The sequence below is a fragment of the Phoca vitulina genome, unplaced genomic scaffold, assembly GCF_004348235.1.
Source record: "Phoca vitulina isolate PV1807 unplaced genomic scaffold, GSC_HSeal_1.0 scaffold59, whole genome shotgun sequence".
NCBI classification, from domain to species: domain Eukaryota; kingdom Metazoa; phylum Chordata; class Mammalia; order Carnivora; family Phocidae; genus Phoca; species Phoca vitulina.
In genome coordinates, this window is record NW_022589762.1 from 5155358 (window position 1) to 5290010 (window position 134653).

At 45.8% G+C, this 134653-nt stretch overlaps 1 protein-coding gene across 1 annotated transcript; it reads left to right on the forward strand.

The window, feature by feature from the left end:
• The first annotated feature begins 81932 nt into the window (after positions 1-81932).
• CCND2 (cyclin D2) lies at positions 81933-111988 on the forward strand. The gene is made up of 5 exons (XM_032390768.1): positions 81933-82433; positions 84241-84456; positions 87114-87273; positions 96845-96993; positions 106593-111988. The coding sequence occupies exons 1-5, from the start codon at positions 82239-82241 to the stop codon at positions 106740-106742; spliced, it is 870 nt and encodes a 289-aa protein (XP_032246659.1). The 5' UTR covers positions 81933-82238; the 3' UTR covers positions 106743-111988.
• Positions 111989-134653: the final 22665 nt, after the last annotated feature.

Below are 134653 nucleotides of genomic sequence, written 5' to 3' on the forward strand. Positions count from 1 at the left end.
CTCTCTCTAATGAATAAATAAAAATACTTTTTTTAAAAAGAAAAAATAGATTTAAGAGAATTTATGAGAATTTTGCATGTTAAATAAATGATCTTGGCTCAATTGGATATTCATCAGCAGAAAAAATAAAGGTGATGCCTAGCTCACTATTAACATCAAAACAGATTCTGACAGAAAAAAGATTTCAACGAATTCATAAGTTACTAGACAGAAAGATGAGAAGTATTTTATAAACTCATGTGAGAGAAAGTATGACACAAAATCCAGAAGCATAAAAGAGTGATTTTTTTTTTAATGTTAAGTTCTACACCCAATGTGGGGCTCCAATTCACAACCCCAAGACCAAGAGTCACATGTTCTACCAACTGAGCCAGCCAGGTGCTCCAAGAGTGATGAATTTTAACATGTAAAAATTTTTTACTGTTTGTTTTCTCTGAAACAAAGACAAAAATAATAATAACAATAATGATGATAGTAATGTTTTGTAAAACCAAGAAGTAAGCAACCAACTGGGAAAAAAATTTTTTTGAGAGGGGAGTCAAACTATTTTATTGAGGGGCTTCAGAGAAAAGCCCAAAGAGCAGGATGATAATGAGATTCGAAGTCCTCAACCCTGACAGAATCTCCCCAGCTCCACAGGTGCCAAAAAAAGTGGGAAAAATATTTTTAACTTGTATGATAAGCAAGTGCTGTTTTCTTAATATATGAAGAACTAAACGTAAGTAAGAGAAAAGCCAACAACCTAATGGAAAAATAAACAAGGAATAGAAACAACTCTACAGAAAAAGAAACCCAAATAGCTCTTGAACATATGAAAAGATGTTTCAACTTTGCCCATTGAAAGAGTTACAATGAAATAGCATCTTTTCACCTGTAGGGTTGGTAAAGATTTTTTTTAGGGTTGATAGCCTACTGTGCTAATGAAAATGTAGGGAAACAGACACTCACATATTGTTGATGGGAATGCAAACTGATACATCTTCTATGCAGCAACATTTGCCAATCTCTATCAAATTACGAGATCACATACCCATTGAGTCAACAATTGCATCTCTAGGGGTCTATCCTACAAATATGCCTGCACATATGAAAAATTGCTGTCAGGGACATTCATTATTTGTAACAACAAACCAATGACCCTGCCTTGAAAACAACGTAAGTGCTTTATCATCAGTATAAATTTTGATACATCCATATAATGAAATACTATGTATCATCTATTAAAAAGTGTATGGCAGTTATTTGTCCTGATAGAGAAAAATTGCTAAGATATGTTGTCAAATGAAAAAAAGCAAGGCATAGAACAATGAATATTATAGGCTACCACTTGTATACTATATATATATATATATATAGTATTTTGAACTGCGGTAGGTGCATGTGCCTTATATATATATATATATATATATATATATATATATATATATATATATAGTGGGTGTGTGCATGTGTTGTGTATGTATGTAAATCAAGAAGCTGGCAACTCTGGTTGCCTTTGAAGAAAGGAACCGGGTAGAAGGGGTACAGGGATGGAAGGGGAGGTTTTCTCTTTACTAAATATCTATTTTTTGATGTACCATAAAAAATGTAGAAACCTGTTTAACAATTTTGTTGAAGATTTTATTTATTTATTTGAGAGAGAGAGAGCATGAGCAGAGGGAAGGGCAGAGGGAGAGGGAGAAGCAGGCTTCCTGCTGAGCAGGGAGCCCGATGCGGGGCTCCATCCCAGGACCCCGGGATCATGATCTGAGCTGAAGGCAGACGCTTAACCGACTGAGCCACCCAGGTTCCCCTAACAATTTTTTTTAAGTAATCTCTACATTTGGGCTTGAACACAGACCCAGAGGGCAAGAGTTACATGCTCTACTGACTGAGCCAGCCAGGCGCCCCAAGCCTATTTAAAAAGTAAAGTAATATAGGACGCCTGGCTGGCTCAGTCAGTTAAGCATCTGACTCATGGTTTTAGCTCAGTTCATGATCTCAGGGTCATGAGAAAGAGCCCCTGTGTCGGGCTCCACGCTCAGCAGGGAGTCTGCTTGAGATTCTCTCTCTCCCTCTGCCCCTCCATGTGCACTTACGCGCTCTCTCTCTCTCTAAAAAATAAATAAGTCTTTTTAAAAAATAAAAAATGAAGTAATATATGCTCATAATAGAAAACAAAAATATTAAGGAAGCAAACAATAATCTCACCACCAAAGAAAATTTAACATTTCGGTGATTATTTCCAGCCTTGTCTTTTTCTGAGCATATCATTTTTTTAGTGGCAGGTATGTTAAGATCACACCATGTATGATTTTTATCATTTCCTTTAATATTACGTATGTAATGAACATGTTCCCCTTTTCCTTTTCAAAATGTATTCTTCTATACAGGTCTCTAACCTTTTCCTGGGTCAGAGCTGGGATTATATGGATACCTTTATTTCATTTTACATCATGTAAGCAGCATCTCGGCAAGAAATATGCTGCATATAACACCAGTGGGCAGCCCTCAGCATCTTCTGATCCAAGCTTATTGAAGAAAAGACTGAATGATCTCAAGAGCCCTTCTGGTAAAGTATAATACTTGGTAGGGAAAGAGAAATACAAGACACCATATATTTCTTAGCAAAAGCCACCAAGTGGTGGAGAAGGAAAACATTAGCAGCCACCCAGGAGGGCACACAAACCTTCCAGGACCCTGCGGGGGGCCTTGGCAAGGTCCTGGAACTAGGGCCAAGGCCGCTGGAGACTGCAACCCAGATCCTTCACTGTGCCCCAGGGTCATATTTGCTATCAGCTGGGATCTTTTATAACCCAAGGAACAGACTTAATGTGCATTTTGAGCACATGCTAAGTGACAATAATCAGCTAGACACTAGGAATCAGATGAGTAAGATACAGGCTCTTGCTTCAGTGGGCTTCCACTCCGGGAGGTGGTGGGGTGGGGCGGGGGTGGGGCCGGTGAAGCTTCCCACGGGAGCAATTACAAAGTAGGGAGCTGAACACCGTATGAAAGTGTGCAGAAGGTGGTACCAAGTTGGAGGAGCTGGTGATCCTCGGCCCTCCTGGGCTTGCCTCCACAGCAGTTTGTCCCCTGGCATTCTCCCCTTCTTGTAAGGGGAGTGTGTGTCCTTCCTGTAAGGACCCCAGTCATACTGGGTTAAGGGCCCAACCTCTTCCAGTGTGACCTCATTTTAACTAATCACATCTGCAAAGACCTTAATTTCCCAATAAGGTCACTTTCCGGGGTATATACGCACAATTCAAGGCGTAACACTTGCTTATTAGACACTGGGGGGAGTGGATTAATAGGGAAATACATAAGCACATGGGAATGGGGCAGCTTGGCTAGAAGTGGAAAGTGGCACCAGTGTATCCCCCAGGGGCACACAGCATGCAATTTCATCCGCTCTAGGTGGGAATTGCTGAAAAGTAAATCCTTTCCATTTTTTTTTTTAAAGATTTTATTTATTTATTTGAGAGAGAGAGAATGAGAGAGAGCGAGCACATGAGGGGGGGAGGGTCAGAGGGAGAAGCAGACTCCCTGCTGAGCAGGGAGCCCGATGTGGGACTCGATCCAGGGACTCCAGGATCATGACCTGAGCCGAAGGCAGTCGCTTAACCAACTGAGCCACCCAGGCACCCCAAATCCTTTCCATTTTTACCTGGTGAAGAAAGGCAGCCTTCCCCACCCGCTCCAGATACACATTTTCTTTGGTACTAATCTTCACTACCACCCTGTGGATATGAAATCACATTATCTCCACTTTGTGGATAGGGAAACTGAGGTGCAGAAGGGCCATGTGGCAAGCCCTGTTACCAAGCAACGACACCAGAATGACAGCCTGGAACTTTGGGCCCACGGGCATTTTTTTTTTCCATAAAAAAATTATCTATTTTTTTTTCATTTCACATATCACACATGAACAAATGTTCACAATAAAAAATGCAAATAATACAGAATTACATCAACTAAAATGTTAAAAAGCCCCTTCACCATCCCCAAACCACTCCCAGGGCCAATCCCTTCCAGGGAGATGACTCTCTTTGCAGCCTTGTATCTCTTTCCTGGCTTTTTTTCTCTGCATTTACTGTCCAATATGTATATTTATGCCTATTTTTAGTGCTTGTTTTTTATTTACATAAAGGGGATCACACTCTTCATGCTGTTCTGGTACTGGCGTTTTCCACTTAACGACACCCTGGAGATGTTTCTCATGTGTCAGCAAAGCTGATATTCACCCTGGGTGTACGGGCGCAGGGACAGGGCGGCCTCCTGTTTCTGCCCGCCAGGCTTCTGTTCTGACTGGTCAGCTCCCGTGCTCAAGCAGGGGGTGCCTATTTTGAATATCGCTCTGTGTATTAATACATACGGGTTTGTCTTCTTTCTTTGAACTGCGGTATGGTGCTCCAAGGGACAGAGCTGCCATTTTTATGTAATTGTGTGCACATTTAGGTTTTCCCATTTTTTCAGTATTTTATTTTTTTGTTTGTTTTTTTAAAGATTTTATTTATTTATTTGACAGAGAGAGACGCAGCGAGAGAGAGAACATAAGCAGAGGGAGTGGGAGAGGGAGAAGCAGGCTTCCCGCAGAGCAGGGAGCCCGATGCGGGGCTAGATCCCAGGTCATGTCCCAGGACATGATCCCATGTCCCCTGGGATCATGACCTGAGCCGAAGGCAGACGCCTAACGACTGAGCCACCCAGGTGCCCCAGTTTTTCAGTATTTTAAACAATCTTACTCCACCATCCTGTACCTGCCCTTTTGTGAACACGTGTGAAAATGTGAAGTCTTCTCTCCAGAGCCACTTGCATGATAGAGACCTTTGTGATCTCTTCCTGACTTCCGGGGGGGGGGGTGGGGAGGGGGGAATCCCCTGGAAGGAGCTTCTCCCGAAGACACTGTAGGCATATTACCCAGAACAGGCTGGCCACCCGGGCTGCACTTAGGATCAGATCACCTGGGGAGATTCTGAATTAACACCTGTGCCTGGGCCTCACCCCGGGGAAATCCCATTTAACCAAACCAAGATGGCTCCCAGGCACCGGGATTTTTTTGAAAAACTTCTGTAGGTAATTCGAATGTATAGTCAAGGTTAATAACCATTAACAAAGGACCTCTAAGTCTTTTATAAAGGGCCTACCGAAAGATTCAAAACCTGAAAAGAAAAAGTATTAACAAAAGAAAGGCAGGGAGGACAGAAAAAGGAAAGGGGTGCTTTCCTCCCAGGGTGCTGAGCCAGCCCCACCTCCAGCCCCTGAGAGGCCCCCACAGGTCGGGCTGGATCTTTCTCCTGGAGGGCTGCATTCTCACCTGTGGATCTCTGGACACGTTCACTCCCTCTAAAACAAGGCCCAACCCAACACCGGTGCTTTCCACCCTCTGTGAGGATAAGGACTCCTAACAGCAAGGAAACTTAGGGCAGTAGAATATTCTGTATGATGCCATAGTGGTGGATTCATGACACTACATCCAGCAAAACCCACAGATCGTACAACACAACGAGCCAGCAGCCCCTCAGGAAGTTCATGGGCCGTGAACCTCAGTTAATAACTGTGTATCCATCTTGGTTCATCAATTGTAACAAAGGTATCACACCCATGCAAGATGTTAGTAGTAGGAGAAACTGAGGGGTTGGAGGAGTGTAAGGGAACTCTGTACCTTCTGCTCAATTTTTCTGTAAACCTACTCGGAAACCTAAAATCTATTAACTAAGAAAAAAGTATCCCCTTTGGGAGTCCCTCCCTCTGCCTCTCCCCAACTCCCCAGAAGACCAGTTGAACCTTTTAAGATCTTTTGACTGAGAAATTGCAGAATGACCCAGACCACTGCGAACTCCTTTGGGCTTTGTAAATAAATCGCTAGCTGATCATCCCAACAGCGGGGCCAGGCAAGAAAGAGAACATCGCTCTGTTTGGAGTGCATGGCGCCTTGTTGCTTCGTCCCTACTCTGTGTGTGTGTGTGTGTGTGTGTGTGTGTGTGTCTGTGTGTCTGTGTGTGTGTGTCTGTGTGTCTGTGTCTGTGTGGCAGTGTGTCTCCAGCTCCCCGAGCCTCCTGCTCTAAGTCCTCCCAGGCCATCCAAGGGTTAAGGACCTCGGGGTGGTGTGAACCCCTCGCACTACCTTTTCCCTCACTTCACATTTCTCTGGCCCAAGACTCCTATTTCAACGGAGGTTAATCTGATTAGAGTGAAGGTGCTAATAACTTGAATGAATGCCATTAAACAGTACTAGATAAAATCTGCATTTCAACAGAGGTGCCCAAAGGGCCAGAGCCTGGAATGTCAAGCATCCGGGTGGGGCCCCGGGAGTGAGGTTTGGGACTGGTCCTTTGCTGGACCTCTGGGGAGCCTCCCGCTAGGTATCTGATAATCCCTTTCATGAGCGCGGTATTTTAGAGTTTGTAAGGCAATTTAACAATGATTTTTCGAGGGCTTCTAAGGGTCAGTACTGCGCTAAGTCTTTATATACATGATCTCATTTTATTTTCGAAGCCACCCCATGAGGTAAGTTGTGGGTTGAGGTGGCACCGTCTCTATTTGGCAGAGAAGGTGCTTGAGGTCGGGTGAGCTAGAAACTGCCTGTGTGTGTGAGAGGTGCCATTCAAAGCTAGTTTGCACTCCCCTTTAATCCCTTCTCTTCTAATCTGTGGATCCCTAACTATTAGCGAAGTTATGTGCAGCAGAGTTTCTGTCATTCCTAGGTGACAACAATGGGTGGGACCTCGTGCGCCTGCAGCTGTCCTTCCACCAGGACAGACCTTCCCCCGCTCCTCACCTCCCTGCTAGTCCTCCCACGCCTCTTGGCCCTGCATGGCTAGCTAATGTTATCAGCCCTGTTTGGAGAGACCCCCATCTTCCCCAGCCTGACTCTGCCTTCGAGGCAGCTTTGAGACAGGCTGTGTGCGCCCTCGAGGACCTGCAGATTGAGCTATAGTGGGCCAGGCCATGGCAGCAGAGTCTGGTCAAGAGACAGGAACCTGTAATTCACTAGTCTCTGCCCACTCATTGAGCATCTGGAAAGTCCTGGGTGTGGGATACCAAATATGGCTGAGATGAGGTCCCCACCCTCAGAAAACTCCCGTCCAGTAGATGAGGAGAGGAGGGTGGGAAGGAGAGGGGGAGATTGAATGGACAGGCAGTTGATTTGAAAAAAACCCACAAGGGGTTTTGACATTGCCTCCCGCCTATTGAGAACCACTCACAGACTCTTCACACTTTCAGGGGCTCCTCTAACTCAGTCAGCTTTTCCATAGTTGTGGTCATTATACAGGAGACAGGATAAAGCAATGTACATGGGCCATTTCAAACCTTATTCATTCATTTATTCAACAAACCGATACCGGGTGCCCACTTTGTGCCTGGCACTGTTCTGAACCCCGGTGCATACAGGAGGGGAAACCAGACAGACGAAACCCCTGCCTTCAGGGAGCTTCCACTTGAGCCACCAGATGATTGGGTAATTAAGTAGACGTAGAGTACAACAGCAGGTGACGTTAAGTGCTAGGAAGAAAAAGGAGGCCACATAAGGTGAAGGTAAGAACATATTACTTTGAATAACAATTCCATATACACATTATGTGTCTCACGGGGGGGCGGGGGGTGCCAGCAACATCAGTTCTATCTGAAAAGCACAGCTCTGTCATCTGAAAATGAGTTAAAGTGTAAATACAGATCACAGAAGAAATGAAGGTATCACACAGAGAGACAAGCTAGTACTTACCAGAAAAAGGACCCGAGGCACAGGTAGAGTACCGTACAGGGTACTGTTGAAGAGTTTGACGCCGGACAGCCCTGGTTCAAATCCTGCTGCTCTCATCTGCGAACTACGTGACTTTTGGAATTACTTGATCTTTTTAATGTGCAATTTTCTCACTTGAAACATTGGGACAGTGATCTCTATCTTAAAGGTTGTGGCGAAGTTGAAAAATCGATAATATTGGTAAAGTACACAACGTCTTGGCACAGTAAATGGTAAGTACTGTTATTAATTTTTGCTACCAAGAGCAAAGAGGGCCCAAATATTTCTTCTTATTTTAATCATTGTTGGTAGAAAGCATGGTATTTATATTTGTAACACTTTATTTTTTTAAGTACGTTTACATATGCTGTCCTACTCGATCCCCAGCAAATCTCAGAGTTGGGTATTATTTGGGCACATTTTCCTGGAAACGACATTATCCGTATTTCATATGAGAAAACTGAAACTACGTGAGATATTAAAGATCAGACATGGTGAACGATAAAGCCAGAACTTAACCAAGACTGTCTGAGCCCAAATCAGTTTTCTCTCTCCCTCCTGCATTTTCAATTGACTACCAAGGGCTATTCTTAATTTTGCCTCCTGAATGTCTTTCAGAGCTGTTACCATCCTCATCCAGGCTGTTACCATCTTCATCCAGGCTACAATGTCTCTCTCCCATCTAGCCCCTGCTGGGCTGCAAAGTACAGAAACTGGTTTCCTGGCATCCCCTCCTTTCTACTCCTTGCTGCTAAGATGACCTTTCCAAAAGTGATCATACCCCTCTCTGCTTCTCACTCTTCAGTGGTTTCCTGCTGCTCTCAGGAAAATGTCCAAAGGCCACTATGGTAGGGGCCCAGCCCACCTCCCTGACTCATTCCCCTCCACTGTTCTTCAGATTCTGCATCCTACCTGCACTGGTTTCTAGTTCCTGCTTCCTCTCCCCAGGGGGCCTCTTCTGAGCCTTTCTCCAAACACAACTCTCCCCTCTCCAGCACCTCTCCCTGCTACTTCCCACTCATTCTTGGTATGTGCCACCCTCCCCTCAAACACCTTCCTAACATGGCTCAGGAGTCTACGTGAAATGCTCTATCATCTCTAAGCAGCAAAGACCCCCGTCCCCCAAATAGTGGTTTAAACAAGATTGGTGGCAGGGGGGGACATTCTGAGCGGGGGGTGTCTTTTCTCTCATGAAACAAACAGCCCAGAGAGATAGGCAGCCAAGACTGGTGACAGACTGGTGACAAGACTGGTGACAAGACTGGTGACAGACTGCTGGGGCCAAGCGCTCTTCCTCAGGCTCATCAAAGGGCTTCCCAGAGCTCTGGCCATCACAACAGCTACCCTCTATTAGAGAGAATTCCCAGAAGTCCCACCCAAGAACTTTCACTCTACCTTATTGCACCCAAATTGACTCAACAGCCACACCGATCTTCAGGAGAGGCTAGGAAGAGTAAAATTCCAGCTGGGCCCTCTATCCCCTCTAACCAAATTGGGCTTTGGTGAGTAAAGAAAGGGGAGATGGGGCTTTGAAGAGGCCATCAGCAAGCAGCCTCTGCTACAACCACTTGCCCCGAACAGTCTCCTTTCCTTCATAACACTTGGCTGAGTTGGAAGTTACACATGTTGGTTTCAGTGTTTGAGCATTGTATGGATATCTGTCTCCCCAATGGGTTGTAAAGTCCTTAAGAGCAGAGGCTGTGTTTGGTGTTTGTTCATGATTGAATTGTTAATGCCTGGCACAGCTCCTGTCACATGTAGGTGCTCTATAGATATTTGTGAAATGAATGAATGAAAAGCAAACATTAAGTAGTATCTTCTTCCTGGAGGCATTTGTAACGCATGCAATTCCCAGTGATGTTGTAGTGATGAGAATAAGGTAACAACTCGATTCCTACATATTTGGGGATCTGCAGACAAATGAAAAGAACCATGGGACAAGAAGTGAATTATGACCTCCCTAGAAGAGGCGAAGCATTGGATGGCTCCAGACCACGATATGTTTAAGCAGGAGACTAACTCCTCCCTGGTGGGTCCTGGAGGGCACATTAGTTGTTGGCCCACCATGTAGTATTGAACGCTCTAACATAATAAGCTAGAGGCCCAGGAATTCCTGACCTTGTAATATCATTAACATCCAGGGCTTGACTTGAAAGTGGCAGATTAGAGGCGCCTGGGTGGCTCAGTCGGCTAAGCGTCTGGCAGATTAAATCCCTGAGAGGCACACATTGTCCAGAAGCCTCTGGCATACTGGAATCTATAGTAGAAAAAAGTCAGTCAGTAACTCTCAAAACTCCAACTCTTCATCATCATAAACCAGGGGAAGTAAGTCATAGGATATTTGTCCTGTTAAGAAACCTTAGCAGCGGGGCGCCTGGGTGGCTCAGTCAGCTAAGCGATTGCCTTTGGCTCAGGTCATGATCTCGGAGTCCCAGAATCGAGTCCCGCATTGGGCTCCCCACTCAGCGGGGAGCCTGCTTCTTCCTCTGACCTTCCCCCCTCTCATGAACTCTCTCTCTTTCACTCTCTCTCAAATAAACAAATAAATAAAATCTTTAAAAAAGAAATCTTAGCAATGACCTTGCCAACCCCTTCATCTTACACACCAGGACACTGAGGCTCAGAAAGATGAGCTGTTCACATGGGAGTTAGAGACAGAATGAGACCTACAACTCAGGACCCCACTCTTCACAATAAAGTGCTCAGGATCTTCAGAGAGGGCCAGAATGCAGAGGGCCCACAGTGAGAACTGAACCTCCTTCCCCACATCCCTCCTTTTTCTCTCTAAGGATGTTTAAAAACAAACAAACAAACTAGAAGACAAAAGTGTCCATCTTCCCGTGGGCAGTTCCCTTGCAAACCTCAATTATCATCCCCTTAAATTCTCTAATGAAGTCTCTGCCTTGGTCGGCAGACCCAAATACAGCTCCACGTGTGGCTCTGGGCTTGCTTAACCAACCATCAGTACACAAAGCAGTCTCTCCAGGCAGCCAGTGGCCACTGAATTGTAAGCAGTGATTCCACAGATCCCGCTCTCAAGAAACTTAGATTGTATTAGAGTGCACAGGATGTGTATCTGATACAAATGACCAGCAGATAGAAAGTACTGGACTGACCTTCGTCCAGAGAGGAGAGCCCGCTGCCTCCTTTGCCCTTCACAGTACCCCCAATTTCAAGCAAGATGCACTGGAGACCCCTGTAGTAGGAATCAAATGATTGCTCTTTGGTGTTTTCATTTGGAATTTTAAGCTCCGGGGTTCTGACATAATTCTTTACTTACTAATCTCATTATTGTTCAATAATTTTTTTTTGTAAGTCAGTATTTATTGATTAACTGCCTAAATGAATTAATTAATAGCACATATGTAATAACGACCTGTGGAAGAATGTGTTACAAATAACTTAATGAAACTTGCTCTAATTATCATTTATTTAGTATGCACTATGTTCCAGGCATTTTGCACACATTATCTTTAATCTTCATCACAACAAACATGCAAGGAAAGTATTTAAAGAGGGCATCATTTGCCCAAAGGCACACAGCTTTTTAAATAGTGGACATAGGATCTGAACTTAGTCCTGACTGACTCCTAAGTCTTTGGTCTTCCACTACCACGCTACTTTTCAACTTTGCAGAATGCACTTGTCCATGCAAACATAGGTCAGCCCTGTCCTTTCTACTTTGGGAGGGGTGGGATAATGAAATGTGTAATTTGTTTTTCAGTCCAGCTTATGGCCCACTTTTCTGGGCCAGTAGACAAGCAGCTACTTAACAGGGGTCAGGTGGGATGTGGGAAGCACCCTCCTTTCTGCAAATGGATAGGAAGCAGGCAGTGGGCATTCAGAATATTTTCACCAGAAAGGTATTCTAGGAGTGGTAGAACCGCTTAACAGAAACAGGCCAAGATAAAAGGGATTTCTCATCCCCTTTACAGATGATGTTCTGCTAGCACTCCCTAACACAGAGGACAGAGGCCGATCTTTCATGTGACAGGTTGTTTAGACAATGCCTCGCCTCTCTGGTGGAAAGGGTCCTGGGGTTAAATTTCCTCTAAGGACTCTCCCACCGTCTCAAACCCCTTGAATCACCGGAGGGAGACACATACATTGGTGCCAGTGTAGGACCAGCGATGCACAGAAGGGGGGTAGGGGGGAGTACGGGACAAGATCCCACTCCAAACTTAATGCAGAGTTATCCATCAACCTCTGTCGTTTCTGACTCTGGGTTGTTTACAAAACCCTCACCCTAGTCTGCACTGGGCTGCCTTAAATAGCCCTTGTTCCTTCTTTAAGAAGGGGGCATTGATTTTGTTATAGCAAAAACAAAAACCCTAACTTTTCCCCCAGGCAAGACACACCCAAAGACTGGGCTGGGGGAAATAAGGCTGTTTCCCATGTGAATTCAACACGCACGAAGTATGGATGCTTTCTCTTAATATCCTTAAGGCGTTCTTTATCCCCATCTCTCTCCCCCTTCCCTGTTTATGTGAGTTTATCTACTATAAGCACAGGCTGGGGGCATGAGAGTGTCAAGCAACCTACAGGAGTGAGTGCCACTGATTCTAAACATAAAGGGGTGAAGAGGGTAGGCAAGAAAAGCAGATTCTCAGGCATCTCACAGTTGTCTGAATATCCTTGTAAAGCCTAAGACCTGGTCAAGGAATTTCTTAAGGGAAAATGGACTTCTCTTTTCCCCTGTGCTCATTCATGGAGTGATGGAAGCTGGGGAAGCTGCATGGACAGCGACTAAGACCGAGAGCCATGCAATGCAGCCCTGGGGACTCTCATAAATTCTACCTACTCACACTGAAGTTCCAGGCACAAGTAAGCCAGCTGGTCAACCCTAAGTCAGAAGATGGGCGTCTCGCCTGATCTGAGGGTAAATGCTCCCCTCTGCCCTCAACACAGGCCTCTCGTCCACCCTTATCCCACCCCTCACAAAATAAATGTGTGCTCAGGGAATACAAATTCATTTTAATATGACCTTAGAGAAAGCAGCTGAAGGTAAGCCCATTGCCTATCTCAGGAAAAAAGCAAAACACTCATAAAAATTCCCAAATTTCTATTATCCCTGTATCCACTGATCAGGGATGCTAGTGTATCTCAACTGACCTGTGAACTTTGGGAAACTAGAGCATTTGGCATATGTATATTTCTTTTTTTTTTTAAGATTTTATTTATTTATTTGACAGAGAGAGAAAGAGAGTGCACACAAGCAGGGGGAGCAGCAGAGGGAAAAGGAGAAGCAGACTCCCCGCCAAGCAGGGAGCCCGATGTGGGGCTCGATCCCAGGACCCTGGGATCTTGACCTGAGCCGAAGGCAGACGCTTAACTGACTGAGCCACCCAGGCGCCCTGGCATATGTATATTTCAAGGACCTGAGTTGTAAACCTTTTTGTGCAGCGTGACCCTGTCTCCCCTAGCCCGTCTTGGCTCTGGGTAGCCATGGGTGTGGGCAACTGAGAGATGGTGGTGGAGACCGTCCTGGGCTCTCCTCCTGTGGGCTGTCTGGCCAGCTGAGCTCCTGTGGTGGGTGGGGAAGGCAGCCAGGCTTGAGGTTCAGTCAAGCATCTTTCATGAATTTACTTTCCACAGGAGCTTGAGCTGGCAGAACCCAAAAAGCACTTTGTCCTCAGCATGTTCTCCCTTGATTTTCATACCTTTCTGGATTTCAAGGGTAACATAATTCAAGGGTGTCTGATTTATTGAAAATAGCTCAGCAAAGTCTGGTTTGTGAAAGCTATTTGATAACTAAGATGTCTTTCTTTTCCTCTTGGGCTTCTGAGTCCATCTACTCCAAACCCCACCCCCGGCTGGAAGCTGGAGAGGCCTAATCCAGATTATAGAGGGAAGTGGAGCTGGGGCATGGTGCAGAAGTGTATTTAAGCCTTCAAAATGCTCTATGGTTCTTATCCCTAATTCACAGACACGAACACTGAGGCTCAGCTAGGGACATGACAGTTTGTAAATAAGCAAAGAGAGCTTTGAATAGGATTGCCTGAGTCCACATCCCCCGGAAGCAGGCTGCTCAGCCCCAAGGATGCCAGCCAATAGTTTATGCTTCCGTTGGCTTTTTCTTCTGTTTCCTCGTTCTGAAGCCCTCCACTAGGCAGGAGTCTAGAAGGATCATCTCACAGTTCTCCAGCAAAACGGGAACCATTTATACTGTGTTATCGCCATCGAAAGTTTGCCAGGTCCTTAGCCCCTGATGCTGGTGGGGAGTTTGGGAAGGCAGTGCTCCACATGGGGTGTACAAGAGTGCCATGACCAGTTCTAATTGCGAGTGTGCCACTCAGGGGCCAAAACAAGATGGGACCGCTCATCTTCAAGACTCCTTTCTACTCTCTCGCAATCTGCAAGCCTGAGTCAATACAAACATCTCGGGACACCTGGGTGGCTCAGTTGGTTAAGCATCTGCCTTCGGCTCAGATCACGATCTCAGGGTCCTGGGATCGAGCCCCGCATCGACCTCCCTGCTCAGCGGGGAGCCTGCTTCTCCCTCTCCCTCTGCTGCTCCCCCTGCTTGTGCTGTCTTTCTCTCAAATAAATAAAATCTAAAAAAAAAAAAAAAAAAATGCAAACATCTTGGTGCCAGAAAAAGATGCTGCTCCAGAGGCAACCGAAGACACACCTGCAGCTGGAGACACAGTTGCAGCTCAGAGGCTGCAGTTCCAGCCACAGGGACTCAGATTAAAGGGCTGCCTGATAAGCTGCGAAATGCAGCAACACGTAGGGAGCGTTTACAATTTCTTTCCCGGAAAATATACACCCATCACCCTAGCTAGGATTAGTCTCTCTAATAAGACAAAGAACAAAAAACTTTAGGACCTGTTAGCCTGGAAAGACACAGCTGAGAATGGCCAGGAGTCTCGGGAAGAGAGGCAGGGTAGAGACGTACTTCCGGCTGAGGAAATCAAACCTGACCTGCCGCCTTTACTGAGTTGCCAGCGCGGAATAAGATAACATCTCTGAAAGCATTTTGTCAGCCGTTTGGTGCCACGGCAAGGACAAGGGATTTGTATTGTGTACAGGAGCTCGGGGTTCTCTCTTGAGGCCTTAAGAATAAACAAAGCAGGACTGCCAGCCACCCACCTGACACGAGTCCAGGCTGAGAAGTATAATGGAGTCCGAACAAAGCTGGAAGATAATTCATGAAATCACAGGATTTGAAGTTAGAATCAAGGCATCCCACTGCGGCTTAACATGACCAAAAACTTAGCATCATCATCTCTGTTATCATCCATCACTCTTCCTATATGCATTTTTCACATTTCTCCTTCGATCCTCACCACACCCAACAGAAGCAGTTCAGGGAGCTATTACCCCATTCTACAGATGACAACACTGAGATTCGAAGGGGTTCCATGAATTGCCCAGGGTCATACAGCCGGCTGAGCAGCACAGCGCCTCTTCCAGATCCAGGTCGAGGCTACTGTCCTTTCTACCAGCCTTTGGCTCTCTTCTGTGATTCCTTCCTTCGTGCATGAGTTTATTCTTTCAACAGATATTTAGTAAGCATCTTTGAAACACAGGGAACAGTTAACTGGAGTAAATTTTCTTTCCAATCTCATTGTGCAATTAGAACGTTGCAGCGGAATAGTGGGGCGCCTGGGTAGTTCAGTCGGTTGAGCATCCCACTCTTGGTTTCAGTTCAGGTCGTGGTCTCAGGGTCAAGGGATCGAGCCCCACATCAGATTCTTCCCGCAGCACAAAGTCTGCTTGAGATTCTTCCCCACCCTCCCGCTCTATTCCTTCCCCCCCGCCACTTGCCCTCTCTTGCTATCTCTCTCAAATAAATAAAACCTTTAAAAAAAAAATTTGGTGGCATGCCATGCCTCTGCTCTAAAACCACCCACTGTTGTCTCCCTGTGTTGAACACTTCTTCCCATGCGGATGAGGTCTTGAGGATTTGGGCCCCCTCTCTGACCTCATCTTTTGCTTCTTCTCATTTCTCTCTCTCTCTGTGATCTAAGCACATTGATCTTTTAAGTCCTTAATGATTCCTGTTTCAAGGCCTTTGAACATGCCATTTCCCTGTACACACACATCTGCACTATCCTCAGAATTCAGGCCTGACCTCAAACGTCCTGTCCTCAGAGAGGATTTTCCTGACCAACCTATCACATCGTCAACACACACTGACTCTCTTATCGCAAGACTCTATTTTCTTTATGGCACTATCGCGATCCACAGTTTGCTTATTTATTTTTACTTCTTTGCTGTCTTTCTTCCCCCACCCACCCTCAGGAATTCCAGGAGTGGGGGCTTTGTCTGTCTTGTTCACCAAAGTAGCCTCCTGTCCTATGTTTTACACACAGCAAGCACGCAGGAAATATTTATTAAATAAAGTCATGAATTACTGGTCAGAGTGTTTACTGCATGGCATTCAATTGCACTGTGTACCCTAGGCAGCTATAGGTGGAAAACAAGTCTTTAGGTTCCACTGAAATCTAATCACCTACAGGGAAAAAGTTGCGATAGCAATAGTCAGATGCATACGCAGTGGAAACCTAGATCACAATACTTCCTCCATCTTTTGTTTGTTTGCATATGGCCTCAGTTTATGAACACAATTTCTTCAGCTTCCAGGCTTCCCTAGGAGCCCCCAGTCTCTGAGAAATGCTGAATACCAGAAAAGTATAATAAACTGTAAGCGGTAGACAGCAACCTCTTCAGAGAGGCCATGAAATAAAAAATGCTGACAGGTCACAGAGGGGGCTGTGTGTCCAGCCAGGGCGAAAACTTTCACCCCTGGACTCAGAACCAGACTTACAAGAAATCAATCTAACAGCTCCCAGCTCGATTCTCTTTCAGTAGCTTTTCCCTTCACAGTTGGTACCTTTTCCTTCGTTACTTACTTCTCACTCTAATTTTCCCCTTCCCCTCTTCTCCCTTGCTTTTTGAAAGGAGCTGGAAAACTCATTCACATGAAGGGATAAATGACTGCTAACCTCCTGCAGACTAAGAGAGAAGAGAGCTACGCCAAGGAATAAAGCTATAGTGGAATGCTAAGCATCTCCAACAGCTGGATAGGCGCGTTCTCCCAGCTCCCTCTTGCCCCATCTGGGGTGTCTTGAAAGAAAGACCTCCCAGGCCATCTAATCATGCTGATAGACACGGAGATCCTGAATCTATAGGTAAAAGAGCCCTCCTGCAATGTTGAGAGCTGTATATAGTCACATGGTGGCTCAGTTGGTTAGGTGTCTGCCTTCGGCTCAGGTCATGATCCCAGGGTCCTGGGATCGAGTCCCACATCGGGCTCCCTGCTCAGCGGGGAGCCTCCTTCTCCCTCTGCCTGCTGCTCCCCCTGCTTGTGCTCTCTCTGACAAATAAATAAAGAATGCTTAACCTTATAGTCACATGGCCTGAAGATAAATCTGGAGGGAATCTTCAAGAAATGGCTGGGCCTTATCTACACCCACCATTTTTGTGAGAAATTTCCATTGGGTATCTTAAAGGCATCTGGTTGTAGAACTCTTAACTCTTATCTTAACCCAGTAATATGGAATGTAATCAGAGAGATGAGTGTGGGTTTAAGGAACTTTAAGAAACATAATTGCTCATTTACAGTACACTTCTTTATAGCTGCAGGCATGGGGATAAGACTCGCGCCAGCTTCCTTGCTAAGGTTTGAATTATGTAGCATTAATATGACTCTGAGGAGAGTGTAATAAATATAGCTTCCATTTATTAAACAGTGCTTTGCCTAATGCTCATGACCATCCTATGAAACAGCCATGGTCATCCCCATTTTTCAAACAAGAAGAAAACTGAGGGTCACAGGAGTAAACACCCCTCCCCAATCTCATATAGCTAGGTATTGGCAGAGCCAAGATTCCTTCTGATTCTGAAGACCTTAATCTTTCCTTGAACTTCCTTCTTCGCATTTGTAACTCATAGTAACCTACTGAAGAATGAACTTGTAATTCCCAATAAAATGTATGCAATTATACATTTAACTTCCCAAACTAGAAGTGAACATTTAAACTAAGTTTTCAGTCATTTGTTTGGGTCGGGCTACATGATATTCATTTCTTCAAACAAATATTTACCAAGTGCCCGATAATACTGGTGGAGGGCGGCAGAGATCCAGCAGCAAACAGAACGGTCCAACAGCCTTGTTTTCAAGGAGCTTATATTATAGTCAGGGTGCAGTGGAGAATAAACAAGTAAGGAAAGTGTAGATGATGTCAAGTAGTGGGAAGTGCTATGGAGTAAAATGAAACAGGGGTAGAATATGGAATGTGGGGTTGGGAGTTGCAATTTTAAGTAGTCTGCTCGGAAGAGGCCTCACAGAGAAGAAGGGGTTTGAGTAAAGGCATGATGGAGGTGGGGTGGGGGAGCAAAGCAGGTAAATATCTGGGGACAGCTCATTCCAGGAGTGGGGACAACAGGGACAAATGTCTTAGGGTGGGGTGTGTCATTTTCGCTCAATTACAAAAATAATATTTTATGAAAAATATCAGTCTTGTAAGTTGTCTGGTATAGTAAATGCCAGAATAAAAGAAAAAAAAATCTTTAATCTCTTGAGAATCAGAATGAGGGGTTATCCCTGGAGAGGGCCAGGTCTGCTTGGAGGGTGAGGCCTGCTAGAGTGCTGGAAATGCTTTCTAGCTTGATCCAGATGGAATTAAATGCTTAGAGTCATCTACTGTACACTTAGGTTTGTGCACTTCACTCTATGAGGTTATACCTCAATAAAAATTTTTAAAAAATGTTTTTAAAAAGAGGCCTTAGTGGGGCGCCTGGGTGGCTCAGTTGGTTAAGCGACTGCCTTCGGCTCAGGTCATGATCCTGGAGTCCCTGGATCGAGTCCCGCATCGGGCTCCCTGCTCAGCAGGGAGTCTGCTTCTCCCTCTGACCCTCCCCCCTCTCATGTACTCGCTCTCTCTCATTCTCTCTCTCTCAAATAAATAAATAAAATCTTTAAAAAAAAAAAAAAGAGGCCTTAGTTTTTCACTTCTGGCCTCTGAAGTTCCATATTTACAAGCTGTGTAATATCAACATTTTTAGTGCACATTTCATGGTTCCTTCTTTCCCAGCTGTGCTCAAGGCCACCAGGGTCACTCAGAAAAACAAAAGCTTAAAGGGACCAGGGTTCAAGTCTTTGCTGGATGACCTTTGGAGAGGCGATCATTCTCTTGGGATCTGAGTGTTTAAGCCAGGAAATAGGGCCGGGAGTGATGGTATCCACCTTACAGAGTTACTGGAAGACCAACACAAGGTAAAGTCTGTGAAAGTTCTTGTTTTAACAGGGTAGGGAAACAAAATATACACCCCAAAATGTGTGTCAGTGGCTTGTGCATTATTTTAGGCTAATTATTTTTAAGAAACAGAAGACTCAAGGAGACACTTTGACCTTCCCCCTGAGTGCCCCCCAAAATTTAGTTGGAAGACCTGTTCCAGGAAGAGAGCTATCACCACAGATGATGACAGTGTAATATGAACTAGGTGTGGCAGACAGGAACTTGGCAAAGTCTGTTTGTTAAAATTCCTCTCTGGGTCCCATTGTTTCTGTCGTGTCCAGCAAACATTTGTTTACCAAACAGTGAGCCTTTTTCATCTTCCTATGAATTGTCTTCCTTCCCTTTGAAGTCCCAGACTCCTACCCCCTTCTCCTTCATTCTGGATGGCATGTAAGCCTCAACTGCCTGGCTGACTGTGGGCCTCATACTCTTATGGAGCCCTAGAATGTATGTAATTAAATTTGATTTTCTCCTGCTAACGTCTCAGGTCAATTTAATTCTTAGACCAGCCGAAAGAATCTTGAAGAGGAGAGGATACTATTTCCTCCCCAACAACGGCAAGACCACAGAACTCTTACTTAACTTTGTAATTAGGCACATAGCCAATGCTTCAGTAGTACTGCCTACCAGGTCGCCGCTGTGGTCAGCTACTACCTGGGCTCTATGGCTATTTGCTCTTGAGCTTGTCACCCTCTGGTGGGCACTGGGCACTGCATGGTACAGCAGGTCCTCAGCCACAAAGCATTCTATAGCAAGGGGGCAAAAGGAGTCCTGTTACTTCGGGGTAATACTCTGTTGAGAAGGACCCCCTAACTGAGTGAGTCATACCCTAAAATCTCACAGGGTTTAATCAGTGGCCCTTTCTGTTACCACCACCTCAACCCTGCTGGACTCAGACATGAGCTCCCTGGGAGAGAGCAGGGAGATCAAAGTGAGAGGTAGTAAAGTTAATTCATATGTCTGGACCCACATCACATAATGGAGCCCACGGCAGTGGCCCAGCCCAGGTCACAGAAAACTGGTGTCCTGAGTTCTGTGAGTTCCTAAGTCAGCTTGTACTTTTGGGAAACACTTATGGGTGGTGGAGGTGGTGGGGGGAATGTAACATACCCCAATCACAGTCCTCCACCTCAGCTTTAGCTAACTCATCTTACCCTAAAAAATAGAACCTGCTAGCCAATCACGCCATTTCTGCATTGCCACTTCTCAGGCTCTATAAAACTCAAACTTGTCCCAGATCCCTCAGGAAGCGTCCCCCTGTCTGTGAGGCACTATGCTCCCCCAATCCATGGATTATTTTCTTGAATAAAGACATCAGACTCACTACCAAACTGCTTTGGTTTTGTCATTTGGCAGAGGCGAAGGCCCTGCGGTGCTGAGAAGAGCACCTTCCCTCTATGGGTAGGCAGCTTGATCACGCTTTTCCTCCCTAGCCTAGCTTCTTTAGTATGAGTTTTCTGAGAATGGACTGCTTGCAAGGAGACAGTAATGGGGAGCATTTTCTGTAGAGAACTTAAAAACAGTAATCAAACTGAAGTCAGTGGACCTGACATTCCACTGCAGTTCTAAACAAAGTCATTGAGAAAATGCTCCCTGCCCCACCAAACCTTATATAGGTCCCAGTTCTAAATAGTTGCCATGATTACTGTTGAGTTTATACACACTTATATGATTCAAATTAGCCCCTTTTTAGGGAACGTTGTATTCCATATGGCAATTAATTTCAAGAACTCCCAGTTATATAGTCCTGTTTCCCTGACCCACCCTACCCCTAAGGATTCAGCCAAAGGACTCTGTTTCCAAGGGTATGTTTGCAAGGGCATGATGGTTCAGAATTGTTGGAACTCTCCTCCAGACACACTTCATATCTTCACTCCCTGTGGTATCATATCTTCTCACATTTAAACAGCTGATTTGAAATAAATGGTGTGATACATATATATTTTGGTCTTTATTCACGGTTCTTGGCTCAGATCCCCAAACTCTTGGAATTTCCTGAGTGATAAGAGCAATGGGAGCATCTTTTGTTACAATATTTGGTCGTTTTTCCTCAGTTCCTGAAATCACTTCAGAGCCATAAAGGTAAAATGAGTGTCTTGTTATTCATAACAAGCTCCTTTCCACCACAACTGGGTTTATGTTAATGAGGTGACCTTCCAGAAAGCCTCTAGGGATGGGGGCTGGTTGTCTGGGGAAAGAACCAACAAGGCTTTGAATGTTGGAACTTTCAGTCCCACCCCTTCCTCCTATACCTCTAGGGAGTGAAGTTGGAAGTTGAAGAGATCACCAATGGCCAATTATTTAATCAATCATGCCTATGTAATAGTGCCTCCATAAAACCAAAAAGGAGGGTTTCAAAGAGTTTCCAGGTTGGTGCCTCCATGAGCTGGGAGGATGGCACTTCCCAAACTCCACTGGGACAGAAGTTCTTGTGTTCAAGACCCTTCTGGACCTCACCCCTATGTATTTCTTTTATCTGCCTGTTGACTCATATCCTTTAAAATCCTTGGTAACAAACCAGTATCCAGTAAGAAAACTGGTGTCCTGAGTTCTGTGAGTTCCTCTAGCAAATTAATCGAACCCAAGAAGAGGGTCATAGGTACCTCTGGTTTATAGCCAGTTGGTTAGAAGAACAAGTAATAACCTGAGATTGGCGTCTGAAATGGGGTGCATCCTGTGGGACTGAGCCCTTATGTGTGGGATCTGACACTACCCCCAGGTAGCCAGCATCAGAATTGAGTTAAATCTGTGGGACTCCCAGTCAGTGTCCACTGAGAACTGGAGAATTGCTTGATGGTACTGAAAAAAAAACCCCACACACTGGAAAATGTAACAGCACAGTGAGTGTAGAGGCAGTGAGGACTTAGTCCTACTTGGGTTTGAATTCTAAAACACTGGAACAGAGTGTGGGCTGCAACATATACTATGTTCTTTGGTAACAGTTCACTCTGGACCATGCATAAAGTATTTTACTAAATTTGGATGATCTCTTTAATATTACTGTTTATCTTTTTTAATTGCTATTTTAAAACTGTAGAACTAATCAAGAAAATGATTATTATGGAAAATAATTTTGAGGAATGGAGGACTGAATAAAAAAATGACCTATTCCAGGCGTCAAATACACTAGGCACACCAAAGATTGAATTCCAACTGTGGACATATTTGCTCTCAGGCTGCATACTCGCCTACATTATTATTATTATTATTATTATTATCATTTTAAAAGGATTTTCTTTTTGGAGCACCTGGGTGGCTCAGTCGGTTGAGTGTTTGACTCTTGATTTCAGCTCTGGTCATGATCTCAGGGTTGTGAGATCAAGCCCAGCACCGGGTGCCACACTGGGTGTGGAGCCTGCTTAAGATTCTCTGTCTCCCCTCCCTCTGCCCTCACCCACCTGCATGAGTTCTCTCTCTTTCTAAAAAAAATAAAATAAAATAAATATTTTATTTTTAAGTAATCTCTACACCTAACGTGGGGTTCAAACTCACAACCCTGAGATCAAGAGTCATATGCTCTATGGACTGAGCCAGTCAGGTTCCCCTCCCCTACATTATTATTGCTACCATTCTAGGAGGGTTTCAGATATAGCCCCATTAGGATGCAAGGGAATGATGCAGATGACCTATAAGATCTCTGTATTCATTCACTCAAAAAAAAAAAACAAACTACTTATTGGACACTTTTATTGCATGCTTGGCATGTTCAGAATACTGCACTTGGCCCTAGAGAAGGTTATAGAGCTAAGGAAACTAAGATTTTCTTTAATTCCAAAATTGAGAAAAATAGCAACAGATCAAGGTTAAATATCTTAGTCTTTAAATGGCTACAATTATGGTATCATTTCCAAAATACACTTATTTAAAAAGGGGGTTTATAGGAGGAAAACACACACATATAATGTAATAGTTGATAAACAGAAAGCCCGTTTATGTTGTTATATATTTATAAGATGAGTCCTAACCTGCTGTTGAGAGACCAGTAATTGTAGAGAAACTCCCTCATAATGGTGAGCAACGCATGCTCCAACACCATCCAAGCATTTAGAGAGCCTCTTGACGTGTCTCTGGAACATGTTGTGAAGTGCATTTTCCTGATTTATTTAATAAAAGCAATTCTTGCTCATTATTCCTCTTATTATCATTGGTAATAATAATAACAGGGTGTTTGAACATGTTACTTTAGCTCTGGGATTGGCCAGAAGGGAGGCTTATATCCTACTTTATTACTCATCTAATAGTGGAGACCTGTGAACCAAGTGGGGTGTACATGGGATGGAGAAGAGACCCTGCCTTAAGGGCTGGGGGAAGGGTGCTAGTGCCACAGGTCCATCTGCGGCAGGAAGAGCTCCTCCCATCCGTGTCATTCCTCAATAATAGGATGCTGAGAAGATGCTGGTCCTGTCAGTCTCTCAGACCGTGTCTGAAGGATGTCAAACATCACAAGTGGAAATGCTCCAAAATTGAGGTAGTCTTTGCTTTTGAACCCGTTTCTGCCATTGTGGAGCTGTGAGGCCACATTCTTTCTGTGACGTGCAGGCACCATGATGGCCTCCTTCAGTAGACCTTTGAAGAGACGGCTTAATGGAAACAGCCATAACATACAGGGAAGATAGAGTCTTTTATTTTGGACACTGACCCAGAAAAGGCAAGGGTGGCAAAAACCATCAGACGTTGAAGCCAACGCCCTCTGTCAGAGCATGTGTGGAAACTTTCTCCCTGGTTTAAAAACAATAACTAGCAATTTCACAATGTGCTGGAGTCTATAAGAGGCTTAGCCTTATGCCTCCTTACCTGTGACCAGCCTGACTTCCTGTAGAACATAGGTTCAGTCCTCTTTGCCCTGGACACAAAGGAGCTGAAAAATCAACCAGGGAACACCAGGAAAGAAGGCTCCAGCATTGACCTGGGCTTAAAGTTCTGCTCCTTCATTTACCGGAGGTGGGAACTTAAGTAGTAGCTCAAATATTCTGAGCCCCATCTTCCTCATCTGTATAATGCAAACCATAATGTCAAGCATACCGGCCTGTTAGGAGACTGAGGCAAAACTGTATGTCCAACAGCCAGCACTCAACCAATGTCGTTCTCGTTACCGTCTGGCCCAAGGAGGGCTGTGGCCCTCAGGGCGCTTCCCTGTTACTCAAAGTCTTGAGGCATTCTCCTTTCCATATTCTAGAAAAGGCCAGAATAAAGAAAGTGAATTGGATGATTTTCATTTATTTCCTCCCAAGGAACTTAAAGATAAATCTGATCAAGATATTACCTCACTGGTGTTTAAGGGCAAAGTATAATAACTCCCATGCTTTAGATAGAGAAACTGAGGCTTGGAATTGCTTAAAATCATGTAATAAGCTGGAACTTTTACCCTGGGAATACTAGGGGTTGAGGTTTTGTTTTGTTTTTTTTCCCTCTAAGGGTGCTTTCCACTATTATCACATTGGTGAATAAGAAAATTCTATCTGCAGTATAAGTAAAATGAATTAGAACCAATATTAGTAAACAGAGCTCTTTACAGTTTACAAATCATTTCCACAAAAATGTCTCCCTAATTTTGTAATCTGAAATTTCAAAAGTATTACTTTCAAGATGAGTATGACTATTATCATTTACAATTGAAACGGAAATTCTAAGACGTTCCTTGACCTGTCCAAAGTCACAGTGCTCAAATGAGGAGAGCCCAGATCAGTGTGGCTCCAAACATGTTTCCACCATCATGCATTATACACTATTCTGTAAAGTGGAAATTGTATGGGTATCTTGCTTAAAGTATACTTCCTGACCCATCTCTCACCACCTGCCCTCTTCATCTTTTCTCTCACTCCATGAGGGTTCCAACTTTCAAATACTTGCTCCACTGTTTGGCCTGCCTTGATTCATACCTTCCTTTCAGATCTCAAGGTATCCTGATTCTTCACCTCATCTATTGTGCTCCTGACTCTCCAAGAGCATGCTGCAAGGCATGAACTTGTAGATTCCTACTTTACCTTCTGACTTTAAAACTCAATCCTCCATAAGGAATAATCCAAGATTTGTGGCCTTGAAGCTTATGCAATTTGGGGGTGTCTCTATAGGCAAGAAAAACAAAATTAGGTACAGAGCCTTGGAAGAAGCCCTTCCAGGTTAGGGGCCCTAAAACTCATGCTTCATGGGTTCATAGAAAATTGACAGACTGCCTCTGTCCCCATGTAAGATACAACTCCAGTCGGGCTACCTGTTAAGTGAATCTACCTGGGGCCAGAGGCTGAACCTGCAGGCTTACCCACTTCACCCTTACAGCATGGTCGAGAAGGTATGATAATTTCCATTTTATAATTCGACTCTTCTCTAGTTTATTGTTTTCCACTTGAGTTTGAGTTTTTTGAACTCAAGGAGCCTGCTTTCTATTTCTTGGTAGGACCCCTCATTGAGCCCAACATAATCCTGAGTTCAGAAATGTTTTATGAATGAATGGATGTTTGAACAGATGGATAGAGTACATGTCCAATAACTACTTGTTGAATTTATAGCAGAAAATGTAATGATTTTAATAATTACCCCTTATTGAGTGTCTATTATGATCCAGTCATTCTTTATACATTCTCTCTGGTTGGAGCAATCCTGCAGGGTGGGAATTATTATCTCTAATTTATAGCTGAGAAGACTGAGACTCTTAGTGGCTAAGTCACCTGCCCGAGAGCCCATCACTCTAAAGCCCGAGTTCTTTCCACCTCACTCTACATCTTAGAAGCAAGAACCAGACTACTTGGATCGAGTGAACTGAGTCCAGCCCTGCTGGGCACCTGCTCACCAGTGTCTGCTTCACCTGTAAATGAGGAAGTGAAGGGAAGTCCCTTTCCGTGTGAGCAGGCTTTGTCTTCTGCCTCCCCTGTTCCCACAGCACCTTGGACATGCTCTTCTCAGTAACATGCTAGTCCCATGATTTAAACAGTGGGCAAAAATTCTCTCAGTGGGTCTTCAGTAGGAAGTAGAATTAAATAAAAGTTAGCCTGGCAAACAAAATAAACATGCCAAGGAGACCAGAGTGCTGGAGACCATGCTGGTGAACCACCACCAGGGCCCCAGCAGCGGGGAGGAGGCGGGCAAGATACTCTGATGCTTTTGCCTTCTGCCCTAGACTGCTCTGCAGATAAACAAGCAGAATGATGCCCTTTGTGGTAAGACTGTGATCATAAGGGAATGTGAGGATGAATGCCAGATTCCCACCAAGGGCTGGTAATGAGGAGATCTCTCTTGGGCAATTTTTATTTGATGAAAATATGGTGGTGCTTTTAAGAGGTTTCAAGAGCCTTAGGCAAAAGATGCTCTGATAACTTTGGAATGAGGTGCTCAAAGGCTTCCACCTCCATTATGCCACTGAATTCTCTACAGCCCTTTTAGGGTGAGGAGGGAGACAGTCATAGTAATTCCCATTTTATACAGGGGAAATTGGGAACCCAGGATCATAGAACCCAGAAGGTCACTGTATTCATCCTATATTTGGCATAGCATGTGACTGTTCCAAATACAAGAAGTTTCTAGAAGACGAGGTATAGAATTTTCTTTTGTATTATACTTTTGTATTGCACTAGCTATCTAGCACCACAGAAAATTTGGTATTCTCAAATGCTGGTCGATGCTGGGGAAAGTGGTTGTGGGAACGCGGTGATAGGGACCATGGTGACTGGGGCCCCCAGCAGAGACTTGAATTCATGCAAGAGTACCAGCACAAAGGACATGAGGTAACTCACTTGTCCCCAAGTCCTTGAGTACTGAGGCCCAAAGACCTTGCAGAGTCCTCCCAGCTCAATGACACACCACTCATGATGTGACCCACAAAAAGGGGGGGGTGGGGATATTGGAATCAACCTGCTCTTCAGTTTATAGTCCAGGTCTGTGGTCCATGATTCAGTCAGTAACTGATTTCCTGGAGGAATGTCTGGCGTTGTCTGGAGCATTGGCAGATCAGGACATGGACTGCTCAGCTCCCCTTTTAAGGAAGGACTTGAAGAGCATATCTAGATAATAGGTGCCAAATTTTAGCTCCCTCGGGGTGCACTTCAACTTCCTTGGAGGGGCTGGGTGGGAGTGAGGTGGTCATATGAAGACCCGGCGATTTCTCTCCCGTGTGGGGCTCCTTGGTTGGGCAGTCCTTGCTCTGCAGCTCCCCATCAAGCTGGCAGAGACTTTAGGTGTACATCTTCTGGGTCCTCCTGCCCAATTCTGCTTGCTCTCCTTCTTTCGCACATACTCCCCTCAAAATTCTCTGTACTCCTAACTCCACCTCAGCGTCTACTTCCTGAGGAACTCAACCAATGCACCTTCCTTAACCTTCAAAGCAACAGTGGTGCCTAGTGTCAGAGGAAGCTAGAAACATTAAGATCTTGCACCCAACAGGAGGACAAGGAAGAACCCAGCCCACAGGTCAGCAGAGGAAGAATAGCCTAAGTGACCAGAGGCGTGCACAGCAGTGGCTGGCCCCTGGACTGAATGTGCACTACCATCAGGCTGCCTTGTAAGCACAGCTAACTGCACCCGGGGGGGTCATACCAAGGCACCAAGCTTTCACTCCACTGTCTAAGGAGGGAATGAATTGAAAAGTAGGGCTTTCTGCAGTCTAAATCACTCAGAAGCTTGGGTGAATGACTGCTCTAAGCCTCAGGCGCCTCATGTGTAAAATAGGACAAGTAACACATGTTGTTAAGGGTTACCTTTCCCCTGATGCAGAGATGATTCTGTTCTTAAGCTCCATGTCTCGATCGAATACATCAATCTTCTTGCCCTGCATTTTGTGCCTTCACGAAAAGACAGGGACTTAAGTCACATATAGGCTTTCAGATGGCTGACCCACATCTGAATATTAGTCTTCCACTCCATTCCACAAGCTGAGTTTACCTGATTGTGCGGGGAAAGCTACATACCCCCCCACATAGGTACATTCAGCACCCGTCTGTGTGTGATCCAGGGGAAATTTCTTGCTGGGAGGGAGCGCAGCTCCAGTCTACGGTGGTACCAAGATGGCTTAGTTAACCCCAGAAGTGAATTCAATCTGGGAGATGCAAAATCTCCAACCTCCAGAGTTCTGTACCAAGGGTCAAGAACAAGTGTGTTTTAAAAGAACATTGTTTTTATTAAAGTAGGCTGTATGTTAAGAAAAGTACGTAAGTCAAAATGTTCAACATAATTAGTCATCAGGGAAATGCAAACGAAAACCACAATGAGATACCACTGTACACCCACTAGGATGGCTGTAATCAAAAAGACAGATAACAACAGGTATTGGTGAGCATGCGGAGCCATCAAAAGCCTTCTACACTGCTCGTGGGAAAGTGAAATTGTGAAACCACTGTGGAAATTGTTTTCTGGCAGTTCCTTAAAAAGTTAAGCATGGGGTGATCATATGACCCAACACTTCCACTCCTCAGTGCATACCTGCGAGAAATGGAAACGTGTCTACACAAACACGTGTACATGAATGTTCGTAGCACATTATTCATAATAGCCATAAGGTGGAAACAGCCCAGATGTCTGTCAGCTGATGAACTGATAAACAAAAATGGTATATCCGCACAATGGAATATTAGTTGGCCCTAAGGAAAATAAAGCACTAACCCATGCCACAACACAGGTGAATTTTGGAAATAGTATGCTAAATGAAAAAAAAAGGCACCTGCAAAAGACCACATATTATATGATTCCATTTATACGAAATGTGCAGAATAGGCCAATCTATAGAGACGGAAAGTAGATTAGTGATCGCTTAGGTCTGAGAAGGAGGGGGCTATAGGAAGATGATGGTCAAAGGGCACAGTTTCTTTTTTTGTGGTGATGAAAAGGTTCTAAAATTGTAGTAAATGATTGTGTATATCTGCATACATTTGTATATACTAAAAACCATTGAATTGTATAATTTAAATGGATGAATTACATGATATGTGAATGGTATCTCAATAAAACTATTATTTAAAAATGTTCAACTCAAAAAAAAATGTTCAGCTCAATGAATTATTTAAAAATGAGCCATCATGTAACCATCATGTAACCATCACCTAGGTCAGGACATAGAACATTCTAGAACCCCAGAAATCTCCCTACCTCCTGTGAGGATATGTATTTTTTGTTTGTCTGACTAGCCCCCTATCTCCAGAGATCTTACTGCGTATCTCTGGAATAGGTCATTTGGTGTGACTGGTATTAATTTCCACTGGGTCTGCAATAAAACATGGTGACTTCTCTGGTGATCTTTCTCATGAAGCACGGAGTTATGTTCCTGGTTCCCATTTTACAGGGGGTACTGACAAATTTGGGCTCATCCCAAAGCATGTGGGCAGCATGGGGAGAGGACCAGATCACGTGAGGAACAGATGAGGGGCCAGGTCTGTCTTCCCTATTAAAGAGTGGACACTTGGAAGCGAGGGTACCTGTGCTGTGTCACCCCTATGGGATATCTAAGAACAGGAAGCAGGGCAGTCCTACCATGTAGTGTCCAGCACTATGGGTGGCCCTCGACACACAAACATCATCAAAATCAGTTACCGAGGGCCTAGAACGTGTCAGGCACTGCATTATCACAAAGACCCTGTCAGATCGGTGTGATTACCCACATTTTGCCAAATGAGGCGTTAACTGAGAGGAGAAGAGTTGCTGGTAGAGATGGATGGCACGGTGTGGTCCTCTCCAGCCCCAGCATCTTCATCCTGCTCAGAATAAAGGTACAAAGTTGCTCACAAAAGTGTCATAAGAAGCTCTCTGGAAGAGAGGGGAGGGGAAGCTGAGAGGAACAGGGAGCTTCCCAAGCTGGTTGTAGGTGTGTCTTTGGGGTTGCAGAGGCCCCCTTAGCCTGTCCTTGACCACTCCCCAAGCTCCCGTAACCATGCTCTAGACTCACTATAAGCCGAGGGAAAAGGTTTTCTTACTTTGATTCGAAAATCCATTCCCAAGGACCAAGGAACATCTCCCCAAACACAAAGCCAGTAGTATGTCTATGACACGGAGCCAGGGAGACCCAGGGAGACTGGGGGGCTGCTAGGAGGGAAGGAGAAAGAGGGAGGATACCAACATGTCATAAAGGAGCTGTGGCCATGGGGATGACACTGTCCCAGTGGGTGGTCCTGCCCCTTTCCTGGAAATTCACATTTCAGATTCTATTCATCCATAATGCCTCTTGCCATGTGCTACGTGCTGAGCTGGGTACTTTCCTCCATGGTAACCTCTGTGGAACTCCACAGCATCCCTGTGAAACATGCAACATCATCCCTAGTTTATTTGTTCGTTGGTTTGTTTTTGTTTTTCTTTTTTTCTTTTTTTTCTTTTTGTTTTTTGTTATTGCACATCATCCCTAGTTTAAAGACGATGAAGCCAAGGCTCAGACCAGCAGCTGCATGAACCTCTCAGTGAAATGTTGGTCTAAAAAAGGCTATTTCGGGTTTATTCATGGCTTCTCATCTAACCCACTGTTAGATGACCTGCACACATTACTCCTTCCCAGGCCTCATTTTCCCAATCTGTAAGCATGAAGCATGGGCATAAGGGCTGCCCAGCAGCTTGAAGAAATGGTCTGAAAAGAACAAAGAAAGTGCTTTTCGAAAAAAGAAGTCCATGCAGGGGCACCATTTAGGTGCAGCCCCTGGTTTGGGCCTAAATTGCTCACAGAGTTGACCATACAGAAAATTACTCAGATGGCTGAGATTTGGGCAGATGGTATCAGGATCTGAAAGTAAAGGCTCCATGCCCCAAAGTCTCAAATGTTTCTGTCTCCGAGGCTCTGGCCAAATCTGTGTGTCATAAATTTGCTTTCAGTTTCCTTTGACAGAGGTGGGGAGCTGGTGGGTGGGGGAAACCTACTTTTTTCCTCAGATGCTGTAATGCATACTTAATTGGCGTGCAATTACGATCACCCAGTGAGGGCTCTGACAGCTTCTCGACTTCTGAACATTAACCCGGCAACCCACGCCACATCCCTGCGGCCTGGCCCTGGTCCAGCCTTCTGAGTCTTATCTGTCAGACCCTTAATAAAAACAGGAACCGGATCCTTAATGACCCAGTGGCTCCCTCTGGCTCCTTTCTTGCCTGCTCTACTCTTCGCTCTCTCCTATAGACTCTAGGCTCTGAAGGAACGGTTTTCTCAGCTCAGTGAAGGGCCACAAACGTCTTGGCTTCTATAGCTGTGGCTCAGAGTTTAGCCTCTCATGGCTGGAAGAGCTTTGGAAGTCCTTAGATTCATCCCATTACCGCCAGGTCGGCCACATGTAGGGCTCCCAAACCCCTCCGCCTTCTCCTTTCTTCAGGTCCACATCTGCGCAGGCCTTGTGAATCTTTTAATCAGATCAACCAGTTGTGGCCAAAGATTCTCACCATCCCGTGCCAGCTAGATCCTCAGGCGGGCACAGAGGGTGACTTGGTAGCTCACATCTGCACCTGCTGCTTTAGAGGACTTGAGAAGTGCAAGTCCTTGTATGACTCAGGATGTGTCAGGTGGTAGTCCCTGACCTTGTCCTAGTGGCCGTGGAGCACTCCCTCCTCCTTGGTCTGATAGCACTGACTGTGTGTTCAGGTGTATCAACAATCTCTTGTAAGGCTTTGTTAAGTTCTCCTGAGCGCATGGGCTATCTTCCCAAATACAATCTATTCGCCTTAAGGAAGGGAGAATGTATCTTACACTTCATCGGATTTCCCACTGTGCCTAGCATAGAGCCTAGACGTTGTGGTAGTAATAATAACCATGAGTTATGAGTACCTAGTCTGTTTCAGACACTGTGAAAAGAATGATTAATACATTCGCTTGTTTTATTTTGGTAAGAATAGCACAGTGAAATACTGTTACCATTTTAAGGCAAAGAATTGAGGATCAGGCTCATTAAGGGACTTGTTCCAGGTCATACAACCTATAAATACTGGAATTAGCATTCAAACCCAAGACAATCAGAGAGAAAGTTGTATGAAGCTAAGCTATGCTATGCTGTGTAACTAATAAACTCTGAAATATCAGTAGCCATATACATAAAGAAAGTATATGTCTGTGGTGCCTGGGTGGTTCAGTCGGTTAAGCCTCTGCCTTCGGCTCAGATCATGATCCCGGAGTCCTAGGATCGAGCCCTGTTGGGCTTCCTGCTCAGCAGGGAGCCTGCTTCTCCCTCTGCCTCTGCTGCTCCCCTTGATCGTGCTCTCTCTCTCGCTCTCTCTTTCTCTCTCAAATAAATAAATAAAATCTTTTTTTAAAAAAAGAGAGAAAGTATATTCCTTACCCACTCAAAAGCTGCTGCAGGTCCAAGTGTCTCCCCAGGGTAGCTTCCTTCCTTGAGGCCACTGATCAGCCCTGTGTCTTTCCATCTCTTGTTTCTGCCCCTCTGACATGTGACTTTTCTGATCCATCCATCTGAGAAAGAGAGGGTTGGAAGGGTGTGCCAGGCTTCCACAGTTAGACGTAAAGACGACCAGACTGTGTGACTTGCACCCATAGTCTGTGAACAGATCACTCACATGCCCCACCTGACTCCTCTGTGTTCAGGAAAGAGGAAAATCAGAAATGGGGAAGCCCTAGTAATCTGCTACAGAAGCTTATGTGTATTCCACCATGCTAAGCTGCCTCTAAAACCTAAAATTAAAAAATAAAGTGTTTTCTGACTGACATCACCACTAGGATATCACTGGGATACAAAAGATTATAAGGGAGGAGGTGGGGGGCAATTCACTCTTGAGGAAAAACAGACTTTGATACGTTTAATCAGCCCCCAAATCCCCAACCTAATTATCACCCAGACAGAGGAGCTGGACTGCCCTTCCTTCCCCTTATTCTGATCCTCCGTGACTTCTCATTAAGGTGCCCCTAATATTCGCTATACCCTAATCTTCCTGTGCACAATGTGCAGGTGGTATGCACAGCAGAGGGGGTCACCAGGAGTCAGACACTCTGTGTGGGATGCTGGGCAGCAGACACATGGCTTTCACATTCGGGTTCTCATTTAACCGTCACCACAAACCTATTTGGTGTAGCTCCTGGTACTTTCACGCATGTATGGAGCAGGAAATGGAGCCTCCGCGTAATTACGTAATTTTCCCGAAGTTACGCAATGGGATCTTCTGATTCCAAATCCTGAACTTTTCCGGTGCAATCCCACTTCATTTTCCCCACCCTCTTTTATTTCCTTAAGTGGATTTCAATTGCACTGAACTGTATTAATAATAATACTTATTTCATGATACACTCTTATCTTTGTTTCGTGCATAACCCTTTTTGGGTGTTTTGTTGTTGTTGTTTCAATTTTTATTTTTAATATGACAAACTCCCAGAAACATACTACCCAACATGTGGCTTTTCTTCATCCCATGCTCCCTGCCTCCTCCACCAATACAATGTAACCAATATACTAAATTCTGGATGCATCATTTTCTTGCTTTCCTTTTTACATAATTTTATCTAGTTTATATGTATTCTTATATTTATTTTATTTGTTTTTAATTTTATAAAAAGAGTATAATTATCATAGGTTATATTTTGGGATGTACTTTTGCACTGAATATACTACTACTAAAGTTCATCCATTCTGTGTCACAGTGGTTCATTCATTTTGAACATGGTATAATATTATTGCATGAATTATTCATGTTACAATCTACTTTTTTATTATTGCTATTGAGAGCAATGCTGCCATGAAATGTCTTTTGGGGGGGTGTGTGAAAAATTTGTTTACGTAACTAGGAGTGAAATTACTATGTTGTAGCATATGGGAAGATTTTCCAAAGTAGTTGTAGCAATTTACACACGCGTAAGAAATGAGAGATGTGTGGACCTATATCCTCTTCTACATTTGGTTTGGTCAAATTCTTAAAGTTTCCAACAGAACAGATGCATTTCTCTGATCACTAATGAAGTTGAGTTTTTTATTAGCTATGTGTGCTTCCTCTTCTGTCAATGCCTGTCCATGTCTCGTGCCCATTTTTCTACTGGGTTGTTTACGCTTTTCTCGTTGACTTGTAGGAGTTCTTTGTATATTCTTTAAGCCAATCTGTTTGTAAATTGTCTTTTCAATTTCTTCAAGGTGTCATTTAATGTTCTTTGCTTTAATATTTCCAAAATTATCACTTTCTGTGTTTTGTTTGAGAAATCTTTCCCTGCTCCAAGGTCTAAAAGATATTCACTTATGTTTTCTATTAAGTCTAGAATTTGAAATCTAAAGTTAAAAGTTGTTTTTTAACTTTTCTCTTTGACTGTTAAGTCAGTCTGAAGTGTTTATTTTTATATGGTGTGAGGTAGGGAACAAATTTCCTCTTTTCCCATATGGATGACCATTTTTTACAGCTTTGTTTGTTGAAGAGCTCCCCGTTTCCCCTCAATTGGCAATGCCACCTCTGCCACATTTCAAAGTTCTAAATCCACACAGGTCTGTTTCTGCATTCTTTATTCTATTCCATTAGTCAGTGTGTCCATCCCATGGCATTGCCTCAATGTCTTAATTACTCAAGCAGAGTGAGATTGTCTTCTCCTGGTTCTACTTACCCCCAACACTGGCAAAGACATCATCTCTCTCTAGAACCATCCAGTTCAGATGAATTTCCTTTTCTCCCTAACCTGCTCAATCACAATCTGAGACTCACTTCACCCAAAGAGTCTCTATACACAGAAGGAGTCTGGCAGGTCAAGAACTTGATTCAGTGGGCATTACCCCCTGGGTATTCTTGCCTGGCTCACCCTACAGTGCCCAGTGACCAGGGTTGCACACTTGCTTGTCTCCAGCCCCAGGCACCTTTGTCTAGATAACCCAACAACTCCTGTCATCTGCAGACGTGCTTACAGTGCCCCAGCTAGGCAGAGTCCCTATTTCCAGTGTTGCTAAAACCCAGGGCAATGTGTAATGGGAAGAGAAGAACTCCACAACCTCTGGGATTGGCCCTAGTTTGTGGATGTGTGAGTCCTGCTTTCCTAAGACATGATCCAGCCCAAATTAAAGAAGTTCTAATTTCAGAGTTTCTCTTGTTCTTTGTGTACCTAATGGTGGAATATCTGGGGTTTAAGGATACTCCTAAAAGGGGTTTTTAGATGTGCAAAGGGAGATCTCAGAAAATTCAGTTGGATGTTGAGATTAAAAGTAAAATTGCTGAGGCACCTGCGTGGTGCAGTTGGTTAAGCATCCAACTCTTGGTTTCAGCTCAGATTATGATCTCGGGGTTCTGGGATCCAGCCCTGCATTGGGATCCACAGTAATCGGGGAGTCTGCTTGAGGATTTCTCTCCCTCTCCCTCTATCCCTCCCCCTGCTCGAGCACATGCACACACATGTGTGCACACTCTCTCTCTCTAATGTAAATAAATAAATATTTTAAACAAACAAACAAACAAATAAATAAAAGTAAATTGCTTTGTGAGCTGCCAAACAGACATTTTGAAGTTACACAAGGTTGGGACCCTGGAAGAGAGGAGAGGGGTGCAAGAGTCTTCAGAGAAAGGATCCCCAGCAACTGAGTGGGGGCATGGCCAGTGAAAAATCTTCCCTCTCAGGAAAGGGCCAACAAGTTTCTAGAAACAACGATGTCTGACCTTCAATATGTAGTTTTTTCCCCTTCCCTGTGCCACCCAGCTAGCTCTTCCTAACCCTTGGGAACGTCTGTTAAGCACAATAGCTGTGAGTTCGTGTTGCTCTAGGGGAAGGAGAATCAGCTGTGGTCTGAACACTTGGCAAGACAGAGGGGAGGAAGAACAGCTGCCCCAGTGTGGGGTAGGGAGCAAAATGTAAGTGAGAATCCCGAATTTCTTAAGGGCAAGGATTAGAAGGTAAATATAAACATGAGAACATAAACTCCCAAGCAGGATCATGGGAAATATTGGAGAGGACTCTGGGAAAGACTCTGGGCTTCCTATGGTGCTGAAATAGATGTTCAATCCATATTATTTGGATGTTAAGGCAAAGGTAACAACAGAAGACCGGAAAATGTGGATTCATTTAGTAAATGCATGGATACAGGGGCCATTGGGGGTGCTATGGTCTTGAAAACTTATGGGGCTTCTTTAAGTCTGGTCATTTCACAGTTGTTTTGTGGAAGGAGCAGGGATGGCAAGTGGGTGACCCCAGAAGCTGAAGGATTAATTTACCAGGGTGAAAGACAAAAATCCATCTCTTAGGGGTTCCTATGTCCTAACCGCAGACCCTTCTCTGAGCCAGGGCCAGCCAGAATCACATGATAGCTGCGATCTCTCTTTCTCCCTCCTTCTTCCCTACTGTCCTCATATATGATGACCAGAGAGCACCTGCCAAGTCATTTGAGGATAGTCTGTACCAAGCAAGCTTGGATAAAGGAAGAAGTGGCACTGAGGTGCCCTCTAGTCATTTACTGAAACAGTCTCTCTCTGTCTCTCTCTCTCTTCCCTCACCACCCATATATTTTTCTATTATGGCAAAATATACTTTTTAGCCATTTTCAAGTGTACCGTTCAGTGGCACAATGTTGTGCAAACATTACCACTATTTCCACAATTTTCTTATTACCTCAAACAGAAACTCTGTGCCCATTACACAATAAATCCCCATAATTAATTAACAAATAAATAAACAATAAATCTTCACCCATCCACCCCATCTAGCCCAGGTAACCTCTAAAGCACTTTCTGTCTCTGTGAATTTGACTACGCTAAGTACCTCATATAAGTGAAATCATATATTTGTCCTTTTGTGTCTGGTTTATGTCATTTAACAAAATGCTTTCAAGGTCCATCTATGTTGTAGAGTGTATCAGAACTTATTCCCTTTCACGGCTGAGTAATGGTCTATTATATGTATATACCAGATTTTGTTCATTCTCTGTTGATGTAGACTTGAGCTGTTTCCACCTTGCAGCTATTGTGAATAATGCTGCTATGGACATCGACATACTAGTATCTGTTAGAGTCCCTGTTTTCAATTTTTGGGGGTATATATCTAAGAGTGGAATTGCTAGAGTATATGCTAACTTTATGTTTAGCTCTCTGAGGGACCACCAAACTGTTTTCCATAGTAGTTAGACCATTTTACATGCCACCAAGCAATACATAAGTGTTCTAATATCTCTACATCCTCTTTCATTTATTTTCTGTTTTTTTTTTAATTTTGATATTAGTTATTCTAATTGGTATGAAATGATATTTCATTGGGGTTTTGATTTGCATTTTCCTGATGACTAGTGATGTTGAGCATCTTTTGATGTACCTATTGGCCATTTGTATACATTCTTTAGAGAAATGTCTATTCACGTTCTTTGCCCATTTTTTAATTGGGTTATTTGTTTTTTTGTTGTTGAGTTTTAGGAGCTCTTTATATATTCTGGTATTAATCCCTTATCAGATATATGACTGACAATTTTTTCCTCCCATCCCGTGGGTTGTCACTTCACTCTCCTAATATCCTTTGATGCACAAAAGTTTTTAATTTTGGTGGAGCTCAATTTATTTATTTTTTCATTTGTTGCCTGTTCTTTTGGTGTCATATCCAAGAATTCATTGCTGATTCTAATATCATGAAGGTTTCCCCTATGTTTTCTTCTAAAAGCTGTATAGCTTTACCTCTTATGTTTATTGTCTTTGATCTGTTTGAGTTAATTTTTTAAATATAGTACAAGATAAGTTTCTAATTTCATTCTTTTGGATGTGAATATGCAGTTTTCCCAGCATCATTTGTTGAAAAGACTGTCCTTTTCCCATTGAATAGTCTTTGTTCCCTTGTCAAAGTCCTTTGGCCATACATTTGAAGGTTTATTTCTGGGTTCTTTATTCTGTTCCATTGGTCTATATGTGTATCTTTATACCAATACCACACTGTTTTAATTACTGTAGGCTTGTAGTGATTTTTGAAATCAGGAAGTTCAAGTTTTTCATCTTTGTTCCTCTTTTTCAAGATTATTTTGGTTATTCAGGATCCCTTAATATTCCATATGAATTTTAGGATGGGTTTTTCTATTTTCACCTATAGATAGATAGATATAGATATTGATATATATACCATGTGTATATGTACACCAATATATTGTTATATTGATATATGTCATTGGGGTTTTGTTATTAGTATTGTTATTTTAACAATGTTAAGTCTTCCAATCTGCAAACACAGAATGTCTCTCCATTTATTTGTCTTCAATTTATTTCAGCTAAGTTTTGTAGTTTTTCATGTACAATTTTTTTTGCCTCCTTGATTAAATAGAGTCCTAAGTATTTTATTCTTTTTGATTGTATGACAAATGAAATTGTTTCCTTAATTCCCTTTACAGATTGTTCAATATATAGGAACAAAACTGATTTTTGTGTGTTAATTTTGTATCCTGTAACTTTACTAAATTTGTTTGCTTAAGAATTTTTGGTGGAGTATTTAGGGTTTTTTATGTATAATATCATGTCACCTGTGAACAGAGATCAGTTCACTGCTTGTGTTCTGATATGGGTGTCTTTTCTTTCTTTTTCTTGCATAATTTCTCTGGCTTAAGCTTCCGATACTGTGTCAAATGGAAATGGTGAAAACAGACATCTTTGTCTTATTCCTGGTCTTGGGGGTGAATCTCTTTTTCTAGAAATGGGATCCTTTCACTCTGCTGTCAGAAATGATGTTTTAAATGCACCTGGGAAGACATTTGAGGGCTAAATTCATCATAACAAGTGAATAATTAATATTAAATCCTCTCTTTGGAACAATTCTCACAACCTCGGAGAACATTGTAGCTGAAGGCCCAGAACTCATGGGAACTTTGGAGAACGTTTTAGCTGAAGGCCCAGAAAGGTAAAGTGACTTGCCTAAGCTCTCATAGCAAATTGGATACCATGCTGGGACTAGAAGTCAGGACTTCTGACTCTTGTCAAGAGTTATTGACATTATAGCACATAGTAAAACACAAAAGATAGGAACCTGCAACTCTGTAAATGAGAAAAAAATTTCAAGAGAAGCAGGAGAGGCACAGAAAGGGAGTGAAGCTTTGGGGAACTAGATAGGTTTTGAAGACAAGTCCTCACTACTTTACAATTTGGGTAGAATGGACCTAGAAACAAATTAAGTTGCACAATCCCTACCTGTTGGGGGTTTATGTTAATGAATTGACATATTAATTTAAAAAATATAGTGAGGCCTACTATGTGCCAAGTACTAGGAATACAGCATTGAACAAAAACTCAAGGTTTTGCCCTCAAGGAGCTGACATTTTAGTGCTACTCGCTCCCAATCCCCTTTTGACCATCTCCATCTTTCTTTTAATTCTCCATGGAGTGAGCCACAACCTACAAAGTAGAAAGATTCAACTGAGGTCAGAGATTCTATTAAAATAACAACAATGGGGATAATAGCAACTTTGAGGATTCTTTGGGGGATGTGAAGGATCTCTGGTGGCCCCTGTCTGTCCCAAGGACAATGAAGAGTTGATGGTAATCCCACTCCTGGTGCTGAGCCATGGCTGATTCAGTGGCAGAATTCCTTCCACTCTCTTCTTAGGACATCCTTGGAGCTCAGTCTCCCTCTATAGGTTGAAGATCCCACACTAAACCCCAACTGTAGCTGGGATGCTAGCCCTATTTCTGAGAAAGGTGTGGCATGGATCTGAATGCCAGAAAATCCTGTCATAGAGTTCAATCTTAAAAGCTACAGGGAAAATAATCACAGGACTCCTTGGCTGGCAGCACCCTGGCTTATCATCAACATTCTTAGGGTTGTTCCTTCTCACCAGCTGGGTCTCTCTACTTTGCCTGCCTCTCTCTTGCTGTCTCACTTTCTGCCCCAGCATCAGCCCCGGAAGATGAAAAGGAAGAGCAGGGAGTAGGCAAGGTGAAAAAGCCTTGAGAAGACATGAGGTGAGTCCCCACTGAGGTTCAGGGAAAGGCCAGTGGCAAGTGTTGGAGGACTTGGATTCTAGTTCCATCTCCTTCTTTAGCTAGTTCATGTTCCTAGCAAGATCACTTTACTGTTCTTGACCTCAGCTTCCTCATCTGAAAAGTGGGGAATATATTAGTTAAGAGAAGGCTAGCTACTATAGCAGTGAGAGCCCCAAATCTCAGTGGCTTAAGACAAGAGAAGTTTCTGTTTCACTTAAAGTCCACCTGGACAGTGGGGTGGGGTGCTACTCCACAATATCATTCAAGGACCCAGGCTGGCAGAGGCTCTGCCATCTTCACCATGGCATTCAAGGATGCCTGGCTGTCAACATGCAGCTGCCAGACCGGAGAAGAGAAGAGTGAAATGAGGATTTCATGGGGGGTATCTACAGACCAGGTCTATAAATGGCATATATCACTCTGCAGACATTCAATGCAGACATCTCACTGCAAGGTAGGCACGGACACAGGTGTTCTTAGGAGGTACGGGAAGCAGACTAAGACCCTGCGCAGATGAGGTTCATTTTCTAGGGCCTTGCTGCTAAAGGTGTGGTCCATGGACCACCAGCATCAGCATTTCCTGGGAATGTATTAGAAATGCAGAATCTCAGACCCTACCCCAGATGTACACAATCAGAACCTGCATTTTAATAAGAGCCATAGGTTGGGGTGCCTGGGTGGCTCAGTGGTTAAGTGTCTGACTCTTGATTTTCGCTCAGGCATGATCTCAGGGTTGTGTGATCGAGCCTGGCTTAAGATTCTCTCTCCTTCTCCTTCTGCCCCTTTCCCCCCTCTAAAAAAAATATAAATAATAAGAGCCATAGGTAGTTTGTGTGCACATTTCAGGTTTGAGAGGAATCCCTTAGGGAGGGGTAAAGAAGGTGCTGATCCAGTACCCTGGTTACTTAGTTAACAAGGGCTGTGGAGTCTGATGAGCCTCACTGAATCCTGTGTCTTCCACTTGTTAGCTACATAATCTTGGGCAAGTAACTTAATCAAATCTTAGTTCCTCCCATGGTAGTAATAATGGTTCCTACCTTACAGGGTCATTGGGGTTATCAGATGAGACAATGCGTGTAAGTCCTCACCACAGTGCCTGCTATATGGTTGGTGCTCAGTGGATGTTAACTAGTACTAATCTTCTTATTGCTGTTATTTTCCCACAGAGTTGATCCCTTTAGCTTCCCTAAACCAACCCCAGCACAGGGATACCAAATACATGGCATGCATCTCACTACTTTATTCTCCAGTGTCCAAATCACTCTTTTCCCAGAGTCCAGACTTGCCTGAGAGTCTGTCTCACACAAGGCTCCAGGTAGCTCTTACTATTTAATTGAAGTAGGTATGCAAGATAAAAACTATTTGCCATCTCTGGTTGACTTGGGCATTTGCATGGACCAAATCTCCCTTTTACTCTCAACTGTATTGGTATTCTTTTTTTTTTTTTTTAAGATTTTATTTATTTATTTGACAGAGAGAGAGAGATAGCGAGAGCAGGAACACAAGCAGGGGGAGTGGGAGAGGGAGAAGCAGGCTTCCCACCGAGCAGGGAGCCCGATGTGGGGCTCGATCCCAGGACCCTGGGATCATGACCTGAGCCGAAGGCAGACGCTTAACGACTGAGCCACCCAGGCACCCTGAATTGGTATTCTCATTAGTGACTGATATGGGGACAAAGAAAGGGAGGAGGACAAAGACCAGCAGAAAATGTCCAGCCTGGGAGACACTGAGAATGATGGGGTCATTGCAAATGAGGGGTCAGGAGGGGGAGTTGTTCTGAGGAAGGTGCTCAACTGGAGGCATGTCAAATTTGAGGTCTTTAAAACATCTAAATGGAAATATCAGAAGGTATGAAGACACAGGACTGGATTTAGGAGAAACTTCTGGGTGGGAGACAAAGATCTGGTCACACCTGTGGCAGACACTGTTGATTATCCAACAACCATTTCCCCCTTCTTCTTAGCTAACTATGCCCCACTTTTGTTTGCATGTAGAGTGGTCAACGTTCCAGAGGAGATTAGACCCAAATCCAGCCTTAGACCCTAGCACTGTGAATCTCGATTAGCCCAAACAGTCACAGATAATTCCATTCCCCTTACCAGGGATTTGGGAATGTAATACAATTCTGGACAATAAAATATGTCTGCATGGAGGATTCTAAACATTTTTAGGGTTCAAGTCTTTAAAAAAAAAGATGAAAAGAGAATCTTCCTTTTGTCTGTCTCTAGATGTGGCTCTATGAGATAGACTGCCTGAAGCTGCTGCAGCCACTTTGAGACCATGAGGGGACAAGGCTGAGGGCAAAAACCAACATGCTGAGAAAGATGGAAAGAAATGGTCTCTGGTGATATCATCAGTCTATCAAATTATCCAACCCCAGAAATGACCTCAGGACTCCTTGCTATGAATGAATGTTCTCCTTATTTAAGCCAGCAGAGTCAAGATCTCTGTTGCTTGCTGCCAAAAGAATTTCAACCCATACACAACCCCTGCAGAGAAATATCTATATTATAGACGTGACCATTAAAGGCATGAGAATGCATGCCTTTAATGCATGGAGTGTGCAGGCAGGAAGAAAGCAATGGGGGAAGGCCGTTGGTGTGGTGAGTGAAGGAAAGGAAAGAGCAAAGGAGACAGAGAAAGAACACCATCGGGGCAGGAAGATAATGAGAACACCCTATGTCATGCAAATAAATGGAAAGAGAGGTTCTAGGAAAAATATAGAGTGTGGTGCAGAAGCCAGTGGGAAGGGAGAGAAGACAATTATTTGTTGGTTGACTGACTACCCGTATGTTTGATTGCTTGTTCAACAGCTCTGCTCCCCCTCACCAGCTACTCCATGGTGGCCGGGATGACCCCAGTGGCCAGCACTTGAGGAGCTTTGGCCCTTTGGGTGAGAAAGAAGCATCCCTCTGCAGATATGAAAGCCACATGCCCAGGGCTTCCGGGACAGTGGGGTTTACAGAATGCTGCCCATTGTCAGACCATGAGTCCTGACACCTGGTCCTGACCCTATCTTCTGTAGACAGAACACGAAACACAAAGTTTTGTTTATCAATTGTAACTTGAGGGAAGTCACTTTGTTGCCTTTTTGTAACCAGTACAGGGAACAACCCCAGCTTCCTGGTACTCTCCTCCCTCCTTCTTCCTTCCTCCTTGCTCCTTTAGTATACTCCGCGCTTCCTGCCTTTGATCACAGGGTTCCCTCTGCCATGAACATCCTTCCTCCTCATCCCATCTCAACTTGTTAAAGTCTCTTCCTGTCCTTGAAGACTGACACCTCCTCCATGAAGCCCTCCCCATTCCCTCAGGTGGAAATCCCCCCTGGTACTTAAGTGATCCCATTCCACTTGGCTTGAACCTCTGTTTCCCTAAGCACCAAGGGGAGAGGGGAGAGTATTGGGAGCACGTGTGGTTTCCTGGGAGACAAGAAGGACACAGAAAGAAATTCACCTATACAAATAATGCAAGGTCTGCACAAAATCTGTCCCATGTGTGCAAAGGGTGGGCACAGGGGAAATAGAGAAGTGACTGGATCCTCTCCTCCCCTCTACGAAATAGCCCTTCCTCTCTTCCCTCCTCAGATGACCTCTGGGGGAGAACAACCTTGGCAAAGCAGGCTGGGTAAGTCTGCAGTCATTGCCTGGGAGCAGTGTTCCCAGGTCGGCCTGTGCACTGCTGGCCTTCCCCACCAACGGAGGGTAAGTGGCCTCACAGGCCCCCAGATAAATGTTCATTTCCTTTTGGGCCAGCCTCACTCTTGGGCCTCCCCTCTGCTTGGCCCCTCTCCGCCTCTGCAGTCTTTTCTGCTGGGCTCCAAGCCCAATGTCTAGCCACTCTCTCTGTATCGCTCTCCTTCTTTATCTGGCATTGTTTCTTTCTCTGTCTGTGCATCTCTCGCAGTGCCTGTCCTTGTCCTTCTTCGCCCTTCTTCCTCACTCCCTAGTCCTCCCGACTGAAATAAAGATCCTCCAAAGAAAACAGATAGGCTTCTTGCGTACAGAGACATTGATCCGGGGAACTAGGAAACAGATCCAAGGAGGTGATGCTTTGGAGTGTCTGGTACCTGACAACAGAGAAACTTACACATGTTATTCAGATTCAATTGGACCTTGGAGTAAAATCATGGATCATGGGGGAGCCTGGGTGGCTCAGTCAACTAGGCATCTGACTCTTGATTTTGGCTCGGGTCATGATTTCAGGGTCCTGGGACTGAACCCCACATCAGGCTCCATGCTCGTGGAGAACCTGCTTGAGATTTTCTCTCCTACTCCCTCTGCCTGTCCCCCTGCTCACGAATGCGCGCTCTCTCTCTCTCTTTCCCTCTCAAATAAATAAGTCTTTAAAAAAAATCATGCGTCAGGGTCCAGAAAACCCGAGTTAGAAATGCAACTCAACCCCTTGCTAGTGTCTTAAACCCGCAGCCTAAACTTGTTGGATTGTATGCCCTTATCAGTTTTAAAATATATATATTTATCCCTCAATATATGCACATTTAACTATTTTTAAGTTGTAAGTGAAATAAAATTATCAGTTGTGGCAAAGAATGCCAGCTACCTCCTATTATCCCTTTTCCTTTCTTCTATAGGATTAAACACATGGCCATCTGAAATGAAGACTACACTTCGCATTGCCGGAGCAGTTAGCTAGAGCCATCAGGATCAAGTGCTGCCAATGGGATTTGAGGGGAAGCAATGTGTAAATTCTGGAACCTGCCCCTTGCCCTCACCTCCCGCATGCTGCCCTTTAGAGCTTGGGCTTGGTAGTAAGTCCATCTTGGACTCCGTGGAGTAGGATAAGATCTAGCAATGGTGAGGAGACAGGAGAGAAGGAGCCTGGGTCTCTGGACAGCCTGATGGAGAAGAGACTGCACCCAAGAGGGGGGTCCAGATGCTCTTATGTAGTTGAGTCTCACCATCCTGCAGCTGAACCTATGTTTTAACTGTGTTATACCTTTATGGAAACATTGTGTACATCATAAAACATATAGAAAATATGGACCATTTTACATTTTATTTATTTTTACTTATTTTTAAGCTTTTATTTATTTATTTGACAGAGAGAGACACAGCAAGAGAGAGAACACAAGCAGGGGGAGTGGGAGAGGGAGAAGCAGGCTCCCCTCTGAGCAGGGAGCCTGATGTGGGGCTCGATCCCAGGGCTCTTGGATCATGACCTGAGCCGAAGGCAGAGACGCTTAACAACTGAGCCACTCAGGCGCCCCTACATTTTATTTTTTAAATAAACTTTTGTATGTGAGAAAAAGTTTAGATTTATAGAGAGTCTGTAAAGATAGTTCAGAGAGTTCACATATACCCCATACCCAGTTTCCCCTATTATTAAATCTTAATATAGTATGGTAGATTTGTCCCAATTAATGAACCAATGCTGATACATTATTACTGAAAACCCATGCCTTACAATGGCATTTTTTAAAAATAAATAGGAGTTTCCCATCTTCTTCCCAAACCCATGTATCTCTCACACCCCCCATATATGCGTACCCCAGGAGAACACCATTGCTCTAGTTGATGGGGGTGTCAGTCCCCTTGCTAGTCACATAGCACAGAATGAGACACGGAGAGGTGACACCAGGGGAAGGGAGGCCAAAAAGGGTGAGTACCGAGCAGGTGCCGAGAAATGGAGTGAGTGGTATCATCGAGGATCAGTCCAGAAAACTTGGAAGTCTGGTTTTGCCAGGAGATACAGGGACGGACAGAAGGGTCTGGCACTTCCAAGGTGGTGACTAACCCATGTGCAGACCCAGGAGGGGGAAGGAGCAAAGGGGAAAAGGGAGTGGCAGTCAGGTAGAATCTGGTTTGCATTAGGAATGTGGCCTGGGGGCACCTGGGTGGCTCAGTCGTTAAGCGTCTGCCTTCGGCTTGGGTCATGATCCCAGAGTCCTGGGATCGAGCCCCACATCGGGCTCCCTGCTCAGCGGGGAGCCTGCTTCTCCCTCTCCCTCTCCCTCTCCCCCTGCTTGTGTTCCTGCTCTCTCTCTCTCTTTCTCTCTCTCTGTGAAATAAATAAATAAAATCTTAAAAAAAAAAAAAAAAAGGAATGTGGCCTGGGAAGCAGCGAACAGCGAGGCTGAGGCAGGGAGCCTGGGTGGTAGACTTCGGCCCTGGGTCTTGGGTACTTTCCTTATTACAGAGCCTGTCTGTGGGTTGTGTTTTTTTTTTTTTTTTTTTTTTTTTTGAGCCCAAGGCACTGTCTGTTCTGCTGGGGTCTGTGTGTCCTGGCTCCTCATTAAAGCAGTGGGATTTTCTTTGACCCTTGGGAATCCATGTATCTGGAAGGCAGCCATAATCTTCGAGAAAAATCACAGCAAGACTCCCCTTTTCAGGCCAAGCCAGGGGATAAGAGCTATAGGGGCATCCAGGCCTTTTCCAGCATGTGTATGGAATGCATCTACTTGTACATTGCACACCCCTCCTGACAGCTTCTGTTCAAATTCTGACTCCCAGCAAGGAGCAAGAACCAGGTTCTTGGTGGCTGGGCAGGGAAGATGCCTATGGATTGAAGGAGTTCAGAAAGCTGGATGCCTGGGGTCATCTGCATTTTCTCTCACTTGGAGAGAAGAGAGCCCAGGGAGTTGTACCCAGTGGCCCAGTGACCTGGCCATCATCTAAGTCTGGTTTGTAGAAACCCATGTACAGAACAAGGGGTCACAGACAGCCATGGGTGGAAGGAACATAAGGACACTTATGACAGTGTATTGAAGCAACCTATTTATCTGTCTAAACTGTGAGCATCCCTGCGGATGGGGACTGGGTCTCGTTCCTTTTGGGGATTTCCCTGTCTCGCCCAGTGCCTGGCATGCAGTATGTGCTCAGTATATGTGTGTTGAATGAATTCTCCATCTAAACATACTTATCTCATTAGTGGCAGAGCCAGTAGGAAGCCTGGGTATCCTGACTAGGAGAGTTGGGTCCTACTGTTCTTTTCACTACACTGAACTACCGAGTTGCTTCTGGGCCTCGGTCTGGCATAGCTGAAAATCAGGGTACCTTTTGGTTCTGCCAGCCATCTTGCTCCTACACTCCCAGTATATCCATGCCTGCCCCCAACTGGGCTCTTTAGGATATGGGGCTAATGAAGACATTGTAGCCACAAGGTCATTGCTCACGTGGGCTGGTTAGCTTTGACCAGGCTGAGCGCCTGGCTCTACACAGTCTTCTTGTAGATCGGAAGGTACAAACAAGTGCCGACAACTTCATTCAAACCCATGACACTCAGTAGGTCCATAGAGCCCCGAGAATAAAATCCCAAATCTATACGGTGAAACTAGGATCCTCCATATTTTGGCTGGAGCCCCCTGTATCTCCAACAAAACTTTCACCCTCTCACTTGGACCCTACCTCTAATCACCCACTCCCCTAAACATCTGTGGTTTGGTCAAATGTAATATGTGCCATTCCTTACACACAACATTTCCTGTTCCCATGCCTTTGCTCAGATATTTCTATGCCTGGGAGTGCCATTCCCCATCTCTCTTTACCAAAATCCTACTGTCCTCCGAATTCTGAATCAAATTCTCTTCTAAGCTTTCCTGATTCCTCTGGCCACCTGTTGGAAGGATGTGAAAATCCTCCATCCTCTATGTTCCAAGAGCCTTATTTACTCCCCAGTATTATTGCTAGTTTTACATCTGTGTCCGGCAAGAGACTGTAAGCTATGGGGAACATGGATGCTTACCCCTTTGTTTTCTGCCCTTCTCATCCCCATCTCTAGCACTGAACCCAGAAGAGATTCCTGGTACATCCTACACAGACGGGAAGGGGGAGTGGTCAGTAGCATTTTCTCTGTGTTAGAAAAGTAGAGCTTCCTTCTTTGTCCACACTCTGGATCAGAACACCCCAAGTGGACTGTCTTTCCCGTAAGCTAGGTGAAGCCACTACTGTGTGAGGAGGTGACACTGGATCTTGGGAGCCATGAGATTAAGCAGGGATCACATGAATTAGCCTGTCCAACGGCAGGAGCATCTAGCCTCAGGAGGAGGAGTCTGGGCTGGGAGAAACTGGCTGGCCCAGTCCTTGGGAAAGGTCACCCAGCTCCCCAAATGGGCAAGAGGACTGAGTTATGGAATCCCAGGAGGCTCAGTAGACCCAAAAGAGGAGAGGGAGCAAGTCCAGACATGGCCGTGAACCTACCCAGGCCCTCTTCCTGCTCCCCCCTCCTCCCATAACCCATTGCTCTACCTTCCCTGCCCTGAGGAAGAAGAGACAGAGGCAGGAGTGAGAGCGGGAGAGACCATGGCTTGCACATGTTCCCTTTTTAGAATCTTCTTCAATACCCTTGTAAAGATGGGCTCCAAATTTACCACCCCAAATTTTATTTTTAATCCAGGGCAAAACATATAAAATTGGTATTCTTTGTAAACCATCTCCACCTGGCACAAAATGAATGATTTGTTAAACTCCTGTTCAAAACTATTTCCTCTGTGGAAGGGTCGCCCGAAGCAGGCATGAGGACTCTTGTTGCCTCAGCCATCCTATTAGGCGGTGTTCAGGGGCCCACTCCACGGTCACCAGCTCCTACCTGTCTACCTCTTCCCCCCTCCGAAGTCACTGTGCCCAGAGCTTCAGCAGAGCTGGTTCTTATCAGCAGCCTTTTCCCAGCATCCCCCAGGCCACCCCTTCCCCCATTCCCTCTGCACCTTTTCCCTCCAAGTGCCGCTGGGATCCTCAGATGGAAGGCGCTTGGCAGCTCCATGGGTTTCCCAGGCAGCTGCTACTCCCCTAGACTCTGAGTACTGGTAACCTTCGCCCCGATGCAGCCATGGTTGGGCTTGGAACCAAAATCATTAAATTCATCTCCCTCTTACTCTCCAAAGGGGGTGGGGTGGGCTGGCTTCTGGGAAGCAACCAGACTCCCCACCACCCTGTGCAATGCTCAACTTGTGACTCCGGGCAATAGCGAGAAAACAGCCTACGACTGAGCTCTCCATGCCTACTTGAGAAGGGCCCACTCACCTGCCTGTGAAACACACAGGTTTTTCCTCTCACCGGTCAGATTATCCACAACTGCCCGATCAAAGTAGTGGATTATCCCCACTGTTGGCCCAGAAAATGCAAAATCATGAAGAACCTCAAACCAATTCTGTTTGGCTTTGGAGAACTTGATGATTTTCTTTCCCCCTTTCCTGCAGCTGACTTTCCTGACTCTACTGAATATTAAAATCCATGCAGTCCCTGGACAGGGATGGAGGAAAGCTGATTCCTGATGAGATCTGGCCACAGACAAGTCTCAAAACAGACAATTATGTAGAAATGTCTAAAAGAGGCTGTTCTCGGAGAAGTTTTCAAAAAGTCACAGGAATTGCAGAGAGTCTAAGTGCTGTCTGTATCTGTTTAATATTTCCTCGGCTTTGAAAACAAAACCAGAGTCATAAGGTATCGATGGGGGAAGGGGACTGTGAGACCATTAAATCCAACCCCCAATTTGTGCAGATGGAGAACCTGGAACCCACGTGGTAGGTAGGCTGCAGTTTAACATGACAGCACATCTCTTCCTCTTCATCACAATTTTGAGTCATATTCCCCTTTACCCAGAAACCATCCTGCCTTCCCAGCTCCCTTCACACAACAGCTCCTCAACACAGAGATTTCTGCCCAATTGCTATTTTATGCACCTGCTGGGTGTGTCCTTTTTGCGTGTGTCATTATGTACATTTTAATGACTTATTTCCCCTATGAACCTATATATGCTAGAAAAAAAAATGAGTCCTATGGGTTTCTTCTTGTAAACTCCGTGCTAATGACTCATTACCTAACGACTTCTCACTAAGTGCCTCCTGGCAGCCATATAGGTCTCGTCCAGCAATGACCCAGAGTTCAAGTCCCGCCTCTGCTACTTGCCACCCACGTGATCTTGAGCAAATGACTTAACTTCCCTCTAGAAGTGGCCACCGAAGGAGGGCTTTAGTCCATATAATTGTGATAGCCGCCCCCCAAACACACAATGTGTAAAGTAAAAACAATGCATAGCGAAACCCAGCTTCTGAACGAATCCCCTGGCACGGCCCCAACCTGATCATAACCTCCCTCCCTCTCAATCTGCTCATCTAGAAAAGGGGGCAGGGGAATAATAACTTAGCGAGTTACAGGAAAGTTAAGTAAGAAAGTCGATGTAAAGGACTTAACATTTTGAAAAACTGTTCGGGGGCACCTGCGTGGCTCAGTTGTTAAGCATCTGCCTTCGGCTCAGGTCATGATCCCAGCGTCCTGGGATCGAGCCCCGCATTGGGCTCCCTGTTTGGCGGCCGTTCAGTGGCGACTAGGGGATAGGATAGACTTACCGCAGGATGAAAAGATAGTGTTAAGCAGAGGAAGGAAAAACTTTCGGGAGGTCTGGGAAGATTTCACAGAGGATGAAATGCTCAAGCAAGAATCTGGAGCACAAATAAGAGTTTCCTGGGCAGACATGTGAGTATCACACTAGCCGGAAGGAATACCCTATAGAAAAAAATCCGGAGTCTTTAAATGTAGCTCCTCCAAGGTGCAGGAATAAGTAGGTAAAGGGAAGTGAGAAGTGGTGGGAATGAGGCAGCAGAAAGAGACAGCATGGCCGGGAGGAAAGGGAACGAGCTTTGAAGTAGCTAAGAGTGGGTTCCGATCATCAGCTGCATGAGCGAGTTTCTTTACCTCTCCATGCCTCAGTTTGCTCATCTGTAAAAAAGGTGGGATAACAAAAACAGCTACTATCAGTAAACAACACTCGTTACTTAGTAGACTGCCCATACACGGTAGCCTGGGGCGGGTCTCGTAGGCGTCACCAGCCTGGGCTTCGTCTGCAAGCTAGGGGGGTTGCAGGCTGCAGGAACATTGGTCTCAGAAGAATCAAGAGGGTGGAGGTGGCAGCTGTGGAGAGGGGTACCCTTCAGGTTGCTGCAATATTCCAGGAAAGCCGGGGTCCAGAGATTCGGTGGGGCTGGGAGGCAGTCCCACTAAAGTTCAGGAAAAACTGAATGAGGTGAATGAAGGATACAGAAGGGGAATTGAGTGAAGCCTTTACCAACTAAAACTGTACATTTTTTGGTGTGGATTAAAAGAGAAAAAACCATGAAGGATACATGGTATCCTATATATGATATAGTATCCTATATATTATAACTCTACTAATATTAGCATAATTATTCCTCCTATTTTTACTAAGCTGTCCTTCTGGAGGGAAACCTGGCCCATCCTCCTCCTTTCCAGGATGAAAAAGCTGAGGCCCCAGAGAGGCAGTCACTGTCCCAAGACCAGCAGTGCGTGTGGGGGTAGGGATGAAACAAATACTGCGGACTCCCTGGGCAGTGACACCAGGGACATCGGTTCACCTGCCATGTGTAGAAGTGACTGTACATTTTCGTGTTTTAAACTATTATGTGCTATTGAAATGGGTCTTAAAATGTCGTGTCCTGCAGAAGAGGACATGGACTCTTTTACGAGAGGCCAGTTCATGTCAGGGAAACCCCTGGTCTTTCACGTGATTCTAGCCTAGCAAGAAGCCTTCTCCGGTGGAGGAAAAGCCAGACAGGACTGCCAGGCTGGACCCAATCCTCCCTCTGGTTTCGATGGGCAGTGCACCGTATGCCCTGCCTGCTGGCCCCAGACCTTTCCAGCATCCCACACACAGGCTCCCTGAGCCTCACCCTGCCCCCGCTCCGAGCCCCCGTGCTTTGCCTATGCTGTGAGCAGGCATGGTCGGCCTAGCCCAGGCTGGCAGGAGGAGGGCTCCCCACTCCCCCCAGCTCTCTACCCTCCAGCTGTCACTCCACTCCTTGCCCACCATTTGGCAGAGTGCAGCCCCCACCCCCGTCCCAGTCTGGTCCAGCAGGCACAGCTTAAGTTTCCAAAGAAACTCTGACTTTCCTGGGGTTTGGAGCAGGCTGGGCAAGGAGGGAGGAGGGTGGTTCGGCCAGCCACAGTTCCAACTACTGCTGGCTTCTGGAGCCCTCTCCTCCCGAGGCTCCCAGCAGGGCATGGCCCCTGCCACTACAGAGCCTTGGCAAATTCTGGCAGAAGGGGTGGGGTGGCCCATCATGGGTTCCTCTTTCTCTGCTCCCTGACATGCAGGATAACAGCAATCACTTACATGTCACTTTCAACCTTTCAAAGAACGTCCCAAATTTTATTTCACTTGAGCCTCACTCATGGTTTCCCAAGCAGGATAATTCAGATTAACTCCTTTTGGCCAAAGGAAAAATAGAGACCAGAGGGAGTAAAATGACCGGTCCAAGGTTCCCTTGCTGGTTAGCTGGACTGGAACCTGTGGAACTTTCCCGATACCCCACTGCCCCCACCATACCTTCTCTAGGTGGCACAGTGCACTCGCTGAGGTGGCTGTCAAAATGTCTTTGATCGTTTCATAGCCTCCTCTTGCATAAAGAGTCTGGAGGTGTCCCATTTAGGGGGCATGAGGGGCAGTGGAGGGAAAGCAGTTCACTCTTGGGCAGCCTCACCACATCTGCGCTCGGGAACCTGCCCCCCATCTCCCCACAAGAATGAAGCCCTTTCCAAGCTTGCCAGAGACACATGATTTGTTATCAACTTTGTGTCCTGGGCAAGTCTTTTCCTTTATCAACATGAACATCCCAGAAGGAAATATGCTTTGTCTGTGCTTTTCCATGGGGTAATGGGAAGCTTCAAAGTATACAGGAAATTAGAAAAGACTGGGAAGTATGAGGGCAGAAGAAGAAAAGGCGTGTAGCATGTATGGCTAGAGACGGGAGTTTCTGGGCTTTGCCCAATAGGCGCCCACCACCTGGCAGCTTCTTGTGTGGACTTACTGATTTGACCCCACTCTAGCTTGGGAAGAGTATGCTTCCAAAGGCAACCCATGACTACTCATTCCTGAATCTACAGGACCAAAACCGTGGAGTCCACGCCCCTGCCTCTGTGCCCACCCATCCCTAAATTCCCCCAAATGATGAGTCTGAACCTAGTCTTAGAGACTGCCAGAGAAGGACATGCCTTGATGATCTATGCCTGGGTCTAGACTCAGGTGGCTTTGATGTTCTTCTTTGGTCTAGCCTAAATCCTTCTGGCTGCATTTTAAAAAGACCTCTTCGGATCTCTGCTGAGGAGAGCAGGCACCGGGCCAACAGGCAGGAAATGAAATCATGATGCTGGTCATTTTCCTTTTTTCTTTCCTCTCCTCTCCCCCCTCCTCCTCCCCATCACCCCACTGCCCCCACCCTTGGGACTGCTTGTCAGATGTTTTCACGGTGATGAGCAATGCCTGTATATACAGTGCCTTTATGTGTTATAGATTTTTGCCGTGAGCCTTCAGGCTTCTCCTCGCAGCCCTTACAAGGGAAATCCCATAATGAAGGATTTCACGGAGCTCCACAGGCTGGGAGAGGCTTTTCTTTCCATCTGTCATGTTACTTCAAGCCTTGACCTTTCTGTTCCCATGTAAAGCAGTACCAGGAAGAAACTGGGATTGGGGAGGGAGTGTCTGAGCTGGGACCCTGGACTGCGCTGTGAGTAAACCAGAGCAAGTATCCTCGGGTCTGGAGAGCACTAAAATGGGGAATTGAGGAAGACACTTCAGAAGATGTGGATGGGAGGTGGGGATGGGGGTGAGGAGAAGAGTTTAAAGATGGGAGAGCCCTTCAGTTTAGAATGAAATCCTGAATACAGGTAGGGCAGCAGAACAGTCTGGGAGACCGCTGTCCAGTCATCCCTGTACAGACACTCAGGGACACAGAGGCTTTGGAGGCCCAAAAATCTGGGTTCAAATACTGACTCTACACCTCACTTGCAATGACCTTGGGTCAAGTGCTTAACTTCCTCAAGCCTCGGAGTCGTCCTTTGAAAGTTACAGGTAATACATACAGACTTCATAGGACTGCTTTGCAGATGGAATAGGATAATGTCTAGTGCTCAGCACAGCACCTGCAGATAGGTAGCTTGTGACCCAGAGTGGCTACCAGCACAGATCTACCTCACCTTACAATGGGGCTACATCACCTGACCCCATCGTAAGTTGAAAACATAGCAAGTCGAAAATGCATTTAATACACCTAACCTCCCAAATATCGTAGTTTAGCCTAGCCTACCTTAAATGTGCTCAGAACACTGACATTAGCCTACAGTTGGGCAAGATCATCTAACACAAAGCCTCTTTAAAATAAGGTGTTGAATATCTCATGCAATTGACTGAATACTGTATTGAAAGTGAAAATCAGAATAGCTGTCTGGGTCCAGAATTGATTTTAAGTGTATCGGTTGTTGACCCTGGGATCACGTGGCTGACTGGCAGTTGCTGCTCACTACCCAGCATCGTGCGAGAGCATCACACTGTGTACCTCGAGCCCGGGAAAAGATCACAATTCAAAATTGGAAGTACAGTTTCTACCGAATGGGTATGGCTTTCACAGGATCATAAAGTTGAAAAACTGTGACTTGAACCAAAGGAAGTCAGGGACGGTCTGTGCCTTCAGATGAGGCTAGAACCAGACACAGCAGCACCTGGAAGATAACAAACCAGAAAGCCATGCCTTGCTCTCCTTGCTGACCAAACTCCCTAAAGCCTCCAGAGGGGCCTCACTCTGAGACAAACAGCCCATGGGAAAGCAAGCTTGGGGCTTTGATGCCGGTGAAGGGCCATCGTTTGGCCGACTTTCCATGTCAGGTCGATGGGGAGAGTGAAAAAAAAAATCCCAGTCTCCAAGGCTCCACAACCAAATACCCACCCGGCACTGCTTTGAAAGGGCAAAGCCTTCGAGATGCACAAGGATTGTGATTGTTTGAAATGTTGGTAACATTTCATCTTCCCAGAGACCTTGTTCATTTATCAGGGTTCTTAAAACCCTTTTGTTCATAAGCTTGTGGTGAGCACAGGAAACATTCTATCTAATATCAGAGCACAGCTGTTCCCCGACAGAGAGACTTAGGGAGAAAGCCCTTAAAAAAAGGAAGGGTGGGGGGTAGGAAATCCCACCAGGGATACAAACATGGGAAAAGCAACTGGGGGCAGAAAGACAGCCCTGAGAACTACAGCTGCCTACCAAGAATATGCTGTTTGGGGAAGTGTGAGAAAAAGAATCGCCACACTGACAGCAGGCCTCTGGAGCTCCCAGTAAACACTGTGACCAAGGCAAGGCCCAAAGCTGGGCTCCTCCTCTCTGTAGGGTTCCTGGCAATCGTGCACGAGGCCCCAGCCAGGGCCCCTAAAAATGTTTGAAGTAGGTGTGGAGCCTTGAGTAACATCTTCTTAAGGGCCAGTGTGGCTGGGGGAAAAAAAAAAAAAAAGCCTAGTGGAAAACTCTGTCCACCCGAGGCCACAGAAGCCCAGGAAATATTTTCTAAAAAGGGCTTTGATTGCTCCTGAAAGCACAAGACAGAGTGAGCAGGGCCAGGCCAAGGCGGGGACTGTGTGTCGCTAGCCATTGGCTGTGTGAGGTTGGGGCAGACAGGTCCGGAGCCTAGGATTTATTTTCAGCTCTTAATTATTTAGCTGGGAGTCCTGTAGAACTTCAGATAAAGGAAAATCACCTCCACGTTTATGCAATGTCTGAAAAGTAGAAATGTTTTGAATGTAGTTTTTTTTTCATTATCAAAGCCAAATTAGGAAAGGGAAGAAAGATAAAGTCAAGAGGTAAATTTTCTCAACACTGAAAATTACAGTTGCCTTGCACTGCAATACTGGTATATTACAGAAATTACCAGCTTGAGCTCCGGAATCAGAAAGACCTGGGTGTAAATGCTGGTGCTGGGTGACCTTGAGAAAATGTTTCAGCCCCTCTGTGCCTGGGATTCTTCATCTGCAGAATGAGAATAAAGGCACCGATTTCCTAGGGTTGCTGTGAAGGTTAATGAGCGTCTATGGTTATAATGTTACTTTGTTGCAGTCAGAAGAGCCTAGTCAGGCAACTTGGGTGGTCGTGGCTTGACCATTAACTGGATCTTGTACAAACCCCTGGCCTCAGTTTCCTCTGTCTGAGGCAAATGATACCTGTCTACCCTATCTGACATGAATGCCATGGCTCAAAGCAGCTTATGAAATGTAAAGGCATATATAAATTTGATCCATGATTATTACAAAGTATTCTTAGCATGTAATTTATTTCCCCTTGTTTGCAAACATTCCAGGGCAAGAACTTTGAATGATCAGCTGATCATTCCACCTGATACTTGAAACCTGATTTCCAGCTTTGTTTGGGTCCTGATTCTAACAAATCAATTGCAAAAGAGAAAGACACACACACACACACACACACACACACACACAGAAGGGTGAACAGAAAACTAGGATTTTGATGATATTAAGGATTTATCATTAATTTTTTTAGTTGCAATAACTGTATTATAGATACAGATATAGATATATGTATGAGAGGGTTCTTATACAGTTACACATGGAGTATTTATAGATTATATTATATGATGTTTGGATTTGCTTTAAAATCATCTGTGCAGGAGAGGGAGCTGAGGATAGGTAGAGATAAAAGAAGATTGGTTGTATGTTAATAATTGTAGAAGCTGAGTGAGGGGCACATGGGAGTTATTTATATTATATTCTCTATTTTCTGTTTGAAACTTTTCAATGATAAAAGGGAAAAAATACAAAAGGGGAATCAACGAATGAGTAAGCATCCCTGATAGCAGCTGAGGACCAAATAGTCTTAACCAGGGACTGCCAGATATTTTGGATACAAGGAAGATGCACAGTAGTGGGAAAAAACTTGAAATTGGACAGCCTGCCACAGACAAAGCCTTTCTATGTGACCAAGTCACTTAATTTTTTCCAAGCCGCTGTCTCCTCATCTTTAAAGTGAGGAAAAGGAACACAAATGCCCCTTTCGGCTTTAACACGATACCATTTTTAAGGATTTCAGTATCGAATACACTTCACCAGATTTTTTTTTTTTTACCTTTTCAAAGACAGATTTTAATAGCCAGGTTCTTTACATTTCTATGATGACCAAAAACTTTTTTTTGTTTTTGTTTTTGCACATGTTGCATCTTACCATATAGGAAGTATGTGAATCCATTCAGGCAGGTATCACTTTTCTCATCTTACATCAAGGAAAGTGATTTATGAAATGTCAGCTCCTCAGAATGTGAGTTACTTCACCAGATTTTCTGAATGGAATATATAAAGCTCACTCGCAAGTGAGTGAAACCATTTAAAATGTACCAGAAGTGCTCTCAATTTAAGGAAGTACCAAGATAAAGTGTCTAGATAAACAACGAATCTTTTGGTGAAGTGTATACCCTTTTTCCCAATTTATTTGTGTCTTCCAATTTGCTTGTTACAGTAGAAGGTCGATTGACCAAAGCATGAAGCATTTGCAGAAGTTCTTCCAGACATAATTTTTTATGAGCTGGATGTTAACTTGAAAAAAATTCTTTATGTTTCCATTCTTCTTACAAAAAATCTCTCAAAACCAAGAGGTGAATTTCCTATCTTGGCAAGCACAGAGAAATGAATGCAACCTTCTTGGTGATCTCAGTTAGGGGATTCCTCTGACTTGAGGTCGCCACTGGGCACCCAGTCTTAGTGTCCAGGACTGGAGATGTAGACAGACAGGCAGAGATCAAGTCAAGTGGACACTGGTGTCTTGGCATCTTCTGGAAGGTGCATTTTCAACATCAATCCTGGTATGAGCCAGTTTTACTGTATATTCTCCTACAAGTGGAAGACAGACAGGGAAGAGCAGTTAATAAAGTGGTTTTGATTTGCTGAAATGGGTCATCTCCCTGTACCCCTCATTCCCAACTGTTTTTCCCTTTTCTCTTTGCTCCTAGGAAGTGTGTTTACTCACAACCCTTCTGACACAAAATGTGGGGGCTTTCCCCACAAACCAACCAATGCTCCCACTAACTGAAATTCAATTCTCGGCGTTAGCACAGACGTCATGGGCTAAGTGCTCAGCCCCGCCAGACTGCCCTACGTCTGATGCCAGTCACTCCAGGTTGCCAACTCTGCTCCTGACTGACCAGCTATAAATTCAGGGGTTCCCAAAAGACCTTTCTCAGGTTTCATCATTTGCTAGAATGGCTCACAGAACTCAACAACAGTTTACTTACTATTACCAGTTGATTATGAAGGATATTATAAAGGATGCAAATCAACAGCCAGATGAAAAGGTCCAGAGGGTTAGGTCTGGAAGAAGCTTCTGTCCCCATGGAGTTGGGGTGTTCCCCCCCTCTTAAGTGAGATAATAGTAAATTATCTCACCATTAAATCACTGGCTATTGGTGATTGACTGAATCTCCAGCCCCTCTCCCCTCCCAGGAGGCTGGGGGAAGGGGCTCAAAGTTCCAACCCTCTAATCATGCCCGGATCTTTTTGGTGATGGGTTCCCATCCTCAAGCTATTTGGTGGGGGCCACCAAGAGTAGTCTTATTAGTGTAAAGAATGCTCATATCACTCCTCTCACTCAGGAAATTCCAAGGGATTTAGGAGCTCTGTGTCAGGAACCAGGGACAAAGACCAAATATCTGCTTTTTATTATATCACAGCTACCCTAATGACTTTGAATAAAAATTTCTAGGACACTGCCTACAAATCTCTCACTTCTTTAAGAAGTACCTGAGTTTGTCTAGCAAGGATTTGACATTATTTTGTCCTCTCAAAAGTACTTTCACTCACTGATCATGGAAAAAGCAGACTATAAATGTCTTTGTACAGTCAATAAACCAACATTTATTGAACAACTACTATGTACAGGCACTTGCTAGGAGCTCTAAGAGATACACAAAGGCATAGGAAGGTTCCTGACTTCTTTTTGTTGAGGACAAGTCAGAAACAAATCCCAGACTTTGATGCCCAAGGGTTTAGATATTGTGTTTGAGTCCTGGCGTGCTCCTTAGCCACGAAGGACTTGGGTCTCTGTCTCCTTCTCTGCAATGCACTGTGATGGTAACACTGACTCACAGGATTGTTGGGGGGATTAAATGAGATCAGCCCTGGAAAGCTGTTTCAGTCATGTTCAGCACATGGTAAGTGCTCAGTAAGTGTGCCGTGAGCATCTGAGAAATGTATGTATGCAAGGACCTGCTAACACCAGGAGACGCCATACCAGAGAGGTGGCAGGCACCCACCACCCAAGGCCGAATGAAGAGCAGAGAGGGCATATTTGCTGTAAGAATGGAGTTACTGGGAGGAAAGCTCCCAGGACTGACTCGGCTGGATTCCAGAGAGTCTGAGGCACCAACCACCTGAATGATTGGTCTCAGCCCACTGGGGACCCTTGTCCTGAATGAACGTGGACTGGCCTAGACCTCAGAGTACCCAGGCTTTCTGGCCCCTGAAACTGAGTTCTGGCCATCAGGAGGGCTTCATGGAAGAGGTAGCAGAGGAGTCAAAGCTCCAAAGATGGATAGGGTTTCAGAAGGTTAAGGGCAGAAATAATGCAGAGGTCAGCTTCAGGGTGGTCCATCGTCTCTCTCTACAGGCCTCTCCTCCGGGCACAAGCTCCATGGCCTGTCAGGGATGTATCCCTCTTTCTCCCTGAAACCTCCCTGCTGCCACCTAAACAGAAAGCTACTCTTTCTCGCCTGGCTCTTGGGAGAGCTGCTACCTACATCCCTTATCCCACAGAACAGCCCTTCTCAGATCTGAATGCTGAGGTCACGCCAACCCTTCCCTCGGGTTTTCTCCCCTCCCAAAGACCATGTTCTGCTGGTCTTCTAGAAGCCACGATTCGTCCCTGTGCACTGCCCAGCATGGGGGTGCCAGCCCACGAGTGGGCTTTGTGGCCTTTCCTGGCAGGGCCTCTGGCTTGCGGCTGCAGTCTCCACCGCCCCCATCCCAGAGGTGCAGGGACGCAGCCGTCACTGGCACCCCCTCCTAGTCCAGCTCAGAGACTCTATTCTCAGCACCCTGGCTTCCTGGTCCAAGTTATCACAAGAGAGCTCAAGAGGAAAGCCAACAGAAACTGAGGCATGTCTTCCTATTTTATCACAAAATGTAAGCAGTCAAATGTAATCCCAGCTCTGCCTCTTATCAGCTGGGTGAGCTTGGGCAAATGACACAACCTTTCTGTGCCTCAGTTTACCCATTTATTAATAGTAGTCTTTATCATAGAGTTGTGAGGGCTGAATGAGTTACTATAAAAGAAGTACTTGAAACAGTGCCTTGAAAGGAGTGAGGCACTATTTTTTTTTTTTTTTAAAGATTTTATTTATTTATTTGAGAGAGAGAGAGAGCACGAGCAGGGGCGGAGAGAAGCAGACTCCCCAGTGGGCAGGGAGTCCAATGCGGGGCTCCATCCCAGGACCCTGGGATCATGACCTGAGCGGAAGGCAGACGTTTAACCGACTGAGCCACCCAGGCGCCCGAGAAGCACTATTAGTAAAATGTTATTATTATGGTTAAGACAGCAGGGTACCGAACCAAGGAAGACATTGGAGACATCACTTAATGTCTCTAAAGGTCGGTTTCTTCATCTTCTGAAAATGGGAATAATAATAGTATCCACTTCGTTGTACTGCTACGGGACCATACGAACGGCTTTCTGTGAATGATTTAGAGCCATACTTGGCATATAGTATGGCAGGAAAAGGCTTAAACCATAAAGAAAAAAGAAATCTTTGAAGAAAGAGACACACAAACACAGACAGACCCTGGCTAGAAAGGTGATGACCAAACTCACTAGAGAATAGAAGAATCCCCGCACCTCCGCCTCCCCAGTGCAGGCGCCTGCCACGTTGCCTGCAGTCTGCAGCCCCTCCAGAGAGCTGCCACATCCGGGACATCGAAGCCCTCCCTCACTGGGCCTGGCCCGGGGTCTCCTCGCACAGCTCAGTCATGGAAGTAAAGTCGTGCGGAATGAATAGCACGCTTAAACACGCCTACTCGACCCCCAGGAAACCAGGGGAGTAAAAAGAATCCTCTTTAGAATTCTTGCTTGCCGCACACTCAGAGCTCCACCATCTGGGAGGGTAACCGCTGTGGGGGACACAGATCACTAGGACGAGCCACGTGGCTTTGAATGCTGTGCTCAGAAGCCCAAGCCTTGGCTTTTGAAAGATTGGTTCAAGTCCCGAGTCTGCCAGTTACTGACTGTGGGATTCGGATAAGTTTTTAATGCTCCCTAGCCTCAGTTTCCTCCTTCGTAAAATGGAAAAGGTGAAAATTATCTCACCATGGAGTTGTGAGAATTCAACCTTAGCACAGTGCCTGGTAGATATGGGTGCTTCATACATTTTGGCGATGGTTATTGACTCTGGATTTCTAAAACCCCGAAGACAGCAGGGTACTCTGTTCAGGAAGTCGTTTTGGGGAAAAATCTGTACCTTCTTCATTTTCCTGGTTGGGGGGGGGGCGGTCAGGAAAAGAAGGGTGTGACCATGGCCTGAGCCTCTGGAATGCATCTGCCCAGTGGGCCAGCCTTACCAACCTGTGCCCATCCCGCTTCAGGGGCGTGGTCCTCCTCTGGCTGCAATCGTCATTCCTGACACCATCAACACCCTTCCTTCTGCAGAGATGTGAACACTCTGGCATTGTTTCTTCCAGCCAATGGCGGCTCTCTGGCCTGCGATTGGTACCTCCGGGATTCCATCGCAATCCAGGCATCCCAGCTATGTCAGCGTGACTCACGTTGTGTGTGTCTGACATCCACATGGCCCCGGAGAAGGCTGGCTCCAGCGAAAGGTTATTTGGAATGCTGCTGAATGTTTGAGGGCTGTCAAGTTATCTTTTTGGGGTTAGGCCATTAAAGTTGCATCTGATGTTTTATGGAACAAATGAGATAAAGTGCATTTTGAAATCCATGGGGCAGAGAGAGGATTTTTATGGATGTGGACACAGTGGCAGCTAAAAGTAGGTAGGGTTTTGTTTTGTTTTTTTCCTAAAACCTTGCAGTTTTTCTCCCACATAGCTATTTCACTTCAGTGCAAAGCAGAAACAATCCCCAAACGTGAAGCATGAAAACTGCCATACTAACAGATTCAGTAAAACCTGGAGCTGCTGGGTTACCTGGAACAACATGGATCCATCTATCTGGCTCCTATCATCCCAATCAGCGAGCTGTCTGCTCTGTCCTTAAATTTTCTACCCAATCTTCATCACACATCCTGCAGAAAAATTTCTTCCAGGCAAACCTAAATCCCTCTTTGGTGTTTTTTAGTCCATGCCTTTGATATCTTTCCATCCCCTCATTCCCCCCGAGGTGACCAGTTCTCCAGATGCTCTAGCCCCACCAGCCTGCTCTTAGCCCTCTGAGCACATCATGCATTTTCCCACTTTTGTTCCTGAGCTTTGTCAGAGCATCTTTCCCTTCCATCTCTGCTACTATTCATCTAACCAAATGATCTAACAAAGAGTCCAGACAAAGAACAGGCACACTGCCAGGCAATGGTAAGAAGATAAGCGACCAAACCTCAGAACCTTCTCATCCTCCAAGCCCAGACTCAAGTGTCACCTCTTCCGCGCAGGCTTGTCATTCATCCACTCAACTGAACCCCTTACTCTGTCTCTTCCTGCACTCCCATAACGTTGAGGTGACCCCCTCTCCCTTATACTAATGTGAAAACTATGTGTGCATGTGTCTGATCCCCTGTAGACTGCAAGTTTGCTGAAGATAGGAACTTCAAGATGTTCACTTTCTATCTCAGACCACTTAATTTATAGAATTAAGACCCCAAGGTTTTTCTCCTCCCACAGACACCTGAATGTTCAAAGAAACCAAGTACAATGATGCTGGATGGAACATTCTTTATAAAGGCAAAACTGGTGAGGGAGGGTGTCCCAATGCCTACCGATTGTAAGTACTTACATTATGATACATTCTTACTGTTGAAAACCATTCTGCATTTACAAAGAATGAAGTTGGGGTGCATGGGTGGCTCAGATGGTTAAGCATCTCCCTTCGGCTCAGGTCATGACCTCCAGGTCTGGGGATCCAGCCCCGCGTCAGCCTCTCTGCTCAGCAGGGAGTTTGCTTCTTCTTCTCCCTCTGCCACTCCCCCTGTTTGTGCTCTCCCCATCTCTGTCTCTCTCTCTCTCAAATGAATAATTAAAAAAAAAATCTTTACAATGAATGAAGTAGATCTATATGGACTGGCATAGAAAGACTCCAAGAGGTTATTGTTAATTGCAAAATATCAAGTTACTGAACAGTATGTTTGGCATGGTCCTATTTAAGTTTTAAACTCTTACTCAAAAGAAAAAAAAACCCAAAAAGTAAAGATCTCTGTGATGCGATTGAGCAGGTAATGGGTTCTCTGAAAATGTTGGGAGAAATCATTAAAAAATGAATCATATGTACCCTAAATATTTCTTTGAGGTTGATGTGCATTTATTTACAATCTCTTGATATCAGCCCCAAGTTTTGTTTGTTTGTTTGTTTTTTATAAGTAGGCTCCGCACCGAACCTGGGACTTGAACTCCCGACCCTGAGATCAAGAGTTGCAATCTCTACTGACTGAGGCAGCCAGGTACCCCAGTCCTAAGCCTTCTTCTTTTTTTTTTTTTAGCATGGGTCTGATACAGAGTTCTACATCATCTTTTATATGTAAGCCACACCCATAACACATCATCTACGATTTCTAGTTTTATTTGCTGTAAGTTGGAATGAGAACTTAAAGACATGGATACAGGTATTTGAGTGCAGCATCCTAACTTAGGATATGTAGAAGCCGAGTGACCTACATGACTTAAATAACCTCTCCAAGCATCAGTTTCTCATCTGTTAACACAGGGCATAATAATAGTAGCCATAAGTGACCAAGAGAAAAAAGATCGATTCTGTGTGTACTATGCCTAGAGCTTATTAAGGTTTAGCTAATCTATGAAATATTTTACTTTCTTCTTTTTATTTTTTTAAAAAGATTTTATTTATATATTTGACAGAGAGAGACACAGCGAGAGAGGGAACACAAGCAGGGGGAGTGGGAGAGAGAGAAGCAGGTTTCCCACAGAACAGGGAGCCTGATGTGGGGCTCGATCCCAGGACCCTGGGATCATGACCTGAGCCGAAGGCAGACGCTTAACGAATGAGCCACCCAGGCACTTCTTACTTCCTTATTATTATGGTGCAATAAGAAGCAACAGGGAATCACTCTACTTGGGACTCTGGCCACCTTCCCTTTCTGCCTTATAGATGCTCAAAGTCCATAAATACCAGGGAGAACAAATACCGTGGCATGAACCATAGGTGAATGAGAACGTGCTATGTGATAGCACCATGCTAAGTGGCATGGCAACACAGTACTTAGTTAGTTTCTGTTTCAAAGGACATTACAATCTAATGACAAAGGGTTGAATACACATGGGAAGGTGATAATAATAATATGGAGTATGAATTAGGATATTTTTAGTTGAAATGATTAAATAAAAACTAATAAAGTAGCCTAAATACTAAATTTTTTAATTGGCTGGAGCAATGGAAAACTTAAGAGGTTGAGGCACTTCAAGAGATACTTGATCAGGGCTGTGGGTCCAGTTCTCTGTGACTTTCTTAGCGCTGCTGTACTATATGGGTCAGCTTTGTTCTCAGGCTGGCTTCCTGCTAGTAGAAAAAAATGGCCCCAGCAATTCCACTCTCACACCTGAGACCACATCATCAAACTACAGTCCTCAAAGTTCCTCCAGACTAGTCTAGTTCACATATTCATCCCTAACTCAATCACTCTGGTGAAACAGTGGGATTATGTTGATCAGCTTAAGCCAGTGAGGGTGAATTCATCCCTACATCTGGTGATGGAATCAATTTATTGAGTACTTCTTTCCTGCGTTAGGCACCGTTCTACTTGTCTTTACACATTTTTCTGCACAAGAACCCTATGAGGTAGGTGCTACCAACATCTCCAGTTTGTAGTTGAGGAAACTGAAGTCTAGAGAAGTTAAATAATTTTCCCTAGGTTGTACAGTAGGGCCAGGATTCATACTTTGGCCCACTGACTCCAGACCCCACCTTCATAACCATTAAACCATAGAGTCCCCCAAAGCATAAGTCCCAAGGTGAACAGGCTGTGTGGTGCAGATAACACATGCCAGGTAAATTGAGAAGCAAGAGCATTTGGCCAGAGTGAGGTGATGATGGAAAAGACAGGGCTTGAGTTAGGTCTTAAGCAAGTGCGAAAAAATTAGTTCAAGTGAAGTTTTATTTATTTATTTATTTATTTATTTATTTATTTATTTGGGGGTGGGAGAGGGCAGAGGGAGAGGGAGAGAGAGAGAGAGGATCTTAAGCAGGCTCCATGCTGGGTGTGACATGGGGCTCGATCTCACAACCCTGAGACCATGACCTGAACTGAAATCAAGAGTTGGACACTTAACTGACTGAGCCACCCAGGTGCCCCTAGATCAAGTGAACTTTTAGAGACAGGAATCATAGCAGAGATAACAAAGTCAATGACATCAGACAGCTAAGTCTGCTACTTATATAGAAGCTGAGTGACCTTTTCCAAGTTGACTTCTCTGAGCCCACAGGTGAAATAAGAAGCCATCAGAGTGAATCAAAGGCCTATGAGGAGAATCTAAAGAGAGAAGGGGGCAGAGAATACAATACTAGAAACCCTGAAAGGGACCAGTGAGAGTAAAGCCAATTCCTGTGGAAAATGGAAAGTCCTTTGGAAGAGTAGAGAGTAGGAAGCCACAACCCAGGGAGTCACCATAGTGACAAGTCTAGAGCAATTATTCAATGGTGACCTTACACTGCCAGCTAGGAAACAAGAAAGAGAGGGAGAAAGTTGGAGCCTTGGGAACTAGAAGGCTATGCTAATAAAGATACCTCCTCACAATCACTCAATTCTGGAACTGGACGAGACAGTGGACAACATGTAACACAACCTGTTTATTTTACAGACAAGATAGGAGACATATTTGAACACTTATATAGAGAGAGGCTTGTGGGTAAAGTGCCTAGCATAGTGCCTCATAAATAATAGATGTTGAACAGATAATAATTCTTATTATTTTTTGGAGTGACTTAACCAAGGTCTCAGAAGTTGGTTAGTGACCAAAAACATATGAGCATCCACGTCTATTAATACCCAGTGTAGTTCCTTCCATTACTCTTAGCTTTTTTTCTTCTATGGCAAATTTGAGATGAAGGATGCCAAATTCCACTGAAAGAAGGGGGAAGAAAGAAAAGTTAGTTAGCTGCTCACTCATCCAGAGCCAGCAACACTTTTTAGCATCCAAAGTGGGGAAAACAATCATATGAGGAGAATGTTGGATTATTCCAACATTAGATGAGGAGTTTGGAAATCAAGATTATGGATGTTGGTCTGCCATTAACCAGTTCAATGATCTAAACAGCTTGGGCTCCCATTTACTCATCTATAAAATTAGAGGTTTGGAAAAAGTAATCTTAGTTTCCTTCCAACTCTGAAATTCTATGAATGTAGGTTCCACTCTTAACACTGCAGTAAATTTCTTTATTAGAGAACATACCCAAATTGTTAAAGATATATATATATATATATGATATATATATATAGGATAAAGGTTGCATTACAAGATTAAAAGTGAGAAAAGACATGAGAGTTGGCTTCAAACATCTGAAAAATTCTCAAGTCACATAGGGATTAGATCTACTTTGTGTGAGGCTCCAGAGGACAGAAATAAGACGGAAGAGTAAAAGCAATGGGGGCAGGTTTCTGCTTAATACAAAACAGATTTTTTTCCATGTATTTTGGGGACTCTTATATTAGGTGCATATATATTTATAATTGTTAGGTCTTCAGATGAATTGACCCTTTTATCATTATAAATTGTTCTTTCTTGTGTGTGTCTACTAACAATTTTTGTCTTAAAGTCTATTTTGTCAGGTATTAGTATAGCCACTTCAGCTCTCTTTTTTAGTGTTTGCTATATGTTTTTTCATCTTTTTATTTTAAACTTAATTGTGTCTTTGCAGCTAAAGTTTGTTTCTCATAGAGAGCATATGGTTGGATCATGTTTCTTTATCTATTCTGCCAATCATTTCCTTTTGATTGGAGTGGTTAGTACATTTACATTTAATGTAATTACTGATTAGGTAGGATTTACATCTGCCATTTTGCTATTTGTTTTTTATATGTATTATGTCTTTTTTGTTCTATTTTTCCATTGATGTCTTCTTTTGTGTAAAATAGTATTATCTAGTGTGCTATTTAAATTCTCTTGTTTCATTTTTCTTTCATTTCCTTTAAAAAAAATTCTTTTCTTAGTGGGTGTCTTAGGGATTACAATTAACATTTTAATTTAAAAGAATGTGGTTTTGATTAATATCAACTTAATTTCAATAGTACACAAAAAATTTTCTCCGATATAGTACTGTTCCCTTTTGCTCTTTTGTGCTATTATTGTCACACAAATTACATCTTTATACACTATAAGCCTATCAGCACACTTTTATAATTACTACTTTATTCAGTTGGCTTTTAAATTAGGTAGAAGAAAGTTGTTACAAAAAAAAAAACTACATCTATATGGCTTCTTATATTTACCTATGTGGTTACATTTACCAGTGCTTTTTATTTATTTGTGTGGATTTGAGTTACTATCTAGTGTCCTTTCATTTAAACCACAAGAACTCCCTTCAGTATTTCTTGTACAGAAGATCTGTTAGCAACAAACTCTCTCAGTTTTTGTTTATCTGAAAATGTCTTAACTGTTCCTTTATTTTTGAAGGATAATTTTGCCAGATAGAGAATTCTTGGTTAACAGTGTTTTTCTTAGCACCTTGAACATGTTATCCCACTGCCTCTGGCCTTCACGGTTTCTGATAAGAAGTCAGCTCTTAAACTTATTGAGGATCCCTTGTATATGATGAGTTGCTTTTTTCTTGTTTTCAAGATTCTTTCTTTGTCTTTTGAAAATTTGACTATGATGTGTGTAGGTGTGGCTATCCTTAAGTTTATTCTACTTAGAGTTTGTTGAGCTTCTTGGATATGTAGATTAATGGTTTTTTTTAAAAGATTTTATTTATTTATTTGTCAGGGAGAGAGAGAGAGAGAGAGAGAGCACAAGCAGGGGAGTGGCAGGCAGAGGGAGAAGCAGGCTCCCTGTTGAGCAAGGAGCCTGATACAGGACTTGATCCCAGGACCCTGGGATCATGACCTGAGCCAAAGGCAGCCACTTAACTGACTGAGCCACTCAGGTGTCCCTAGATTAATGTTTTAAAATAAATTTGGGAAGTGTTCAGCCACTATTTCTTCAAATATTATTTCTGCCCCTTTCACTCCTCTCCTTCTGGGACTCCCATTATGTGAATGTTGGTATACTTCATGGTACCCCACAGGTCTTTGACACTGCTTATTTTTCTTCATTTCCTTTTTCTTTCTGTTTCTCAGACTGGGTAATCTCAGTTGACTTATCTTCAAGGTCACTGGTTCCTTCTTCTGTTAGTTCAAATCTGTAGTTGAAGCCACCTAGTGAATTTTTCAATTTAGTTATTATACTTTTCAACTCCAGAATTTATATTTAGTTCTTTTTAATAATTTTTCTCTTTATTGATATTTTCTATTTTTTATACTCTAACTCTTCAGAAATGGTTTCCTTTAGTGCTTTGAACATATTTAAATTTTAAATAACTGATTTAGTATCTTTGTCTAATAAATGTAATATCTGGGCTACCTCAGGAATGATTTCTATTGATTGTTTTTAACCCTGTGTATTGGCCATATTTTCCTGTTTTTCTGTGTGTCTCATAATTTTTTTACTGAAAACTAGACATTTCAAATAATACAAGGTGGCAACTCTGCAAATCAGATCCCCCCACCACCACTCTCACACATGCACTACTAGGTTTATTGTTTTTGTTGCTGTTTGTTTACTTAGTGACTTTCCTGGACTAATTCTGTAAAATCTGTATTCTTGGTCATGCCCAACCACGGAAGTCTCTGTTTAGCCTGCTTCATGGTCAAATAATGATTAGACAAAGATTTCCTTAAATGCCTTGAACCAATATGTCTCTGAGCCTTTACCAAGGGACTCTAGTGTATGTGTGGGCACACCTTCAACAATCTGACAAGCAGTTTAAAACTCTACCTTAGCTTTCTGTTTGCACAGAGGCTCAAGATCAGCTGGTGGCAAGTAATTAGGGCTTTCTCAGGTGTTTCCTGAGCACATGCAAAGCCATATACACATGAATGTGGCCTTCTGGGTTCCCAAGAACATGTCAGAGCTTTTCAAAGTCCCTATGGACAGCACATGTTCCAGTGTTTCCTTCTAATTTTTTTAGCCAGCCTCTTATTAACCCCAATGGGTATTGCCCACTGTTAAATGTTAAACAACTGCCACTGATTGTTTTGGACAAACATGCTGGGAATAAGGCTGTTCATGGAGAGCAAGCTCTGAGTCAGGTGAAATAATGACAAACCCTGAGATTGGAGCTTTCCCAGAAAACTGCTAAATAAGTCAAATAATGACATTTCTCTGCCTTTAAAAAGGCAGAGAAGTTGGAAAAGGTGACAGGACAAAAGAAAATCCTACTTGGAGAGGCAAAAGTCACAGGCAGTTATGGACTGGTTAAAAAACAAGGCACCCAGTCCATAAGTTCAAAGTAGGGAAAATCTTTAAAATTAAAATGAGCAGAGTGCCTGGGTGGCTCAGTTGGGTTAGGCATCTGCCTTCGGCTCAGGTCGTGATCCCAGGGTCCTGGGATTGGGCCCTGCATCGGGCTCTCTGCTCAGCAGGGAGCCTGCTTCTCCCTCTCCCCCTTGCTCGTGATCTCTGTTGCTCTCCCTGTCTCAATCTCTCAAATAAATAAATAAAAATTTAAAAAATTAAATTAAAATGAGCAATAAGTATCTAAGGCCAGTTGGAGAACATAATAAATTTGGAAACACAATAAAATACTGACAGAAGAAACAGGAAGATTAGGGAAATTGTAATGATACAGCTTAAATGAAAAGATCCATGCGAAGCCTTAACTTCTTTAGTTTTTAAAATGAGGGTTGCTACCTTAGTCCCAGCACTGTCACTAACATCCTATATGTATGTGGGTGTAACTGAACTGCTATCCCTTAGTTTTCCAAGGAAGAATTAGGTTTGGAGTTTCCCAAATTTTAATTTTTGTATACAACCTTCCTGATTTTTAAACCCCCATATCTATATATCACATTGTCAACTTAATTTTTAAAAATTTGATCCTTTTTCTAAACACTACTATAGTTTTTGCCAAATTATGAGTTTGATATGTTACATTTTCTTTTAATACTATTAAAATAAACCTCAAACCATTAAAATACACAATGCTCCTCCAGGTACCAACTACCTCACTTTGGTAGACTTGATGTGTAAGGTTCTTTCCACTTCTGTGATTGTGTGGTTGGGCTTTCCCCTATCCTTTCTATTCAGGTTATAAGATTACCTCTTGGTATATGTCTCTCTGAGGACAAGATAGTTTGGAGTTTAGGATGGACCAGTTTGTGATCAAAACATGTTGGCAACAGCCACTGAGTAACTGATCCATGGTGGTGGTAAAAAGTGGGTTGAGACACCCCAGAGGTGAGATCTGGTACAGAAATGTTCATGATTTCATAGAGTGTATGAAATACATTAATAATCCCATATACTAGAGCTGAACCAATTCTGAGAGAACATGACATAGTACAGTTTGACAATAATAATAAATCTCGCTTAACTTGATCTCAGCATTTACGTTACGCCAAAGTACTGGGCTAAGCACACTGTCTTTACTCTTTACAACCACTCTGCTAGGTAGATACTATTATCTCCATCTTACAGATGAGGAAACCTAGGCTCAGAGCAAATAAGTGATTCATCAATCCTCTTGTAACAGCCCTAATGAGGCCCTTTATTTAATCACTGGCAGTAACCCTTGCCATATTGGAATGGATTGCAGAGAAAGCTCACTATATGAGCAGAAATCTTCCTCCTTCTACTGTTTTATCAGAGACACTAGTTTTGTTCCCTAGGGCTACAAAACATAAGATAAGATCATCTGTAGTTTAATTTATCCAATTTATAGATGAGAAAATGGAGTGAAATTTTGGGTTTCATTAATAAGATCAGCCTCCAGAAGATGGGATGACCATTTTCTCTCTCCTGTCTAGACTAGTCTGCCTCAAAAGCACTGGGGATGCCAGAAAAGTGGTACCAGAAAAGCGGGTGAGGGGAGGCAAATGGCGGTCCATGGCCCTAGTGTGTTTTGTTGTAACCATTTTAATGGTCTGCAGATTTCTGAAGTTGCTCCATGTTGTTCTTTCTCATTAGCCACACATTAAGAAAGGTACCACACTTTAAGATGGATATCAGCAAAGTAGTCAGATCCAGAGGAGGACAGCCTGCTAATGAGGGGCCAGCATCCAACTGAATAGCTGAAGAGAAAGGGTAGTCTAGCCTGGGGGAGAATGGGTGAAGGGATGACATCCTCTAATATCTGGCCAACTGTCAACATAAATGACAGAGATGGTCAATCTGCCTTGTGTCAGTGGCCAAAGATACCGTTTGTGGGCAGAGATTGCCAGGCAGCAGAAAGTTCTGGGCCCCTAACTAGCTGTGTGACCTTCAATATGTCATTTAACCTATCATCCTTCAGGATCCTAATGGTACATGGTTCTTAGGAAGAGTCTATATAGCAAAGGACCTAGTTCAAGGCCCATCAATAGTAAGTAGACACCAATGCTGCTAAGTTTAGATGCTGATGAAGTATTTTGTTCAACCTAAGAAAGCAATGTATATACATATAATAGACAATGAGGATACCTTATAGGACATGTGGTTCTCATCAGCAGAAATGTTTGATCAAAGGCATCATCTTTATCTGGCAGGGACACTAAAGAAGTTCCTCTGTGATAGATGGGGTATAGACTGAGAGACCCACGAAGTTCCCTTCCAACCCTAAACTGTTGTCATCCCATATAAATCTTGCCCCAAGTTACACAGTTTGTGGCACAACGGGGACTAGAACCCACCTCTTCCATCCCTCAGTCCAGTGCTCTCTTCATGACATCATATATCATACATTAAAAAAATAATGTAGAACACTGTCTAGAAACTATTCCAAGTGTAATTGTTTATTCATCACAAGTTTCAAGTTTCTCTCTGTAGCCACATTTTAAGAAGGAAACATGTCTATAAACACATAATATTATAAAGCAAATAATTTAAATCTAAGTAGATTTCATTGGAGTACAAAGAATCCCAATGAATAAAGTTTCTCACATGTTCAAAGCAATGAAAAGTGATGAAGAAAAGCGGAACACAGCAGAAAGTTTTATTTGCTTATTCCTAGTTTATTAGGACATGCCAGAAAGCAAGGAGGGATGTCCTGTGTAAAGATGGTGACTCCGGAAATTTGCTGTAATCCCTTTTCACCAAAGTAGCCACCTGATGCACATGAGCTCCATTAGCTTAGAAAATGCTTCTTTTAAAGATGCCCATAAGGCTCTGAGCTGTCACTTAGTCACCTAAAGAAGGACATGCAAATTAGGGTCCATGCAAAACTATATGTTTATATGTGCTCAAATGGGGGCTGTGTTTGAGTTGTAGGAATAAAGCATTTGGTTGGTTTACCCCTTGTGCTGGGTAAGCACTCTGTGTAGCACTCTGGGTAAGCACTCTGCACTTAAGCACTCTGGAACAAGTATATATTCCATATATTTTTACATTCCCCATATATATTTTCATTATGCACACACACACACACACACACACACACACACGTTTGTTAGGTCCACACCCAGCATGCAGCCCAATGCAGGGCTTGAACTCACGACCCTGAGATCAAGACCTGAGCTGAGATCAAGAGTCGGCTGCTTAACCAACTGAGCCACCTAGGCACCCCTACATTCCATATATTTTTTGAAGAATGCCATCCTATTCTATCAATTTAGGATTATGAAAACATCATTCTCTATTGGCTGGCAACATGCATCCAAGTGCCCACCTATATAGGGAACAGAATTTAAAAGGTTCCGATCTGGGATGAGTTAACATCTCCCAAGATACTTAGGGAGTGAGACTATGCCTCAATTCACAATTTAAGAATTGTTATGTAAAACATCAAATATATAAAAGATGCTAGAAGATAAAATTCCTATTGATGATGGTGATGATGATGATGATGATGATGATGATGATAAAGCCATGGGGACATAACAAACATTTTAAAGCCGAAGGGGAACTTAGTGATCATTTACTACAGCTAGCTAAGTTTGTAGATGAGGAACTTCAGAAATAGAAACATTTAAGGCATCTGCAGGTCACAGTGCTGCTTCGTAGTAAAGTAGGAACCAGAGTGCAAATATTCTGAATTCTAGCCTAGTGCCATTTCACCAACATGATGCTGTGGCAAGGACAATATTTTCTGCATCAATTTTAGAAGACATCCAAGCTACTAATTAGAGGTCTATATTCTGTTCTGTCAGTGTCTGGAGGACTTCTGGGACAAGTAAATGATCTGCTCTGACCTCCACTTCCTAACCAAAAGAGTGAAACACTAATCGATACCCTGTCGGATTCAGGGAGGATTCATTCAGACGAGAAACAGATGCTCTGGGAAATACATCTACTCTAAGAAAGGAATGCTCTCAGATGGACCAAGAAAGCAGCTCCATCTTTGGCAACTTTAAAAGGACTAACCAAACCCCAAACATGTAATCCAGACATCCAACCAACTAGTCCCAACAGAGTATAAACAAATTAAGAATATAATTTGAGAATAATTTAAGAACATTGTAAAAAACACTGTGCAATTCACGTAATAACTACTTGACTGGACCGAGTTTTAGAGAAGCTAAATTTCCTATCCCTGGCTCAGTAGGTTGTGTAAGATGGGTAAAACATGGCATCTCATTCTGTGCCTTTTGTTCTATAGTTTTATTATATTTAAAGCACTCATTTCTCATGCTTAATCACTAGAAAATGTGCTTTTCAGGGTTAGGGACTGTATTCTTCAACTCTTTTTCCCTTTTGCCTGCCTTCCAAAACATTCATTGAGTGTCCAACTATTATGCCCACGACATTCCCAATGCCTAGCACACTGTTTGGCACATGGTAAGGACTCAGTTTTCACTTTAAAAAATGAAGGAATACATCACAAAAGCTAAAGGCATTCTTCAAAGCACAGAAATCTCCGCATATTTGACTCCTCCATTTAAACCATTAAAATTCTACCTTACAAATCTGAAGCATGCCCCTGACCTGCTTTGATGTATCTGTGCACAGACCTATGATGTTATCAGTTTAACACATATGTGATCACTCAGCATGGATACTATATAGAATTTCAATCACAGACTCCTAAACACAGAGGCATATTCTGTGACTGGACAAAATATCATGAGGTCCTATAGTACATTCGCCTGTTTCCAAGCAAGACTGCATCTAATCCATAGTAGAGAACAAGGCTTTCCTAAAGCTGAAAGATTTCCACTCAGTGAAACATACAGGCAGCCTAGGTAAAGTGTTAAGTATCTAAATGGAAGGTAAGACTTTGGTTTCTTGAGCTAAGTATGATTTTCATCCCAAATGAGCCAATTTCACTGGAGTGCCATTACTGATTTACTTAAATCATCTGCTGGATGACAAAAAATTGTTGGTAATTACACTACAAAGAGTATTTATATGAACTTTTCTTGTATAAAGGCAAGTAAATTTGAGCCTTATTCAGTATTTTGTTAGGGAAATTTTAAATTAGATACACCATTTTATTTAAAAAGAGAAGAATTAGAAGAATATAAATTTAGAAGTGGGGGGTAGAAAAACTATTTGCCCAGTTTATTAGAATTACACAGTAGAGATCTCACGCACTGCTACTTGATACAACTAAATTTCCTGAGTTTAAATGATTTCAGGAAGACCCCCACACAAAATGGCCTGTACAGGTCTAGACTCCCTTCTCTCAAAATATTTTTTTTTAAATAATGTTTCATGATCCTGAAATAATTGGTGGCCAGATGTCAGACATTTCATCTGAAACCTCATGTAGACTAACCCAAACCATTTGCTTCAGGACATCTTCCTTGACACCAGGAAAGAGTTTTTTGGTCCTGGGTCTCTGCATTTGCCTGACGGACTGACTGGCTGGTCTCAAAAAGGAAACATGTGGGCATGATGAAGGAAAGCATTTGGAAGTTAGGCAAAAGAATTTTCTTGTTCCTTTTTAATCGTGTGTGTTTTTCTCCCTCTAAGCAATAGGTAGAGTAAATTTTGGTGACTTTTTATTTTCAAAAGTGCAAAATTGAATGCTTTTGGTGTTACTTCCCAGGACAAAAACTTAATGTAGTATTCATAATTTTTTTTCTTCCAATTTGATGACAATTTTTAAAGAAAAAGAATGTGAAGGTTCACACACTCATTGAAAGGAGAGAGAGGAATCATCATCACCATCATCACTAAATAGGGTTTGAAGGAACTCACCTCTGTACATCACAAAGAAAGAAGTATTTGGTTTACAGTTAATGGGACCACAATGAAAGTATGAACTGAGATGACTAACAGCAGAAATAAATTAGGATTTTCTGCTCTAATTTCACCTTCCACATAAACCCCTCTGCTCTGGATTTGTGCTTTTCTAAGTTGTTTACATAATGTATAGGCGCAGACTTTGTTTCAAGTTCATGTAAAAGCAGATGCCCTTACTTAAGACTGAGCAAAGAGGAAATACATTCCTCCTGAGTCTAAATCCAACCTAGCTTGGATTGTCTAACACACTTATACAAACTGCTTGCTTTCAGGTCAACCCTAAAATAGAAAGACTGTATCTCTCCAGAGGTATACATTTTGAAGATTACAAAATTTTAAAAACAACCTGCTTCACATTTTAAAACTCATTCCTTTTTATGCCAACAAAAGGACCACCAAGAAAATAATTTTAGAAAAATTTTCAATCTGCCTCCTGTAATTTGCCACCAGCAAAAAACAAAACAAAACAAAACAAAACAACAACCCCAAAAAGCCCCAACAAGAAAACTATTTCTCCGGTTTTTATTAATTAGTTCATAAAAGTTTGGAGAATATGAACTCAGCATGTTGTAGAATTATGTTATAAACTATACTAACAGATGCTGGCAATCCTTGTGTTTAAAGATTGCAAAATAAAATATGAAATAAGGAATATTTGTTAGAAATATTTTATATCGCTTCAATTTGGTTGTAACTGATACACAGCTGAATAAAACCATGAAATCAAAAGAATATTCAATCACACCCGGAACGTGGACATTTTAAAAGGGAATGAATGAACTTGGACAAAATTGAAGTGTTTAGAAAACAAATAAAAATGACTACTGCTCAAAAAAAATTTCTGGTGGGGGTAGTCTTGACATTTTACTAAGAATTTAGATCTACAAAGTGCTTAACCTGACCTCCCACAACTTAGGTGTCTGAAATTAAGCAGGAGCAAAATTTAAAGGACATTCATCTTTTAAGTTTTTAAAACACTTCCCTTGGCTCTTTCCTTTTTTTTTTTAAATAATTTATTCTATTTTTTTTACCTTTGTATACACAAACCAAGTATCCATCAAACCAGGCATCAAAAAGCAAGCCCTCTTAAATACAGTTCCCTCAGACTGAGCTTCAACAGCAAGTATTGCCATTACCACTAATTTTAACTCTTCTTCTTTTTCAAAAGATACAAAACAGTGTCTTGGGTCAGATCAACAACCATTAAACGAAAAAGAAATAAATAATAAGTTAAAAATAGAGGGAATGTACTAAAACGAATGAAGAAAGGAATACTCAAAATCAAACTCTGTCATCTTAAAAAAGAAACACTTCTACACTTCATATCTGATTGGAAGAGAAAGCTTCTCCTTTACATTTGAAACAAATAATTCCACCTCAAATTCACATTTTCAAAGAAGCCCCCAGCTTTCTGCATCTGATTCCTGCAACAGTCTACCTCATTGCGAGAAAAGCCAGTTCACATTTACTCCTTTTTCCCAAACATTCCCACTACTGCTCCTTGTAAATTTCAGCATATAATCAGAATTGTCACTGTGGGTTCAGAAAATGACATATTTTAGATATCACCCCCCAGACTGAAAGATTAAAAAGACTTTGCCCAAATTTAGGAGAAACTGAAGGTGCATGGGCTCTCTCTGCAGTTGGGGTTTCCAGCTCCTGCAGTCTAGAAGGTTCTTCATGAGTACGGACACCACATGGGTACCCAGTGAGCGGGAGGGGAGTCCCTGCACTTTTGCCCGTCTATTTGTGGAACTCTCTGGACAAGCAGATTTCTAGACGGACTTTCTCCTCGCACAGTAAAATTCATCCAATATCGCTCATATCCATCTTCGGGAGATAGATCTTACATGTAATTATTAGAGCATCAACCAACGCAGCTGGTGTTTAAATAGTGAATGGGGCGGGGGGCGGGGAGGAATATGTAGCGCGTGAAAAAACTCCTGGTGTGAAAGTAAACGCAGAACTCAGGACCCGAACAGAAAAAACACATTCCCGTCTCCTTCACTGGAGACAGGGTCGAAAGCTGAGTGGCCGTGCGTCGCGACCAGCAATCGCGATATTCAGTCTGATGTCGATATGGAGCGGAACTGGACCACGACCCCCAGAAATGAGCCTTTTCGGCAGCCAAGAGCTGCTCCCGATTTCAAAGTGAAAAAATAAACTCCAAGGGGGTGGCAGGCGGCGGCGGCGGGCGCGCGGAGAGGGGAGGGTGCGGAAGGAGGATGGGAGTCCCGGCCCGCCTGCAGGCCCGCACCGCCTCTCCCGCCCCGCGGGGCCGAGCGTGGCCGGCGGACCTGCCCCGCGGCTCGCGCTCCCACTGCTAGGTGCCGGACACGCCGCCGCCGCCCCGCGCCACTCCCCCGCCCGCCGGCCCCCTCCCCCGCCGCTTCCTCTCGCTCTCCCAGCCCCTTCCCCCCACGTGTGGGTGACGTCAAAATTCCGCGAAAAAGCCGCGTGGTGGCTCCCCGAGCGGAGGCGCGATTCCGCCGCCCAGTGGCCCCCTCCCGGGCGCGCCGGGGGGAGGGCGAAGCACCGAGACGGCCGGTTCCTTTTCCTCCGGGGAGGCAGGGCCCCGCCGACGCCGCGAGCCAGGCGCCCCCCGCCCCAAATCTTATTGGAAAATTCACTTTTATAAAGCTAATGCATTTCCAGAGCTATTTTCGGCCTCGTGAGGCGTGTCCTGCAGCTGAATCAGACAGGAAGAGGGGGAAGTTCGGGTCTTTTTATTTTTTATTTTTTTTCCAAGGGAGGGGAGTGAGATGCTAGGTGGGTGAACAGACGGCAGGCGCAAGCCTTCCTGACCCACGCCTATCGCATCTGCTGCCTCAGGCACACAGACCCGGTCCGAGCTGAAACACACCGAAAGGGCAGTCTTAATACACAGGCCGGGCCCGACGCTGCCCCCCGCTGGATCCCGAGCGCCCCAGAGAGGCGACCGGTGGGGGGGGGGGCGACGACAGGGTCCCGGAAGCGTATTCACACCTGGAGTCCCAGGGCCCGGGCGTTGGGAAGCCTTGCGTCGGCTTGTCCCCACCCACCTTCCTTGCCTTGTGCCCTCCGTCCCGACCTGTCCTTTTCCTTTCGCACGTTTTTCCAGTTCGCTTTCATTCCCTTCCTGTGACCCCCGTCTCCCCGCCCCCCCCATTTCTCTTTCTGTACCTTCTTTAGTTCTTTTCTGGTATCCCGGGAGCCAGGAGCTGAGACTAGGACATTTGCCACCTACTTTTAAGTAACCGTCGGGTTTTTGGTTTTCATTGTCTGATCATCCCTCAGTGGAGAAACACAGACCCAGCCCAACTCTTTGGAGGACTTAGGGGGAGGGCGGTGGTCCCCATTCCCGAGCCTGAACTCACTCCCCTCCCCCCACCTTGCCCGAGCGCCCCTGCGCTGAGGCAGCGGGGCTCGAACTCGCGCGGCTCTCAAGCTTTGAGCCGACAGCGTGATCACCTGGCCCGCCGGCATCTGCCAGGTGAGCTTCGGAGTATGTGTGCTTAGCGTTTGCAGGTTCCTGCAGAAATGTGCCTATAAACACCCAACACCCGGCTGCACCCTACACCTACAGGGTTTTGTACACTTTCCAACCGAAACTCCAAAACGCGGGGAATAGGGGGTGGGGAGCCGGCACGTAAGGGAATAAAAGTCCAATAAAACTTATGTTCACTAAAGTTTATCACTGATCCCATAAAGGACAGGATTTTTTTTTTTTCTCTTGAGGGCGAAAAAGGGATAAGGAAGAACCAACATTTTTTTTTTCCTTTTTTTCCACAGTGACCAGTTTTGACTTAAAAGTCAGAGCACAGGAGCTTGCGTTTTTTTTCTCTAAACCTGAGTCTATACTCAAAGAAAACGCGCACGTTTGCCCAGAAGGCAACGTGCCTTTTCCCGCGTGCTAGGCGCAGTGCTTTTTAACAAGCAAAAATTAAGGTTTTAACACATGGTCGGAGTGGCGACCAAAAGGGAAAACTCAGTTTCTAGTCCAAGCCTCCCGGAGACATTCCTGCCAACCTCCGCACCCTCTCACGCCCCACCCCATGCGTTGGAGACTGAAACCCGACTGGGGGACGGATTCGATGCGAGGTTAATGTTCGGGAACAGTCCGTAATAGGAAGGGGAAGTGAATGGGGGAACTTGAGGCGAGCCTGCCACGCGGGAAGCGTCCACGCTCGTGGGCCTGGGTGAATGGAGAGGCCGCGGGGAGAGGGGGCATCCGCCCGCGCCCCTCTGCGCCCCTCCCCTTCGCGGCTACAGCTCCCCCAGTCCCGCGCCCCGCCGGAATTTCTCTGGGAAGCCAGACGGGGTTAGGGGTGGGGGTACAGGGGAGGGAAGGGGCGAGAGGGCCCTCGGCTCGCTTCCGAGATTTGAGACGTCGCCACCCAGGCTCTCTCCCCAGGGTGGGCCAGGCCCGGAGGACGACCACCCGCCTCTTCCCCTCCCCCTCTCCTCCCCACTTCAGGAGCCCCAGGGCTGGGGATGCTTTTCCTGCAGGGAGGTGGAGAGAAGACCGTGCTGGGTTAGTTATCAAGTGATGTCAAGAGGCTGGAAGCCTTCGCCGACTTCTGTCCTTGCCTGTCGGGCTAGATTTATACTTTAAAAATACCTCTCTCACCCCCACCGCCCCCCCCCCCCCCCCCCCCCCACACCTCCCCAGCAGCTTTCTTTGAACGGCTCATAGGTGGCTGAGGTGAAGTTTGAGTAATTCTTTTATGGGGTCTTAAAATGTAAGTTAATATATTTATCCGGAGTGACTCAAGCTTGAGTCGGGAAGTCCAAGTTGACTAAAATCAATAGGTAATTGTTAGGGACCGACTCTATTCCGAGGAACACTGTACTCAGCCTGAGTGTCATCGCTGCGCAGGACTGTTTCATTTTGAGTTGCAACTTGGGTTTCTCAGTGAGCTTTTTTCTTCCCGAAAGCTAATGGCTTCCACAGCAATTAGACATTTTCCTCGCCCTCCCCCTTCCCTCCCCTTTCTTTACCTACGGTAGATTGGATACTAATTCCCTCGGCTATTGATAAGGTCGCAGGCACCCCGGCCTCTCCCGCCCCAGTCCCCGCTCTCCCTCCGCCCTCCCTTGGCTTCCTTTTGATGTAGCGGGGAACGCGTCCTACTAAAAAAAAAAAAAAAAAAAAAAGAAAAAAAAGAAAAAAGTAATCTGCCCGGTAACAATCAGCGCGCAGTAGCAGGAGCCCCAGAGCTATTGGCTATGCAAATAGAGGGAGGGGAGACGGCGCCCCAAACTCTTACTCACCCTTTTAAAGCGATATCCCCCCCTTCCCTCCCCCCACCCCTTCCGCCCCACCCTCCTTTAAAGGGGCTGGCCCCGGGGCCCGAGTTAATCGCTAGCACCTCTGGTTTATTCACTCCCCGCCTTCTCTATTCCACTCCCCCGCCTCCTTTCAGGGAACCAAGTGTACAGTTCACCCAGCCCCCCCCCACCCCGCTAGCTCTCCACGCCCGGGTTCGGGCCCCCCTTCTCGGTGAAGGAGGTGCTCGGCCGACCACGGTGTGTCCCGAGCCCTGACCCACGCCATGCTCCCTGCACGTGTCAGCTCGACCAACTTGCTGGGGGCGCCGGGCTCTCTCCCCTTCCCCCCGAAGTGAAATAACACTGAAAGTTGGGGGGTGGGGTGGAGGGAGGAAGGAGGTGAGGAAACGCCACCATATCCCCTGTAAAAGCAGCCTTGACCCGGGGATGCATTTGAGCACATGTCAGAGCCAACTGCGCCGGCAGCGTCTCCACCGCAATCCCGCTCCGGGGGAGAAAGCCCTGGCTGGCGGGTGAGGCGTGAACCCGGAGGGGTCGGCGAGGATGCAAAGCGAAGGACACAGGGTGGAAGTCTTGGGCCTCCGGGGAAAGGAAGGGGTGGTGTTGTTTGCGCAGGGGGAGAGGGGGGGAGCCAAACCTAATCCCTCCCTCGCCCCCCTCCCTTCCCCTCCCCCTCCCAGGCTATTTCCTAGAAAGCTGTATCAGTGTGGCCACGCTCGGCGCAGACACCTCGGGCGGCTTGTCAGCAGAGGCAGGGGCGAGGAAGCGGGTTTTTCCTGCGTGGCCGCGGGCCGCGGAGCAACCTATGGTAGCCCTGCACCCCCCCCCCCCAAGGCCTGCGGCAGCGCTGGGCGCCTCTCCGCTGCTCCCCGTGGCGCCTGTAGCGCCCCCAAGAAGGGGAGGGTTTCTGCTCTAGGGTCACATTCTATCACGTCGGAGAAGCCGCCCCCTCCCTCCTAACACCCACCCCTTCCTCTTCTTCCTCTCCACACACACATGCGGGGGTGGGGGAAGGGGGGACGTTGTTTTGGCCCCTTTAATCGGGCTTTTGAAACAGCCTCGAAGTGATCAGGAACTCAAACGTCCGGGACAGAGCCTTTATCTCTGGATATCCAAGGTTGCTATTTTCCAAAATCGCCCTCCTTAGTCTTCACTTAAGGGATCTGTTTCTAAATTGCATGAGCCTACCCCATCTTCAAGTGATCTACCCGTCATTTCTCGTATCTTACATACATGGGCAGGAGTGGAAAGATTGAGAAAGCCAAAGTTGGAGGGTCGTAATTTGGCATGATACACCCACAGAATGTGCGAAATTAGAGGGAATAAATAGGAATCGGTGTGTTTTTGGTGGGTTCCCCTATCCGGGGCCCCTGGCATGCGGGGCTGGATAGAGGGAGAGGGCCTCGGAGAGCTAAGGAGAGGGGTGGGGGGGCGGGGGACCGCGTTTGAAGTTAGGTCGGGCCAGCTGCTGTTCTCCTTAATAACAAGAGGGGAAAGGAGGGAGGGAGGGAGAGATTGAAAGGAGGAGGGGAGGGACGGGAGGGGAGGGAAGGGGAGGAGGAACCGGAGAGGGGAGCGAGGCGAGAGGGAGGAGAACTAACTGCCCAGCCAGTTTGCGTCACTGCCTCGCAGAGCAGAGAAGAGCGAGCAGGGGAGAGCGAGACAAGTTTGAAGGGGAGGGCAGGCAGAGTTAGCAGCCCCCGAGGCTCTCCTCTCCCACCGCCCATCCCTTTCCTCTCTTCTCCCCCAGCCTCTCTCTCTGCCCCATAACTTTTCTCTCGAAAACCCCCTATTTAGCCAAAGGAAGGAGGTAAGGGGAACCCTCTCCCCTCCCCCCTCCAAAAAAAAACCCCAACTTTTCCAGTCCGGAGAAAGCAGGGAAGCGAGCGGGCACCCGGCTGGCCATGGAGCTGCTGTGCTGCGAGGTGGACCCGGTCCGCAGGGCCGTGCCAGACGCCAACCTGCTCTACGATGACCGCGTTTTGCAGAACTTGCTCACCATCGAGGAGCGCTACCTTCCCCAGTGCTCCTACTTCAAATGCGTGCAGAAGGACATCCAGCCCTACATGCGCAGGATGGTGGCCACCTGGATGCTGGAGGTAGGTCTGCAGACAGACTCCGTCTGTCCCCATACGGATACTCGGCCCCCCCACCCCCCAGAGCAGGGACCCTAAAACTGGGAGAGGGCAGGCTCCGCGCTCGCCGCCCCGCTCGGGTGCGCGAGGTTACCCCGCGCCCTTTGGCGAGACGCGTGGCTTCATTTCTGTTCCCTGCAGGATGCAAGACTAACTGGGGGAGGGGAGGGTGAAAGGGGAGGGAGGAGGAAAATCTGGGAGAAATGAGGCTGTCCTGGGGCGGGGGTGGGGGAGCATCCCGCGCGCGTGTGTCTGCATGTGGCTGCCTCTTCTTCCCACCCCCATCCCGACCTGTCTTGCGAAGCCGCGGCTGCTTTCCGTGCAGTGAAGAAGGGAGTAGAAGTGTGAAATCGGGGCCACAAAGTAAAAAAAAGCAGCCCCCCAAAGGCCAGAGCAAATTCGTCCTAGCCTCAGGTCCCCGCATGTGGTCGCGACTCCGCGTTGGCACTTAAGGGGGGGGGAGAGGGAGGGGGAGGAGGGAGGAGGAGAGAAACGGAGAATTCAGGAGCCCCGGAAGTCGCAATGGAGAAACGTGTGTTTTAGGAGAACCCAAAAGAACCACTTTTTTACCCTTGCTCCAAATCTTTGCCGAGCAAACTGTGTGCCCACGTATGCACAGCTCTGGACCTGCCGTGGTTTCGCCATGTTGCTTTGCAAACTCCGGTTGGAAAGGCTGGAAAACGTCGCCCGCTCCCCCCTCGAACCCCATTATGCCGGCCACCCCACTTGTAATAGTGCCCGCTTCCCCAACCCCCACCTCACGAAGGTTACTTACAGTTTGGCTTTCCAGTTTCCTCAGTGCGGAGATTTGGGTGGGGTAGGAAGGGGGGGGGAGGAGGTGTGTGTAGGGGGAGATGTCGGGGCACCCCTAAAGGAGAGGTCAGAGCGCCCCGTGCCTCTCTCCGGCGGCTCCCCGTTCCTCGGTTTTCCCCCAGCTCGTCACCACGATCCCCAGTTTCTGCCCTTGTGGGCCGCAGCCGGACACTCCCGCCGCGGCGCTTACCCCTCCAAGTTTCCCCTCGGGATCCAAAGCCCCAGGGGTCGAGATACAGACCTTTCCGGCACCCGAAACCTCCGTTTCGGGAAGCCTGGAGCCTCTTTGGGGTTTTCACGCCAAAAGGGCTTTTCTAGGATATTTCCTCGATTTTTAATTATTTTTTGAAACCGTCTCCCCATGCTCCGAGTGCAGCCGCCGAGACTGCGGCTCTTCCTCCTCTCCTCCCTCCCCCTCTCTTCCCCACCTCTCCCCACCCACCCCCCCAATAGCGGCGCCTGGGCCGCAGGGACCCCCCCGGACATTTTTTTCAATTGTCGGGAATGATAGAGCAGGGTCCGAGGGTCCGAATGAGACCAAGAAGACCACCCCCGGAGCTTCCAGAATATTTTTATTGATTTTTTGAAAAGATGACGAAATCCAAAAAAGAGAGTGTGAGTGAGTTAGAGTGAGCAAAGAAGTCAGTAGCCAAAGGGAGCGTCGCAGAGCCGGGCGGCTACTGCGCGTGTGTTTGCCTTCCCAGGTCGGATCTTCAATTCACCTCTTTTTTTACGTTGCTGGGGAATACCCCAGCGCCGATGGGCTTTTTAGATTTACCCCGTTTTCCTCATTTTTATTCTTATCACATATTCTACTCCCCTCCCCCTCCCCACTCAAAAATTAAATATTTTTGCTTCTTTCCATAGGTTATGCCTTTTCATTTTTTTTTTTTTGTCTTTTCCTGGTACTATTCCCTCCACCCCCCTTCCCCCCAACCCTTTCCCGCTCCCATTGTAGGTCTGCGAGGAACAGAAGTGTGAAGAGGAGGTCTTCCCTTTGGCCATGAATTACCTGGACCGCTTCTTGGCTGGAGTCCCAACTCCTAAGACCCATCTGCAGCTCCTGGGTGCTGTCTGCATGTTCCTGGCCTCCAAGCTCAAAGAGACCATCCCTCTGACGGCCGAGAAGTTGTGCATTTATACTGACAACTCCATCAAGCCTCAGGAGCTGCTGGTAATGACCCTCTCCTTCTTCCCCCCTTTCTGGGTGTCCTTCCCTCTTTGCTCTCTCCACGCCTGATAAGCTTCTACCCACTGCTCCCCAGATGAGTCCTTTGATTCCCAAATTACCACACCGCTGGAATTTTCACACTTGTAGGAGTCAGCGCTTTTAATATGAAATGTTTTTGTGTTCCTACTGTGTGCCAGGCACTGTGCTAAGCACCGAGGCTACATCCATGAATAAGATCCCCCGAGACATTTCTGTGGGTGAAATTCATTTGCAGTTGTGTGTGCGGGTGCGTGTGTGTGTGTGTGTGTGTGTGTGTGTGTGTAGGGGAGACTTGGGACACAGTGATAACATTTTAATTAAATTCCAAATTTTCAACCACTGAATTCTGACAAAATAGTTCAACTTCTCACATGGTAGGAAGGTCTTCACATGATAAGAGTGTGTTGTGATGTGTCTCCTAAGAATCCGGAGTTCAAAGGTACTATCTATAAACTCTCGAGATACCTGTACATAGTAGCTGCTCACTAAATATCAGTTCATTGACTTTGGAGCCAAGTCACAATGTGGCCTCTTATTGGAGGAATCTGAGGTCTGGGTTTCTAGATCCAGTGAGGCTGTGATCTCTGTCCGATGACAGGGGTCCTCTCTCGACTCTGATTTTCTGCCAGCAAACCTCCCCAACCCCGCCCCCTCACCCCATCTAACTCTTTTTCCCTGAAGCTTCACACTTAGGGCGTCCATGTTGCAGCAGTCTGGAATGGTAGAGTGGCTCCCAGGCCCACCTTCCGTGGTCTGCCCACCTTTCTCTGCACTGTTTGGAAAAGGGGGCCCCCCTCTAGCCCCCCCTCCCCCTCGGTACTGGCAAGGCCTGCACAAAGTCCACAGGGCTAGGACTGGCTGCTAGAACTGAGCTCTTTGTGAGAGGCCTTCCTTTCTGGGGCTGTGCTGCCATCTAGTGGCAGACATGTGCAAGGATGGGGGAGGAATTGCGGGGAATGTCGAGAGGGGCATGAATGACTTCACCTTTGAACCACTGCCAGATTTCAGCTGCTTCTGGTTTGGTCCGGGAGGCCCAGAAAGGTGCTTTCTTCTGGGAGATCTGCTTCCTTTAATAATAGTACAAGATGAGTGGTTCATACTCACATTCCCCTGTGAGAAGAAAGGGCTGGAATTTCAAGCCATCTTAGAAGACACTGGTTGTTTAATAATTTTGTCTTTTTTTTTCCCGTCCCAACCCTCTGTAAAAAGCCAAGGCAGACTTAAAAGCATGTAAAGGAAAAATTGTTAAAATTCGTTACTAGTTTGTTTTCTCATGGGAGACCAGGAAAATGAATCTTCCATTTGGTTCATTTGTTTCAACGTGATGGTGGACCGTGGTGTTCTTCAGGACACCCCATTTTTTTCCAGGACCAGACAAGCTAATGAATAGTGCTCCGCAAAACCCTGCCTTTTTTTCCATTTCCTATTTCGTTATCCCAGAGGCTGGGATCGGGAGGAGTCCTGTTTTACACCAGAGAAAGCTGAGGCCCAGCAAGGGGAAGGTTGTCACCCCAGATCACACAACCACTTGGTGCTACAGGAGGGGGGCTGGGGGCTCTGGTTGCTGGCTTAGCAAATGGAAGAGAGCCTGGGGTTTTTTAGGGCAAATGGGGGAGCAGGGTGCACATGCACGCTGGTCTCTGCCTCTCTTTCTTCTGAAGACAATTAATGGACAGGCCCGTTTTCCCTCTAATTGCACATACTTTCAGGATTTCCTTTTTGGCTTGTTTTACTTTGAACACAAGTCCCCAAATGTATCCGGATAAGGGAGAGAAGAAGTTTTTCACGAGGTGGGCTGGTGGTGAGAAGCCCATGAGAGACGGGGTTGCATTGTTTCCCCCTCGGCATTGAACGGAGGGATTCCGTTGACTGTGCACAAGCACTTTCACTTTGCCCCAATCACCTCCCGCTGCAACATGGGGCTGCTAATGACCATCCAGTGGGTCCTTCAGTCACGATGACAAAGGCCTATGAAACATTTAGGTGAAAGGGCACTCTGTGGCTGAGTGTCCTTTCCCCAAGACTTCTGCATTATGTGTGGAGGGGAAAGTTTTAAAGCAGAGAAAAATGGCACTTTTTGGCACCAACTACAAGTCAGCTAATTGGTTGCCAAGGAGTTGGGCCCAGGAACCTTATTTTGAGCTTCATCTGTGTGCATCATTTTTCCATGAGGATTAAAAAGACTATTAATCCAGCGATAGAGACATAGACAATAAATTACTACCTAAGGGCCACAATGACCTTGGCAGTATCTTTTCGTAGGTTCAGCTTTCTGGGTGGGCAGGCAACAGCACTGCCTGCAAGTCAGGGTTGGCCAGGGGTGGGGAAGCCGAAGAGGAAAAGAAATAGGATAGAGTCTTGGCAACAGCTACCTGGGCCCTCATTATTGCCTGTCGTGCCTGCCACTGGAAGCCTAAGAAGAGACGCCAACAATTTCCAAGCTTTGGGGGACACTTGGACAAATGGGCCCGCCTCCCCATCCAGCAGCGTCCTCATGAGCATCCTTAAAATGGGTCTGGATTCCAACACACACCCCCCTCCCCCCCCACTTCCCGGACACCACGTCAGCCTTTGGGTTTTATACTCTTCTCTTCCTTCTTCCTCCCTCCCTTCCTCCTCAGGAGTGGGAGCTGGTGGTGCTGGGGAAATTGAAGTGGAACCTGGCGGCCGTCACTCCTCACGACTTCATCGAGCACATCCTTCGTAAGCTGCCCCAGCCGAGTGAGAAGTTGTCTCTGATCCGCAAGCATGCGCAGACCTTCATTGCTCTGTGTGCCACCGGTAGGAGCAGGCCGGAGCCGGAGGGGCGGGCCTTGGGAGGGGCGGACACAGGCTGAAGAGCCCTTTGGGGGGTGGTCAAGGGGAGGCTGACGGGGCTACTACCTGGCATGGGCCTGGGGGGCTTAGGAGATGGGTGGTCCCAGGTAACCTAGAGTACCAGGTTTCATGCCCCGGCTGTGTTTTCCTGACTTTATCTGAGCTGGTATATTCTTTTTTCTCTGCTAAACTCATAAATGGTTTATGACGACAGGTGTGGTAAAGGAAAAAAAAAATAGTGCCTGTTAAAATAATTCTTTATGATGTCTAAAGTGCTCTTTGAAGATTATATATACTGCTCTCTGGTTGTGTTTAAATCTTTAATCTTTTGAGGAAAAGGATGGCTTGGAGATAAGCCCAAGAGGAAATTTGGGGGGTGGGGGCAAATATAGGTTAAAGGAACACTGTCAAGATAAATACGCGGCTTGCCCTGATAAGCAGTAAGGGAGGCCAAAGGAGTTCTTTTTACTGTAGGGCACATATGTGTAGCTGTTCCCTCTGCTGGACGGGGGAGTAAACCTGGCTGGCACTCAGCAAGGACTCACGTTCTGAGCACTAGGTTCTGATGCCCTCGCTTCAAGTGCTGGTATTTTGATTTTGGTTGCAAGCTTTAACGTAGCAATCACAACTGGTTTTTTTATATTAAAAGCTTTCCACCCACCCTGTTGATCCCACAATTGATACATAGTTCTTACTGGCCCATTTGCTTTGCATTTCCCTAATAAACTAAAGGCAGTGGTTTGACACTGTCTCATTAAACTGAACCTTGGCCAGTTTCTACCATTTTTTTCTTGGTAGTGGCCATGGGAGAGACCCTGGAACCTTAATCATCCAGGGGAGAGACACCATAGGTAAAGAACTGACATCTGGGCAGATCTTTGGTTTGGGGGTGGGAGGTTGGTGGGGGAGTGGGGAGGGCTGGGGTGCAGAGGGATCAGCCCCAGTTTGTCAAAGGTTGTTGAATTTTATAGTTGGGACTCAGGGGGTTAACTCCTTTCACTGTCTTGTTACATGGTATTCATGAGTGAGTACAGATGGATCACACAGTATGCAAAAGTGTATATGCTCTGTTCTCAGTCAAAAGGTCAGGCTTTGCTACTTCTCACTGGCTGACCTTGGACAGGCTGCTTAACCTCTCTGAACCTCAGCTTCCATCTGCAAAACACACCTGGGGGATACATGATCCTACAGCCTTTTCAGGGTGGTTAGGAAAAGGAAAATCAGAAAGAGACACGTGCAAGGAGGTACTTGGTGAACCAAGGAATGTGTAGACAGTGTGTTGTGGTCCTACTTGTGGGAAAATGCCACTGTCTCCCACTTGTAACTTCATCCAAATCCAGCAGGACCCCTTGCTCTGCCTGCACTGGCTGGAATGTGGGATTCCCTGACATGCACATTGGATGCTCGGGCATGGGTTTTGTCCCACTGGTTTTCCGCGGTGCTGCCCTTCCTGATCCAGACCCATCCCATGGCGTGTGTATGTGCCCTGGGCCCCTTTGTGGGAGAGTGAGCTGCCCTTCCCACAGCCCCGAGGGGGCTGTTGTTCAGAGCCCCCGTGTATACCTTGCTGCCTTTTAGACAGTAGCCTAACCATTCTTTTGCTTCCTCTCTTCTCCTGCTGTCTGGCCTGGGGCCCTAGAGGTCAGTCCCTCATTGACTTGTCATTTTGTCTCCCAGGCCTGGGCTGTCCCTTCCTCTCCATTGTCATGATTCACTGTGGGGGAGGGGCCAACCAGTCCTTTTTTCTCTGGCCCTAGGACAGCTGACCCCCTTGACCCTAAGCTCCCCCATTGCCCAGCTGTTAGCCAGAGTTCTGCTTTGACCTTGTCTCTTGACTGACAGATCTTTTGGGGTCTGTCCACCCATCCCTCCATTCTCATCTCTGATCGGGGTGGAGATGGTGGGTGGGATTACCCAGGCCTGGGTAGATCCCCAGATTCTGTAAAGGCCCATTCTCTAAAATTGGGGATCCCATCCCCCGCTTCTGATCTTCTTGCCTAGATCCTTCGGGTGGCTGCCAACTTGGGGCCAGAGTGAGGAGCCTGGGCCTCGGGCCCTGAGGACAGAGGCCCAAGGGGTGGCATGGGAAGTCACAAAGACTGCCTTTTGGGAGACTTGAGCTAGACTTGGACAGGAAGAGAGGAAGGATAGAAGGAATAACTCCAACTGAATAAAAACCACAAGCCAAGTACTCAGCCTTAGGTGTGGACTGGTCAGAGCGGGGCGGGGGGGTGGGGGTGGGGTGGGGAAGTTTCCTGAGTCTGGGAAGGATGGGTCTGTCTCACAAGGCTTTTCTTTCTCGATCTGTGCTTGAGTCTGTGTGAAGGACTGGGTTAAATAGCGTCCTCACCGTGGGGAGTTTCATAGCAGTTGGCCTGATGGCATCAAAGCCAAGGGCTGCTCTTCTTGGAGGAAAGATCTTCCAGTTAGAAGAGATGCTGCACTTCGGGCGGGGCCCGGGTGTGACAGATGGTTGAGGGCCTAAGACTGCCTGGCAAGTAGCGGGCGCAAGGTAACTGAGAACCAAAGGTAGGTGGTGACACCGAGACTGTCCTGTCTGCTCTGTGTGCCTCCCAGCTCCGTCCTGATTCCCCCAGCCCTGAATATTCTGCCCAGAAGCCGAAGAGGCACCTGTAGCCAGGGTCTGGCAGGCCTACAGTGGGCCCTGAGGAGGTGGTCACCAACCCTGGGGCGGTGTGGCCAGTTAATGGGGAGAGCTGGTTGTGAATGAGCTGGCACTAGTCCCGTAGTCTGTGTGGAGAGTGCGTGTGTGTGTGTGTGTGTGTGTGTGTGTGTGAAAGGGGAAGAGAGAGAGGGCAGGAGAGCAGAGAGGGGCCGTGAGGAGGGGAGGGAAGCTGCAGTTCTCCTTGCCGGCCAGAGGGTAAGAGGGCCGGGCAGAGAGGTGTCCTCCTACCCTCTCCCTCCTCAGCTCAGAATGGCTTCTGGCGGGAGAGACCGCCTGCAACTGCCCGGTGTCCCTGTCAGGGCCAGTCATGGTCCGCAGAGGCCCTGGGGTGAGAAGCAGACCTTCATAACTGCTGGCCTCTGGCGTCCCCTTTCCTGGAGCTTTGGATCCTGGGGAAGCAGAACTGAGCCTCAGTGTCCCCCCTGGTTGTAGCTCTAAGCTGGGTGCCTGGGTGGCTTCAGCTCTAAGCCACAACCAGGGGGACACTGGGCCCACTGTAGGCCTGCCAGACCCATGGTAGAGTCCCCCAGGTCTGCAGATGAGGAAAGAAGGACCATGGAAGATGACTCAGGATTGCACTCGGGCACAGGAAGATTCTTGATGCATGATATCATGCTCAACAGATGCTTCCAGTTAGTCTAGAAAAGCCAATGACATTGAGTTTGAACTTGGTGTGGGGGTGGGGTGGAGGTGCTTAACCTTCCAGGCCCGTGGCACCCCACATGTCCCTCTTTTTGCCCAGGGCCCCACCTCAAGGTGCTGGGCTAATAAGCTCTTTGCACCATGCCCGTGAGCAGTCCCGCCCAAGGCTCCCGACCCCAAGGTCTGAGCCCCAGTGATGATAACACCCCTTGTGTTCCCAGTCTTCCTGGCTTTCCCTAAAGATGCTTCATGACCTTCCATCATGAGGTGTAATCATAGCTGGGACCCTGAAAGGGTAGGTGACTCGGCCCCTTATCCAAAAAGGGAGGTGTGCCCTGGTGGTTGCCAGGTGGGAAGAATTTAGACCACCTTCCCCTCTCTGAGCCCCCGCACTGCCTCCAAGGCTGACAGGGTGTGGAGCCGAGGGGAAGTGGCAGTCTCTTCTGCACGGGCACCCCGTGGGGACAGGCAGTGGGACAGGGTTCTCTCACTTCCCGTCTGGCTGTAAAATGAATGAGGGGCAGGCTGCTTGCTATTCTCCAGCCGTCTCCCTCCCCTCCTCCCACCGAGGCCTTTGGCTTTACATTGCCATCAGCTTGGCGTGGCAGTCCTGCCCCATGCGCGGATTATGCGCGGATTATGCGCGGATCATGCGCGGATCCTATTCCGGGGGTGGTAGGTGAGGGGTGTGCTGCTCCCAGCATCGGTTGGCCAATGAGCATCCGGGATCCTGGCCTTTTTAACTTCCACCTTGCTGCAGGTTGGAGGAGGGGGAGAGACTGGGGCGTCCCTGTTTCTCTTCAGCCTCCGGGCAAGTCTCTCTCGCCCCCTAGTGGTGATCCAAAGCACAGCGGTCACTCTTGGACTTCAAGGTCTCCGTCACCATAGCCAAAACAATTCGCGCTAAACTTATGTGCAGGGCCATCTAATCTGTGGTTTCAAACCAGCTTAGCTCAGAGCTCTTTCTTCAGTGAAATCTTACCAAGGCGTGCAGATACCAAGTCTATGAATGTGGAGCCCTCGCTGCCCTTGTCCAGATTAAGGAGCCCAGTCAGACCCCAGCAGTGCCTATGGCGGTCTTGGGAAGTTAAGTGGGTTGTGCAGGTCACACAGCTTGCTGGTGCCATGGCTAGGACCTATCTCTCTGACCAGGGCTTGCTTTGGGGGGCTTTTCTTGCACTTCTGATAGGAAAATCACCCTGTATTCCTTCGTGGGATGTGGGAGGTAGCCTTGAGGAGCTATTCACATTCTGGTAAGTTATAAAGAGCACTGGGTCCACAGTCCGAAAGTCTCAGCCTTAACCCCAGGCCCAGGATCGGGGATTAGACAAGTCAAGAATTCATCGATTCGGGGTGCCTGGGTGGCTTCAGTCGGTGAAGCGTCTGACTCTTGATTTCAGCTCTGGTCATGATCTCAGGGTCGTGAGATCCGAGCCCTGCGTCGGGCTCCATGCTGGGTATGGAGCCTGCTTAAGATTCTCTCTCTCCCTCTTTCTTTGCCCTCTCCTGCTCCCCTCACTTGCACTCACACACACTCTCTCTCTCCCCTGCCCCCCAAAAAGAAAAAGAATTCATTGATTTCACCTGTAAAAGGAAGCGTTTTGAAACCGATGAGTTTTACGTTGGTTTTTATTAATACCTCACCACTACTACTTGGATGAGTAAGCGACCAATAGAGTTGGGATTCCCCTAAGGTGTGCCCCTTGCCTCCACCACCTCCCCAGGAGGGAGGAGGTCGTGTCAGAGGCTTCTAGTATGTGGGCATTTTTCCTTGGCTCTGGGTGAACCACACCTGAGGGAATATAGGGACACTGGGAAGGGAGTGGCCGACTTCTGTCTTCCATTCATTGTACGAGGGCCCTCGGTTTCTCCCACTCCTGACAAACCAGCATGAGGCTTTGGGGACTCGATGAGGTCATTTCTGGGACACAGAACACGAGTGATAGGGGAAGATTCTCCAGGCAGCCCAGAGCCTTCATTCTTCCTGGCGGTCTCGGCACGGTTGGCCTACTGTCAGCATCCGCCTGTAGCCCGGGGATGCGGGGCACCTTCCTCCTCATGCCTGCCGATGCTGAACAGCATCTCCCAATGGTCAGGATTACCCTTCACAGTCCCAGAGAAGGTTCCCATGGTCAGAATAGTGGTAGGACACTGCTGGCTTGCCAGGGGCCAGGCACTGTATTTTTACATGGATTAGTCCTGTCCTCAGACCAACCCTATGAGGTGGGTGCACTTCTCCTGATATGCTCGTGGGAAGATGCAGGCTCAGAGAGGTCAGGTAACTGGGCCATCTTCACACAGCTGGTCGGTGGTAGGACAGCGGCCTCCCTATACTCTACCTTCCAGTTCTTAGAGCTACTTGGCCCAAATGCTTCCCATGTCCTTAGAGAGTCCTAAGTATCTTCCCGCTCCTGTCCCCTTGGGCACCCCCTTTCTTTTGAGAAGTGTCTTTACTGGTTACCCATGCAGGGTGCACCTAGCCATTTAGAATGCACTGTTCTGTTCTGTTCCTATGTTTTTGCCTCGGGGGTGGGGGTGGGGATTAATCCTTGCTGCCCGGAACAGGGAGGAACACTTGTGATGACTCTGTTGGAACCCATCACTGGTCAATGCTGCGGAGGAAGGAGGGGTCTCAGGAAGTCACCTCTTACCATTCTGGGTAGGCAACGGAGGGTAGAGATAGACCCTCACTCTCTGACTGTGACTTTTGCCCCAACATATAGCTCGTTGGTATTTTTGACCAAGAGATGTAGAGATTGCGGAGAGATTTTTTACTTGGTATTTTATTTTTGCTGAAACAAAATAATATGAGGAGAAAGATTTACAAAATTACTTCTATTTCTTCCATCTCAACAGTGGGAACATTTATATACGTTTTCTGTGACTCCTCCTACTTAAGTCACATGCACGGGCGTATATGTGTTTTTATGCATCTGTTTCTAGAAGGTTGTAATCTTGGTCATAGCATGCATGCATGACGTTTGATTTTTCTGCACCCCCCCCCCGCCGTCCCGTCCAAGTGGGTAAGTTTGAACAGTTTTCAATCCAGTTACGTAGCCAGAGTTTAAGGTTTCCAGGAGTGGCTGAGTGGGTTGGGTGAAACTTTCCACGGGTGAGTGCAGAGGTTAGGTAAGTAGAGCTAGTACGAGGACGCAACCCTTCAGATGTTTTATTCAGGTGTTTTTCTCTGCTGTTTCCCCTACCAACAGAGGAGGGGGTGTCCCTGAGCAGGGTCCCGGGGCAGCCCCTGAGATCGTGCAGAACTAGCACCGCTCTCTGTGGTGAGAGAGGCCTTGTGACTTCCCCAGCCAGTGGAAGCCATGCTCCGTTCTATTGATGCTTGCTTCTTCTTTTCTTGGGAGTGGTTCTCATTCTAGATCCTTAAGGAAGAGCAAAATAGAGCTGGAAGGCACCTGGGGGATTAGCCAGCCTTTGACCTAAACCATGAAGAAAGAAATACATTTTATAACACAACTCAGGATATACATAAATGGACATCAAACTGCTACGAAAGTTTCTCAAGACAGTATTTACTCTTACTACATGATTACTTCCTGATACTTTCTATCCTGTTCTGTTCAGTTAAACAGCAACAAAAACAACCCACCACTGGGTTTCATGACCCAACAGTGAGCTGCAACTAGAAGCTAGAAAAACACTGATCCAACCCCACCCTTTATTAGACAAATGGAATGCCAGGGGCTGGGGGAGGAAGTGACTCACCCAAGGTCCCACAGTCAGGACTGGGCTTGTAATGCTAATGTCACCTCCTTTGGACTTACCCAGAGGAGAGCCTCGCAGTTGCTCGGGATTCTCGAGGAAGACCCTGGTTTGCTACCGCGGGGGGAGGCAGAGGAGCAGTGTAGTGGCCGCCCAGCTTCCCGCAGCTCTTTCCTGGCGGGGGGAGCACTACCCAGCCTGCGCAATGCTCCCCATTTCTGGGAGGCAGGGAACAGTATCCCCGGGAGGATGCCCCTCAGCATTTTCCTAGCAAAACAAGAAAGGGGGGAGGTATAGTCCTTCTGGCAACTTTAGCCCCTGCTGCACCCCCGGGACCACCCGTATATACCCCCTGGCTTCCAGAAGTTAATTAGTTTGCTAAAATTAGGAGTCAGTTTTGCGTGCAGTGGGACAACAAAAGCTAGACATGTGTGAGGTGTGCTTCCTGGTCGGAGGCCTGGGACAGAGGAAAGGGAGGGCCAGGGATATCCTCCTGTCGTTCCCTGCCAGAGGCTCCCACCCAGGGCCTTTGTGGGCCCAAGGCCATGGGCTGGCTGCCTCGTCTGCATTATGAATGTCACAGGGGGAAGCTAACGAGGTTATTGGGCAGAGAAACACTCCTGTGAGCCCATGTGGAGGAGACCTACAGCAGAGCGGGACGCAGGGAGGCTGCCTTTGGCACCATCCATGGGGATAGAGAAGGCACGGGAGGAGTTAGTGGACAAGTGGACGGCAGGCTTGGGGCAGAACGCTGTGATATACATCCCTCAAGAGGTAGAAATGGTGAGTGGGCTAAGGAAAGAAAGCCAAGGAGAAAGACAGACTGACAGAAGGCCAGGCTTGCTCTGTTCATGGGATTCGGCCAAGATGGGAGGTGTGCGCATGGTTCAGTGAATCAGCCGTATTGCTAAGAACACCACCAACTTGCTGCTGGACAATGGGGTCACCTATGAAAGTGCTTTAATGGAATATGTGGCTTAATAGGGCATTGGACAGGAAGAAGGGGAAATAATATGTTACACTGTTTTTATAGTTCAGGAAGAAGGGGAAATGTTCTGTCACATTGTTTTTATAGTTCAACCTGATGGTGGTGCTGTAATTTGAAGTGTGACCCATGTCCCCCCTCTGTATCTCCCTCCTGCCCCCCCCCCCCCCGCCCCTTCCACAGCTATAGGCAGTAAACTCTGGAGTAATGCTAGAACCAGAGGTAGTACATTGTGGAGGATTTGCTCCACTCCAGGACTGACTAAAGTGAGTGATGGAGTAACCTCTTTACCATATCAGCACAAGGAGCGGGAAAGGGCACTTGCATCGCTCAGAAGCCTGCCCGTTCTCATCCACCACATGGGGGTAATTGTGCACAGCTTATATGGTGGATGTGTGAATTAGCTGGCATATAACTCGGACGGGACTGTACACATGGGTCATTAGCAGCTATTAGAGGCAGCAACAGAAGTCAGGTGCGGGTGTCCTTCTGTCCTCCTGATAATTGAGAAGTAGGTGATCTTGGTCACCCAGCCTCTTTGCGGGAGCACTCAGAGGAAACTGAAGTGTTTGGTCTCCCAGGCTGAGGAGCATATGAGCATAGGAACATCCCCTCTGTTTGCATTTGGAGAAATGAAAGTGGATGAGTGTTTGAGCTCCTTAAATTCATCCTCATTTTGTACTTCTCTTTAGCAAACCACTCTTTTTTTCCAGCAAGAAAATAGGACCTTTGGGCCCAAGAGCCATAAAATCTAACCAAGTCATCCATCTGATTAGGATGCAGTGGTTAATACTGGTTAACACCTGCTTTCTCTCTCCTCATGTTCTAAGGGTCCTTGGCATTGGGCTAGAAGTTGGGGATTTGTGTGAAACTTGGCCCTCATCCCCTCGATTACTGCTTCTCTCACTTCCTTTTTTTCTTTTTTTTTTTTTTTAAATGAAGTCATCTTTTGTTTTGGGCCATATTAGTCCTTTTTGACTCTCCACAAAATAATAGGGCAAGATCACATCAGGATTATTGTTCTTCATAAAATTTTACTTGCTTATGCTTTTCCTGCCTTCCACCATCTAGATCCCTTGGTCTGTCTCACTTGTATGGCACATAAGTTACCTTGTCTGGACTCATCTCAGACCTCCCTGCTCTGCTCCTGCCATGACCCCCAGAGGAGAATGTACCTCACTCACCTTCCTGCCCCTTGCACGCATGCTAACCCCAGACAGGATTGTGGGGGCCTGAGTCTCCTCTCTGAGAATTTACTATGTGCACTCAGATAAGCTCTCCACCTTCTCTGCCTCCGTCTCCCCTTTTAGCTTTGGGCCTGCCACGGTGATGGCAAATAAAGAAAAGGTGTCTTGTGAAGGAAGACTCAGGAGAGGATGTGTCTGTAGGGTGAGGGAGCACCTGTACACCTTACCTGTCACCATCCTATTTCTGAGTATCTTCAGGCTGGGGAGCCCCGTTATCCCTCCCAGGCCTTGACCTTCGGCCTCTCGTTCTCGCAGATTTTAAGTTCGCCATGTATCCGCCATCGATGATTGCAACTGGAAGTGTGGGAGCTGCCATCTGTGGGCTCCAGCAGGATGAGGACGTGAGCTCGCTCACTGGCGACGCCCTGGTCGACCTGCTGGCCAAGATCACCAACACGGATGTGGTAGGTAGACGCCATCTTCTTGGTTAAAACCAGATGTCTCTTTTCTCAGCTCAGGGAAGGAGACACTTGGCTTGATGATCATGTGTTGGAGGTATTTTTTTTGTTGTTGATAGTGCTTTCTGTTTTCCAAGATCAACATCCAAAGTAGTACAAAATTCAGTAGATGAGGCTTCCTCCTAAGGTTTTGAAAGCCTGTGTGCCATAAAATAGAGAAAAGAACCTAGCAAGCAGATACAAGGTGGGAGGAGGGCTGTTTACTAATTTTCCTTTGTGGTGTGGGCTTCCCCGTGGGTCTGAAATGCTGCTTCATTTCCATTTATTTTCTTGTCCTCGGGCTGTTTCTCCCCCACAGTGTCGTGCTCTGTTTACACCCACTCAGGCAGAGACACGGTGGAGAGAGGGCTGGAGCCTGGCTCCGCTGCGCTGGGGGCGGTGGGGGTCCAAGAGGTGCCCCACCTCGAGCACGGTGTCTGGCCTTGACACACCTCTCAACCCCACCCACCTCTCACTTCCCTTTTGTTTAATGTGGTAATGGATTAAGAAGTACTGCTAAAAGAATAAAGAGCCATCATAATTCAAGGAACTATTATTAGCTATAGATTTTTCCATTCTTGTGCCCCATGGACTGCCCAGAGGCTTGCCAGAATTTGAAGCTCCTTAGAAGAAAGGTCTTGAGAGACGAGGGTCAAGTGAGGCTCTGATTCAGCTGGTAGGAAATTGCAGTCCTTAGAAGGTCTGAGCCAGGGTGGCTCTGAGAGGTCAGAGTGGCCGCTCCTGCGTCTTCCAGCGTCTTCCAGCGGGAGGCTCTCCGTGGGAGGTGCAGAGAGCGCTGAAGTAGCCAGCTGGAGGAGGGGGAGGGCAGCAGCAGAACTGGGGCTGGAACCCGGAAGCTCCGACTCCCCGCCTGGAAACGTTGGCTCCACTCTTGCTGTAGCCCCTGACTCTTTTTGTTTGAGAAAGCCTCTGCTTTGAAGACAACTGGCCTGTCAGCTGGGAGGCCATCCTGTGTCACCATGGAGAGGCTCAAGATGTAGGGGGACTTCACCGTGCCCCCCTCTGGATGTTCCAGGGAGATTCCGAATGCCCTGCTGTGGGAATAGATTGAGTCAAGAGATAACGTGGCTTACAGGCCCATCGGGGATGCTGAACAGAACGTGGACACGTCCGAGAGCCTAAGGCTGCAGCTTGCTGGCTTTCTCACCTCTGCGTCTATATTTTGCCTTGGCCTTTATTACCATCTCAAGGAAGTGGTGCAGGGAGGTGGTGAAGGGCCTCATGGAACAAACCCAGGGTCCTATTCTGAAGTAGTTCTTAGATATGCTTTTCAAATTCTAGGTCCAAAACATAGGCTTTTCACAAAGGCCTGCGCTACCACGTACTACATGGTTTCCGAAATACAGATGGCCAAGTCCCTTCCAGTGTGCTTCATGTGAAGAGTGCTTTTCTGATCCTCCAGAGGCAAATCTGGGTCGGAACTTAACATTTATAGAAATGATAAGCTTCCTTCCTTTTCTGAGTATCTCCTGTTAAGGCTGCCTTACAAAAAGGATTCCCAACAGCAACCAGCTTAAGACAGGCTCTTCCTCAACCCCCAGAGACAAAAATGTCAGTGACAACAGTTTGACCCCCAGGCACTGTAACTTCTTTCAGATATTTATAGACCTGTCGTGATTGGCTGGTGGCTCTGTGGGTCTCTGGCCTTCTCCCACGTGTCCCTTTATCACCCCTTACCGGTTTCAAATGGACAGAGGTCACTCCTGAAGTGTCACGGAGTCTCTTTGGCCGCTTTTCAAGACTGCAAACCAATTTCTCCTCTTATACTAGGGAAACCGCTTGCCTCTTTCAGATACTATGTAGCCAGTGCATCCAAGGTGGCCATCAGACTGGGTCAAATGGATGCAAAAGCCACTAGAGGTCTCACACGTCCCAGCTGTGGAACTGGAGATGCATGTGTGCCCCATTCTTACCAGTGGGCCTCTGGTTCAACATTTTAATATTAACAACCAGGCATGAACAGAGAATGTAAACTCCATAGCACTTTTTCAGATAAAAATCTGAGACCTCTGTGAGTTCTAAGCTTACCTCTGGGCCCCAGAGGCTTGCTCCCTCTCTCCCTAGGAATGTTCTTAGTAAAAAGGCTTGAGCAACATTGGGCAAGGCTGGCCACCTGTGCCTGACTTCCAAGTGCTATAGGTCTCCTCCCATCCGTCAGGCCGTGTTCTCTGAAGTACTGAGGCTCAAAGTGAAGGAAAAGAAAAGGACTGGAATTCAGAAAGCATTATTATCTAGAGGGAGGCAAGTTTTGCTTCCTGAGCCCATTTACCATTTCATGAGTCAAGAAGTGATGTGTTGCAAGCACTTACTCTCCATTTATTTCTGGAAGTATTTATTAAAGGCTCACTTGTTGCAGACTTGCATGATGAACAAGGCACAGATGGAACCAAGGCAGAAATTGGGACGGGTGGGTCATGTATGGAAAATAGGAGATGATGCTCCTGACTTCAAGGAACTCGGCGACTGTAGGGGAAATCAAAAGCAGAGCATGCAAAATCCTAGCAAATGAAGATCATCAGCAAATGAATGCTGAAGTGTTACAAACTATAAATGCGGGAGGAAAGCAACCCAGAGGAAGGAGCTCACTAGGCCTAATGTGAAACACAGGCCTCCTGGAAAGGGCACTTGGCAATAGAAAATGTCCTTGGAACGGAGAAACAAAATGTGGTATGTATGTGCAGTGGAATATTAGTCTGCCTTAAAAAAGGAAGTAAAATCCTGACACGTGCTGCAACATGGATGAGCCTTGAAAACATGCTAAGTGAAAGAGGTCAGACCTAACAAGACACATATATGGGGCCACTTATAGGAGATAACTCGCATAGTGGAGTTCATGGAGACAGAAGGTAAAATCGGGGTTACCAGGGCCCCGGGGGTGGGAGGAATGGGGAGTTCTTTAATGGGTATGGAGTTTCACTTTGGAATGATGAGAAAGTTCTGGAGATGGATGATGCAGATGGTGGCATGACCAAGGGAATATACTGAATGCCACCGTACACCTAAAAATGGTTATGATGGTAAATGTTATGTTCAGTTTATTTTGCCACAATTAGAACACACACACACACACACACATAATATGCTCTCAGACCCACACTCTGAAATGCCCACAGGATTGTGTTGAACTCTCCCATGGAGGAAGTCAGGTGCCCAGGACCACGTTCTGTTATGCTGGCTCCGGCAGAATAGGACAGATGGGAACCAGGACCTGGTGTCCCTACAGTTCTGTGCCTGCCCTGTGCACCTTGCTATTTGTGATCTCCTCGAGCTGATGGTGTTCTCTCTCCACGCATTGTCAGGGGTCGGACTGGGGAAAGCGGGTCCCCTGGATTCCATTGAGACGGGCAGACAAGTTTCTCCGGCTCACTAGCCAGCAGCAGATAGCTTTGATCGGAGGGACCCAGGCGGCTCTGAGAAAGTCGGTCTTTGTTGCTCCGTCTGGTTGCCAAAATAAACCGAAACGCTTCATTCCAAAGAGAAAGCTGAGTGAGAAGCCTGACAGTTTTACAGGGAATAAAAGTCTCAGAGGGTGGTATATTTTAAGTACTTTTTCCTTCCAGTCATAAGTGTTGCTAAAAACAGACGCCAGCCAGCGAGGCGGTGCTGGCTTTGGGGAAACTTCTACCGGGGCTTCCGTTGCCAAGGGTGAGTTTGAGAGGAGGGCTCGAGCGTCCTGGTTCCCCGGTGAACCTTTCCCTGCTCCGCCGGGCAGACTCGGGGTTCCTCTTCCGTCCCCTCGGCACTCGGCTCGTGCTTTGTGCCAGCATTTATCTCAGCGTTCCTTGTCTATAGAGCCTCTTGAACAGGACCCAACTTTTACTGTGCTCTTTATCCAGAGCCCCTGGCAGAGGCTTGGGAATGATGCTGATGAGAGGGAGGGAAGCCGGAAGGAAGGAACGGAGGACACAAAGGCCAGGCATATGGGCTTAGAGTGTGTTTCTTAGTCTTTGGTCTCCCCAGGTCTTTGGGAAAGCCCTATAAGCCTTAATTTACACGCCAGGGTCCTGAGCAAAACACATCACCTTCACGTGACACAGTTTTACAAACTGACTGATAAAAACGCAGGAGTCAGGCTCACGGGCCCTGACCATGCTGTGAAGCTATTGGGAGATAATTTGACGGAGGCAGACGCTAGTCCCCTGGTCCCTATATTCCTCCTTTTCTACCTGGGTTACATCAAAACTCTGTCCAGTACTTAAATAGCGCCCAGAGAAGATTCAGGATACCCCTGCCTTAGGGTCATACTGGCATGTTAGGATCATGGTTGCCAGTGAGCTGTTGAAAACCCATTCGCTGTGCAGGGGAGGAAGTCTTGATTTTGACTACATGTTCTGGTCTGGGTCCCCAGCCTTGTGTCTCTGTCCTCCTTAGTGAGAGGCACCAACCCGCTCGCGGCACACCTTCTCCTGAGGGCCCCTGTACGGCTGGGGCTGTCCTTTGTGGACCTGACGGGGCCTGTGGTCAAGGACCTTGTGAAGAGTGGCCGGAGGGGAGGCTGGGCGCGGGGAGGGGGACGGAATCGAACTGGAGGCTCATGCTTCCCTCTCCTGCCTTATTTCTTCTGCGGGCTTCATTTGGTATGCAAGGAAATAAGCCAAACAGCCTGTGAAGAAAGGAAGAATGAGATAGTTTCCTAAGTTGTCTCTGCCTGAGTTGGCTGCGGGTCTGGGGCTCATTCAGCCCTTTGTCCCCCTGTTGAGTGCAGTGCGTGTGTGGTGACAATGGCGTGATGCAGTTACACTGGGGGCTAATGGTAGGAGTTCCGTCAGCCCATTCATGGAGGCCGAGGAGGGTGCAGGGCGCAGAGCCCGAGCCAGCACGCAGAGGAAGTCGGAGGCCCGTGTAACGAGCTGGAGATCACAAACACTGCTGTCAGGGCTCCGGGCTGTGGGGCAGGGGCCAGGGAGGGAGCCGATGATCATCGGAGTTGGAGGTTTGCCCGACCTCCAGCACTGTGGAGTGCCACCTGTCCAGGCTGACAGACGAGCATTATGGCTTTCCTTTTAATCAGCTTAATTTGGGGCATCTTAACACAATGACCGGTGCTTTCGGAGGCTGCCGGAAAGCAGAGGTCCCAGAGCCGCTGCATTTTGCATGCACGTAGCATCTTTTCACTGGACGAGCTGTCCAGTGCGCCCGCCCCCCCTCCCCCGCCCACCAGCCCCTTGGGGCTACGTCTCCCTTTCTTGGAGATTCTCTGCCTTGTATGTCTTTCCTTAAAGCTGGGAAGAAGCAGAGGGTCTTAGGGGAGAGAGTTCTGAAGCTGGAGGCTTGCCCGTTTAAAGCCAGGCTTAGCTTTTAACTCGAAGGAACCGGGGGACAAGCCGGCTTCAGTTCCGTTCTCTAGCTGTACAATGAGGGCGTGTGGCTGTTTGAGCTCCAAAAGCCGTTCAGACCCCCAAATCCCCCGACTCTGTAATTGCCACTGTGTGGCGTCTTGTGATTCTGCCCTTTGGAAATACTATGATTCTGCTCTTGCCCAGCTTTGCCTCCTTTTCTTTTTGGGCCCTTGAACTTGCCCCCCCTCTTTATTTCCTTCTCTCAGCTTGACCTTCCAGCACCAGCAGCCCTGCTGGGTTTGAGGCACGGTTCCTCCTTCTCTCAGGTCACCGCTCCCCCCACCCCAGTCCCATGCGCCGTCCTGCCCTGCTGCTCGGGAGAGTCGGAGCTCCTTGGGCAGGAACGGGGCTGTGTTGGGTGGCCATGTCTGGCTCAGGTAACAGCACCACCACACATTTCCCTCTCCCTTCACTTTCCATCAGCTCACAGAAAATTCTTGTGCTCTTTGCAAGTCCAAGAATGGTTCCTAACGATGCTAAAGGAGGGTATTAAAATACAGGGAGTGAGTTCTGTCTCCAGGAAGGGGGCGTGATGATTTCTCTGTCTCCACCATCACAGAGTAGACTGTTTGACATTGTTCTTGCAAGACAGACACTTGCCCTTAAGTTTTTTTACCCAGGTAAGGATGGGTGATCTGCACTTAAAACTCAAGCTGATAATAGCCGAGCTGTGAAGAAGGGGAACCTGAAGGAGGGTTAGGCCGAGGCCCCAGAGGGCTTTCTAGGGGTGAGGGACATGATTGAGCCCAGAGAGGGTTAGCTTCCTGCTCTGTCCCAGATGAATCTAGAAGAGAGCCGGGGATGGAGTTCAGGGTCCCTCATTTCCGGGGTAACTGCTGTAGTCATTTATCACTTCAAGTAGGAGGTTATCAAAGATCAAGAGCTGGCCATCGTCAGTCACAATTTAGACTGAAATGAAAACAGGGCCGAGGAAAGTGCTTTACATGAAACCTCCCTTCATTTTATTCAGGAAAGCCGGTATGTGTGTTCTTGGCTAGAACGTACATAAATGTGACACTTGAGGCATGTTATCTTCAGTCCCATGGCTCTGAAAGTCCAGTAGAAGTGACTGTCCAATGTCCCAGCCTTCCCTGTAGGGTTTTTTCTAGAACCATTCTTTGAGGTTTCAGGCTGCTGGAAGGGAAGGCTGAATGCCAGAAACTGTAGAATTGTTGGCATCCCAAAAGCAAAGACTCTAATATGGCCCCAGATCAGGTTCTTTCGCTTTCTTGAGCTTTGTCTCCTTGTGTGGAGGACGATCTTTCTCAGGGATGCTGGTGTGGCTAATGCAGTGATAATCATGGAGTCCTGAGTTGGTCATATTTTGGGGATGGAAGGTGGGCTGACCCTGATGACCTCCCCATGGCACCGAAATACAGCCTCAGAGGAAGGAAAGCTGGACAGGATCGGCGGGAGGCACTAGGGCTCTCGGTGGTGGGCAGGGTCTTCCACACGACCTTCACCTTCACGTCAGGGAGTCTTCACCAAATGGCTGTGCCATGGGAAACCATCTTGTTAAAGAGGCCTTGTTGCTGACACCTGACTGGCATTTCTTTTTGAATTTAGTGGTTCAGAGCTATTGTCTGTCCCTCCCCTACACACACACAGTCCCTCAATCAGCTGAGAATCCTGCCATCCTCTTTAGAGAACAAAAGCCCTTTATGCCACACCTGAAATCAATAGAACACATATGTTAATAATACTTCAGGGGGGAAAAAAGAAGCTCTTTATGCTGTATGCTTTGGATAGGGTTTGTCCTCCATGGAGGCAAGCATGCGGGTACCGTTCCTGTGGTATGGAGGGGTTCTGACGCATTCCCCCCGCCTCCTTTTAAACATAACCTTCACCAGCTCCTGAAGGACCTCTGTAGCGGAGGGTCATCCCATCACCACTGGCTGGATTCAACTCATTATTCCCTGCGAGAAAAAAGAAAGAGGAAACTAATATTCATTTCAATTCTGCAGCCCCTCATTTCTCAGTGAGGAGTTCAGGGGAATGAGGGAGGGCAGAGGGCGCCCAAGACATGAGACGGGGCTTTTGAGGATGGTGTTATGCCACCAACATGGCCTCTCAGAACAAGTCGGCTTCTTCAGATGGTGCTCAAATGGAAAACAAGCCACCTACTCCGGCTTTGGAAGGAAAACTGACCGTGAGCCCCACTGTCCACCTCTGATGCACGACCTTCCCAAGGAGAGTTGAGAGTTGTTTACCTATAGTCGTTTGTTTGCCTTGTTTGCCCACACCAGCTTTATCTTTATTTAAGATCAGTTTTCTTTATCGATTGTAAGGCTTTCGGGTTTTCTGATACCTTCTACTGAAATGGAAGTGCCCTTAGAAACATTATGCCTTTAGCCTTCGCCCTGAGCTCATGGGGCGAGTGGTGAGTGACCTGGGAGCGCAACCCGGGGGCATGGGCTTTGGAGGAGGAGCCCAGGGAAGGTTTCCAGTCGATAGTGAGGGGATTGGACAGGGTAGAGGATGTGGCCAGGACATGCCACAGAAGTTTGAGAGATGTTGCCAGTCCCTGACCCCTCACCTTGTTCAGGATGGCCCAGAGATCTCTGAGGCTGGGTTCTGTCTGTCTTGTTCCACGCTCCACTCCCAGTGCCAGGCACACGGTGCTTGCCTTCAGCAATCTGGAGCAAATGCTTATCCATATCTCATCTTAAAGAAATCGAAAGAATTCTTTCAGACTCCAGGACAGTTTTCTTGTTATTCACAAGAAATGGGGTTCATTTATTGAATTTAGCACTTGAGATAGATTATCTCAAGAACTGACCTTTACCCTATGAGTGTTTTTCATCCTTATTCTACAAGTTGGGGAACAGATCCGAGAAGTGAAATAACCTCGTTGCTCCCTGCAAGTATGGTGGGCGGGTCGCAGATACTATCTCCCTGTTTTCATTTGTCTTACCTGCTGGGTGATGCTCCATCTCTGCCCTTAGCAATCGGGCAGTTGTTGTTCCTAATCTTCAGTTTCGTAAAAAGCTGTAGTTTGAAACGTGGAATGGACAAGATAGGAATGGAACATTGGGGCATGGAAACTGTGTCCCTGAGTAGTTCAGTCCAACTTTATTTTAGATCTTCAGAAAATAAAGATAATGCTTTTGTGCTTGGCAAACAGTAGCCTCCAGGCAGTGAGAATTGCACAGTGAAACAAACAACAAGGGAAGCCTACTGCTCAGCTGGGGGTCTGCTTCTCCCTCTGACCCTCTTCCCTCTCCTGCTCTCTGTCTCTCATTCTCTCTCTCTCAAATAAATAAATAAAATCTTTAAAAAACAACAACAACAACAACAAGGGAAGCCTAGATTAAGCTGTGGGAAGACCCAAGCGGAGTCGATCTAACATATTTTCCATATGTAGATGCTGCTTGAGTGCAGAAACAGAGCGTTGCAGAGGACGGGGGGAGCATATCTGCTAAGAGCGATTTTCTTTAGCCCACTTGCCGCTAGGAGCCAGCCCCTCCCTCGTGACACCCATGAATTGCCGCACATTCCACGGCACCCCGCTAACAGAAGCTTCTGCCTGGGGCAAACTTACTCTGAATTTTCCCTACCAAATATAGACTAATATCAAACAATGTTGCAAATTCTTACTTATTCCCAAATTGGACAGTTGCAACGTCCAGAGTTCTGTCAACATTCGTGTTGTAGTTCTATGAGAATTGAGGGTGGTTAAGTAAAGCAGAAAACCGGGCGTTTTTCTTTTTAAGAACCTCCGCGGTTTCTGAGTACAGTTCAGTGCACTCTCTTCTTATCCATCCCTCCGGTGCCACACCTGCCTGACTCTCTGGCTCTGTCTGCGGTGCTGGCCTTCGCCGTTTCTCTGTCACCTCCCAGGGTCCACAAGCAGAAAGCCCCCAGTTGGCGCTGGGGTTACCGGGTGCGGCGTGTCCGTAAAGGGCTCAGCATCTTGGCCAGATTCTCATGTGTGTTTGTCTCAGCTGGGCTTCTGCTAAAATACCGATTCTGTTTCGATAGGTCTGGAATGGCCGGGATTCTGCATTTTCCACAAGGGGGTGCCGACGCTGCCTCCTGTGGACCCCACTTGGAGCAGTGTGGTCCCACAGCTCTGCCGGAGTACATCTTTCTACTGGGAAACCGGCACGAAGCCCGTGAGGCTTCCATTGTGTATATTTTCTTCATAAATGCTCTGCACACTGTTGATCTTGCTAACGGCTCTGGTCTGACCCCTTCTCCTTCTAGGACTGCCTCAAAGCCTGCCAGGAGCAGATTGAGGTGGTGCTGCTCAACAGCCTGCAGCAGTTCCGTCAGGACCAGGGGGACGGGTCCAAGTCGGAGGATGAACTGGACCAGGCCAGCACCCCTACGGACGTGCGGGATATTGACCTGTGAGGACGAAGTCGGGCCGAATGGGAGAGACGCGTTCACATCTGCTCTCTCCTTCTCTCTGGTTGTGTTTTGTTCTTTATGTTTTAGGATGAGACTTTAAAAGCAACAACAAAAAAATTCTGCCCCCACCTAGATCATATTGAAAGATCTTTTAGAAGTGAGAGAAAAAGGTCCTATAAAAACGGAATAACTAAAAGCATTTGGTGCCTATTTGAAGTACAACAGAAGGGAATCCCTTGTATATGCGAACAGTTATTGTTTGATTATGTTAAAAGTAATAGTAAAATGCTTACAGAAAAACCTGCAGAGTAGCTAGAGAAAATGTACGCCTGCAAATATGGGAACAAATTAGAGGAGGCTTTTTTTTTTTTTCATGTTATGAACTAGCATGTACACACCCCTTGTAGGATAATTTCAAGGAACTTGCGTAAGCCATTTATGGCATGATTAGATTGCAAAGCAATGAACTCAAGAAAGAATTAGAAATAAGGGACACGATGGGGAGGGAGTACAAAACAATCTCTCAGCCTGATTGAACCATTTTGGATGTAGAAGCACCTTTGTTCTCGACCACCTGTTTGTTACTAAGTCCGGAGCATAGCTGAATCTCTAGTTATGATCTCTTGCTGTCTACAGTAGCTGCTACCTAAAAGAGATGTTGTATTTTGCCACTTGGACACAGGTGATTGGATTCTGGGTTTCATGTGCTTGTGACATCTTGCTTCTTCTTCCAAACATGGTTCATTGCAGACACCACCATATTTTTATCAAAAGGGGCAATCTCGCTTTGGGCCATAACCAAAACTCATATGAAATGGAGGCAGATGGAGACCAAGGGTGGGATCTGGAATGGAATATTTTCTCTTAATGTATTCAAGAGGGTAATGTGACCTTGGCATCCTTTATTAAAAAACTGATTTTTGGTGCTGATTGGCATGTCTGGTCCACAGTTTAGCATTGTTATAAACCATTCCATTCGAAAAGCACTTTGAAAACTTGTTCCCGAGGGATAGATGGGATGGTTTATGCAAGTCATGCTGAATAGACTCCTCCCTGCTTCTCCTGTGCTCCTCCCCGCCTGCCCCAAGTCGGGGGACTATTCACTTCTGGTCTCTGACATTCGCTGGTACACAGTTCTGGTATCCCTACCGGGACTCAAGAGACACCCCTTTCCACCGACATTCCCATCACAACATTCCTCCAAAAAGCCTACAAACAAAGATCTGTTACCATTTTGGTGGCAAAGAAGGATCTTAATTCCCACCTATATGCTTCTCCTCTGGACATGGAAAGAAAAGTTACTGCTGGTGCAGACAGACAGCTGAATATCAGAGTGTGGCATTTTGTTCCCTTTTCCGTTTTTTCGTTAATTTCATTGCAAAGTTGTATTCAGCGTACTTGAATTTTTTTCCTCTCCACTTCTTAGAGGCATTCAGTTAGCGAAGAGGTTGGAGCAACAACTTTTTTTTTTTTTTTTGCACAATTATAATTGACAGGTAATGAAGCTATTAAAATATTTGCCTTTTTAAGTTAGAAAGAAAAAATCAGAACAGGGCTGCTTTGAAGAATTATTTTATACACAGATTCTGCCTTGTTTCGTAGTATGAGGGTTGAAGATGGAGAAAAATCTAAGGGTCTCTTATTTTTCAGTTTATTGTGTTCAGTTTTTTATGATTATTTTTTTTTTGCGCTGCTAAGAAGCTAAGATCATTCATCCTTATTCACATTAACAGTACCTAGCTGTAATGTTTCACAGAGTGTGCTGCTATTTTATAAACATTTTTATAATATATTATTTTACTGCTTAAATTCCAAGTCCTGAAGTAGGTGGTCAAGATAGGAGTTCTTCGTACTGGAAAAGCCCTTCCATAGTTTTTCTTCTGGTAGCGTATTCATGGTTTTTTTGTTTTTGTTTTGTTTTTTGTTTTTTCCTTTTGGTTTTCTCTCTCTCTCTCTCTCTCTTATCACATTCTTCAAAGACAGAGCATTCTTTACCTCAGGTTTACTGGACAAAATCAGTAGCTACAAAAGATTCACATTTTTGTTTTCATAATACCTCACAACCGCATAGTTTCTGCTTGGGAGCCGTTAGTGCGGGGAAAGGAGAAGTCGGCGAGGAGGCCGCAAGCCCCTCTCAGGTGGAGGGTGGGGTGGATTTGGCCCTTGGGTCTGACACCCAGGGACCTTTTCAGTCATGAAGGTCATTAGGCTTCCATTTTGACTCCGGTATCCTCATCATGATGGAAAAAATACAATTGAACCAAGGGATTTCCCCTCCCCCCACCCCCCAGGGCAGATGTTCAGCACAAACATTTATGCAGTGAACTAGGAAGTCATAATTTGCACTTAGGGACCAGGTATCAGGAGACAGATTGAAAAGAATTCCAGCAGGCTATTTGGAGATCCTCCTCTTGTGGCCCTTTCTTAAAGCAGGGCTTTCATCTGCTTCTCTCTCTTTCCCCTTCCCTGCCATGGCTATCCCCAGTTTAGGATCATCTCAGAGGCTTTTCTAGGTCTGAATCTGTGGGCAGATGACTGCCGCATGCGGGATCACAAGGGTGCCTCCTCCCACCTGTCTCGCACCGCGGCCGGCCAGCCCCTCTACTAAGTGGCACTCGGTGGTTTTCAGGTTTTAAATTGCATTGAATTGGCATGATGGGGCAAACAGGGCAGATGAGTATTGGAGTGGGAGTGGGAGGGAGGTGAAGAGGCTGCATCTCTGCAGAGATGCCATTCCGATGAGTCAGTCTCTCTTGAAGTATGTTTGGAAGGGTTCAGGATTTGGTGAGTTAGCACAACCCTAAAATTCTAGGGAGTTTCTGGTAGGACAGTGGGTGGTGAATTCTGAAGTTTTGGAGAGGAAAGCTGAGCAGCCAGTGTTTTGTCAAGAGCTCACTTTGCATAGGACGCTCTTTCAGGCCCTTGAGGAGTAACACAGAATGGAAGGAGGTGTGGTCCCTAAGTCCTTGGGAGTCTTGGAGCCTAACGAAAGCAAGGTACAAAGTCACTTAATGGTGACTGTCCCTAAGCTCAAACAGAACCGGACGAATAAGGAAGGGAACAGGCCTACAGGCTCTCCCTGCAGTCTGCAACTTCCCAGTTTTCCTGGAGCCCTGGGTGCCACCGGGGCCTTCTGCTCTTTTTCTCCTTCTTGTCCTCGGGGCCTGGTGTGATGGGAGGTGTGGTGTTGCTGATGGGAAGGTGCTAGGTTGTTTGGCTTTTCTGCCTACTCCCTCCTTAAACAAAAGAAGGAAGCTTGGATTTGTTAAAGTAGCTGATGCCCTCCCCTTAGATCTTGGTTTCCTTGGTAGGAGTTTTCGTGTGAGAGGGAGTTCAGCCCTCCCCCATGGATTTTTTTCTCCTTCTCACCTCCCACAAATGGGGTTCCAGACCTATTCTGGTCTTTTTCTACTTTGTTGTCTTTCTCTCTGTTCTTCCTCCTCTCTGTGTTTTGGTTTTTGGTTTTTTGGGTCATTGTTGTTAACTTTTTCTCCATCAGTGGGGGCTAAATTGTTCCCCTAAGCCTGCCAAATTTTATTCCTTCCCCTATTTTGGCCAAATCCCAGGGGGAAAGTCCTAGTATGCCAAAAATATATGCTAAGCATAATTCAATTCCATGCAGGTTCCTACCAGCCAAGAAGCCTGCAGGTAGGAGCAGGGGACAGGTCCGTCCTTAGAATGTCTTCCCGTGTTGACAGGAGGGCTCCTCAGAGAAAGGGGCTTGTCTCAGAGGAGGCTTTATTCTGGAACTGCCCCAGAACCCCACTGAAGAGCTCACCATGTCTCCACAGCCGGGTCCCCTTTGGTCTATGCTCAGTACAGGAGACTCCTGGTCTGCTGCTTTTCCCAGGCAGCCCGGGGCCAGGAGCAGCCCTTTGCCAGCAGGATGGGCTTCTCTTCAGAGGGGGTTGTAGCTTTCCTGGGGTCCGGCACCCTCCGGGCCTTTCCACACTGCCCCGGGGGAGCTCTAGGACGGAGGTGAAGAGCATGAGGCAGGACTGGATGACTTGCTCACAAGAGGGCGGGGGAAGTTTCTCTCCATGGGCCACAGGGGCAGGGCTGGGAGAAGAAAGAGACTTGCACCTTATATCATGTAAATAATGATTTTCTAGTTCAAGAAGATAATATTGGTAGTGTGGGAATGGGAGGTAGGAACGGGGAGGAAGTCTGAGTAAGCCAGTTGGCTTCTAAGCCAAAAGGATTCCTCTTTGTTTATCTTTGAGACAGTCCAACCCTGAGAATAGCTTTAAAAGGGAAATTAGTGCTGAGACAGTAAAGTCCCCTTAAGCCAACAAACCGTAGCTATAGAATGAGCGCAGGCTTCTAGCGGTGTGGGCTCCGAGCAGTTTCGAAGAGCCGCTCATGCTGTCGCCCATTTGTACAAAATAGGGCAGGAAGATTCAGGAGGATGTTTATGACTTTCTCATACCACGTGGCTTTCCATGATTCTGGATTCTAAACAACCCAGGACAGTCCTTTCAGCCAGAGCTATTCTCCTACATTTGTGTCTCTCTGCTTTTAGACTTGGCTGGACTATCAGACCCGATTCTTGGCTCAGGTTTCAAGAAGCCATCAGCAAATGTACGCATGCACGCTTGTCGCTGCAATGTTTATTCCTTTGCCTGCAGCCTACTTTGGGGAAAAAAAGTGCCTTACTGACTGTAGCCATTGCAGTATCCAGTGTATTTTGACAGGTGCCTGTCCTTAAAAAAAAAAAGTTTTCATTTTTTTTTTTTGATTGGTTTTTGTTCCGTACCGTTGGCCAGCTCTTAAGTCCCCAGCAAATCACTGGGCCATTGGATTTTTTCCATTATGTTCATTACCCTTGTACCATGTACCTCAGATCTCTTTCTCTCTCAGTTACAGTTTCTCGTCTTGGACTTCTTTTATTATTATTATAATTTTTTTTTTGCTTTAAAATGAGTGTGATGCCATATCGAGTCAATGTTATTCTCTCACAATGTACTCTATAAGAGGTGTGGGTGTTTATTTGGTCGGGATGCTAGCAAGTGCTAAAGTAGCATGATCAGTATAAACAAAAGGTTTTTTGGAAGTATGGAAAAATGTTTTATTGGTTATGACGGTGACGTGGTATAGTCAGCTGCCTTTTAAGAGGTCCTGTCTGTTCAGTGTTAAGTGATTTAAAAAATAATGGCCTGTGATTCTGACCAGCTTAAAGATGGATTTGCAAATGGTTTTGGATGCAATTAGGTTATGCTATTTGGACAATAAACTCACCTTGACCTAAATCCTCTGGCCACTTTGACTTATTTATGGACCAGCAGCCCTCAGAATAGAACGCGTCTTTCTCCTGTCAGGACACTGTTGGCAACAATTGGCATAAAACACAACTCCTAACCTGAGAGGTACTCTGTGTGTGTATCTGTGTATCTACAATACACGTAGTTGATGACTTTTTTCTCCCTTTGGGGTCCCCTGGGGAGCCGTCTCATAAACTAGAAGCTTCAGCCCACTTTCCTGAGGTGGGCCAAGTCCCCGCTATGGCGACTGGGCTTCGTTCCTGATGATTGCCAGCTATTCACTCTTGTTGTGAGTATCTCCTCCCTCGGGAGGTGCCAGGGGCCCTGGGTGCCATCTCCAGACTTGGGGGGTCTCTGGAGAACTCCACCTCTGTAGGTGTCTTGGCTCCAGTCTGCCGCTCCTCGAGGCTCCCCGCCCTGATTCCCAACCCGGTCTGTAAGTCTCCTGTGAGGACTGGGCCATAAGTACACTTGGGGGAGGGGTGGTGAGGCGGAGCCTAGGAAGGGGTGGGAGAGCCCACACTTAAATGAGTTGGCAGGCCCTGGTCCTAGCTGCTCCTCAGACCAGCCTCTTTCACAAAAGCAATGGGTAATGCAAAGGGCAATGGCTTCATAGCCATTTTGATGTTGCTACAAACACTCGTGCTCTCTGTAGTTCCCTGTATTTCTCAAAGCCACTGGAGGCTGTTTCCCAGTTTAATGCTGTCCTGAGCTGCAACGGGAAGATTAAGACTGGTCATTGGGAAAATCCAGATATCCTGAACTAACCCCCCTCAACAGGATTTCTAATCTTACAAGGATCCTAGAAATTTCCCTTTGTCTCCATCCCTCACTGACAGTCACCATTCTTGGAGACAAGCAGGGATAGCTTTTTTTCTTGGGCCTCTGCCTAGTGGAGTCTGTGAGGCCTCTTGGGAGTTTCCAAGGGCCCCGGTTGCCTCTCTTAACCATCCTTGGAATTCTCTTCTGTACGACCCTGTTGTACAGCCGGGTCCCTGCCCTCCCTCCCCCAACCGTTTGCCCTGCAGCATCGGTGCCTATCCGTTACGAACACTACACCACTCCTTCTTCCAGATGCCATCAGGAACACCGCGGGCTTCTCCCATTCAGAACTGCAGATGTTTAGGGGTGGGAAGGGAGCAGATGCTCCATTCCGTACAGCTGGCTAGTGGTAGTCTTTCAGAGCCGTCTCCTCCTACACTTGGAAAATCTCAAACCTGAGACAAAAGTGCCCTTTTCTGGAAGTGGAAGTTAGCGATGGAGTGAAGAACTAGAAATCCCAGGTCTTTTGTGCTCTACTGACTACTTTTGTATTTCTTACATGGCTTTCCAAAGATCTAGAACTGTTATGCAGTACACAGATGTAATACCAAAATAAAATGTTCCAGTTGGCTTCGTGATACTCTTCAACACACTGCCATGAAGCGAGTATTCAAGACTGAATATTGTACCAGATTTTTGCTCCCCTGCTCTTATAGCAATAACGACACCAAAAGTGCTGGTGACTGTGGATGTGAAGGTTCAGCCTATCAGAGCTGAGCATCCACAGCCAACACCCTTGTGTGCAGGGTCTATGCTGGGCTTCAAGGAAAAGCGGAGAAGACAAAACCTACACCCCGTGGTTAAGGAGCTTTCAGTGGGGGAAACAAAACACATAGCCTACAAGATTGCATGGAGCTCTAACAGCACATGCAATGCCTATGGAGTAAATTGATACCCAAGGGTGGGAGGGGACACTTTCTGAGGAGACAGTGGACAGGTTTCCTCAAGCAAATGCGTTTTAGGAAAACCCTTTTGGTAAGGTGCAGCACAGTTTGGAAACTCTATGGTAGAAACAGTTTGACCTTTTCCAAAAATAAAGGGATGGGAAGTGAATGCGTAATGCAAATTAAAAATGAAGGGAAAATATTCAAATAGCTTGAAGAACACATATGATATAATGAATCTGAAATGCCGTAAGCACAGACCTTATCCTCACGAAACAGGATGAACTTGGCCACAAACACTAATTTGGGATTCCCACCTACCTAATTTCTCTTAGGCTCAAATAACTAAGGCTGGCACTTTCGAGATGATGACTGGTGGCTTCCACGCTCTGGGCTCTGGGGGCCTCCCCCGCACGGAAGAGGGGGGAGTCTATCAGCTCTGACCGCAAGCTCAATCAAGCAGCACTGGGTGGCCCGAGAAGACAGCAAGACAGCTCTTCTGTCCCCTCTGGCCCCACCTCAGTTTCCCACTGGAGCCTTGAGTTTCTGCTTCATCCAAAACATGGCTTGCATTTCATTCGTGGTGATTTGCTTTGGCTCTGGCTTTTACTTGTCACCGCCAGCCCTGACTACCCTCTGGCCTTCCTAGGAGTCAACATGAAGGGCTAAACCTGCGGTGCTTCCTGAGAAGTCCACTAGGTGGCGCCAACACTACAGACAGGAACAACTTCCCAAAAGACCCTTTTGCAGCCCGGTGTAGGATGACTGCCCAGAAGGAACTCTGCTCTCTGGCCACCAGAGGGACCAGCAGTTTTCTCACCCGGTTCTCTCTGTTACTACTACATTCTGACTCCACCTGGGAGAGGCTGATGCGATTCTGACTTCTGATTCTGCTCAGGGATTGGCAAACTGGCGGCCTGCAGAGACATACTTAATATTTAGTTGGACTCCCACCAGGATTTAAATTGCCTTGGACTTACTTGCCAATGTAAGATGAGAGCTTTCACATAAAAGCTGGGATTTTAACTACTCTTGGAAAATCCACGTCCCGGCAACAACCAGCCTGAGGGGCAGTCGGGGCTGCAGCTGAGGATGGTCTGACCCCTTCTCTGCCCCCTAGCACCCGCTGAACCTGATTCACTCCTTGATGCCACCTGCATCACCTACTGCATGTCACCTAATGCATTTGCAGCTCGGCTGCAAAAATGTGTCTGCCTTACCTGTGTGCTATGAGGTAGGACCCCTGTACGCCTCAGGTGGAGCAGAACAGGCCTGTGATTCTCGCTCCACTTTTCTGCCCCAAATAAAGATGTCTGCTCCTCATGAGGCTTCATAATCCCCTTTCTCTCTTTAGGGGTTTTAGTTATCAGATACCTGGGGGCTGAGCCAGATTTTTGAAGTTCCTTTGAGACCCCAGTGCTCAGTCCACACTGAGGTCTGCAGGTGGGCCAGGGGACAAGGTTCAAGATCAGCTTTCTCTCTGTTTTTTTGTAGCTACTTTTCGTTCTCGTGCCTCGGTGACCCCAAGAGAAGATGCACCTGTAAGATTTGAGATCTGTTGAAAAAGTACAAATCCCATGGCAGTTTCAGTGATCCCGTCCATCAGAATGACACGCAGGGCCCCTGAGCGCTGTTCATTCCTCCGATAGACTGTCTAGGGCTGGTCAGATGCCAGGCATTCTGCACCAAACACCTCATTCAACAAGTGTTTCCTCAGCACCTTGATCGACATCCCTGCCCTGCTTGGGGGCACGACGACGTCCCTGCCCTGCTTGATCTCAGTGGCTAATGGCAGAAACAGACAAGTTACGGGGCGCCTGCTACTGAGTGTGGTGGCAAAGAGCACAGTGCTCTCCTGGGCTGCCTGCGCTGGAATCCCCGTCGGTCTACCCACTAGCTTTGTGGCCTTGGGCACGTCACTTCTCCCCTCAGTGAGCCAGTTCCTTCATCTGCGAAATGGGGTGGAATAATAGGAATACCTCCTGAGTTCATTCATTTGAGTACTTCCCCGTGCCTGGCACACAGCCAGAGCTGGATGAATGGTAGCAGTCCTCAGGCGAACGTGGCATGTGAGACAGGCACCTAATTCAGTCTTTTTTAAAAATTAACGTCACCGACAGGTACCAATTATTTAGCTACTCAACCCAGCCAACTTGGGCACTGAGATAAGGGATCATTAGCAGCTAAGTGCATTTTGTGGTTTTATTTATTTTTATTTATTTTTTTAAACTTTAAATCATATTGTTTATTTTACTTTTTTAATTTTATTATGTTATGTTAATCACCATACATTACATCATTAGTGTTTGATGTAGTGTTCCACGATTCATTGTTTGCATATAACACCCAGTGCTCCATTCAATACGTGCCCTCTTTAATACCCATCACCAGGCTAACCCATCCCCCCACCCCCTCCCCTCTAGAACCCTCAGTTTGTTTCTCAGAGTCCATAGTCTCTTATGGTTCATCTCTCCCTCCGATTCCCCCCCCTTCATTTTTCCCTTCCTACTATCTTCTTTTTTTTTTTTTAACATATAATGTATTATTTGTTTCAGAGGTACAGGTCTGTGATTCATCAGTCTTACACAATTCACAGCGCTCACTATAGCACATACCCTCCCCATTGTCTATCACCCAGCCACCCCATCCCCCCCACCTCCCACCACTCCAGCAACCCTCAGTTTGTTTCCTGAGATTAAGAATTCCTCCTATCAGTGAGGTCATATGATACATGTCTTTCTCTGATTGACTTATTTCACTCAGCATAATACCCTCCAGTTCCAACCACGTCCCTGCAAATGGCAAGATTTCATTCCTTTTGATGGCTGCATAACATTCCATTGTATATATATACCACCTCTTCTTTATCCATTCATCTGTCGATGGACATCTTGGCTCTTTCCATAGTTTGGCTATTGTGGACATTGTTGCTATAAACATCGGGGTGCACGTACCCCTTTGGATCACTACATTTGTATTTATGGGGTAAATACCCAGTAGTGCAATTGCTGGGTCGTAGGGCAGCTCTATTTGCAACTTTTTTTTTTTTAATTTAATTATGTTATGTTACTCACCATACAATACATCATTGGTTTTTGATATGGTGATCCACGATCCATTGTTTTCGTATAACACCCAGTGCTCCATGCAGTACGTGCCCTCCTTAATACCCATCACTGGGCTAACCCATCCCCTGTCCCTCCTCCCCTCTAAAACCGTTTGTTTCTCAGATTCCATAGTCTCTCATGGTTCATCTCTCCCTCCACTTCCTCCCCCCCCCCCATTTTTCCCTTCCTTCTCCTAATGTCCTCCATGTTATTCCTTATGTTCCACAAATAAGTGAAACCATATGATAATTGACTTTCTCTGCTTGACTTATTTCACTTAGCATAATCTCCTCCAGTCCCATCCATGTTGATGTAAAAGTTGGGTATTCATCCTTTCTGATGGCTGAGTAATAGTCCATTGTATATATGGACCACATCTTCTTTATCCATTCATCTGTTGAAGGGCATCTCGGCTCTTTCCACAGTTTGGCTATTGCGGACATTGCTGCTATGAACAATTGGGTGCATATGGCCCTTCTTTTCACTACATCTGTGTCTTTGGGGTAAATACCCGGGAGTGCAATTGCTGGGTCATAGGGTAGCTCTATTTTTAAATTTTTGAGGAACCTCCACACTGTTTTCCAAAGTGGCTGTACCAACTTGCATTCCCACCAACAGTGTAAGAGGGTTTCCCTTTCTCCACAACCTCTCCAACATTTGTTGTTTCTTTCCCTGGCCATTTTTGCCATTCTAACTGGTGTAAGGTGGTATCTCAGTGTGGTTTTGATTTGGATTTCCCTGATGGCTAATGATGATGAACATTTTTTCATGTGTCTGTTAGCCATTTGTATGTCTTCTTCAGAGAAGTGTCTTTTCATATCTTCTGCCCACTTTTTGACTTGATTATTTGTTTTTAGGGTGTTGAGTTTGAGAAGTTCTTTATAGATCCTGGATACCAGCCCTTTATCTGTAGTGTCATTTGCAAATATCTTCTCCCATTCTGTGGGTTGCCTCTTTGTTTTGTTGACTGTTTCCTTTGCTGTGCAGAAGCTTTTTATCTTGATGAAGTCCCAAAAGTTCATTTTTGCTTTTGTTTCACTAGCTTTTGGAGATGTATCTTGAAAGAAGTTGCTGTGGGCGATGTCAAAGAGGTTGCTGCCTATGTTCTTCTCTAGGATTTTGATGGATTCCTGTCTCACATTGAAGTCTTTCATCCACTTTGAGTTTATCTTTGTGAACGGTGTTAGAGAATGGTCGAGTTTCATTCTTCTGCATGTGGCTGTCCAATTTTCCCAGCACCATTTATTGAAGAGACTGTCTTTTTTCCATTGTATGTTTTTTCCTGCTTTGTCAAAGATTATTTGACCATAGAGTTGAGGGTCCATATCTGGGTTCTCTATTCTGTTCCATTGGTCTATATGTCTGTTTTTGTGCCAGTACCATGCTGTCTTGGTGATCACAGCTTTGTAATGTAGCTTGAAATCGGGCAACGTGATGTCCCCAGCTTTGTTTTTCTTTTTCAACATGTCCTTGGCAATTCAGGGTCTTTTCTGATTCCATACAAATTTTAGGATTGTTTGTTCTAGCACTTTGAAAAATGTCATTGGAATTTTGATCGGGATGGCATTGAAGGTATAGATTGCTCTGGGGAGCATAGACATTTTAACAATGTTTATTCTTCCGATCCATGAGCATGGAATATTTTTCCATCTTTTTGTGTCTTCTTCAATTTCTTTCATGAATGTTTTGTAGTTCCTAGAGTATAGATCCTTTACCTCTTTGGTTAGGTTTATTCCAAGGTATCTTATGGTTTTTGGTGCTATTGTAAATGGAATCGTTTCTCTAATTTCTCTTTCTACAGTTGCATTGTCAGTGTATAAGAAAGCAACTGATTTCTGTGCATTGATTTTGTATCCTGCCACATTACTGAATTGCTGGATGAGTTCTAGTAATTTGGGGGTGGAGTCTTTTGGGTTTTCCACATAAAGTATCATGTCGTCTGCAAAAAGAGAGAGTTTGACTTCTTCTTTGCCAATTTGAATACCTTTTATTTATTTTTGTCGTCTGATTGCTGTTGCTAGGACTTCTAGTACTATGTTGAACAATAGTGGCGAGACTGGGCATCCTTGATGTGTTCCTGATCTTAAGGGAAAGGCTCTCAGATTTTCCCCATTGAGGATGATGTTCGCTGTGGGTTTTTCATAGATGGATTTTATGAACTTGAGGAATGTTCCCTCTATCCCTATACTCTGGAGAGTTTTAATCAGGAAAGGATGTTGTATTTTGTCAAATGCTTTTTCTGCATCAATTGAGAGGACCATATGGTTCTTCTCCCTCCTCTTATTAATGTGTTCCATCACATTGATTGATTTGCGAATGTTGAACCACCCTTGCATCCCGGGGAGAAATCCCACTTGGTCGTGGTGGATGATCCTTTTAATGTATTGTTGGATCCTATTAGCTAGGATTTTTTTGAGGATTTTGGAATCCATATTCATCAGGGATATCAGTCTGAAATTCTCCTTTTTGATGGGGTCTTTGCCTGGTTTGGGGATTAAGGTAATGCTGGCCTCATAGAATGAGTCTGGAAGCTTTCCTTCTGTTTCTATTTTTTGAAAGAGCTTCAGGAGAATAGGTATTATTTCTTCTTTGAATGTTTGGTAGAATTCCCCAGGGAATCCAACAGGCCCTGGACTCTTGTGTTTTGGGAGGTTTTTGATCACTGCTTCAATCTCGTTACTGGTTATTGGCCTATTCAGGTTGTCAATTTCTTCCTGTTTCAGTCTTGGCAGCTTATAGGTTTCCAGGAAGGCCTCCATTTCATCCAGATTTCTCAGTTTATTGGCATATAGTTGTTAATAATAATTTCTAATAATTGTTTCTGTTTCCTTGGTGTTAGTCGTGATCTCTCCCCTTTCATTCATAATTTTATTGATTTGGGTCCTTTCTCTTTTCTTTTGGATAAGTCTGGCCAGTGGTTTATCGATCTTATTAATTCTTTCAAAGATCCAGCTTCTAGTTTCGTTGATCTGATCTACTGTGTTTCTGGTTTCTAATTCATTGATCTCTGCTCTAATTTTAATTATTTCTCTTCTAATGCATGGCTTAGGCATCATTTGTTGCTTTTTCTCTAGTTCTTTAAGGTGTAGAGTTAGTTGGTGAATTCAGGATTTTTCTATTTTTTTGAGTGAGGCTTAGATGGCTATGTATTTCCCCCTTAGGACCACTTTTGCAGCATCCCATAGGTTTTGGACCGATGTGTTTTCGTTCTCATTGATTTACATGAATTGTTTAAGTTCTTTTTTGGTTTCTTGGTTGACCCAAACATTCTTGAGCAGAGTGGTCTTTAGCTTCCAAGTGTTTGAATTTCTGCCAAATTTTTTCTTGTGATTGAGTTCCAGTTTTAGAGCATTGTGGTCTGAGAATATGCAGGGAATAATCTCAATCTTTTGGTATCGGTTGAGACCTGATTTGTGACCCAGTATATGGTCTATTCTGGAGAAAGTTCCATGTGCGCTCGAGAAGAATGAGTATTCTGTTGTTTTAGGGTGGAATGTTCTGTAAATATCTATGAGGTCCATCTGGTCCAATGTATCATTCAAAGCTCTTGTTTCCTTGTTGATTTTCTGCTTAGATGATCTGTCCATTGCTGAGAGTGGAGTATTGAGGTCTCCTACAATTAACGTATTGTTATCAATATGACTCTTTATTTTGGTTAACAGTTGGCTTATGTAGATGGCTGCTCCCATGTTGGGGGCATAGATATTTACAATTGTTAGATCTTCTTGTTGGATAGACCCTTTAAGAATGATATAGTGTCCTTCTGTGTCTCTTATTACAGACTTTAGTTTAAAATCTAATTTGTCTGATATAAGAATTGCTACCCCAGCTTTCTTTTGAGGTCCGCTGGCATGGAAGATGGATCTCCATCCCTTCACTTTCAGTCTGGATGCATCTTTAGGTTCAAAGTGAGTCTCTTGTAGACAGCATATGGATGGGTCCTGTCTTTTTATCCAATCTGCAACCCTGTGCCGTTTTATGGGAACGTTTAGGCCATTCACGTTGAGAGTGATTATTGAAAGATATGAATTAATTGTCATCATGTTGCCTGTGAAGACGTTGTTTTTATAGATTGTCCCTGTAAATTTCTGTTTATATCACTCTTGGGGTCTTTCTCCTTTTATAGAACCCCCCTTAATATTTCTTGCAGGGCCGGCTTAGTTGTCATATATTCTTTCAGTTTCTGCCAGTCATGGAAGGTCTGCATCTCTCCATCCATTCTAAATGAAAGCCTTGCCAGATAAAGTATTCTTGGCTGCGTGTTCTTCTCATTTAGTACCCTGAATATGTCTTGCCATATTCTTTCTGGCGAGCCAGGTCTCTGTGGATAGGTCTGACGTTATTCTGATGTTCCTCCCTCTGTACGTAAGGAATCTCTTCCCCCTAACTGCCCTTAAGATGGTTTCCTTGGTTCTAAGATTTGCAAGTTTTACTATTACATGCTGGGGTGTTGGCCTGTTTTCCTTGATCTTAGGAGGGGTCCTCTCTGCCTCTAGGACTTGAATGTTTGTTTCATTCCCCAGATTAGGGAAGTCCTCAGCTACCATTTGCTCAAATACATCTTCTAGTCCTCTCTCTCTCTCCACTCCCTCTGGGATTCCAATTATTCTGACATTGGAATGCTTCATGGTGTCACTTATTTCTCTGATTCTATTTTCATGGATTCTGAGTTGTTTTTCCCTGGCCTCCTCTTTTCCCTTTTTATCTATTATATTGTCTTCCAGGTCCCTTATTCACTCTTCTGCCTCAGTTACCCTAGCTGTTAGATTATCTAGATTGGATTGGATCTCATTGATAGCATTTTTAAGTTCTGCCAATTTACCTTTTATTTCTGCCCTTAGAGACTCTATGTTGCCATTAATTGATTTCTCCATTCTAGCCATTGTCTTCACAATTGCTCACCTGAATTCCCTCTCCGACATCTTGGTTATATTTGCATCCATTTGTAAATCTGCAACAGAAGTCATAATCTCTGAGTCTTTTCTGTTTTGGGGGCTCCTCCTCCTAGTCATTCTGTTGATGGGTGTTTGAGGGAATGTATAGAGTCCAAATTATTGACCAGAACCCAAGCAAGATGCACCTGTTTTCTTGGGACCTTAGGGTTGCTGGCTTCTTGTTTTCCCAGCCTGTCTTCTGCGGGAGGGGCCTGCTGTGCTGTTACTCAGGCAACCCTGTTTGGGCAGTGTTGCCCTGCCCCCCTGTGGCGGGGGATGGGCTCAGTGGGAATCAGTTTTTGGGGCTTTTGTTCTCTGGCGGCTTTCCCTGGCGGCTTTCCGCGTCTCTTCCGTGAGTCAGAGCAGAAGAGACCGTTTCCAACCCTCTGCCTCAGAGCAGAGAGACCGCAGTCTGTTCTTCAGTGAGCTCTCCAGGCCACACCGTCTCCGTTTCTGTCTGTACTGCTATAAACTGCAGCGTCCTGGGTTGTGTGCCCCTCTGCAGCGCTCCCAGTCCTGCCTCCAGGTCGGCGCATGTCTCTGCCCTTTGTTTTTCTAAAACCGCCAGCCGCTCCCAGATTGTGCGCGGGCGACCCCTCCGCTCCGGGTTTCCGTCCTGGGGGCTGCAGTTCGCAGGTGCAACCCCTCCGCTCCGGTTTCCGCCCCAGAGGCTGCCCTAAAGTCCTTTCCCCGCCACTACCGGTCTGCGAGTCTGTGCCCGTCTGCAGTGCGCAAGGCTGTCACTCGCTGGAGGTCTAGGATCCCCATGGCCAGGCACCCTCCCGCTGCCATTTATCCTCTGATATCTGCCTGCAGAATCACGGCTCCCCGATTCGTACCTCAAAACCAACTGCCTGCGATATTCTGTTTGTAGAGATCCAGATCTTCTTACATCTCAGGCTGGTTTCGTGGGTGCTCAGAGTGGTCTGGCAGATATCCAGCTCAATTCCGGGGACCAGGTGAAATAGGGTCCCCTACTCCTCTGCCATCTTCCCCCTCCATTTTCAACTTTTTGAGGAACCTCCATACTGTTTTCCAGAGTGGCTGCACAAGCTTGCATTCCCACCAACAGTGTAGGAGGATTCCCCTTTCTCCGCATCCCCGCCAACATCTGTCATTTCCTGACTTGTTAATTTTAGCCATTCTGAATGGTGTGAGGTGGTATCTCATTGAGGTTTTGATTTGGATTTCCCTGATGCCAAGCGATGTTGAACACATTTTCATGTGTCTGTTGGCCATTTGGGTGTCTTCTTTGGAAAAATGTCTGTTCATGTCTTCTGCCCATTTCTTGATTGGATCATTTGTTCTTTGGGTGTTGAGTTTAAGAAGTTCTTTATAGATTTTGGATACTAGCCCTTTATCTGATATGTCATTTGCAAATATCTTCTCCCATTCTGTAGGTTGTCTTTTGGTTTTGTTGACTGTTTCTTTTGCTGTGCAAAAGCTTTTTATCTTGATGAGGTCCCAATAGTTCATTTTTGCCCTTGCTTCCCTTGCCTTTGGCGATGTTTCTAGGAAGAAGTTGCTGCGGCTGAGGTCGAAGAGGTTGCTGCCTGTGTTCTCCTCGAGGATTTTGATGGACTCCTGTCTCACATTTAGGTCTTTCAACCATTTTGAGTCTATTTGTGTGCGTGGTGTAAGGAAATGGTCCAGTTTCATTCTTCTGCATGTGGCTGTCCAATTTTCCCAACACCATTTGTTGAAGAGACTGTCTTTTTTCTATTGGACATTCTTTCCTGCTTTGTCGAAGATTAGTTGACCATAGAGTTTAGGGTCCATTTCTGGGCTCTCTATTCTGTTCCATTGATCTCTGTGTCTGTTTTTGTGCCAGTACCATACTGTCTTGATGATGACAGCTTTGTAACAGAGCTTGAAGTCCGGAATTGTGATGCCACCAGCTTTGCTTTTATTTTTCAACATTCTTCTGGCTATTCAGGGTCTTTTCTGGTTCCATACAAATTTTAGGATTATTTGTTCCATTTCTTTGAAAAAAGTGGATGGTATTTTGATAGGGATTGCATTGAATGTGTAGATTGCTCTAGGTAGCATTGACATCTTCACAATATTTGTTCTTCCAATCCATGAGCATGGAACGTTTTTCCATTTCTTTGTGTCTTCCTCATTTTCTTTCATGAGTGTTCTATAGTTTTCTGAGTACAGATCCTTTTCCTCTTTGGCTAGATTTATTCCTAGGTATCTTATGGTTTTGGGTGCCATTGTAAATGGGATCGACTCCTTAATTTCTCTTTCTTTGGTCTTGTTGTTGGTGTATAGGAATGCCACTGATTTCTGTGCATTGATTTTATATCCTGCCACTTGACTGAATTCCTGTATGAGTTCTAGCAGTTTTGGGGTGGAGGCTTTTGGGTTTTCCACATAAAGTATCATATCATTTGCAAAGACTGAGAGTTTGACGTCTTCTTTGCCGATTCGGATGCCTTTTATTTCTTTGTGTTGTCTGATTGCTGTGGCTAGGACTTCTAATACTATGTTGAATAGCAGTGGTGATAGTGGACATCCCTGCCGTGTTCCTGACCTTAGGGGGAAAGCTCTCAGGTTTTCCCCATTGAGAATGATATTCGCTGTGGGTTTTTCATAGATGGCTTTTATGATATTGAGGTATGTACCCTCTATGCTTATACTCTGAAGAGTTTTGATCAAGAAAGGATGCTGTACTTTGTCAAATGCTTTTTCTGCATCTATTGAGAGGATCATATGGTTCTTGTTCTTTCTTTTATTGATGTATTGTATCATATTGATTGATTTGCAGATGTTGAACCAAACTTGCAGCCCAGGGATAAATCCCACTTGGTCATGGTGAACAATCCTTTTAATGTACTGTTGGATCCTATTGGCTAGTATTTTGGTGAGAATTTTTGCATCCATGTTCATCAAGGATATTGGTCTGTAATTCTCCTTTTGGATGGGGTCTTTGTCTGGTTTTGGGATCAAGGTAATGGTGGCCTCATAAAAAGAGTTTGGAAGTTTTCCTTCCATTTCTATTTTTTGGAACAATTTCAGAAGAATAGGTATTAATTCTTCTTGAAATGTTTGGTAGAATTACCCTGGGAAGCCATCTGGCCCTGGGCTCTTGTTTTTTGGGAGATTTTTGATTACTGCTTTAATTTCCTTAGTGGTTATAGGTCTGTTCAGGTTTTCTATTTCTTCCTGATTCAGTTTTGGTAGTTGATACCTCTCTAGGAATGCATCCATTTCTTCCAGATTATCTAATTTGCTGGCATATAGTTGCTCATAATATATTCTTATAATTGTTTGTATTTCTTTGGTGTTGGTTGTGATCTGTCCTCTTTCATTCATGATTTTATTTATTGGGGTCCTTTCTCTTTTCTTTTTGATAAGTCTGGCCAGGGGTTTATCAGTCTTCTTCATTCTTTCAAAGAATCAGCTCCTAGTTTCGTTGATCTGTTCTACTGTTCTTTTGGTTTCTATTTCATTGATTTTTGCTCTGCTCTTTATTATTTCTTTTCTTCTGCTGGGTTTAGGCTTTCTTTGCTGTTCTCTCTCCAGCTCCTTTAGGTGTAGGGTTAGGTTGTGTATTTGAGACCTTTCTTGTTTCTTGAGAAAGGCTTGTATTGCTATATACTTTCCTCTTAGGACTGCCTTTGCTGCATCCCAAAGATTTTGAACAGTTGTGTTTTCATTTTCATTGGTTTCCATGAATTTTTTAAATTCTTCTTTAATTTCCTGGCTGACCCATTCATTCTTTAGTAGGATGCTCTTTAGCCTCCATGTACTTGAGTTCTTTCCGACATTCCTCTTGTGATTGTGCTCAAGTTTCAAAGCATTGGGGTCTGAAAATATGCAGGGAATGATCCCAATCTTTTGGTACCGGTTGAGACCTGATCTGTGACCTAGGATGTGATCTATTCTGGAGAATGTTCCATGGACACTAGAGAAGAATGTGTATTCTGTTGCTTTGGGATGGAATGTTCTGAATAGGTCTGTGAAGCCCATTTGGTCCAGTGTGTCATTTAAAGTCTTTATTTCCTTGTTGATCTTTTGCTTAGATGATCTGTCCATTTCAGTGAGGGGGGGGGTGTTAAAGTCCCCCACTATTATTGTATTGTTGTTGATGTGTTTGCTTTTGTTATTAATTGGCTTATATAGTTGGCTGCTCCCATGTTAGGGGCATAGATATTTACAATTGTTAGATCTTCTTGTTGGATAGACCCTTTAAGTAGGATATAGTGTCCTTCCTCATCTCTTATTATAGTCTTTGGTTTAAAATCTAATTTGTCTGATATAAGGATTGCCACCCCACCTTTCCTTTGGTGTCCATTAGCATGGTAAATGGTTTTCCACCCCCTCACTCTCAATCTGGGGGTGTCTTTGGGTCTAAAATGAGTCTCTTGCAGACAGCATATCGATGGGTCTTGTTTTTTTTATCCAATCTGATACCCTGTGTCTTTTGATTGGGGCATTTAGTCCATTTACATTCAGGGTAACTATTGAAAGATATGAATTTAGTGCCATTGTATTGCCTGTAAGGTGACTGTTACTGTATATTGTCTGTGTTCCTTTCTGGTCTATGTTACTTTTAGGCTCTCTCTTTGCTTAGAGGACCCCTTTCAATATTTCCTGTAGGGCTAGTTTCGTGTTTGCAAATTCCTTTAGTTTTTGTTTGTCCTGGAAGCTTTTTATCTCTCCTTCTATTTTCAATGACAGCCTAGCTGGATATAGTATTCTTGGCTGCATATTTTTCTCATTTAGTGCTCTGAATATATCATGCCAGTCCTTTCTGGCCTGCCAGGTCTCTGTGGATAGGTCTGTTGCCAATCTAATGTTTCTACCATTGTAGGTTACAGATCTCTTCTCCCGAGCTGCTTTCAGGATTTTCTCTTTTCCTCTGAGACTCGTAAGTTTTACTATTAGATATCGGGGTGTTGACCTATTTTTATTGAATTTGAGGGGGGTTCTCTGTGCCTCCTGGATTTTGATGCCTGTTTCCTTCCCCAAATTAGGGAAGTTCTCTGCTATAATTTGCTCCAATATACCTTCTGCCCCTCTCTCTCTTTCTTCTTCTTCTGGGATCCCAATTATTCTAATATTGTTTCATCTTATGGTATCACTTATCTCTCTAATTCTGCCCTCGTGATCCAGTAGTTGTTTATCTCTCTTTTTCTCAGCTTCTTTATTTTCCATCATTTGGTCTTCTAGATCACTAATTCTCTCTCCTGTCTCATTTATCCTAGCAGTTAGTGCCCCCATTTTTGATTGCACCTCATTAATAGCCTTTTTGATTTTGACTTGGTTAGATTTTAGTTCTTTTATTTCTCCAGAAAGGGTTTCTCTAATATCTTCCATGCTTTTTTCAAGCCCAGCTAGTATCTTTAAAATTGTCATTCTGAACTCTAGTTCTGACATCTTACTAATGTCCATATTGAGTAGTTCCCGGCAGTCAATACTGCCTCTTGTTCTTTTTGTCGAGGTGATTTTTTCATCTTGTCATTTTGTCCAGAGGACAATAGATGAATGAGAGAACAAAATGCTAACAGGGTAACAACAACCCCAGAAAAATATACGCTAAACAAATCAGAAGAGACCAGAAACCGGGGGAAAAGAAAGGGAAAGAAAGAAAAAGAAAAAAAAAGAAAAAGATTAAAAAAAAAAAGAATATGATCAAATATGATCAGACTGGTGCATAGATCAGTGCCACACACTAGATTTTGGGCATATTTTGGTCTGTTAGAAGGAAGTGCCTCCCAAAATTTTAAAGAAAGAAAAAGTTATATATGTACAAAAATAAGGGTAAATACGATGAAGATCGGATGGAATATGACTGTAAAGATGAAAATTATAAAAGATTTTATAAAAGGAATTGATAAGATAAGAAGTTGGTTGAAAAAAGAAAGAAGAGGAATTTAAAAAAAAAAAGGGAGAGAATGTGATCAGGCAGGAGACTAGAACAAAGCCATACACTAGAGATTTAGGGTATATTTTGGTCTGTTAGAAGAAACTGTATCCCAAAATTTTAAAGAGAGAACAACTTATATATATACCAAAAATAAGGTTAACTACTATGAAGGGATAGAATATGACTCTAAAAATGAAAAATAAAAAAAGATTTTTAAAAAGGGGATTGATAAGATGTTGGTTGAAAAAGGGAAAAAGAAAAATTAAAAAAAAAAGAATAGAAAAAGAAAAAAAAGAAAATTAAAAAAATTAACTTTGACGGGGCGCCTGGGTGGCTCAGTTGGTTAAGTGACTGCCTTCGGCTCAGGTCATGATCCTGGAGTCCCGGGATCGAGTCCCGCATCGGGCTCCCTGCTCAGCAGGGAGTCTACTTCTACCTCTGACCCTCCCCCCTCTCATGCTCTCTCTCTATCTCATTCTCTCTCTCAAATAAATAAAATCTTAAAAAAAAAAAATTAACTTTGAAAGAATCATGGTAAAAAAGCCATGAATTCTATGTGCAGTATTCCCCTAGTGCTGGAGTTCTGCTCTTCTTATTGATTGGTAAACTCGGTCTTGGCTGGCTGTTCTTGCTGATCTTCTGGGGGAGGGGCCTGTTGCTGTGGTTCTCAAATGTCTTTGCCAGAAGCGGAATTGCCCCACCCTTGCTGGGGGCCAAGCTAAGGCATCTGCTCAGGTTTGCTCCCGGGAGCTTTTGTTCCCTGCAAGCTTTCCATGCAGCTTTGCAGGCCGAGAGTGAAAATGGCGGCCTCCCAATCTCCGCCCTGGAGGAGCCGAGAACTCGGGACCCCACTCCTCAGTGCGCCCCCAGAGAAAAGCAGTCGGTCACTCCCGTGTCTCTGGCCGCACTCTGTGCTCACCCGGCCTGTGACCGAGCATTTCTCTCTCTGTCACCCGATCCCGTGTGGAGTCTCCAAACCCAGCAGATCCCTGCGGTGCGCTCCTGTGCCTCTCCTCCCGGGGGAGGAAGGTGAGTCTCCCCGGATCTGCTGCTTGGTGGGTCCCTGCTGGAGGAGCAGTGGCCCAACTGTGCCACGGATCACGGTTTATGGCAACCCTGAGCTGAGAGCCCGCGCCTCCACTCCATCTCTGCAGCCAGCTTCCCCGATCCCATACCTGGGAGCTCTGCCGCACTCAGGCATCCCCAGTCTTTCTGTGACCCTGAGGGTCCTGAGACCACGCTGTCCCAGTGAGGGTTCCACCTCCCGCTTAGCCACTGGAGGGACGTCCCTCAGTGGAGCCGACTTCTAAAATTTCCGATTTTGTGCTCCAATGCTCTATCACTTGCCAGAAGTGGCCGATGGAGGCCCCCTCCCCTGTCATCTATCTTCCCGAATATCGCCTCAGATTCACTTCTCCGCATGTCCTACCTTCCAGAAAGTGGTCGCCTTTCTGTTCAGAGAGTTGCTGCTATTCTTTTCTTCGATCTCCTGTTGAGCTTGCAGGTGTTCAGAATGGTTTGATCCCTATCCAGCTGAATTCCTGGGACCAGACGAAATTTAGGTCTCCTACTCCTCCACCATCTTTCTCCTCCCGCATTTTGTGGTTTTAAAAGAGCTCTTCCCACCCATCCTGTGTAATCCGCAGGTCCCGCCGTGCATCAGATACTTTGTCTCTTAGCTAAGTGACTGGAGGGTCATACAGCTCATGGGAAGTTAGCAGAATAGGACTGGAACCCAGGTGTGGCGATTTCAATGTTATGCATCTCCTGCCTGCTGGGCTGTTTGATGTATTTTTATTTCGTTTACTGAGGATTGAGCTGAGAGAGTGACTTTCAGTCCGGGTGGGGTGGGTGGGAGGATACCGCTGGTTGAAATCACCAGACGGAACATCCCCTTCAATGAAGACAAGGTCCAAGGAGAAAGAAAAGGGCCTTGGAATCCAAGGAGAGGTTTTCGGTGGATTTGTACTCTGAAAGTGGCATGTTCTTTCCCAGCATTTGTGCCTTGCCTCTCAGCGAGAGGCGGTGGTTCTGTTCAGGTAGGCTCCTCTAGGTATATGTGGTTTATAAATGTGGAGCCACTGTGATTGTCAGCCCGGCACTCACACTTGCAGGAATGGAATTGTTTTCCCCTAAAATGAGTTTTGACCAGAAGAATCTGCCTCTTCAGGCCATTCTTAGTGTGTTCTCCCTCTTCCCAGGTTTGCATTCTCGTTCTCGGTTGGGTTTGCCTAGCCCCAGCATTCAGGGCAGGTGGAAATGTGATCCTTGGGCTTCCAGTTCAAGCCTGCAGAGCCCCTTCAGGATCAGTGACTTTGCATACTGACATAAGTGAATTCTTAGAGTCTCTTGGTTGGTATTTGTAGCCATTAAAAAATTTAAAGTGTGTGAGCATTGGCCACTCCCTCGCAACCTTGCTATCAACTTACAGTGAAAGCAAAGCTTGGACTAAATTTTGCAGCTCATGCATACAGACATTTAGCAGACACTGAAGGCCCGAAATGCTTCACACTTCTGTCCCCCCAGTGATGTAACAGCTCAGGGCTCTGTTTCTACCACCACCTTGCATGAAGCTTTCATTCTCCAGGTAAATATTCCAAAGGTAGGAGTCTCTTACCTTTAGAGTTAGCAATAAGCAATCAGAAGGCCTCCTCATCCTATGTCTGAACACGGGGCTGTTTAAGATATGAGGTGCAGGCTAGTCCCCCTGTTTATTCAGAGGTGAGGAGTGTCCTGAGATGGCTTCAGTAGGCCAATACACCTATCTCAATTTCAATGAGGCCCAGAACTAACTTGCATTGTTATAGTTGACAGACTGCTATTTTCACCAATACATGCTCATTTCTGAACTTCAGGGTACTAACTAAAGTATCCATGATCAATCGAGATACAGGTAACTGAAGTTCCTGTGGACTATGGTTCTCCTGATTAGGATACCTCTGGACCAACCTTAGATTGTACATCCTCCATTGGGATGTGTTATGGACTGAATGTTTGTGTGCCCGCCCCCCCATTCATATGTTGAAACTTAATCCCCAGGGTGATGGTATTTGGAGGTGGGGACTTTGGGAGGTGATGGGGTCATGAATGGGATTAGGGGCCTTATCAGAAGAAGCCAGAGGGCTAGCTAGCTCTCTCTCTCCACCTCATGAGGATACGAAGAGAAGTGGGCAGTCGGCCACCTGGAAGAGGGCTCTCACCAGCACCTGATCCTGCTGGCACCCAGGCCCGGACTTGCAGCCTCCAGGCCCGTGATAAACAAACGTCAGCTCTCTAAGCCACCCCAGCGATGTTCCTTTACAGATGCTGGAGCCAACCGAGAATGCCTGTAGCATCTGGGTTCTAGCTTACGTGAATCACCTGCAGAGGCCGCATATTCTGAAATATTTCAAGAGAACTGAAAACATTGCTACTGGGCCTTTCTCAGTTTTTGCTACTCTGGAATGTAAAAGAAATATTCTGCTGTTCCCACACCAGGCTGGGGGCTGGGAACCAAAAGACAGTCTAGGGCGCTACACAGCTGCTCCTTCTCTGGGGTCTCTTCACCTCCAGGGGAGCCCCTCCTGTCCCCCTCAACCCCAAAACTTATGGCATTAAAAAAAATCACATCACCTAGTTTGTCCCTGTTTCTCAGGGGGCCCCCTGACACTCCCTCGCTTCCCCTCAGCCGGGAGAACCTTTCTAGTCCAGGGCAGGAGCCTTCTCGACATAGTCGCTTAAGACTTCATTTATGTCAAGATTACTTTCATTATCCCCCAGGTACAGAGATTCTTTTCCTAGGCTCTTCCTTGTTGCATTCCCTTCCCTGAAAAAGGGGACCCAGGATACAGGACCAAAAAATGCCAGGGAAAAATACTGGAAGAAAAACACCGAGTCCTATTTCAAAAAATATTACCCTACCAGGAATGCAGTAGCCAGAGGCCCTGCAAGGATTCATGCCATTCTGAGGTTAGGATCGCCCAACTTAGGGCTTCTGCAGCTTTCCATTCATGGCTCAGTTCCTGGAAAGTCTTGATGCCTTAGAGAGTCTAAAAGCAATCATTCAGGGAGCCTCGGTGGCTCAGTCGGTTAAGCATCTGCCTTTCATTCAGGGTCCTGGGATCAAGTCCTGCATTGGGCCCTTTGCTCAGTGGGGAGTCTGCTTCTCCCTTGTGCTCTCTCTGACAAAGAAATAAATAAAATCTTAAAAAACAAACAAACAAAAATAAAAACAGTCATTCAGGGGTGTCTGGCTGGTTCAGGAAGAGCATGTGACTTTTGATCTCAGGGTCATGAGTTTGAGCCCCACATTGAGTGTAGAGGTTACAAAATTTTTTTTGAAAAAAAAAAAAAAAAGCAAGAGCAATCATCTCACTTACATTTTCCATATGTCTCTATAAAATGAAAACAAAGACATTATGGAAGATTTGCTTTGATATGGCATTTCCTACTGCCTTACTTGCTTTATACTCTAAATCTTTCCAGATAGTAGGGCCAAGAGATCAAGATTTTAGGGTCCTGGGGCGCCTGGGTGGCTCAGTCGTTAAGTGTCTGCCTTCGGCTCGGGTCGTGGTCCCAGCGTCCTGGGATCGAGCCCCGCATCGGGCTCCCTGCTCCGCGAGAAGCCTGCTTCTCCCTGTCCCACTCCCCCTGTTTATGTTCCTGCTCTCGCTGTGTCTCTCTCTGTCAAATAAATAAATAAAATCTTTAAAAAAAAAAAAGATTTTAGGGTCCTAAAGGTCTTCTTTTTTCCTTAGCATTCTGTTAGGGCTGTGGCAAAAGCAAGAGCCTGGGCCTTCCCACTCGCTACCCCCCAGTGCTTGCTATCTGCCTGGAGCATTACTGACTGTACCATACATTTGTATGTTTCATATAAACCATCACACATATCGTGACAGGGAGAGTCAGGGTGCTGTAGCAGAGAGAGTCTCACTTAAGCAAGAAGATCTGCGTTTGAATCTCAGGGCTTGCACTGATAAGCAGTAAGAGCTCTGGGTTCTTTAATAAAACGGGAAACCTCACTGGATTAAGGGGATTAAGTGAGGTGGTCTATGTCAAGTGTACTACATAGGAAGCACAAGAATCAGAGGATCTGAATACATGCAAACGTGTCAATGCTGTATGAATTATTTTTTTTAAAAGATTGTATTTATTTGACAGAGAGAGACATAGCAAGAGAGGGAACACAAGCAGGGGGTGTGGGAGAGGGAGAAGCAGGCTTCCCACGGAGCAGGGAGCCCGACGTGGGGCTCGATCCCAGGACGCTGGGATCATGACCTGAGCCAAAGGCAGACGCTTAACGACTGAACCACCCAGGCGCCCCTGTATGAATTATTTTTAAAGGCATTATATATGCACATGTTAATTTCCCAAAAGGCCAGGGGTGGGAGGGGATGTTGTTTTTCTGTGGATCCTGATGGAGGAGACCACTCTTGATACCATGGCTGTAAAACTAAACATTTTTAACTTTCAGAGTAGCCTCTCCGTGCTGCTCTTCCAAACAGCAATGAAGTTGGGCTTGGGGAGAGCTCTCTCTCCCAGTGACAGGCTCCAAGGCAAGGCATGAAAAGGGATTAGTGGATACATGTATTCACATAAAGGGGAGTTCCCCAGAAGCACATCAGGCTGAGAAGGCATCATTCGACTGTCCATCAGTAGAAAAGCTATTTGACAAACAGATATGATTTTTTTGGAACGAGCAATGATGGAGAACCCTGGATGACAGATGTCAGATGTTGGCAAGGCAGCTGCCAAGACAAATCCCCCTCCACCTTCAGACAGCAAGCTGATGGAAGACTGGGCACAGTTGGACTGGCAGCCCCTTCTCGCGCGGATCATCGGTCACATTATTATTTCTCAGTCACCAGACAAAGCAGATGGTTTACCATGTATTTGTGATTTTCTGTTGGCCGAGAAATTCTGTTTTTCCATCAGGGTACAGCATGTAATCAATTATGACAGTGGGTGGGGCAAGGAAGTCCCTGCCAGTAAAAGCCCAAGATTTTCTCTTTTATTAAATTTGCATAAGCCACTATAATTTCCAACTTAAAAGTAATAGAGGGGAAAAAGCAAAGTAGTGTTGTTAGGAATAACTTGGGTAATTGCAAAACCACAATTCTTAGTTGGCCCTGGAGTCTCTCAGTTTGTACTGGTATCTGCTGTCAGTTTTGTCTGTCCATTTTTAGTCTTAAAATTTTCTTGTCTCTCTTCTGGTCTTAGAGAGCTTTATCTTAGAATCTTAAAGTGACATAATCAGAGCCAAACTCCGTAAAAGTGAACAGAAAAAATACAGAGAATGCACATACTCATCAATTCAGATTTCTTTTTGAATATTCAGTTCTACTGTATTAAATGGTAGTAATACTGAGTTGGCCTGCCTTAGCATGTGTGAGTGGCTACATACAGAGAACACTATATACATTCTCTCTCATCCACCCTCCGAATAGTTTTCTTTGTGAAAGGCATCTTGCATATATTTATGGAAAAAGTCCTTTAGTAAAAAAAAAAAAAAAAATAAGCATTTTTAACATTATAAATATCTCCTAGAGAAATCTTTGACACAAATAACATGTTTCTTCTTGTCTTTTTTCAAATGTCTGTTATTTTTTCTTATAATATTAGGCTCACAGTGAATAGTTTTCTATCCTAGCCTTTTTTTTTCCCCATTTAATCACGTATCAGGGGAACGTTACCATATCATTAGATATTCTTTAGGAACATGATTTCCAACGGTGGCAAATATTGATTGAGTTCCTACGATGTGTCTGGCACTATTCCAGGCACTGAAGACATGAAAGAGAACAAGGTCATCCCTAGCCTCAAGGAATTTACATTCTAGCAGAGACAGACAGGTGATAAACCTGTAAAAACAGTAAATAAGTGGTAGAGTTTCAGATAAAATAGGATGATAGATGGTCACCAGGCAGGCTACTTTGCTTGAGGGAAGGCCTTTTGACAAGGTGACTTGAGTTAGGATCTGAAAGCTGAGAAGGAAATAACCACTCAAACGTCTGGGGCGGGTGAGGCGGGGGGGGGGGGGGGGGGGGGGGGGG

What these genes read in the sequence shown, in the direction of transcription:
- CCND2 (XM_032390768.1), top strand. Translation starts at nt 82,239, where the DNA reads ATGGAGCTGCTGTGCTGCGAGGTGGACCCGGTCCGCAGGGCCGTGCCA. An exon ending in TCAAGCCTCAGGAGCTGCTG is followed by an intron (nt 84,457 to 87,113) that starts GTAATGACCCTC and finishes CTTCCTCCTCAG; the next exon opens with GAGTGGGAGCTGGTGGTGCT. An exon ending in AGATCACCAACACGGATGTG is followed by an intron (nt 96,994 to 106,592) that starts GTAGGTAGACGC and finishes TTCTCCTTCTAG; the next exon opens with GACTGCCTCAAAGCCTGCCA.